We start from the raw sequence: 144,179 nt of genomic DNA on the forward strand, positions 1-144,179 counted from the left end.
ATTGAGAACAGTTCTTCAAAACCCTCTAAAACAATTACAGGGAACTACATCTCTCAAGAACTTGCATGCTTGAAGATGGGAGTATATTGCAGGAAATGTGATCCTTATGCTAGATGTGCTAATTCCCTAATAAATACTCCACCAGTTTTTTTCTTATGCCAGCTAAAATAGGATCTTCCAAGTGCCGATCAGCTCTAAATCTACTAAAATTGATGTAAATCTGGAAAGTCTCTGCTAAAATTACGCTGGTGGAACAACTAGTGTCAGACCATAACTCAGCCTCACGGGGAAAAATCTAAGAGCCTGGAGTTCCTGGGTGTTGTGTTATTGCTCCAATGGGGCATGGATTTCTCCCAGAACGTTCCCCAAGCCCAGGGATAGTCAGCCTGTACTTCCTCTAATGTGCAAGGGATGGAAGAAATCAGAAGAGAGCATATAATAAATCAACCAACAGTTTCTGAAAAATAGCTGTCCTGTCTCCTTAATATGAGAGAGAGTAATGTTCTGAGGGCAGGAGGAATTCAGCCTTAGACAGAAAACATCCCCCTGTAGGGGGACAGAAAGTAATCATTCCGTGGCTTAATCAATCTCAGGCCTCTCTTTGAGGAAAATAGCATGCTGCCTGCAGCAGCACGTGTAGTAATGCTTGCTGAAATATAAACTATGGCCAGACACCCCAAGATGGAAGGTCAGAAGTCAACTGAGGATCTGGCCGCAGATGTTCTGCAATGGAGATCAAAACACAATATATCACGTTCAGTACTTTTCCTCGAGGAACAGGTTGTGGAAATTTCTCAGCCCATCTCCTTCGTGGTAAGTGCACTCACCCTGCATGTAGCAAAGCTGTAAATCACAAATGGCCAGGTTACTTAAAGACAAAGTCCACCTTTCCCAATTTCTCCCCATCCTGTTTCCGAGCATTACAGTGCTTATACAGTGAATTTGCTCTCATCCACAAATGCAGCTCCTCCCTTGGACCTCTGCAATGCTTTTCAAGTCCATCTACCAGAGCAAAGAATCATACGACACCACTTAGTCCCACCCCAGCCCTTGATATGTTTCCTAAAGCCAACATTTGATATCATGGAATGTGTTGTAATCAGTTCTTAAAGTTATAGCACCACTGGATTTTTATTAACTTGCACGACAACAACAACAAAAACCCAACAAAAAGTGGCCCCTCATAACCAATCAGCCTCGTTATATCCTGAAAGCAGCTTTAACAAGCAGAGAGTAATATAGTGTAATTGGTACTCCGCAATTTAATTGTACTGTTCTTAAATCTAATATTGCAGCTGCGGGTTAAGTTTACACCACAGCTTTCAAGAGAACATGAAAGTGTGGTACATCTGTGCAACAGAAACCTAAACATCTCTCATCTGATGTGTTTACAATGACATCTGATAGTGTGGAATGGTTTGGAGTTCATTCTTAAAGCTGCAGAACCACTTTTCAACACCACAGAAAAGGGAAAATGCTGCAGTCTCCCTCCAACTATCCAACCCACACAGGGCTGACAGTTCTGCTGCTGAAGGCACTGCAGGGAAGCTGCACACTGTAACATTTCCTCCGAGCGTCTCTGAGCATTTGTCACTTGAGCAGTGGAAAAGAGAACAAGGACGTCTTCCTCTCAGATGACATAATCAATTATTTGAGAAATAAACCACTCAAAAGCCTGCAGCTCAACGAGCAAAACAGCCCCTGACATGCATAACCCAGACAAGAACATTTCAAGACACGTCATTAAGTAGGTGACCTTAGCACAGTTAGGAATGGCAGCACTCTCAGTTCAGCAGGTGGGAGAACTGCTCGCGGTATCTTGAACGTCACATGCTGTATAACCAACATTATGGACTTGTTGGTGAATTTATTAAGCCCATAAGTAGTTCAGGAAACTTAGGAATGGGCCCATAAACGTCATCTGCAGTTTGTGAACTGTGAGTATCTGACTGTTTTGATCAAGGTTTTTACGGGAAAGTTAAATGGTTATTAAAATTATTTACTGCTGCTACATGAAAAGGGAGCAAGCCTGCCGAGGAGCTCTCCTCCTGATAGCGTGTGGAAGGTCAAATGCATTAGAATAAAAGCATTTCTTTATTTCTAAGCCCCAACTTTTGTACACTGTGAAGCTCATGGGATATAGAAGTGGCAGAGAAAGGGTCTGTGGAGGGGAGGAGACATTTCCCGTTCACAAAATCTGCTGTCAGAAATATCTGATGAGGTAACTTTTCTTGTTCTCAGCATTAGCCACTTTCTATCATTTTTCATCCCTAGAAAAAGGCATGATAGGACAAATTAGTTCAGAGGTCACTTTCTGCTCTCTAGCAATCCACAGCGACGTCTTGATTTATGCTCTTCAACAGACAGAACTCAATTTCACTGATGAAGCTCAGTTATATTGCCATACTACACTGGATCCACTTGGTTTTTAAACTTTATTCTTTCAGTCAAAATTAGGACTACCTGAAGCCTCTTCATAAAAAGGGGCCAAACAAAGCTGTACGCTAGCAACGTGATCAATGGATTCATTCATTCTGCATAAAAAATACCATAAGAAGAACAGATCTCCTGGGAGGCAAATCTGTATCAATATTTCAGTCTCTTAAATACAGAAATTTGATACAATAAATGCAAAAACCAAGCTTTCCCTCCTTTCAATTAACTGAGAAACAAAAATTGTCCTTAGAAGGGAAGAAATGCATTTGTATTTGGTTTTTGGGTTTTCCCCCCTTTCATAGCATCATAATGTTCTCTTCATGGGCGGAAAATTTAATCTTCAAATTCAAAGAGAGTTTCTTCATACAGTTCAGGATGAGATGACTTGGAATACCGGGAATATTTCAGATGTAGAAAATCACCCAATTCATCCAGAGCATTCAAAACCTGTAAGAACCATCACACTGTGTCAATTCTCTTGGGAAAACATATGGAGTTTGACTATCTTCTACTTTACAGTAGAAAAACAAGGCTGTGAAACCACCACATGAAGAGAGTATAAAGGGCAAACGTTGCTTTTAGCTTCCCATAATGAATATTCAGCCACCAATGTACAATAGTGGGCACAAGAACAGAATTTACTCCTGCAGTAGATCATGCTTTATCATTCAGAACGTGAGCACAGATTAAAGAAATGACATTTTGGAAGCACGGGGTCAAATAATAATCCAGGTAGAAAGTTATCATCGCTGGTGAAAACGGTGTATGTAAATCAATACTTCAACATTTCCATACAGATCCTCAAGACTGAAATATATTTTCTTGGATGAGACTCAGAACACAATGCTAACCACAGTCATCATAAACACCCTGAACAGTTTTAGGTTTTCTTGTAGTAATATCACCAGTAAAATGAGTAATGCACCGTTGCATCATATTGCATCGTATTGCAATTTGCTGAGCTGTGTCTCCAGCTCTCAGCAGACTGAAAGAAGTAGTCAGGGAGCTCTACATCACAGAAGAGCAGCTAAATGTCTTGCAGCATCTTAACCACACTCGAGAACTGCCAGCCTTTTGGCAAAGAAAACAGCAAATTTGATTGTGAGCCTGTTTCTGTTAGGTCACTGAAATGTGCTCCAGAACACAGAGAAGTACTTCAGTAATGGTTTCTGCGGAAAGATAGCTTCAAAGTCATCAAGGACATTATTTTTGAGAGCTTGCCCTTTAAGTAGATCTTTCCTTTTCTTAATTCCAGACTGAGACTCAAAGCAAGTTTTGCCAGAGGGAGGTGGAGGTTTTCACTGTGCTTGTTACCTGTTATTACACTGGATTTAGGAATGTTCGCAAAGTATTTGCCCTAAGAAAACCTTTCAGACCGCGTGTAATTGAACTCAGGGCATTTCCATTCTCCCATAATGTAAGGACGTTTAAAGAATGCCACAAATAGTACAGAAGTGACTCCAATTTCCAAGGCAAAACCACAGTACATTCAAGAATGACAGCTGGGGAGTGTTTCAGGCCACTGCCAGCACCAGGAAGCAGTGATGTGCAGGTAGGAGAAGCAAACATGCAGCGATGGCTTACAAATGTAATGGGCTCAGCACCTGGGGTGGGTGGTGAGGAAGCAAAGCAAAGCAAAGCAGTTACCTCAAGGGATTCATCTTCGACCTCCCTGCTTTCTACCAGTTATGTAAGCCAAAATCTGTACAGGCAAGCCATAAAAGCTGACAGCAAACAAGATGCATGCATAACTGTGCCCTGCTCTATGCAATTTTATGATATCATGCCCTGCCAATAACTACTGCACCCCAAAGAGCAGAGGGGATATTGCACTACACATATGCAAAGCAGATTTCTCAGTGTTGTTTGAGATGGGCCCACACTGGCACAGGAGCTGGTCAGCCAGGCAGGGCTCCCACCACATATGAATCTCAGGGTGCAGACAGGAGTCGGGGGCTCTCTGCAGGCACACTTGCTTGTATGCATGAAGAAGTGGCATCTTCTACTCAAATGCCTTGTGTGTCCACAGGGTTTTTTTTGTTTTGTTTTTTGTTTGTTTGTTTGGTTGGTTTTTCTTTTCTGTTTTAAGCATCATGCTTTCGCAAAGAGAAAAGGAAATCTTGAAACGTACTGGTACCCTCAGCATTGCCTGAAGTTGAGAATGAGGAACATATATCAAGCCAAGTCAGAAAGACCTCCAGCAAGAAGGGGAGATGGAAAATGCTGAAGAGCTGTTTATTTTAAAACACATCTCTGCCTGTGTTGGAATGGAGGTTTAAGACGGAAGTCTCAACATATTCTTAGTATTTCTGCTGTCAAGAGGAAGTTACGTAGGCAAAGGAGGCCAGGCAGCATCGATTAAAACCTCATTAGGTTTAAGCCATTCCAAATACGGTTTGCAGTTTCCACCTGTACCCCCAAGGCTGTCCCATGTACTGCTGCAATTCAAGAAACATGTAGAAATACAGAATGAAAACAGGGGCATGGAAAAACTGATCTGCAATTATTGCACATCAGTTCAGGTTTCCTACTCTGATAGTTTTGACCTAGCAGTTAACTTTTCTGTCTTGCTGTGTTTTCCATGTATGTCTTCATTAGTTGTGACAGACTTGGCCACTACTAGAAATAGAAGAACATAGGAAGTTAACTGTCCCACAATCTGTATTTTAAAATAAAATATATAAGGCTACAATGCCTTTAAAGATCAAGTGACAAGACTAGAAAAACAAATGTACAAGTGAATTACCGAGATTCAAAGTAACAGAGACACAGCTCCTCCCAACCCCCTTTGCATCTGAAGTTAATTTCAGCAGGACATCTGTGCTTACCGTGTCTAACATCTCCCGTGTATGTGCAGCTGACACACAAAACCGAGCTCTGGACTCTGTGATAGGAGTAGCTGGAAACCCAACCACAACAACCCCGATATTTTTTTCTAACATGCGTCTTGCAAAAGCCCTAGGGAGGGAAGAAGAGAAAAACAGAAGTAAATTACCTCCGATAAACTGACCACAAAGAGAAAACATTGAAGTGTAATAAAACAATGGGTAAAATCTTGACTTCAATTGAAGCAGGTGGGAATATTCTCACTGAATTCAATAAAAGCCAGAATTTTATCAGTAGGACCAAATTCTTTGCTGTTTAACAGCTCATGAAGCCAAGTGAGTACCAAATGCTAGCCGTACAATGGCAGACACAGCACTGAAGACTGGAACAGATTCATTTATGTCAATCAAAGTCTTTGAGTACAAATCAAAATGTGTGGGCCTTCGCAGTCCCTAAGCACTGAAGAAGCTGGGCCTTTGGAAGGCCTGGGAGCTTGCTTCCAGCACATCAACATGAATCAAACCGTGTGATGGTTTCATTGCTCTCACTACTACTCGTTTAAGAACATTTTGTGAGCTGTGTATTAGACCTAGAGCACACATCCACCTAAGTGACCTGCAAAAACTCCCTGCATGTTGACTGTTACATTTGTCATTTCTGTGTCACAGCATAAGCGCTGCTCAATGGATACTGAACGGTAAAACAATTCTGTGCAGACTGCTCAAATGTCAGGTGGAGATAAAGAGACTCCATCAAAACCAATTCACATATCAAAGGCTATTTATCCCTACTAAGGATTACTAGTTAGAAAAATCCAAATTCTAAACATTATCAGGAACGTTATTCCATGACATCACGTAACAGAGGCTGTTTCTCCTGTGAAACAGATACCAAAAACAACCATACTTTTCACAGCTTACAACCAAATAACCTTCAAAGCTGAATGGTGCTGATTTTGCTTACAAGGTGTTTTCAGTACTTACCCTATCTTACCAGGCATATAAAGGAGTAATGGGACCACAGGAGAATCATCATTGCCATAGATGATGAAGCCCATTTCGTGCAGTCTTCTTCTGAAGTATCTCGTGTTTTTCCCTAGCTGGCGCACTCTCTGGAGCCCTGAAATGTGTCAGGAGAACAATTAGTGCAAAGGTAACGGGCTGGAAACAGCTGTAGGTAACAATTCAAAATGTTCAACTGAGAGATACACTGCTTGATTCAGAATAAAAGCATGGAATGAGCAAAATGCAGCTATGTGGATCACTATGGCACTGTAGGACAGACAGCTGTCTTTCTGTGCTTGTGAGGTGCCTTCCCATGTGCAGAAACAGTCTTGCTTCATGTCTTCTGGAGATTCAGACATGAACAGTTCACTTTACTGTACTGCACTGCGAAGTCTGCTGAATGACACACACACGCACACACACAGAAGCAGTTATGAGCCAATAAAGATACTGGACATTATAGATAGGATACGTTCTTTCTCAGCACAGTTCACAGAAAGGAGAAACAAAAGAGATCTCAGTACATATGTCAGTATACTCACATACTAAAATATATGAAAATATATATGTCACTAAAGGTATTCTGCAGGACTCCTCATATCTTAGCCATCTTACTAACCCTACGATAAGCTCAAAGACAACTTGTTCTCACTTTATTTTGCAAAGTAAATCAAGAATGTTCAGACAGAAAATGTGGCAATCCCATGAGCTGCTCCCTTATTTCCAGAGATCCCAGAGGCCCACCCTGAACATCTGTTCCATATGTTTTGTCACTTACATCAAACGACTTATGCACTCACATTCACAGGACAGCACTAAGTTACATGCAAGCATTTACACAGCAGGTAAACTGTGGAATTATATCTGTGGCAAGAAGTCTGATTTTGTAAGGCATTTGAATTGATCTGAATGATGCTGTCTTAAGTCCTGTGCTGCCCAGTCTTGGATATCTCTGAACTATGCTCACATCAGGCATGTCCTGCAGCATGCACCATAGGTCCCACTGCAGACACTACGCAGACTTGCCTGGGTTCCTGAGGATCTGCTGTGCTGTGCTCCAGCATACTGCACAACTGTAGTTTTTCAAACATTTCAGACACAAATTTTGGTTCCTACATTGTCCTCATTCAGTTTCTAATCCACAGATATGTCCCCCAGCAGAACAGACAGAAGAATTGAAAACAATTATTTTAAATGGAAAAAAAAAGAAAGAAAAAGGCCAAAACCAGCAGAGAAAGTGTGCATGAAAAGTCAGCTCAGCTTTCTTCTGCAGTGTCACTAAGGAAGCAAACTCTGACAAGCACGGTTGCCTCCCTACCCACTGCTTACAAAAGGGAAGGGCCACACTCATCATTACTGTAGGCAGGGGCTAGAGAACGCCCTTTCCCCACTCAACCCACATTATATTTCATCAGTGGGCTGATGATGCACTGCACTTCTAGTGCTGAACAGTGCTGACAGGGATAGTGCCCCCTATCCCATACCCACCCACTGCTGCTTTCCACTGCCTCCCCAGCACCAGCCCGGGGCTCTCGCAGTCACACAATGACTGGAGCCAGGTCCTCCATCTGCCTGGTTCCAGACAGAAAGAAAACTGCTACAGCACTGTCATGCAGATCCATTCTCCACCCATAGGCACAGTGCAGTTGCGCAGGCGCTCGTGCCTGCAACAGAGGATGTGCTGGGAACATGTGGTAAGAATGGGATGTAATGAGACAACATCTCAGCTGCATTCCCATCTTTTGTTTCTCCTGCTCACCAGCCCATACTTTCAACATTGCTTAGATCACACAAGCGCTGAAGTCCCCAGTACAACTGATCTGCTCTTTTTCCATTTGCTTTTGAGTTGCCTTTGCTCAGGTGTGTTTTGTTTTCACTCTCCATTTACTTTTCTATTTTACTTCCTGTTCCCTTCACTCCCCCTTTACAGCTTTCTGCTGCCACCGTTCCCTGAGCAGGTGCCTGTTTCCTGATGTCCCGTCTTGCTCCTTGTAACCACAGCAGCCAGCGAGGCACTTCCACCTGCCGCACACCACCTTTATCACACTTGTCCTCCAACCACACTCAGCAGCAGCACCTGCTGTGCCTTTTCTTCCTCTCCCCTCCTGGCTGAGGTTGGGGTGACGACACCTACATAAACCTCTTTGTCCACGAATCATCTCCGAGTGCGTGTAGGTCTGAACAAGATCAACTGCTTCATCTGTTCTGTATCTTCCTGAGTGAAGGTTCTGTCAATTTTCTGGCTGGGAAATTTATATGGAAACTGGGACTTGCTTCACAGTGATCCGTGTACAACCAAAAAATTGAAAGATCTCATAAACCCAGTGAATATGTAACTTCATGCACGCACTGCCCACGCAGACAGCCTGTTAGCTACAGTTTCAGTCATTCAGTTTAAAGCGTTCAGTGGAAGAGATCTGCCGGGTTAGAAAAGGCCACAAACAGTTTAACCATGTCTCTAACGCTGCTAAAACAAAAACAGCTGTGCCAGAGAAAAGAAAACAAATGAAACACAAAAGCATCCTACTACAAAGCTTTCCAGTCACTAATAAAAACAATAGTCTGTGGTATTTCCAAAAATATTTTTGGTGTAGTAGATCTCAAAGAACCAGGAGGAAATACTGGGGAGGAGAGATGGAGGCAGGGGAGGTGGCTTAGGAAGGGGCTGAAAGAAGAACTTCAGGACAATGCGTCTGGAGTCTGAAGACAGAATCTTTTCATTAAGGCTTTATTAACACCTCTTGTATGCCCACTATACAGGGAGCTGGATGGGGGAGTGACCCGAACTGGGGGCTCACAGCCACAGCTGCTTCTTGCTGTCTTGCCGCCCCTCAGCTAGTTTCCAAACGCTCAGCATTTGAAACTATTAGATTTTCAATTAGGGAAAGTTTTCACAAACGCAGATGTTCCCGTCGGATGCCGTTTAATACTTGCCGCCTTTGCCTCTCCATTCAGCTGTTTACCACAGAGCCGGAAACAAAGTGTCAGCCACGCAAGATTCCAGGCCCTTAATGCCATCAAACCGTATGCGCAAGGCATAGGAATTGGTCATTTTGGTTCTCTTTCTTCTAAGTACTGGGAACTTCAGACTCCAAAGCAAAAGAAACACAACAGCGGAAAGACTGTTTTCTGGCAACCCCTAAGCGTCAAACACCTCCTTTTGCAATGCTACCCTGCTAAACCCACGTCCTCCTATGGCTGGTGATGGGACGGGTCCCATTCTGAAAAGCCCCACGGAGCTCATTTGAAGAAAGCCAGTGCTGATGCAAAAGAACCACTCCAGCGTTTTAGGATGTCTCAAAATAGTAATGCCACTTTGCAGAGATGCATTAAAGCGCCTAATAAAAGATCAGAGCATTCACGTATATCTGGAGGGAAAAATAGCACATTAGGAGACGATTGCTACACACTGGTGGGTGGGTGGCTGGGAGGAACCTACTTCTTTACCAAGTGTCAACACTTTCCTTTCTCATGTGAAGTTTTGTGGTCAAAGACCACATACACACAGCATATAAACAGCCATCTTATGCGTTGTCCTGATAAGAGCAATAAAACCTTTAAAGTTTTCAACTGTATTGCAGTGCTTTTTTCTGTCCTACATAGGACCCTCCGTAGTCAGATAACGAAGGCAGATCTGAGCAACATGTTTATTTTGGTCTCACTGGCCCCGTTTTCCCCCCACGGTGCAGATTAAATCAGCATAAAAGTGATGGAATTCAGTTAAGAATTAGATCTCAGTCCAAATCTCACTGTGGTATGTTTAATCACAGGCACTTTCTTTAAAACTATTTTCTTTGATTCCTGAGGCTGTGATCTTGCATCTTTTAGTCTTGCTAACCACCTCCTTTTATGAGCAAAAATCTGCACAGTCAGAACTAAAATGATACAACTGCTTCTATTTGAGGGCAAGAATTTGCCTGTACAGCACTAACTACAGGATCAGAGCCTCAGTAAATATATTGGTTCAGAACTTCTTAGTTTTCAAAATTCTTGAGGATTTACAGCATCCACAGCCTGTGCAAGCAGCACACAGCACAGCTCGGAGGGAGCTCAGGTCCTTAGACTCCCTAAAACAAGTGAACCACAACACAGCACATGTTCAAAGAGAACTGAAAGCCTGGGCAAGGAAAACTGACCCTGTGCTAATTGAAATGAAGCCCACTAATGCTCCCGAGTCTGCCACTAAGACCGAGCACGACCTTACTAGGAGCTCTGCATGCTCCTAGCTGAATTAAAAAGGGACTTACAGAGGGAAAACTGAAAGATAAAGGATGCTTAAGTTTCACAAGACAGACATTTTCGTATTGCCTGGAACTTAACAGTGATACATAGCCAGGTTACTGGCACTGTACTGAAGTTCTGGATTATCTACCTGTATGGTACACCTACTGCTGGTACGTTCAGAGTTCACATTTGTTACACTGCGTGAAAATATTTATCACAAGATTCCACGGTGTTGGTGATTCTGGGAAAAATGCCAATGGTGTTTTTATGTGACATGCATTATTGCGTATTGCCAGTTTTAGCTCACTAATGTCAGCAGGCTTTTGAAAGGCTTTATAGCTCACAATTATTATGGTTTAATTTACATTAAAAAAAAAAAAACAACAAACAAGAATAACCAAGAGAAGGCAAGAGAGAAGGAAACTATAAAAGAGAGATGGCTTGTTCATGATTCCTTTGAAGCAAGAGACTTTTTAGGAGAGCCACTTGGAGCAGCAGAAGCGGGGGATGCTCGGTTGCACGCTGAGCTAGACTACAGACCTGCCTGCAGTGAGGAGCTGCTCTGCAGTTAGACAGCAGGAGGGCATCCTGACCATGGGCCTCAGGGTGTGATCGCAGGCGGGTGTTACCTGGCACAGCTCCATGCACTCCAGCAGAGCTGTGCTACTTATGCCAGCTGGGGACCTTATCCTGGCAGCAGAAGAGGTAGTAAAACTATCAGTTCTCTGAAACAAAAGCTCGCTTTCCTCTTAGAGACATCTGCTTTTTCCTCCTGTAAAGTTTTAATAAGGCAGAAGCTGGCTGCGTTCAGTTCTTACCCAAACAGGCTACCTTTGAACTCTTCCTGTAGGCTTCTAACCTCGGAAAATCTGACTCGGTATTTTGAAAACAGGAATAAGCAACCTGTAACCTTTCCTATCCAGATCTCAGGTGTATTTGAATTGAAGGAGAGCTATTTTGTCCTGAAATCACTCCAAAGGAGGTAATCCCATGCTGCTCTCTTCTTTGGCACGCGGTGGACTCTTCAGGATACAAATTCACCTGCTTTAATCTCCTCCAGCTGTTGGTTCATTGGGTATTCCTAGATAATTAGTCACACAGTCAAACTTCTACATACCAGTGTCTCTTCAATCTATGCTCCTTGGATGCAGAACTCAACTCCCTGCCCTTCTTGACTAACTAGATAGTAAGAAAGCAAACTTGCATAGGCTGAAAAAAGATTTGGAAAACAATAGCTCTTCTCCACTAAACTGTTGCAGATGGACAGATTTTTTTCCCCTCTGGTTCCATTATAAGAGTAACACACATGTACCTCCATGTGCATTAAATCACCAATAGAATGCTATAAAATTGGGGTGCCTAAAGGAAATATGTTCTCAGATAAAAAAATCTTTATAAAAAATAACTTTGCGATGAATTGGAGAGAAGTGAAGACATTTTCTCCTCCAATCTAATGCCAGCTATAAACCTAGCAATTTCAACTTAATTCAACTGCTAAATAAGCCCTTAAGGACTGACTTAGTTGGTTCAGTTTTAACTGTGAAGTGCTGCAGAACACTTTCCAGAGCAGTCTACAGGAAGAAAAAGTGGCAACAGGAATTGAAGCAGACAGAGGAGAGATGGTACAAATACTGTCATTTTTAACTTATTTCTGAAATGAGTCGACTATGCCTACCCAGCACCATATTTACATTCAGATACATAATGCCAGCATTCCCACAAAAACAGGGATGGAGCAGCCAGCCTTACCTGAGCTTTATTTACTCCCAGCACAGGTGATTAATCTCAAAGCATGCCAGTCTCTCAGCTGAAATCCAGCCAGTGCCCCACGTGCCCTGGCTGGCGCTGGTTTAACTGACTATGGAAGAAGTGGCTTCAAAAGAGGCAGGATTTGATCAATCCTCAGTGCCCTTGAAAATCCCATAGTAAATACTACTATTTCAAATTCCCTTCTCGATCATATCAATGGGTACGCTTGGCTTCCTTTGGAAGGTGGATCACACTGCAGGTGGCTCCAGTGGAACAGCATGTCCCGTTCTGAGTAAAGATAGCAGAATTTAGCTCTGTTTCATCATCCATGGCTGAGAGAACATCTGTGATGTTCAGCTTAGACAGAAAAACAATCATAAGAACGTATTACCAGCATTAACATCTTCACTGTCACACTTTCCTAGTTGTGGAGCCAGTGCTGGGCATACAGGGACTAAATCTACTTCAGTGCTCTAAATGTAGGCACATGCTTCCTGGGAATATTAACTTATTTAATATTAAAGCAGAGTTCAAGCATTCTGCTTGACAGGGACCCGAGAGAAGCAATCACCTCAGAATGAAGTAGCAGCAAGGGGAGAATTCAAGAGGGAACAGTAAGAAACATGCTTTTTTGTCTGCCTGTTTCTGTAAGCTGTTTCAAGCAGGTTCAAGGGGTCTGTCACTGCATAGCCTGCAGTATTACAACTTACAGAATAGTTTCATGATCAGTTGAGTCTGGCACAGACTTACTTTGCTGAAAATGGGATCATTCCCCTTGGCTTCAGCTGCTCAAGTCCTGGCACTAGGATTCATCCAGCCATATGGCACACTGGCTCGGGGAACCATTTGGCTGTAGGCTAACCATTTGTGGGGACTTCAGTTATTTTTCAGCTAGATCAGTTCCCTGACTCAGTTCACTGCATGGCTGCACGAACACTAGTGCTGAGAGTAAGGAAAAGGGGCACAAATAAGGGGCTAGGAATTGGGAGAAAGGCTGAAAGGATTTCAGGCTGCCCTTCTCAGTGCTGGCTTATGTCAGGTTATAGTGATGTGAAAGTAAGGCAAAGAAAATGTTCTCAAAAGGTTACTGAGCTCTGATAGCAGTGGAAAATGTTGGAAAGTGAGATGCTTAAGAAGCTGGTCCTCTAGTTATGAAAAATTCTAAGGCAGATGGAGATGTCCTAAAAAAGGAACCTTTTTAAACCAGATCCTCTTAATGCCAGGCCGAAACAGAAAACAGTGTTCTGCAGCTTCTTTGCAATCTGAATGCACTCAGATGCAAGAGCTGCTACAAACAGAAATGAAAACAAGTAGTTGCAAGAAGATAAACTAAAAATGGCAAAGTATATTAACAATTTAAAGAAATACTCTCTGTCTAAACAACACCAGGAAGGTCCAAGGTCACAGCTGGACGTGCTGCACTGCAAACAAGTAGGTGCACACAAACATTTGCATAGGTCCAAGCTCTCTGAGTCAACTACAGCCTCATCACAGGGCTAAAACCACTAAGGCAGCTGCTCAGTTTCCTGAGGTACCTCCAGTGGCTTAATGAGAAGCCACAAGGAGAAAGTATGGAGAATATTTATACTATGAATTATAATGAGTAAATGTCAAGGGAAATTCTGCTTCCCATATCTTCTGATAAATGAGGAGAGACACATTGGAGATAGAAAGTTCACAAAGTTTAAAGAAGGATAAAATGAGTTTCTTATAGACTGTATGAGCTGAACTGTGGAACTTGCAGTCTTATGACATTACTCAAGGAAACACAGCTGCCACATGTTCATGCACTTTTGAACAACGCTACTATAGGAACTATGATAATGGACAATAAATGTGTCTTGTCCTAACAGCTGTTGATTTTCAGAGTCCTGTAAAACACAACATTGAGAAATGCCAGGACTTGCACTTCTACTAAAAATACGATTTTACATGAAAAAGGAAATACCTTTTCAATTCTGATAAAAGTCACTCAAGAAACAAAGGGCTTCTTCACAGTGATCCCAGTCCACCTCTCTTTGCCAGGCAGAAACAACAGTGCTCATCAACTTTAATGTTAGCCTTCTCCTAATTCAACATTTCTCGTGCTTTGTTCTGTCAAATCACAGCAGAAAACATGGCAAAAGAATATAACCATAATAAGCTGGCTCTGATCTCTGCACTATGCTCCCCATCTCTTTTACTGAGTTTAAGATGATCAAATTGCGGGAGATAGACATCACATTATCATGACATTAATGTTTCAACCTATCTAGTACTTGATCTAGTGGCTGGCAACCTTGCTTGTGGCAGGGGTGGGAGCTCGATGATCCTTGAGGTCCCTTCCCACCCAAGCTATTCTTTGACTTTTCAAGCAATCATACTTTTAATAAATAAAAATAAAGAAGAAAGTATGGGAGATCGATCATTTGGGTACAAACCAGGATAAAAAACAAAGAGCATTACTGCGTTTCTGGCCTCTGGCATTATTTGCTGTATAATTCCAGCTATCCTACTCTTTTGTAAATCAGCTGCTTAAGAGAACTGTGGAGAATAACTGGCAAGAAGTGGAAGAAAACATGAAGGCACAATACCTGGGAAAATAAGGTAAAACTGTGAAATGCAAAAAATACAGCATAAACTATTTTCAGAGACGTAATTTAAAAGATCAAATCAATCCTTCTTCCCTAGGTTTTCTATTAACCTACTAAAGTGTCAGTTGTGAAGCCCGCAGCAAGTCGAATTAACACATTTGTCATCCTATTTTTTCAAACTCTTCTCAGGAAGCACCTTCTAGTTAACACAGAACTTTCTAGCAAACCATAGTTTCATTACTTTTCAGGACATCGGCACTATTTTCTGCAAGGCTCCCTACCCTACAGAAACGCCCTCTGGAGGACAAGCCACCAAAGCAGATGTCCTCGTCAAGAATCTCCCATTATCCTTGGGGAGGGAATGCTATTTGAAGTAAACTACAAAATAAATTCCCTTTACCAATTCATCAGGCTTTCAGAGAAAACCCTTGGGATCTCAGTTCCACAGAGGGTCATTACCACTTGAAACTTCTCTGCCACATGGCTTATGCTCCCACAAGGACAGTTCACACCCAAGGTTCACCATTCTCTATGGCAGCAGATCAAGATAACTCATCCACTGTTGCCTTTGGAAACAAAACTAGAAGAGGCAGAGCTTTCTCTCTTCCTCTCCGTTCTGAGTCACCATACTCTTGCCTAAGCAGCATCGTAGTGTGGGCCAGAACAACAGCTCTTCCTGTGTTTCGGTGTTCATTTTGGTAGTCTAGAAAACAGCCTAATGAAGGAAGGCCCACATGAAAGAAAGTACAGCAGACTAAAAAAACGAGTCTGGCTCAGAAGAGCAAGAAGCGCTTTTACGTGTCACAGTTTGCTAGCCTTTGTACAATAAGCTATGACATTTGCTTGCTCATTTGTTCTTCTATTTATTTGCATTTCACATTACAAGACAAGTTGTAAAGAACTAGCAGAACACTAATTTATTTATTAAGGCATTTGCAGCACACTTAATAAGCTCTTCATGCACAAATGCAAACACTGTGTCATTAAAAAACCCCATTTCTGAAACAGAAGACACTGCAAACTCTTCAGCCGTAAGACAGTCAGGCATGCATACACTAAAAGGCCCTGTCTTGAGCCACATTCTTCTCTTAGCCTGCACTGAGCAGTGTGGAGAACCATGTTAGCTGAAGGTCACTTGTATGAGGCTGTGAAGGTTCGGAAATGCTGTGTGTGTAATATCTTACATGCAGCAGCTAGGAGAGCCCCGAGTGTGGCACAGTGGGAAAGGCTCAGTGTAAGGCCGCCCTCTGATGGCAGCACTTCCTACAACCAGCCCAGGGTGTAGCACAGCAGGATGTGCTGCACGCCGTTCCCAAGGCAAAAGAAACACTCAAAGCTGGCTTCTTATAAGGCACAGCAGACATCAGCAGAGCAGTACAGTGTTATCTTACATCCTCTCAGAGAGGAGCTCTCAGGAGAGGGACTTTGGTGTCCTGGTGGATAACAGGCTGCCCATGAGCCAGCAGTGTGCCCTGGTGGCCAAGAAAGCCAATGGGATCCTGGGAGTGCATTAAAGAGAGTGTGACCAGCAGGTTGATGGAGGTGATCTTCCCCCTCTACTGTGCCCTGGTGAGGCCTCACATGGAGTACTGTGTCCAGTTCTGGTCTCCCAGGTACAAAAAAAGACTAGGATCTCCTTTGAAAGAGTTCAGAGGAGGGCCACAAAGATGATAAAGGGCATAGAGCATCTCTCTTATTTGGAAAGGCTGAGAGACCTAGGCCTGTTCAGCCTTGAAAAAGGAAGACTCAGAGGATCTGATCCACATCTCTAAATATCTAAGGAGAGGGAGGCAAAGGAATGAGGCTGGACTCTTCTCAGCAGTGTGTGGCAACAGGACAAAGTGAAATGGCCATAAATTGATGTGTAGGAAGTTCCACACAGATGTGCATAGGAACTTCTTCACAGTGCAGTGACGGAGCACTGGCACAGGCTGCACAGAGAGGTGGCGGATTCTCCTTCTCTGAAGATGTTCAACACCCACCTGGATGCCTACCTGTGCAACCTGGGCTAGGGAGCCTAACTTAGGAGGGAGGATGGACTCAATGATCTCTAGAGGTCCCTTCCAACCCCTACAATTCTGTATTCCTGTGATTTCTTTTTTTCTTTCCAATCTCACCTCACCCCACCCCCAGTCAAACCTACCAAGGAGGGCTAATACGGAGTTGCTGTTAGTCCTGAGCTAGCTAAGAGAAAACAGCACAGTGCTTCCGGGCCAATATAAAACAGGCTGCAACTCACAGCAGAGTGAGTATCTGATACTCACAGCAGAGTGAGTATCCATCTGCATCTGCATGTCGCACCATGATACTAGGGTATTGCTGACAAAGACTATACAAACTCAAAAACCACCAAAAATCACTCTGAGGTATGAACTAACCCTTAGAACCTGGATTACATAACAGCATCACTTTGAAACAGTAGCAGATACATCACAGTATTGTTCTGCCACGTGCTGAATAGAAAGTATGCTGCACAGAAGACTGGACTGTAACTGCACCTGTATCTTCAGCAAATATAAACATAATATTATGTAAAGATGCCATGTACATGTCTTTGGGGGGAAGATGGTGGAGAGGTGTGGAGTAGAGGTAAATAAAGCATATTTCAAAACTAGCTTGAGGACACCACATCCAATTCTATTGTAAGACAGAAACTATTATAATCATCATCTCATACCACAATTTAACATCCAATGCACTCATGTGGAAATTTTGTGCCATGCTCAAGATGCTTCCCATTTTGAAGGCTCACACTTATGAATAAGATGAGTGGCACTCGGGCAAGTCAGAGAGGCAAGCTCTTCCAAACACCTCTTGCAAAGTCAGACAACCTACTCAAAGGGCAATTTATGTACTTTTTCTATTTGTTGCTGCAAAGCTGGTGATTATGGTGGTACCTTGGAGTCAGAATTCAGGAACATTTCCATCTCTGCCACACATAAACGAGCGTGGAAAAAGCATAGCTGATGGCACCTAGAAAGGTGATAATCTAGATAATTGTAAAAAATGATGCCCTTTGTATTGCATTACCTTCTCACTTTCCTTCCAGGTGACATTCTGCATGTACCTGTACATAGTAGATGCAATCGAAATAACATGCAGGCTAAAGAAGGTGGCTTACCTTGTGTTGTTCCATCTAACCCCATGAGACACTTCATTGCTCTGATGATTTGCTCTGCCACAGGAGGACACATAGATGTGGCATACACAGCGCTGTGAGAATGAGTTCGTAAGAAGTCCACGAGGCCCTTACACAAGGGAAACAAAGTATGAATGAACTTGGAGGTGCCCAAATGGCAGATCTCCCCCCTTACTAACACAGAGTGAGAATGTGCAAAAAAAGGAGGAGGTTTCACCAGCTGTTTACTTTCTTGGCTGCTCCCATTAATACACAGCCTGAAGAAACATGAGGCAAGTGCAAGCACTTGCGATTTAAATGAGGCAGTTACAGCTGAAATAGAACAATGTGTATGCGCTGAGACTTACTGTAAAGGAGCCAAAATCATTTAAAGGCCAATAAAGAACTACTTTTAAAATACTGCCCAGTCCATCTATGAATGGGAATGAAATAAAACCTACGTGACAACAGCACAGATTCGCTGCCACAAGACCTAATACAGGAAAAGTAGACTTACTGGAATCTGTCTTTGGCTATAAGCATATACATTTCTTACAACATAAACTTCCTATTAGTGTGACAGATCCAGTCATGTTACAGTCTGTAGAGCAGTTTTAATGTTTCCCTGTATCACTAAAAGCACAATCCATGCTCCTGGCAAAAACATGTTATACTGCAGGCGTGCTTAAAGCATCAGTAACTATCCTGATTGCAGGGACAGAGTAAGAATTCAGAGCTTGATTAAGACTATCACTGCTACAGCAGCTCATACTTCATAGTAAATTACCAACTAACTGCACTAAAAGCTAAATGCGTGGTAGTGAGAAAGGGATTATGCTTGCTTGAAAACAGGCTTTGATAAAATATGCCACCAGAAAATAATGATACTGACGCAAATTATTGCCATGAAAGTTGCTAAGTCCATGCTGAAACTCCAGTGCTAAGAAAACAGATTTTCCTAACTTCATACGTGTTTTGCACTGCTACATCGTGACTGTCATCCTAAGAGTTTAACCAAGTAGCTGAGAAAGCTTCTGTGCTCTTATTGACCCAGCAAAATGAAGCTCACTAAGTTTATGGTTGCAGAAATGAAAGTAGGTGAGTGGCTGCTGCCAAGGCTCAGAAGCTTGGCAAAGCTTAGTGATAAACCAGAGTGAAAAGTGTGACCCCTTTAAGAAAACATCCGAGGATTAGATGACAAATTGCTTTAGATGTTTCTTCACAGGTTCAAACTTCCTATAATTTCTATCTACATTAGCCAATTCTCCTTTATAAAAGTCAAATCTTCCGACATAGATTCAGGAAACAAGCAAAAGAAAGTTGATTCTTTATGCATTATGATAATCTGTTTTAAGATCTCTAGGTGCAAAATCCCTCAAAAGATGGTGAAAAATAGATGCTTTATACTTTCTTATATCCCTTTTATTCTACTCAAGTGCTTTCTTATTAAGGCTTTCCTGACGATACCCATATGCACTGTCTAAATAGGCTTTCTCCTCATTCAATAAGCTACTTAAGAAATACAATTATGTATTTTTGAGAGCATAAGGAGAGTAAACAACCAGCAACCACTTGACTTCTCTACTAAGCAATAAAAATGATGATGTTTCACAATAGCATTGATTACACTTTCTCTTCTACACTCCCTGTTAAAGCAAGCTCAGCTTTACTTTCTGTTGACATCTGCTGTTGACAAGAGGTTTTGTCAATACATGTGGAGCAATTGAGGTCACAGATGTTACTATTGCAAGAAATCCTCAAGTAAATCCTCTTTCACCATCCTAAAAAAATCCAGCTATGACAATCCACAACTCTTCAGGAATTTTATTATCAGAGGATGAAACTGTGGCTTTGATTTCTCAATCTTGCTCCACACAGTGTTTACAAACATGAAATAAAGTAACAAGCAGTCTGCGTATAAATTAACGTAGTGAGGTATATTTAGAAAACCACAAAGTTTCTAAACTTTTCCAAGGCAAACAAAAATCATTGGGGTAGCATGGAAATACCCAACCTAAGCAAATTACATAATATGAACATGAAACAAGAAGAAGAAATTCTGATGGTTTAAAGTGCCTTTGGGATTCACACAAAATCGGCACTATCTTTAGAATTATGCTTGTGTAAAGCAGTCTATATAAAATGATAAAAAGTTTATCACATGTAACGAGAAAGCATTTTTCCTCCCCTCGATGTTAACGTGTTTGCGTTTTCCTTTTACCTTTTTGCCAGCTATGTATCCTCCAGCTGCACCAAAGCTCTTTGTGAATGTTCCCATTAATACATCAACATCATCGGGATTCATCCCGAAGTACTCCACAACTCCTCGCCCTGTTGCTCCCACTGCCCCGATGCTGTGCGCTTCGTCCAAATAGAGGTAGGCTTTGTATTTCTTTTTTAAGGAGACTATCTCAGGCAGCTGCACAATGGACCCTTCCATGCTGTGGAGAGAATCACAGATGAACAACAAATGCCATGTCTTCTTTTCCTCCTTAAAACACTGCCAAAAAGGCATTAAGTGCATACTGCAGTTACTCCATGGAAGATCTGCACTTGATGTGTATTTACAGTTCAAAGAAACACTGCAAGCACGTCTCAGCAACAAGTAAAATACTTTTAGAATTCAAACAAGTAAAAATAGTCAAAAAGCCCTTGAATGTTTTCAGATTGCTAACATGACATAAAAGAGAAGGAAAAGTATGAAGTGAGGGGGGGAGATTCACTCAAAGCAGCATATTACATTTGACCACAAAAAATACATATATTGTAACAAATTATCAGGAGCAGCTATAATTCACAGTCTGGTTCTTTCCTCATCCATCTACTGCTTCTGCGTCAACGTTTCTGGATAATAAATCCAGAGAAAAATCACTCTGGTGTAGAGGAATTGGCTCTAACATGGCCTACGTGAAATGCATAGGGATTAGAACAGATAACTCAGATCCACTCTTGATAACAGTTGCTCCTGTTGGATGAATGGAAAAATGCTTCCATTCTTATTCTGTTTCTTTTCTTAAAGCCATGTAGGAAACAAAATAATCTGAACTTCTACTAATGATGTATAGAAAACTCTAGAAACAACAGAAGGTGATACTTCAGTATTGTTGGAAATTACATAAGTAACTTCAAAGGCACCGGAAAGCTGTACAGCAGAATGAAAGCTCTGGGAGATGACAGAAATGCATTCAAATTCTATGAAGACAAAGTAGCTGTAGTATTGCTGCAAAAACTTATGTCTTGAAAACCTTTGTGGGACAACTAAGGCTGTGCTTGGATATGCTTTGATGCCTCAGCATTCACTTCATAATGAGTTACACACATTCTCATCAGCAGGTCAAGTGAGCAGGCATGTAAATGCTGAATAGTTTCTAACAAGCCCAAAGTGAGTGCACTGCACACCCCAAAAACCAGTGGCAGTTAGCTCTGTGGCTAAGGTATTCTTTTCTAAAGTCCTATCATCTAATCCCACTTGCATGTGCTACAACAGTTCCAGGTGAGCAGAACTGTCAAGTTTGCTCCCAGATGGCATGTGAAAATGAGCAGTGTGTTCAGTACAACTCCTTGGCAGTTCTGTGCTCTTGGGCCAGTGGCTTTCACACCCTTCTGACTGTCACTCAAACTGTGCAGCTGGTCAGTACCACAAATGACGTGCTGGCAATTTCTTACAAGTTGTATCCTCCTTCTTTTATCCTGAGTAAGCTTGGAAACAGCTTCAAGTTTAAGAGAGATTTGTTTTCTGCCCATCAGCAAGTCTCCATTAATTTGAATGTACAGTACTGGGGAGCAGCCAGGGACAAGGACTGCCTGTGCTGGTCAGGTTCAAAGAGCCTGGCTGTGTCCGCCTGGAGGCATATTTTGGGGTGTCAGGTAACTGCTGGCAGATCCTGCCTTTCTGCCTTGCCCAGCCATAGAAGCAGCAGCCACGGGGACGTGTACGGCACCATGGTTTCTTGCAGCAAAGGGCAGACAAGCTTATGCTGCAAGCTCTTGAGAACTGAGCTTTCCCTCCTGTCACCCTGTGCTGGGGACAGAGCCCTCCAGCAGTCAAGCAGCACACTGCAGCTCTGGGAGAAGCAATGTGAACCACCACAGCTATTTTCTTAATGAGTGCAAGAGCAGAACCTGCAGTCCTCAAATGACCCAGAGTCAAGCCATAGGCTAAAAATTAGACCAAGCCTCTGGGTGTGCGTGGGTATGTGGCATCCTACATGCTAGGAAGGGTGGTTTGGGCCATCCAGTCAGCTTGCAGGTTGACTAAGTGGTCAGAGCAAAAGTGCATGGCCAAGGATAGTTCTGCAGAAACAAACCAGCATCCCCCCGCTGTGTATTCCAGAAACAGCTGGGCAGGAAAAGGAGAATAACAATTTTTCCACATTCACACGGGCATTACATCACAACAGCTCATGGAGATTCAGGTGAGAAAAACAGCTTTTATCTTCAAGAAGATGAGAACAAAAATGGTAAATTAAAAATACAAAGCTTGATTTACTGCGTATTTGCCATTTTCAGTGTTGAGTTAGTGCTCTTGAAAGACACTGGCTGACATAAACATTACAACAGTTGACAAAGATCCTAACAAGGGCTTGAAGCATCCTTGGGCCAGCTAGAGCACTGCTGGTTTGGCATATATTTTCTGTGCTGCTATTCAAACAGGCCTCAGCCCTCCTGATGGCAGAGATGAGAGCTGCTTCCATGCTACTCTACTCCTGGTTTTGCTTTTGACTCTGGGAGATGATCTGTGGTCCAAACACCGCTCTGTTTAGAATTACTTAGAGATAAAACTCACTTCATGTGTCCCCTTGCATAGTCCAAATGGAAGGTTTACTGAATCCTCCAGTAAATATTGATATCAATTGAGTTTACACCAGAGAGCTAGAAGTGAATGAACTGCAGTGTCTCTGTCTCAGTCTGGGTGTACCACTTGTACAAAACTACTGATTTGTTTCTAGATCTGCTCAGGCACGTCTAAAGTGTTGCGTGCAGATGAACATAAGCTGGGCCTGCCTGTGCCAGACATTAGCATGATGTGGCATTACATCCTGTCTCACAGCAAAAAGTATTAGCTTGGCTGCAGAGATGTACAGCTTCTAGACTGCAGCTTACCCTCACCTTCCTTGCTCAGAGAGTGGGCAGAAGAGCTTGCTTCAGTATACACTCAGTTTGAATCTCCTTTCAGACATGATGAGGTAGCTCAGCATTTTGGGATTACTGAATTTCGAGGCTTGGTTCAATCCCAACAAGCCACTAAGAGTCCTCCTGAAGCAGCTGATGAATTCTACAGCCAGGTGTGGTGAGAGACAGGAGGTGTGTATTTGGGTTGGCCATCTCTCTTGGAATATGAGTTTGCTCTTGGCAGGATATTCTGACAAGTGTTGTCCAGTTTATTTTGAAACTTATCAGAAAAACAGCTTACTACAATCTACTATGGTAACACAGTTTCCATCTTTTTTATTTTTTTCTCTCCGTCAGAAAAAGTAATTTACCAACATTTGATCCATTATCTTCCTCATAATTCCATCACTCAACTTCTCTGTATATGCACCAGAATTACAATCTTTTCAACATTCAAAAAATTATCAGTTCCCCTTTTTCAGGTTGATCTGTAATTGGAAAATCCCTCCTCTCCTGACCTATTACTGACAAAATATATGCATTGCATTTTTTTATTTAATTTAAATATTATTTTCTTACACAAACCTTGAACTTCCATACAACAATCTTTGTTTTATAGTTTAGAGTAACAGTTTAAAGAAACTCCAACACAGCCCTCAAATAAAATACCATACACTGTACATAGAAATGTTAACCTTTAATGCTGGTCCCTGGCCAATGACATTAAATGTTACCCCATTCTTTTCTAAAGTCCTATCATCTAATCCCAGGAAATAAAAAAATAACCCCAATACAGTTCCCATGGTATTGTCATTGAAACTCAAGGAATTCCTACTGCATGTGAAAAAGAACTGGATAACATCCAATGAACCAGAGAGCTGTTTTCTGAGCTGGAAGGAAATATACTCTAATCAAAAGTGGGGAAAAGTAAATCATTTGTTTTGATGAGTTACTGGTGCCTCATAAGTCCTGCCCTCACCCTCAGCCTGTCTGACTCCTGGGTAAATATGTGTGCAAGAGAGCAGAAGTCTACCAGGAACCATGTACGAACATAATAACTGATTAATACTGACCTGGAAATAGTAGAAGCCAAGACAAACATTAGCTGGATATTTAAATAACAGAATATGATTTAGCAAGTCACTTTAATTTGTGCTTTGGACACAGCCAAATTCATGCATTTTGAGCTGAAGTCTGATGGCTGGATGGTCTCCCCATTCGGAACAAAAATGAAATATATTTGCTCCTAGGCTAGTTTAAGTCAAGAACCAGCTTTCATTAGCAGTTAAACATACTTTGGATGATTTTTCTTTTTAAGATCCTAGATACATTAAAAGCAAACAATCATATACTTATTGCTATTTGCTTGACATGCAGCTTGGGTGCTTCCCAAGTCAAGAGGCCAATTCTGCCTTTAGTTGTAACCAATACGGTTTCAAACACAAGCCTGATTTCCAGAAATGTCCATGTTGGCTAACAATGTCCCTTTTCAAATCTTGCCAGCTGGTAAGTCCACGTTTGTGAGCAGCATAAATACTTTTAACATACCCTTAATGCAAACAGAAGGCAATTTTTTTTCCACACCATCAACTTTACCTTACTAAGACTATGGACTAAGACACAGCAACATTTATTTTAAAAAGGAAATCTTAGCATTTCATTTGCATCTCTGGAAAATGCATTTCTGTAGAAATTTGCCAAATCAAACTTGCAAGTAGGTATATTTTAACTTGGAGAATGGCTCTAACCAAGTTATTTAAATTTTGTATCAGCTGTCCCCAAAGCAAAACTTATTTAACTCCATAAAAAATAAATAAATAAATAAATAAAATAAAACAATAGTAACTGTTTTAAAAATGCATTAACAACAGTCTGCCTCCTCTTAAATTCGACAGATGAATCTTTATTTGGCATCTGGCAAATCTTCAGGAGAACTGACATTAGCCAACATTGGGGTTGGAAAATTTTAGTCTATTTCAAAAATCGTGGGCCAAGAAAGGAAAAAACATGCACACAAAAGAAGTAAGATTTATTTCTAATATGTCTTTCTCCAGCTTTTTCTTATGCATAGGAAATATTAGCTACAGAGACTACATAGCTGGTGAGTCTGTTCCCAGCAGTGCTATAAGGACAGATCAGGGTTGGCAGCAATGCCAGGGACACAGCGCAGAGGGGTGTGGTGGCATTCTTCTTCAAGCCAGAGTAGACATGCTTTGCAACCAAACCACAACTTTAACTTCTGATCAGTTTAGACTACAAAACAACTAACCAACCAACCTGACTACTGCTGTGGCTGGTTTCCAATGACAGAATATTAGAGAGCTGAGCTTTGATTGTGTTTCTGTTTTGTTGTTGTTCATTCATTTACTTTATTTTTTTTACTTTATGCCTTTTGCAAGCATTGACATGAATAGCCTTAAAACTGTTATGCTCTTATGGGGTGACAGTGATAATAAATGAGGTAGAGACAAAGAAATACAGTATCAGATTCCCTGTCTGTCTGATATTTCTCTAGTAATCAATGGAAAGCGATGTATTTTTTACAGAAATACAATTAATTTGACTGTGAAATCTCATTGAAAAACAGTGATTTATGAACCACGAGATACCAACACCAATTCCTATCTAAAATAAAAATTCCCTTTTGGTGCTGTTCTCTGAAGCCTAGCATGTTTTTATTTAGTATCCTAACAGGTAGATGTGCAGACTTCAGAGAAGGAAATCTTCTTTGAAATCCAACTGCAAAAACTAGAGGAAAATAAAGCTTTTTACCTAATATACATCTGGAAATGCAGCTGCAAGTATTGCAATCATCAACCAGTGAGTTTGGCCCAATGCTTAAGTAGATCTATGCCTCACCAATCTACCTCCTCTCTCCTTAACAGTAAGTATCTAGAGGAAAGCATTTTAAACTGAACAAAGCTCAGCAGCTGGAGTATTTTCTTAGGCCATGTAACCAAAGGGAATATTTGTCAGTGAAATGTTGGTGGTCCACTTAATTTCTGTGTGATCAAAGTCCTTAAAATTGAGCTTTCTTTTAGTAGAGTCAAGCTATGTTTATTTGCAGTTTTACTCTGTTTATTCTGGTTGAAAGGGACCATCAGCCTGCTTTGGATCAGCTGATCTGCTGTTGACCTGTTTCAGCTCTGAGTGATGGGTGTTTAGATAAGGACTGATTTGTTCTCTCTGCAGATGGAAAATGTTAGGCAAAAAGAAAGTGCTGATGACTATGAAGCTGTAATGACACAAGATTGTAAAAGATTCCTTATGAAAAATCTGATCAACTAAACTGCACTAGCACTCCTCAGTAAAACGGCGTGTCTACCCATCTGTACAGGCTACAGTTCAGCCCATATAAAATAATCCCTGCGTGAAAACCGTAAAGCTTTTTTTCTAAACCATGTCACATCCTGTGAGAGAACAGTTCTGGCTCCCCTCTCTCTGATGTAAGAGTCACCACTCATAACCCTATCCTTGCTCTCACAGTGCATCTCCTGCTCACGTTACATGCTTGCTGCTTACTGTGATTTGCTGAATCAACATTCAGAACAACACAGAGTGCAGCACGTTATGCTACGGTTCATACTATCTTAATGGAAATTAACATTTTAACAGGATCACTGAAGATGTTACTTAACCTCCATTCATGTCAGATTTCTTTCAGATACCAATGTTAGCTTAACTCAGCATATCATTCTGTTCACAGAAGTGATAAAAGAGTACTCAAGTCTAAAGCACACATACCTGTAAATGCCTTCCACAAGGATGATAATTTTTTTCCATGCTCTGTGGCTTCTAGGCTGCCCATATATTATTGCATCTCTCAATAGCTTCTCAAGACTCTGCATATCTTCATTTAAAAACAAGTAAAAGAAAAAAAATATTAACACAGATTTCTTTCTCATTTTTTTCCTGTAGAGATAAAGACATTAAAAAAAAACCCCATATCCTAGAGATAAAATTATTTTATTAGCAGGCAAGAATCAATAACTGACTTAATTTGACTGAATGCAATCTTGTGAGAAGTAGTTTCAGAAAGCTGCCAGTTATGTACTTTGCTTTAGTACTGAGGCTAATTGCCAGCAGTTCTATATGGGCTGCTGATACCCATAACATCTCAAGTCTTTTGAATGGAGAGCCTTCATTTGCTTTCCAGCACCATTGAGGGCTTGCAAATCACATGCACTACTTCAGCAAAGGCTTGGATGACATCAGGATGACAGCAAGAGAAATCCTCTTCCCAGGAGAGAATGCTAGTGAAATTCTGCTGACGAGGGAGGGAGAGATGAATGGATATAGGCACATAGCTTGGACACTCTCATCTGTTGCTAAAAAGTGGCAGAACTTCGATATAAGGAGGCTCAGAGCAATGTCAGAAACCTAGAAGTTCTGTATGTGGATAATCTAATAAAATGCTGTAAGGAAAGCCACTGATGTTCTGATAAATAGAAGAGGTTAAAAAATAATAATTAAAAAAAAATCATAGTAACGAGTCATATCAAAATATGATTCTCAACGCGGAGATGAAGTCTCTCCAGAATCAACTCCTCTGGCATTTTTCAGGAATCCAATTTGACACTTCAAAATATTTCCAAATAACTTCTCACAGAGACTCATTATACCCCAAGGAATACTATAGATGGGGACAAATTGTGGGCTGGGAAAATCTATGGCTTTTTTTTCACAATATAACCCCACTTCTTCAGTAACAGATCTTAATGCAGTTACTTTTGGCTACAATATTACAAACCTAATCTTCAATTCTCCCAGCTGAGGCAAATACACTTTACCTGTATTAACACTGGCCTATAGCTTGGTATCTTCCTGACTGTAAGCAAGCTATTTGCACAGTATTTGTCCATCACGAATAACCAGTGACCTGATTGATCGCCAGAATGTGATCTGGATCCTGAGACCCTGGTACCTTTGCTGAGGTGCAGATTTACACGTAAGATTTCTCAGGAACACCCGTGCCACTCTGCACTTTATATTCTTATCTCTTGACCTAACAAGACCTTGCTGTATCTTACAAAGTACAACACTTGCATGATGAGTGGACACTTCAACCATGCAATCATCTGCAGAGCTGGATGAGCTCCCAGACAGAAATGCTTTTATGAGTAATGCAATGCAGATAGCACAGTTTCCACTAGATGGCAATAAAGGAAACCAAAGCTCCATGCTGCTTCAAAAATTTAATGTATGACACAACTATGCATGTTTCACAGAAGACAGCTGCTCTCCTTTTCTTCTGAAAAGATAGTATCTGGAAATCCTTACTGGTTCTGAGGATTAAAGGGCTCCAAAAGATTACAGTTACAGAAAGGTCGTGGGTTACAAGAATGAAGTAAGATTTTCAGCCACTCAAAGTGAAATTTAGCATTCTCCACTGAATTTGTCATTTTCCTAAAAATGCCTGTAGGACCTTTGAAACTCCTCTCTGGATCACACAGAACTCAATTCAGTATTCTGTCTATTTCTCAGTCCATATTGGTGCTAGACTTTGGGAAAGTTAGTTTGCCAAACTTCTGAACTGAAATTGCAGCTAGAAAATTCAGTTGCTTTAACAGAAGTCCACAGGGAAAGAAAGAGGAGAGGATTGAGAGGTAAGAAACATACTAACTTTTTAAAGAGATTATTTTATAAGAATACAGATGTGAACAGATTCTCTGTCTGATCTAGTGTGGAAGATGGGACTGCATACAAGGAAGAACATCTCCAAGTCAAGAGCTGCCTGACTTCCCACGTGACAGTCCTGCTTGAGTTCAGGCTGGGGACATGCCTGCTCACAGGAACAGGGCTATCTCATTTTGCTTTTGATGTCTGATTCTGAAAAACATGTAAGGGTGACTCTCAAGTCTGTACCAACCAACATTTAATTCGTTTAGATGCAAATAGATTTTACTGAACATTTTACTCTTGGTTGCAAAGGGGAAATTGGAAGGTGGAGAAAATCTGTTACCTTTAATCTCTCCCCCTGGAAAACTGCTTCTCTTATTCAAAGTAAAGATGCGGTGCTTTCTGAGCCGGGACTTTCCAGACAGAGGGATATACAAAGAGTCAGTGCAACCCCAACTGACTGTCTTCTATCAAATTATTTGTCCGTTACAGTTGGACTGTGAAACACTATAGCATGAAAGATAAGTTGCACACGTTCATCTTGAATAACCACTTATGAGGAAAATAACCGTCCTTCCTTGTTAGACCATTACTGGCCCTAGATTTTCAGTGGCAGAGGCAAACAACTGCTTGCCAGGCCCAGGAGGTGGATATAGGAACTTCACTTGGTTAATTACTGGAAGCATAATCAAATTTGTCCTTGCCTCAGTTCCCCTGAAATATTGTTTGAATTTAGAGACTAAGGTTTCCTAAGCAGGGACAGTGGATCACTTTGGATTTTAGTAAATACAAAGTTGCATAATCCTTGTTTGGGATCCTTCAGAGTTGCTTCAGTGGAAATATCACCACAAATTGCTGCTGGGTGAAAGCGAGCCTGGACCTGGGCAGGTAGTGGTGTGTCATGCTGCCTTCCAGTGTAGGTGGGACTCAGGCTCCCGCGGGGCCCTGCCTTCTCACAGACATGCTGTCCCTCCCTGCAGGGAGACACGGAGTCTCCACCCCTCATCCCCACACCGCAATCCTGAGGACATCATCATCATTCTTCTGTGTGGGCTGAAATCCTCCTGCATGATGTCAACTGAGTACTTTTTAATTAAAATGAAGAGGCTACTGCTACCCTTATCACCGTCTCCTTTCCTTCAATTTATGTTTGCCACTCTCATTTTCAGTTTCTCAGTTTGCCCTCTTGTCCAAGTTCACACAGACACTGGCTGCCTGTTCCTTCTCCCTCTGTCTTGCACACAACCAGCTCCCTCCCCTTGTGGGTTCCTTTCCTGGTCATTGTCCTGTCATAGGTGACCAAGTGCCCCACTCTGATGCTATCCTTCCTGTCAAATCCCTAGAGCAAAGGGAAATCACTGCAAGGGGTTTTCTTTTTCTTTTTTTGTCAGAGGTTGGAGGGGAAGTGGTGGTTGCTGCAGCCACCAAACAGTCAAAGACTGTCCCCCAATATCCCCCAAGAAATATGTAGCTGAGTGTAAGTGAAGAGCTCAGGAAAACTTCCAACTCACATCTGGCAAGTCAGACATGGCTTTCCCAAATCAGGAAGGGCAAATGCAGACACAGCATGCTCAGAGCAGGATATACCAGCCTCCTCTCTGTGGCAGCGTCTGTATGTGTCACAGGGAAATACACGCTGAACTGGATTAGGCTGAGGTCACCTTATCTAGTGCAACAATCTTGTCTCTGATAGTAGCCAGAGGACAAAGCCTTAGTGGGTAAAGTGGATTTCATCCTGCTCTGTAAGAGCTTGAACAGTGCCCTCCCTTCTGAAACTCATGGACTGCTTACACTTCTGTGAGAAAAAAATAAAAAAACCCTAGTGAACCATCACATACTAAGCCACTACAACCAAAGAGAATTTTCACTTTCTTACCTGTCCGTTTTATTTACTTACTTTATTGAAGGCATGCGTATGTAGTTTTATACTTTTTTTTTCCCCCAGAGAATACATAATAAATAAAACAAAATATATATTTTTTTTTCCCTAGAGAAGTATGAGGGTCCTGTGCTACTCCTTCAGTGTGAACTACAACCACTCCAGATAGCTGTATTTTCAATACAAGGTCTTCCTACACACACATACCAATTCCAAAGCTCTAATCTGAATGAGTGGACCAAGAAACGCTGTTGTTGGAATAACAGAAGTTCACCTGTTGTCCAAGCAGGAAACATTTTGTATGGAAATCCAGAGAGCTCACACCTGCATGACACACATTTGTCATCAACCACCTGGTCTCTGAGAACCCAAAAATACCCCTTACTGTTTTGACAATACTCTTATGAGGTGTGTGAGGAGGAGTTGGGAATGTACCACTGTGATCCTCACTTTTCAGATGTGGATTCAAGCGCTAGATTAGAGGCCAGATTTTCATCTACCACTGGTGCTTGACTGTGCCTTGCAATTCCCTGCCTTCCTCATAGTATCACTTACTTTGACTGCATGGTGAAGTGCAAGTCCCTAGCAATGAAGGGAACTGAATTTTTCCCCCTGTGGCCTGACTTCTGTGTGTAGTCACGACATTCACACAGATTGCACAAGCAATTGCAAATCTAACCCTGAAAATGTGACTGCAATTTAGTTGCTTGATGCTACATGGGAAAAATGCAGCAGAACTAGAAAGAGCAAACAAATGCTAACTCTTGTACAGCACCTTCTTATACAAGCTAATATGAACAGAATCCACCTGGATGTAGTCAGGAACAACCTCATTCACTTACTGAGCGATGCTATCATGCTCTCATCTCACACCACCGTAAGACCCAGAATTGCTGTGATGGAAAACCCTTGATAAAATCATGATCTGATTAATTGCTGTTTTCTTTTGCTTTTCAAGCTTTACTGGAACAGCCAAGGGATTTGGTCAAATATTTAACCAAGAAAAAGGTAGGAGGTTCTGAAAAAGAGCCTTCATGTATATGATGTTAATAAAAAAACAACATCTTAGAAACCAAAGAAGAGTGAGGCCACTATAGCCACAGGAACAGGAAGATGTCTTTGCCTCCTGCCCTCCTCCCACCACACGCTGGCTGTTAGGCTGTGCTGCTGGAACCACTGCATTTCAGAGGTGGAAGTGCTCCTCTTTTCCAGCTCCCTAGAAAAGTCACTGCCCAGGAAGTGTCGGCATGATGCACAGATCATAGCAGGGGACATGGCAGGCAGATGCTTCACGGGCAAGCAGGAACAATTTTAGCCCATTAAAAACACTACTACGTACATTTGAGAGTGCTGAGTTCTATGCTCATCTTTAGGGTTTTGATATCAGGCCTGGTCATTCTACAACTGAAAAGGCACCCCTTAATGCAACCAATTAACCTAATCAATTCTATTTTACAGCTAGTCGGACTTACAGCTCCTAGTGTTAGGTTAAGAAATATTGTCCTAAAAGAGAATTATTTCAGCTGCCAGAAGGGCTTTGCAGAAGAATATCTGAGGAATAAACAAAAAGAAAATAGATAAATGAGTATTTATTTTTAAGCAATGAGCATCTTAGTGATCTGGCAGGTAACTGAAAGATCACCCGTGTACCTCAACTCATTGTCAGTTACTGGCAACACAACCTAAGCAGCACCAAGTGAAGCTGGAAAAAGGCTGGGTGATGCAGAGGAGAAAATTCAAAAGACCAAAACCTCACCTCCTTGCTGTGCAAATAGCATGGAGATGGCAGTGGGAGGTTTCAACCATTACAATGGCTATCTTCAGAAAACAGAAAAGCTGTGATTCACCAACTGGCTTCACCCGGCTGTATTGTTCTTCCTGAAGGTTGTGCTGTACCACTAACTCGTCCTGTTACGGTTCAACTGGGCTGGGTATGTCCACATGTGCCTCAGCAACAGCAATGCCTATAGGCTCACTGTTGGAAGGGTATGTTTCATTGTACCTACAGTGAAAGAGCCTGGTGCAAATCAGGCCCAACAGTATGAGCAAATAATGCAAGACTCTTAATTTTGATCCTATAAATAAGTAGCAATAATAATAATAATGAACAGTAATACCAAAATAAACCCTAACCCCACTCTTCAGAACATATTCCTGAGACCTTGGAGGGGCAAAGACCAGCGACATTGCAAGTGAGAGCCACAGGAAGGGAATGTAGTCCTGGTGTTTTTGGTGGTCACAACTGAGTATTCTAAATTTCTCTCATCTGGATGGCGTGCAAGTATTGTGCTTGTGCATTTATCTCAGCACAAGCCTGTAAATTCCTGTCTGTTTACCAAGGAAGGGATTGATCACCTGTAGTCAGGATGCACAGCACATACCTATATCCAAATAAAAAAGGACTTACAGATCTGTATCTCATTTTTGCTCCATTATTGTCTTTAAGGGTTGAAATCGTTCTCATACACCTTAACTGTGCAAAGGTTTTGCCAAAAAAGGAGATTTTTTAAAAAACTAAGGAGAGGCATAAAGGTTTAATAATTCTGTTGGTTCTTCATAAACTACTCAGAATTTTTTGGGTGAAAATTGCAGTGCTTAGGACAGCCACCCGCTAACTGAAATAGAGTCTAATTAACTTTTGTAAGAAAAAGAATATTATACATAATTAAGGTAATATATAGAGATCAGTACTTTGCTAACTAATGAAATAAGCGTAATTATTTACTTTCATGTAATGACGAAGAGATCCAGTATTACAGATTATACTCTTTGGATTCAAATGACTTTCACTCGCATGGACATAGCCATATAATAACTATTGAAAGATAGATTTGCATCAGTAACAGCTATAAATAGCAATTATTAATCTTTTCTGTAACATATTTAAAGCATGAAATTTTTTTTCATCATAGAATACAGTTTCCTATAACAGTTTTGAAAATCATTTTTTTATAATGGGAGGGGAACAGAATGGAAAGATTTATAGTGTCAAGAAAACACCATAGAAAGGGAAGTTACCATCACACACCTTTCATTTGTACTATATTCAAGAAATAGTCACTTCATAAAACATGCCATTGCTTTGCTAAATTGCTACATAATTATCTCTCCTCATTTTGATAATCATTTATAGTTACTGCAAGAAACATTCACACCTCACTCTTCCAAGTCAAAGCCAAATTATGCATGTTCTGGGCAGTTTTAAAAGAGGCTGATGTTAGCAACAAGGAGTGTATAAATAGTCTGCTTTCTCAAGATCCAATACAATAGCAAAAAGGTAACTACATAATGTGCTACCTGATTTGAATTTATAATTTGACTCTCTTACACAGAAGGTGTGTATTGAGTAACAGTGATGCTACCACCTGGCATCCCTTCTGCCTTTAGTGTAGGGCAACCCTAGGTCCAACAGTATTTGTATGACACAGCTTCAAAGGAAATGAGCCAGCTCATGCCAGTGGATAAAGTTGTCTCTGCATTTAGAAGTCAGAATGAAAAGCACCTGTATGATTTCACTTGTGCTTAAAAATGTGGACAAGATGATCTGAAGGATGTTCTGGTTTTCTTTTACAAAGTGCGAGGAATTCTAGTTGAGAGAAGGCTAGTACAGCAGCCATGTCTGGAGTATCTACATGGAAGTGGACCAAGTTGGGGCATGCTATTGTCCAATCTATGAATAATTACTGCTGTAAAAACATTCTGGATCACATGATCATCAACTTTTACATGATCTTCGGAAAATACTTCTTGTCCAAATTATGAATAGATATTAATTGCAACACCATCTTAAATTATAATTACAGTGTGCCTATCATTTCGAGAGATCCTTAGGCTTGTTACAGCATATACATAATTCAGCTTTGCTCACCTCAGGGCTGAACACAACACAATAATAGACAGGACTGTATTAGTTATTACTAAAGGTAATCAGATCTCTTTTCTTATTCCTCACCACTTCTCTAGCTTAATCTTTGTTGCAATTACTGCCTGGTGGCTGCAGTAGTGATATAAAGGAAATTTGCAAGGCGAAATAAAGGAAAAGAACAAGCTCATGTCATCAAAGCCAATCACAATCTCTCCGACTGTGACCACAGCATCATTAACTAAAAGTTAAAAAGCATGAGTATTTTTGAAGATAATTATATGATTACAAAGTTAATATTTGGCATTAGTATGATTTCTACACTAAAATCAAAGTTTATTTGGGATGGTTATCTTAATGTAATCATCTGCATTTTGGTATTTCCCTCTCTGGGATTTGGGGAGACCTTCTCACAGGTACACCACGTTAATGTAACTGCTAGAAATGAGGCAGGAAACGTAGATTACGTTCTTTTAACATACGTTTGTACTATTTTGTTACGGTGACAGTAACAAAACCTTTACAGCAGCACAGATTCATTCAACATTTCAAAAAGACAGTAAGGAGGTTAAGACTCCAGATCTCATAGAATCATACAATCACCAACGTTGGAAAAAAACTTGAAGATCATCCAGTTCAAGCACCCACCTATCACCAACATTTCCCACTAAACCATGCCTCTCAGAACAACATCTAAACACTTCTTGAACATCTCCAGGGTCAGTGATTCCACTACCTCCCTGGGCAGCCTGTTCGAGTGCCTGATCATTCTCAAATACTTCCTAATGTTCAACCTGAATCTCTCCTGGCACAACTTGAGGCCATTCCCTCTAGTTCTATTGCTAGCTACATGGGAGAAGAGGCTGACCCCCACCTCACCACAGTCTCCATTCAGGCATTTGTAGCGAGTGATAAGGTCACCTCTGAGCCTCCTCTTCTCCAGTCTGAACAATCCCAGTTCCCTCAGCTACTCCTTATAAATGCAACAGACCCTTATCAGCTTCATTGCCTTTCTCTGAACACCTTCAAAAATGAAAATCTAACCTGATAATCCAGACCTTGCAGGACAGCAAATACAATCTTACACTGCCGATTTCTTCCCAACCTGAGATCACTCAATGTTGTGCATATATTAAAAACTTAATCTGGGAACTGAATGAATGCACTGAAAGGATGCGCTCTTGCTGTAGAGGCAGACATATTTGCACCTCAAAGCATTTTCAACTTCAATACTCACTATTATGCTTGAAGATTCTAATAGTAGCACCTGAAAGTCTTGCACCAAGAACGAGAGAAGTGTGGTTCAATTCATCACTTAGAATGAGGCAACCCTGTGGAGAAGGAGTACAATAAGCATTTGCATGAAGTGGGAGGCTGTTTGCAAGTGCATGTGTGAGTGTTTCATCATAGTTATGTCTATATATACATAAATACGCATCAATTAATCTCTATTACATGTGAATTGGAATTTCTGCAGGAACCAACTGCAAAGGCAGGCAGAAACAAAATTCAGATTCTCAGACATTCCCAGGAAGTGCATGAGATTAACATAAAGAGAACTGAAACCAAGACAGGACTAACATCAGTTGGTTGATAACTGAAATAAGACCAGGATGGACTGAGGCTGCCATTAAGATTCAAGTAGAGTCAAGGCACTGGGCGTGATCTTGCTCTTTCTCTAGTAAATTCATACACAATTCATCTGTAGTGTATGTTTCACTGATAAACTCAGCTGAAAACTCGATTTCCTTATAGAAATTAAAAAATGCAGAAAAAATGATTTTGTATGTTATATCAAGCAAGAGCCAGGATTCACAGTTGAAATTCAAGCTGGAACTCTAATTTAACTCTGTTTTCTATTGCGTATTTTACATTGTGACATTTCACTGTCCAGTACAAGGACAACACGATATTAAGTAAATATTTACTTAGGAAACAGATTTTATCAAGGATTAGAAGTAGCTACATGATTCTGCTTAAAGACTGATATAACAGTAAGGGTTAGATATGTGCATCTTGACAGGACAATATAACTCCTAGATTTAATTATAAGGAAAATTTAGGAATAAACCCCCAAATACAGGACAACTATACAATATCTGCAGTAAATAACACCTTATAATAATAATTAATATTAGTTTTTACTAAATAGTTATATTCTATATAATAAAGTAATAACTTTGTCACTTGTACCTAAATATCCCACCTCTGACAAAGGCCTGTGTCTCCACACAAGGCCAGCTAGCTGAGGGATAAACATATTAGAGCTAAGTTAGAGAAAATTATTTTATGCTGTTGTGCACGTTTACAACTTCACAGATTTACCTCTTTGAACTATTTCTTTTGATGTCACTTGACTACTTTTCCAGCACTATGGTAGACTGTAGTTCACGTCCTAAGCAGCTGAACACTTCCCCCAGCCCAATCTTCGCATACATATATTTTATAAACCTCTTGTAAAAGCTGGATTCTTTCTCAAAAGTGAGGAAATTTCACCACTCATCAGGTTCTTAGGAAGAAATCTTGAACATATATCATGTAGTGAATTCATTCCATCTCCATCAAAGGGGAAATACTGTTTCATACTAGCCTGAATTGGAAAGAACAATTTTCCCAGCTAACATCACAGTATATGAACCTGTTGCATCAGGAGCTGCAATGAATGGGATTATAGATTCTCCTGCCTTGTCATTGGGTACTCCAAATTAGAGATGAGATTCCTTCAGAATCAAATAAGAACCAAACTTTCGTTACACGGCCTCATCTTTAGACTTGCATTTGCTGCCAGCCTTCTTTGCAAGGGCTGGCCAGAGATCCATTCATCAGAAATGCTGAAGCTGTTTTGCCTTCCTGATATCAAGCTTCATTCCTCAATTAAGTCTTTCCATTTGATACATGTCCAGAATACAGCTTTTAAAACAATTAACAAACCATAGCTCAGTGTGTTTCATCAGGAAGTACTCACCTTCCCAACAAGGGCTGGAATATTCATCGAATTTGTTGCAAATCCCATGCCAAACACCATAGCATCTTCCACACCTAGGAACTTGGCCACAAGATTCTCTAGTTCTACATGCTTGTCTAGGGTCCCTGCAGAAACAAACATAGGCAATCTCATTAGACCACGAAAATTATTAATTCTAAGGATATAAAACATTCAAAAGCACGAGTCGGGAAATCTATCATTAAGAAAAATGGCTTTTTTCTTTTTCTTTTTTATTTTTAGTTCTATTTAAGTTTTTCCATTCATATTCTGTACATGTGGGATAAAACAAGAAAAAGCAAGGATGCAAATCAGCTATAAATAATGCTAAATACAGTTGTTAAGATAGGAAAGTAGTTGCTTTAGAAAGAAGTAAGATTCTCTTTCCTATTGCAGCAACTGTTGATGTAGTTTATCCTGAAGAGGCATTTCTTGCTTCCCCCTTGCTACTCCTCCCCTAGTGAGGAATGAGCCTCCTTTTTATGTGTAGGACAAACACGTTAGGCATTTTTGAGTTTCTTCTGAATGAGGAAGCAGAGAAGGACTATAACAAAGGTCTTCATTTTTTCTCTTGAATGTCTGTACGTGTGAGTACAAAATCCTTAATTAGGATATTTTATTGGCCGACAGATGAAAGCTCACTCCATCCTGTTAAAAGTTAAGTTACTCTCCATTACCGGTAACTATATTCTTTCTTCCCTCTCGGTAGTCAAACTTACATGCCAAGGCAACACCGAGTCTTCTTTACTGGATATTACTTGTCTAATATTACAGCAAGGAGTCTCCAAACAAATAAGGTGTTCCAGATGTCTAGCAAAAGCAATATCTTTGTTCACTAACTCACAAAGAACAACAACAAAATACAAAAGAGAATAAACAGAAGAGCTGTGTTGAGAGATAACAAATAACTTTGAAGAACAATCTGTCAAGTCTCTAGTCTTGGTTTTCCTGGCTGTGTATTGTGGTACCAAGGATGAGGGAATTCTTACAAGATGATCTGTGGGGAAGAAAAGAAAGTATCCTGTGGATTCTGACAATATTTCCCCTATGAATAATACTCCAAGCAGAGAACAGAAGAAAAGTGAACCTTTCGCCTTACTTGAGATGCACAAATTGATGTCACAATAATAAAGGCAAAGTGGATTACAATTAATTGGAACAGGAATTCAGCGTTTACTGTGATAGGCACAGGGCAGAAAAATGGAGGAAAGTGGAAGCTTGGCTAAAGGGTCCTGACAAGGATTTTGAGTCAGGAAGTTGATCTTATCTTTACCATGGAAGAAAGCTCATTAAAAACAAAAATTAACCACAATGACAGTACAGTTTCAGTATCAGCACTAACTCAGCTGTTGTGGTGACATAGTGCTTTTGTTAGTTCTTCTCACTGAATTTCTTAAACTTCCAGTAGATGCATGAAAATCTTGGAGGGTGGCTGCTTTTTGCATTTGCAGATCCCAACATGCACAAGCATACGTGCTAGCCCTGCACACAGCTTAGTAGCTGAGCTCCACGAAATACAAAAACTGCATTTCAGATCAAGCTGTCAGCTGGACAGGTCACAACCACATCTGCAAGGCTCTTTCTTTTAACTTGCAAGCCCAATAGGTCTTGGTGTATTTCCACAGTTATCTCTGTAATTGTTTTTTTGGGGATTTTTTTCTTCAGTCTCCATCTTTGTTACAGCAGTCATTGGTATCTGACATATCTAGTCAGTTGCCCTAGTGCTCCTTGCACTGCTATGGTCACATACAAGAGAAGATGTAGTCTGAAGAGGAAGCTTGAAGCCAACCACATTATGGTGACAGACTTAATTAGAAGTACGTTTGTGAAAGCATGAGAAAGAAGCAGTGTGTGCTTTGCAAGGCAGTCATTTTAAAGAATCATTTTAATCGCTTTTTGGGTTGCAATGTAAGTTTCCTATTTTTACAAATAAGGAAAGCCTGACTCACTACGAATTATTCTCTTCAAGCATTTTTAGATGAGAATACCACACTTTTGACCTTTTTAAAATGATTTTATGATGATGAAGAATCAGATACTCAGAAAGTAACCTATTCTATCTTATCCACTAATCCCAAGATTGAATACAGATGATGATGTATACCACTATTGCCTACAAATACTCAACTGGAAATTGGAATCAATAAAGGTTTGTTTTGCAAAACCAAAACCTGAACAACAAGTATTTGCAATATCATCCCTAGGGTTGAATTACTTCAATCATAATGGCAATATTGTAGGTGGTAGATGAGGTGTTGGAGGAGCAATATGATACACATCAGTACTGACTGTGGGAGGTTAGTGATAGCCACATATATTAGGAAAAGTGGAATTGATAATGCATACCAGCTTGTATTTTCTCAGCTTTACAGTAGAATGGATATTTATTTTAAAAGTGTTGCATTTATTTAATCTCATCAGAAGATTTCTCCAGCCTGGATCACTCTGTGGGCGCAGTATAAAGGACAACTATTACATCACAACACTTTCCACTGATTGGAAAAAAAAAGGAATAGTAAATAGTAAATCCCCTCCTTATAAAATGCTGACCCAGTTTCCTCCCTTAACCGCATTCTGGGGACAGGGAACAAGTAATTTTTGTCATGGCACACTTTCATAGACTTAGCCATGTCCTTGGAGTGCAAGTCACTGTCAGTCTCCTAGATACACAAAGCCTGAAAGCTCCCACAACCCATGGCAGTTTAGTTTTGACACTTCCTACAGCTGAGACAAATGGCTAATGACACTGTTTGTACAACAGAGTCTTTTAGGTTCTTACTTGCTAATGACATGTACCGGTTACAATGCAAACGCTGTCAACAGTATCTTTTACTGTAGTTTTTAATTTGAAATTCTGAAAGGAATAAAGGAAAATATCTGTTTGCTTCAAGTAAAACCAAAGCTAGATGAATAAACTGATATAACAACAAGCCACTTTTGAAAGAAAAAGAATTGATTTTCTTAAAAGTCACCTCCACAACAACTGGTGATCTTGATGCGACTTGCCACTGTAAGAACCATCACTCACAGTAAATGATGGTTTGTCAGAGGTACCTTTAACTGGGTGTGGAGCAAAACAAGTCACCTGAAGATCCCTGCCCAATTGGAAACCTGAGGTCACCAGCTCTAGTAAGATGTTTGTCAGAGATAATACTACTGAGACACATACACAGTTTTAGAAAGGAATATCAAATGAGTTATTACTGGAAGGATGAAGAAAGAAAAGATGGAGAAACTGTATTGCGTTTTCACATCACTCCACAAGAATGGATTATCCAGATGGTATCACAGTCCCACAGAGTCCACAGGAGGAGCAGAGCCTAAACTTGTACAGTAATACACAGTGATCAAAAAGAGGGAGAGAAGCACATAGTAATGTTATGCAGATGCCTCCTTTAAGGCTGCATGTACATAAAAGAGCCCCTAAATAAGTGGGTTTTGAGGAAGCATTTGAATAAAGGAAATGTTCATGCTTTCTAAACATTGCCATCTGCTGACAGGACTTTCAAACCAACAAAACACTTCAGGTACCACAGATTTAATAATGTACCTGTGTTATTTACTGATTCTCAGAAAAGAGTAGACAGATTTTTACAAACGTCCGGTTTAGTTTGGATTGTCTGGTTTTGTTTGATATTGCTCCCATTATAAAAATGCACAGCTAAAACTTGCAGTTGAATTAAAGCCTTGATAACATCAAAACATGGATGGCAGCACCTTAAAGGGGGTATAAGAAAGAAGGGGACATTCTGTTTAGCAGGGTCTGTTGGAACAGGACAAGGGAAAACGGTTTCAAACTAAAAGAGGGGAGATTTAGATTGGACGTGAAGTTTTTTTTCCTCACAGTAAGGGTGGGAGACACTGGAACAGGTTGCTCAGAGAGGTGGTGGATGCTCTGTCCCTGGAGTCACCCAAGGTCAGGCTGGATGGGGCTCTAAGTGACCTGATCTACTGTAGGTGTCCCTGTAAGGTGCAGGGGATTGCACTAAATGACCTTTAAAGGTCACTTCCAACTCAGATGATTAGATGATTTAAAGTGTGTAAATATCTGTGTATAAGTATATAGATAAGCTAGTATACTGGGAACTTAACATACACATATTTGATGGCTTCTGTGCTTTATACAGACCACACAACCCCTATTTACTCCTGACACCTAGTCCAAACTGTCAGAAGTTGAGTTGTTTGGAACTTAACCACACTTTACAAAAACACCTTTGCAATGGTGAAATAACAGGAACAAACCTGACCTTTTGATCGTAAGTTGTATCAGTTATTTACAAGAGGCTAGGCAAAAAAAGGGGAAAAAGAAATTAGCAGAAGATGGCAAAAAGGAAAATTCCTCTCATTAACTGCTTCCTGATGTATGCTCTGCCCTATCAGAAAGCCAAGATTGCCAAATATACATACGTGCTAATTCTTGTTTATGCAACTGTTTGTTTTTCCTTAAGTTCCCATTTGGAAACTTAAAGGAACTTTAATTCCTTATCACTTTCTCTGAACTGAAGAATGAACCATTTAGTTATTTGTTCAGTACTGAGTTTCAAATGGCCCTTGCCATCATTAAAGCTATGAATATAAAGCTATAAATAAAGCTATGAATATAAAGCTATAAAAGGATGGAAAGACAAACAACTATTTTTATCTTCTTGAATCTGCTGCTAGAAATTCATATTAGGCCTTAAAACCTTACAGAAATATATGACGAGGATGAAGTTACTTCCGCAACGTAATTGTTGGCACATTTTCAGATTTGCTTTTTAGCAATCAGATAATCAAATAACAAAAATCCTCAAACAAACAAAAATTTATACAACCAGTGCAAGGCAGGCATTAAAAGGTAAGTTCCCAACCATGCCCTCCAGAATGAATCATTCTGCAAGTGTTCTGTGCAGGCTCCGTCTTGTCTTTTGGTCCAAGACATAATCACAGGAGAAGGATTTCAAAAGGGCAGGAATCCTGCTCGGTTGCTTAAAGAGCACTAATGATATGCCTGCTCCTGTTACTCATTTATGTAATCTCCATAAGGAATAATGGTGTGTTAAGATAAATAGAGCACTGGAACTACTAGCTGCTCATGCAGCACCTCTGTCACCGCCCCAGTGCTAAGTCTAGGAGTGTTTAGGGCACGATAATCTGCTTTATTTCAGACACAAAAACAAACAAACAAACACACACAAATCTTATTATTTTCTGCTATCAGCAAAGTGGGATACAGTTTTAAATAATTATTTTTGCATATATTTGCATAATTTTCTCTTGCTGACTTTACCTTACATTCCTTAGAAAAGGCTGACTATAAACATAGGAATGTTGCAATGTGCTCAGAGAAAAGGCTTGTGAGCCTGTATCCAGCAGTGGCCAACTCCCACTCTAGCCATAAAAACGTACTGATTTGCTTGGAAGAAAGAGAATTCATATTCATACAGAAAGAATACACATTATTTCAAATATTTAGATACCTATTCATTAATCTGACAAGATAATTAAAATAAATTAAGTGTGTGCATACATATATATATATATACACACACATATACACAGTTAATGCAGCATATTTATTCTGGCTTTACAAAGTTTAACCTTGCTGTGCTTTTAACACCTTCATCACTGTACACAAATGCTTTTTATCATTCCTCCCAGCCTGAAGCTCTGACGAAGGAAGTCCTCATTCCAGATCTCCATCTGCTTTGAACTTTCCTGAATGATCTTATTTCAGCTCAAATTTTCACTATCAAAATTACTCAGGGACTGTTTCCATCACATGTACCTTGCAGAACTGAAAAATCTTTCACCTCTCAGCACACTGTGATACAGTATTTTTGCCATCTGCAAACAAACACCTTCTCATATTCACTCAAGTGACTGCTCTTAGAAGGCACACTCCAAGCAAATGCGCTGTATTTTCTTGTTGATCTCTTAAGACCCTTCACTTAATCTCTTTTTAATCATAGTGCCATCAGAAACACTGAAAACAGCCAGGTTGTGAATGTTGCTCATGAATATTTCTTCATTAGTTCCTAACACTCTGTCCTTACCATGAGTAATGTCTAACTTCATAGAAACACAAATGTGTGCACATTCCTGATTCAAGCCAAATTTGTATGACGATTTGCTGGTCCACGAGTCCAATGTTAACGATTATACCGTAATGGCCATAGTTGTATTAGCAGTAATACAAATTAATACTAAACTAATTAAGTAAACTAGTGCTCAACAACTATCTTTAGATGCACTGTGCCACATGAAAGGTTCCTCAGGTCTGCTATCCTCCTCTGTGAAGAGCTGCCTCCTGTATTTAGTTGGAACCCTTCTGCCAACTTTATACAATGCCCTGTAGACCTTGCAGGGGAAGAAACAGCTAACAGCCAACTCCGGCCACTCTTCCACGCCACAGATCATATTGAAGACTCGTATAATTTTCCCCTCTTGTCTCCTTCCAAGCCAGATGCCTGGCATTTCTGACAGCTGAAGATAGCAAGTTCAGTCGATCCTTACCCAGAAATTGATTGAGAAATTTGGATGATCCCTGTTGCCCTTCTCTGACACATTCCAATTCTGCTGAGTGTTTTTGACCAGAACTGTGCTGAGCACTTAAGATGACAGCAAACCATGTCTTTATACAGCAGCATACTGAGATTCTACGGTTAACTTTTGGTTCGCTTCCTAATCATTTCCAGTATTTGATTTGCCTTTTGACCACTAAACAACAAGCTAATGCTTTCACGGAACTATCACTTGTAACCCTAAGACCTTGTTCCTAAGGGATAACAGTTAGTTTGGTCTTAAAAAAGAAAAATATTTTTCTTTCAGATTGAAAGTCCCACTAAAGCCTCAGGAATGTGTCTTAAATGACAGGCTAGGAAAGTGATTTATTATTCTTATAATTAAAAAAAGAGAAAAGAACTAAAACTGGTGAGAGAAGTCTTGGAATTTTTTATGGAGGACAAATCTAGAAAAACAGCCACTGTTGTTATCAGGTTCCTATGCTTTTGTGTTTAATCAGGAATGTCTGTTCAATTGACATGTGCATAATTATTTTGTAGAAAGCATGAACAGGACTACAAAATTCTCACTGAAGTTAATTTCTGAACTATATTTAGACACAACCTTTGGTTACTTTTCTGAGAATGAGATAACTGTTCTATATTCTACATCAAGGTTTAGCTTCACTAGATTTCTTTAATAGAAGTGTTTTGTAAATATATAAATAACTAAGTTAAAAACTTTCATATCAGCTTATTCTGAGACCAAACTACCTGCAACAACATCCTGATATGGCAGCATTTAATAATCTCTCCACAGTCTGCACAGTTATAGGAGTTAAGGCAGAAGACCCCAGAGGACAGGTTAACATCACATATTCTTTTCAACTCCTACTGCTCACTGTATTTATAATTCATGCCACCTTAGTTGTTACTGTGTGGCTTAGTTAAAGCTTTGAAATGTTATCTGCCTGGGAACAAAGCTATTCTATTCTATTTTACTACGATGAATATGGCAAGTAATAATTAAAGCAAGCAAGCAAACAACCAACCAAAACAAAACAGATTTTTTCAAATCTGCTGAAGTATGATCCAGATCAGACCTGCAGCAGCATGAGTGGGGAAAAGGAAAAGAGAGGAGGGTATCCACATTAATGAGAAGTATTTTCCTTCAGTTGCTTAAAATGTTCTCTGTTAGAGGCAGACAGGCTGCAACAGAGCCATGAAGTACCTACTCTACAGAACTGGTCTGTGGAGGAACTTTTCTCTCTCCACTGACCACACAAGCACAGAGCCTCTGTTAGCTGCCTAGGAGAAAACACTATGACTGCCTCTCTACGTGACCTAAACCAGGTCTTAACACTGTTTCCCTACTTTAATAAATCCTCATCCCAGATGCCCTCTGACATTCACTCTCTAAAAGACTTTATGCTGTACAGTAATTAATGCATGATGTAGTTGTAATGAGCATCCAAAGATGGATGCAACTAAATTTGCCCTAGAACAATTACTGAAGTCTTGATACTTAATGTATTTCTTTTAAACATAACCCTGCTACTTTCATTGTTCAAAATTCCAGGCCACTTTATGGTATACTTGTTTCAGTTTTTCCAAGAATCGGAAATACTTTCTTTTAAAAATATTCTTGTGTGATACCAACAAAGTACCACTTTTGGTTCTCAAACAAGTACTTGTTGATGTAATTAAGACACAACTGAAAAAATATCCAGTTCCTTTAAGATATCTGTAAGAAAAATCATACAGTTACAGAAACTTTGGTGACCATCCAGCTGTTTACTCACCCATTTCTTGTCTAGTACTGCAGATTCCTGTTCCATATTTTTGTAGCTCTTTGGTTACAGTTTTCAAAGCATTAGGATCTGTTTCTGCAAAGCCGAGGTAGTTGTAAGAACCCATATTGATTACATTCTTTATAATTCTTCCTGTAAACCTGTAATCAAAGCAAATTTTAACGAATGCTGTGACCCTTCCTCACACTCAAAATGAAAAGAAACAAAAAAAAAATTCCCACTAAATTTTGTTCCGAAGTCAGACTTACATTTGGAATTTACAATCCTTACAATGTCAACATCTTATTTAATAATTATTGCATCCTGCTTGCAAACATCAGTATAATGCTTGATGACATTATACTGATGTTAGGTGAAATGGCATTTCTGTGGACTTCAGAAAAAAAAACAAAACAAAAAACAAAACAAAACAAAACAACAACAAAAAACAACAAAAACCCACCAAGACTAGGGCTTATAAAAGATACAACTTAGAGATATTATTTTCTCAAATGGCTAGCCAACAGCTTCCACTAAGTTATTGGTGTTATTATACTTACAAAATGAACATGAGGTGAATGACATGGGAAACACTGTGATACATTCCCACCGAAACACTGCCTGTATGATGAATTTCCCTATACGTTTAACTCAATAACAGATGTGATAAACTGAAATTTTCAAGCTGTATACTGGTTAAAATTCACTTCCAGAGACTCACTATGTAAGTTAGAAGCTACGTTTATGTAATGCACGAAATTATTATTCTAGTCCAAAGGGATATAACAAATGTTGTTGCAATACTCCGGCTAGGATATTATAAGTAAAGCACAGGCAGCTTTACTTGGGCTGACATAGATAAGCAAAACTAGTCTGTGATAGAGTTCAGTCCTTTCCAGTTTTCAGTGCCAAACAATATTCAGAAGAAAGGGGACAGACTCATTTCATAGAGAAAATGTGCTGATGTATGCATTAGCTAAGGATCTGCGTATAATGGACTAGATGTATTTTTTCCATTCTTCACAGATATATCAGGACTAACATTTACAAAGCTGAATCCTGAAGAACATCAGCTGACTCACCTAAATGTCCAGTTGTAATCATCTGTAACACGTTCCATGAGGTCAAACTGCGGCCCTGGGACACTGCAAATTGGACGATTCCAGTTATCACGTATTCTCATATAGAGGTTTCTGGTGTAAAAGTTCTCAAAATCTTGATAAAGTGGCACAAAATCCTGGTTTAAAAACATGCACAGGGTTATGTTGCTAGGAAATTGTCTGCTAAGGAACTAAAGTCATTCCCATTACATCGGAAAAATGGACTGAATAGTATGCAGCAGGTTACAATAACCACATATTCTTATGTTACAAACAGTTCCAATCAGAAAATATATTTAATTTATTTGAAGTGCAGGTTTATTTATTTATTGTTTTTAAATTTCATATGGTTCAGAAGTTGGCATTATTTTCCAATCCAATCTTTGGGAAGTTCAAGATGAAGTAAAAATACTTTCATTTACAGATTCCAAATTTTTCAAATGAGGCATTTTGTTATGTGCAGAGCACGTTCCAAACCTGAGATAAACAACTGGCCGTATCTCAGTAAATGTTTGATACATTAAAGTCCAATGCATATGGTCTGAGCACTGTTGGCCAGACAAGTTTGGTCGATGGTAAGTTTCTATCTGCGGATTTTCATTTGGAAAATAAACTAAAAGGAAGGTACAGAATCAAGACAATCATTTATCTGAAAGCCATATTAGACACTGGATACAATAAACTGAAAAAATAAATTGACACAGTATGTAGGAGACAAGAGAATCAACTGAACATATAATGCCTGGTGGATGGTATGCAGAGTTGACTAGCATGTCTGAAAGTAAAAGCTCATGAATAGTCAAACCATGAAGGGAACTGAGAAAGAAATTCCAAGATAAACATATGACTATGATATTTCATTTGAAAATGCACTTATCTTCAGAAAGTCAAAACAGAAAATCTTTTTCAGGAGTTTCATATGTAAAAGGAACAGAATCACTACTTGCATTTTTCCTTCCACTGTGCCAAGTGTGATTTCAAATCATGACGTAATCTGGACAGGAAAGGTGGAACAACAGAAAATCTAAACAAATTCAGAATTCAACTTGCTGAGGTGCAAGTTTCACTTAGGAACATGCAGGTCAGAAAAGTTTCTAGGTTAGGATTCACAAGAATTCAGGCTATGTGTGCTTTGTGCCAAGACAACAATTTCAGCATGTTTTGTGACTAGGTGTTTGATAAACAAAGGTTAGCAATTACAGAGATGCTGGCTCTGCCTTTTGCTATGAAGGACAAGGTCAGATGGGATTAAAAAAGATCAGGGGTAAAGAGATTTGGAGACATGATGTGTTCAACAGTAAGTGGTTTCTGAGTTTTTCTATATATTGAACTAAGATACTGAGATATATAATGTTTTCATACGTACTTTTTGTTGTTCTCTCTCTTGTGCAACGTTACGTTTTTCTAGTCCCCAGGCTCTCATAAAATCTCGCAGGTAGCCAAATATTGTGCCCACTCCAAAACCCACAAAAGTAAGAACTGCAACGTACATTGGTGCTTGTTCAAAGTGCTCAATAAATGTTTTTTTGTAGAGAGTTCCATTTGTTACACCGTTCTTCTGAAAATAAAGAACAGAAATTTGTGATTAGTAACATTTTATTTGATCAAAACTCATACCAAAACCTTACATCTTGAGGAAAATATTTCCCCCTAATATGTCACAAATCAGGAGAGGCATTTCGACCTCTCACCATATCAGCTAATGCAACCTATCCTTCAAGAAGAGTACGTCTAACACTGCGCTTAGTACTGATCACTGCAAGTATCTTCCATTTTCTTTTCTGTCAACCCATGTCTTCAATTGCAGATGTCTTCAGCACCACTCCCATGTCTATTTTGAAACATTTGAAACTTATGAAAGACTAGCAACACATTATTGTGTAATTGGACAATTATTTCGAAGGTGATTAAATAGAAACCATGATATTCTGCTTTTGCAAGACAGAACTATAAAAAGGGAAGGGCAGCACTGAAAACTCACCCACACTGAGCCTGACGCTGCTTCTTAAAGCCTTGTGTAACATGCTAGAGCAGCTAACCTATCCACAAGAAATCCTGCCTAAAATAGGACATCTTAACCATGATGCTCTTCATGATGTCAGCAAGTATTCAAAACAGCAGTGATCCCAGTCTTCTAATTTTGTTTCAAACAAACAAACAAAAAAAAACCAACCATGCCTTTAAATACTTTCAATTACCTCATCTATACTTCCAAGCGTAGTATAAAAGTGTCAATATGCATGGACATGTGCACATCCCTTGTCTGCTGGAATTAGTCACCCTCTTGTGAGGGATCCCTGGAAAACTACAAATGTGCGGATGAAATTATTTGGTTGTTACAATATTCAGCAGTTGTTAGTGGAAGAAGCAAAGTTTTGCCAATTGCAATCTTCTCAGATCTATCAAAATTCACAAGATTATCAGATTTTTCTTTTGAATAGAGATAATATCCTTATTTCCATAAAGTATGACAGCATTTTTCTCTTATTTTCTAGTGACGCCCAATCTACCCATTTAAAAAATAAAAAGATGTAATCCAGAAAATAGTACTTTCTGTTAAAAAAAAATAATAACAAAAACAACTTTTTGCCTGTGGTTTGAATGAGCTAAAAAAAAAAAAGAAGAAAAAAAAAATCCCAAAGAAGTAGTAGATTATCTAATAATGCAACGTAGCAAGTAGAAATGCAATTATCATATTAAGAATCACTATAAATTAACTGCACTTCTTAGACAGATCTAGTGTTATTGATCTTCCTACTACCTTAAGCTGCCTATATAATTAAAATACTTTTATTTCAATCCTAACTTGTACCATCTTGGCTTCACAATGTTTTTTGGTTTTTTTTTTTTATGCTGGACATAGGATAGAATGTAAAGATTTCACAGGTAACCAAAAAAGGAAAAAAAAAAAATACGGGGAATAGTGAAAAGATCATGTTTAGACTCTGGAAAGATTTACTGCCCTGCAAAGGAGAAAGAATGATAAGTTGTCTCTTCCCACACGAGCATAGAATTTTGAAGCAATTTTACACTGGCACCCCTACCTAGAACTAGTTGTTCTTTTAGGCCAACCTGTCTACCATGTAAAACATTCTTAAAGCCTGAGTTAAACAAGTCAGAACGTATGACAGATAAGACACAACAGCTATGAGCGCACTACATCACAATGCTGTTCATCAAGTAATAAGCTAAAGCCCCTTTGCTTTACATGTGCCATGGGTGAAGAGCATACTTATGTTCATCCATGGCAATTCCAATGATTTTGTATTTTGGCAAGATGTGCTGATGTGATAATGAAAATGAGTTCAGAGAAGAGAATTAGCATGATGACTCTGTTCATCTGTTTTATTAATAAAACTTTTCTATTACATATTTCATTTGTAAAGGAACTGAGAAACTTTGGCTTAGACTCCTGTGTTGCAAAACTTGTCAGTAGCACTCTATTGCTATGGAACACTTGTTCCAGCTATGTTCTGAGCTCAGCTGCTCTCATTTCATGCATTCAACATAGCATATGTATTTAAAGATTTAACCACTGTCACCTCCTATTCTTATGACAAACAGCTCGTAGTAAACTGCACATCAGCAGAAGTAAAACACTAAGAAGACGAAGTCAGATAGTGACCCAAATAATCTGAAAGTATAACAGTCTATCAATGTTGAAAAACAAGAGTCTTCAAAAAGCACAAGGTTAGTATAAGGCTGAGAAAACAAATCCAGAAAAATACAATGAAAATTTTTCTGAAAACTAAAGCGAGTAGAACAGAGAACATTTCATCCATCCCTGGAGTTCAATTAAAAAAAAAAAGTAGAGATAGTCTATAAGTATTGAAATAACCAAAAGAGGTGGATTTGACACTTCTAGGGAGTTACAGATCTGGATGCTTTTGTGCAGCACTTCAGATCCAAGCAGTGAGTTAAAGGTGACTGACTGAATATCTTGAAAACATTCAATAATTTCAGCCAACCTAAATGGTCAGTGGATAAATATAAATAGGCATTTTGTATTATGTTACCATTCATTTTTTTACATGTTATCATAAAGAAGGAAGTGGAATCAGACTGAATTTTAAGCACCTAGACAGCAAATAACACTGTCAGGCTATTGCTGGCACCATAGTAAAATACAGCAGATCTCTTATAAAAAGTTCTGAAGTGATTCAGAGATCAACAGTTATACCCTGGTTGCTGTGTTGACTTGTACACTTAGTATACTAAGTCATAAGAAAACGTGCAGTAAAGAGGACCTTCCTATACTCATGCCTCAACACTAGCAATCCTTAGCAGATGATGAGGGAAAGATTCTAAAGTTAAAATAGAGTGCACTCAGTGCATTCTCCAACTTCCAACTAATTGAGGCCTGGATATTTCATGATATTTCATGATTCATGGCTATATTACTGGATATTTCATGATTCATGACTATATATAAGTGCAGTACTTAAAAGTCATCAGGAATTCCACAAATACGCTCCTATTTTTGAACTCATGAAAAGTATGAAAAAAATTAAAGTCGACTTAGTGTGAAAAGGAAAAACAAGAAGTATTTCTGAAATTTTTATTTGGAAACCAATATTTTCACTCAACAACTTATTTTATGACCCTCGTCCTCTACTCAGTTATCCTATTCAGCAAATTATGCTACCTGTAATTTTCTCTACCTACATGACTTCTGCTTTTCCACTTGTTCCTTTTCAAATTGAAGAATTTTAACCTAATTAATTCTAGTCTAGTGTCTTTCTTCTTATGTATAGTCTAGTCTAGTGTCTTTTTTCTTATGTATATTATGTATTCTTATATACATAATAATGTATATCATAATGCTCAATTTCAGTAGTATCTTCTTGTGATGCAGGGGAAAGGAAATAAAACTGCACAAAATACTTGAGATCATAATGTGAATTTATACATCAGAAAATTATGTTTTGGCTTGTTTTCTGTTGTGGTTTTTCTTTTTTTTTTTTGTCCTTGTTGTTTTGTTTTGTTTTTGTAAATACTGCTAACATTCTGTCTTTTTGTGATGGTTCACTGTTACAGAAATACCCCTTAGTAATTACTGTGTATCCTTCGTAGCTGCAATATACACCTGATTGAGAGTGGGCTGCTATTAGTGAATTCTTAGTATCCTTTTTCCCATCCAACTTATGCTTATTATTTACTGACATGAAATTTTGTCCACCAATTTATCTTCATCACATACTACCATGAGAACTTCTGCAACTGTTGCTATGCAGAACTGATTTTTCACTGCGATGAAGAATTATGTATTGTCAATAGCTACTGTCACCAATTTCTGCTGACCCCCTTTTTTCCCTGAAATTTGCTAAAAACATGAGAGAACATAAATCAGATATCCCTGAGAGACACAATTCCCTGTATCTCCCTGGTCAAAGGTTTTATCTTCGTGAACCTCCAATTCTATGCTGACAATGTCAACTTAAATGGCAGTCAAGAGTTGAATCTTCAGTAAATGTTATCCTTTGTGATATGCTAATCTACATTGTATTGTCTTGTTTTAAAAAAAAATTCTGCTGATGTTCCAAATCAAAATAGTTTCTCATTAGTCTGCCACAGAGAACTTTCTAGGCACAAACACTAGGAATCCACTAAAGAAAGGAACAGAGTAAAGACAACAAAGACAGTAAGCTTATAGATGAAATTAAAAATGAACAGATATTTTAAAACTCAGCTCAACAAGTCTAGGATTTCAACAACTTTGTGGAAACCAAAACCACAATCAGGATTATAATACTTCCTTGTGCTGAGCCTTACCTTAGCTTACCAGATCACACTGCCTTGTAAACTCTTGCAGTCAAGAGTTTGATCAATACTGGCAGCTCTGCCTCATAACCTCCATCTGCACTGCACAGTTATACAGAATCCTTGCTGACAGATTTGGCAGCAACCTTAAACCACAGTTGCAAAGTGGTTTCCAGTAAGATACTGACAGCAAAAGAATTCCTGGACAAAGTTTTGATGCCAATGAAGTCAGTAGGAGCAATGCCAGTACAGTCAGTAATGTCAGCTTCAAACGCAATACGTCTTGTATCCCTGTATCATATAGTTTACTAGCAAAGAGATAACCACTTACACTGGTATAATTCAGGAGTAAGTCCATGAATGGAATAGAGATCCGGAAAGTGAAACCTGACACCCCATGCTTTCACACAAGACCATTTTGTAGAAACAACATATGCTGCAAAGAAATCCAGAAATCACAATTTAAATCCTTTAAATCACAAGGATTTAAAATATTAAATCCTTAATTTAATATTTTGTGAGCTACTATGGCTACTTCCAATACAGCAGCAGTGGGTGCAAACAGCTATATCCTTGAAATAAACTACTTAGAGAATAATAAAGTCTTTGTCTCTAAATATATTTTCTCTCCTAGAAATAAAAACTGATCCAGAAACAGAAGAAACGTTATTTTACTCTCCCATTATTTTACTCTTTATTTTATTTAAGAAGAACTTTTAATCTGTTTCTGGAACAGATGTTATCATGTTGCTCAAAACCTATAAAAATGCAATGCAAGCTGAGTGATCCACATAAAAATGACACGACAAACACAAATACGGTTTTCAACATCTATCCCTTTCATAAATCAAATGACAGCCACATTTGCCCAGCTTCTGCCAGATTCCAAGAAGTCATTGAAATCTTGAGTGAATTACAACAGTGCACTGCTACAGCCAAAAACCGATGGAAGCACAGACTGATAATCACTGATGAAACATCTGGTTGTCTGCAGACAGTTTGGTTCTGCACAGACATTTCCTCCCTAACACTGGAAGAAAACATCTGGAGGGAGCTCCTAGATGCAGGTGATTTTAGATGTGTGCAGCAACCAGATGGAGACACAGAACCTCTAGAGGCTTGTACCCTTCTGGAGCAGAAGCTGAAGAAGTGATATTACAGGGTTCCACTTCAGCCATGAAAAGGCTATGGCCTGCCTGCATCCCTCTCAGAGCTTGCCACTGCATTTTAAGTGGCTGATGTGCAACTCTGTCCCCTACAGATCTCTGTCACTGGGAGTCTGGTCTCAAAGACTGAAAACTATTAGGTTCTTTGCAAACCTGGTATAATTACTGCTTTCTCCCAGAAACACCATGCCTTAGCATCCATTAGACACTGTGGAATTCTTACTGATCGTATGAAGTCCCCAGGAAAAAAAAAGGGAAACTGAAATTACAAAAATTAGAAGTTTCCTATTATGAATATACTCTTGACACAAACTGGGATCACCTACAAACATCTTCAGTTACTGTCAGTGATATCCTTTACTATGTGTTGTAACAGAGAAGAAACCACATTTCAGACCTTACAGGCTCAAGTCGCTAAAATACAAACTAAAAATGTCTATAAAGGGAATTCATAGCTTACTGAGCTATAGAGACAAGTGTAAAATTAAAAATAATTGTGAAACAGATATGCCTAGTAGGTACTAAAATTCAAGTCACAGACCCTGATATGTGAACAAGCCACAAGAATGCATAGTTTTCACATTACGAACTGTAAGTAGAAACCAAGCAAACACACACACACACACACACACTAAACAAACCAAGAAATAATCACACACAAAAAGCTTCTGTTGTTATTGCTGTGTCTGCAGAATCTTTGTTCAGACTGGCTGTTGATGTACACTGTTATGAGAAAAAATATACAGCTGATGATGAAGCAATTGCTAATGACAGAGTAAAATTTCCAGGGCTGTCCAGAAGATTTAAGAAATATAAGACACCTTCAGAATAACTTAGGAATTCATGTGGAATTCAAGTATTGAATTTGTCACAGATTTAGAATGAACAACTGAGGCACTCTGAAAACTGTATTTTCTTTAAGAAGTATTATCTGCTGCTTGTTCTGTGTTGCTAGTTCAGGTTTGCAGGAAATTTGGTCCTTTCACCATACTTTTCACAATTACCAGTGAAATCACTTCAAAAACAAACAAAAAATGGAAAAAACAACACCCATAACCTAAATTTAATGATTAACCAAAACCATCCAGAATAATGCTTGACAGCAAAGCATGAATACCAAAGAAGGGATGAAAAGACAGGATATTTACTTCAAACATTTGCAACATTTTTCAGTCAAGAGCAAGTGGAGTTATTAGAAATAGTTCACCTTCAGCAAGCCTTTTGACGCTGACTCCTATAACATTATCACAGGTAAACTTAGTAAGCATGGGATAGATGAGTAGGTAGTGAGGAGGATTGAGAACAGGCTGACTGAGAGAGCTCAGAGGGTTGTGACCATTGATGATAAGTCTAGTTGGAAGCCTGTCTGGAACCGTCTGACCAGAGAGGCAGTGGAGCCTCCTTTGGAGATACTAAGATCCTATCTGAATGCTTTCCTGTGCAACCTACTGTAGGGGTCCTGCTTTAGCTGAGCGATTGGACTTAGATGATCTCCAGAGGTCCCTTCCAACCCCTATGATTCTGTGATACAGCTTCTAGTAACTTTAACAATAAACTACACGAAGAATACACATTATTTAACATTAGAAGAAAATCTGCATTTTTCATTGTCACAAATTTGAACTGTACTGGATACGACACAGAATTTCAGAAACAGCTCCACTGTATTGAATGTTCATTAAAAAAAAATGAAAGTACTATTTCTGAGTGTAACTGAATACTGAAATATACTAAAGGCTTGCTCATAAATAATATTAGGAAGAAAAAAAATTGGCAACAGTTAGAGGCAGCAGTCACAAGAGGATTAAACTAGAGCACAGGTGAACTTGGAACACAAACAGTTCATTGCCTTAGTTTTGCAAGTTTTTAGGCAGATATTTACACTTATTCAAGATGCCTCAGCCCAGTGTTGCAGGATATGTATTTCTAGCCCTGCACCATGTATTCAAGCACCATCAAATAGTTGCATGTACTAAATAAACTGTCTACCATGTACAATTTTCTCCAAATCTATACATTTGCTAGCTTTCACCTGGTATGAATTTTGTACAGTAAGAACAGCATGTTGCAAAATAGTGAGAAGAACGTTGGTCAAAATAAAATACATTTTCCTATAGCACAGAAACTTAGATACATACTCATGGGATAAACATTAAGAGTTTTTCTGGAGAATTCTATGCCAGCAGCAAATCATGAAAATATAACACAAATGGTGGGAACAGTGAATAGGGCACATAAAGCTGAGAAAATTCCACTTTGAGCTGCAGGTTTCAGAAATTGCTGTATAAATAGGTAGTATCCCATAGCGACAATGATTTGTCAAACAGTACACAGGGAAAAGAAACTGCACAGTAAATTCATCTAATGGCTTTATACACATTCATAACAAGCAATAGTAAGAAACACCAGAATGAAAAAGAGTATGTAGAAAGTCTGACACAGTTGTTACTCTGCCTGCCATTGCTCCTAGAGAATTCTAAGTGGACTCAATTCAATATAACCAGAAAGGGATGAGGGCAAATATGGAGTTTAATAATTTCAAATTATTAAGAGACATAACAATGAAGTCCATTAACCAGGGAGACACTTAAAACACCAGAAGGTATTTCCTAACCTTACAGCAATTACAGAGTAGAAAGCCAGGCACACTGAATCAGACAAAAGAACTGGATGAGATGCTTAGGTTACAGCAATCCTGGCATAGTTCCCAGCGTCTGAGTTGCAGCAAGTGTTTGCTATTATTTCCGAAGCTCACAGTGAACTACAAGAGTCACACTGTACAGCCACATCAGATTACTTCCCTGTCATTCACATTCTATGGCTTTGGCTTTAAGAATGAGTGGAGGGAAAAAGGAAAAAAACAAAGAAAGAAAAGAAAAAAAGGTTGAAGTGTTATCGCATCATTTTCGGCATATCACTAACAGCAATCCACTGACATAGAATATTTCATCCAGAAATGATTTAGCATTTAGGAAGTCACTGAATCAATTTTCTACATATTTTTACTGGCATTGAAATGGTAAATAAGTGGAAAGATACTTGAGATTATCTATCCAGACTGGTAGTGATTTTTGTCAGTGATTTTGTGGGCTGTGCTTAAAACCTACGTGAAGCAGTCCAGCAAAGCAGTTTCCCACAAAATGACTTTGCAAAGAACATAGAAAATGTTTTAACTAGCATCAAATCATGCAAAATTCCCTTACGAGGAAAACATTACAGGTGAACAGATCATTTGCACTAAGTTGCATGACTGGGTCAGCACTGAATACCAGTGCCTCTTCCTTTGTAAATTACCATGGCTTCAAACAGGGCCAGGATTCTGTACAGGAGGCAAATGGAAACAGCTAAATACTGAGGCAAGCATTTCCTATCAGAATGGATGTGTCCCTGAACTTCCCATTCCAAATCCATCACAAGCTTCAATATTCTGTGTTAAAGCTTCAGAAACAGTGTCAGGTCATCCTTAGTTTCCAGGATGATGGCAGCAGTTTTGATAAAGACTTCCGGAAGTCACAGAACACCAGGTCCTTTCTGAAAGGATTGTGAACATAATTTATATTTTTCACACTTCTAATCTCGAAGTTGTATGTCATTAGAATAATTTGTGCATTATTCCAATTATTCTGTGAGGAATGCAGAGGTTACACTGAAAAAGTGTGCTCTCCAAGACATTCCTTTTATTGACAGGAATTACACATCATCTCAGAAAAGCCATGGCAGAAAAAATCATTGCCAGTTTTGTTAATGCAATCAGTCAAAACATATTTTTGGGGAAAAAGGATTTGTGTATAAACTCATTTCATATATAGCATATAGCTTTTCAGAACTAAAGCATTTGAGGAAGAGGAGAGAAAGAACTGTCTCGTAAAGGTGGATATAGCCTCAAATTATATTACAATGGGAAAAGAAGATGAGAAAATGAATAGCTCAACACTTTCAAATGCAAAAGTAGTTGCTTGAAAAATATAAAAGGAATTCATTCAAAGAATACTGAGGCAATCTGGTAGAAGTGCTTACGTTGTAAGTGAACGGGGATGGACGATACCAAAACTGGCATACATGATCATATCAGTGTACCATTTAATATAACAAAGTGACAAAGCCTGCAACCTATCTTATCCTCAAGTTACATCACAAGCTGTCTAAAGAAAGCTGACAGAATAACCTGGTTTCACTAACTAGTGATACTTTATGTCCTGTCATAGACTCTTGATTTATTTGAAACAGAAGTGACTAGAATCAACTCTGCACTAATATGTCATGAAATGCCATTATTAAACAAGCTGGTTTGTGCCATTTATTAGGCATCCATAGCATGTTTTATTTCCTGTCCAGATGCAGAGGACAGAATAATACAGAGGAAACAGACCAACTTTAATTACTCAACACTAAAAAAACATGGACACCAAAGAAAGACTGCAGGTGAAATTCAGTGCTAACAAACTCAAAGCAGAACATTTCTGAAAAAAAATAATCTCAGTACTAAATACTAAACACAATACTATGTCCCAAAGTTCTGACATTTTCTCTTAGAGTTTTCAAGGCTAAATATCAAGCATTGCTGTAAAGTATCCTGAAGGAAAAATGATCTAGAAAGTGATCAAATGCTTGAGTAATATTGCATAAAGATCTGTATCAAAACTGTAATCAATACAGCAAAAAACAGTATTATTATGGAAGATACACAAGTTCTTCATATGCTGATTTTGAGTCTACAAGAAGAAAAGAAACAGAATCCTTGACTAACTAAAATACGTGGATGACATACTATAATAACTCATACTACAAAAACGGAAATAAATACTTCTGTAGACTGTGTAGAATATCTGTAGAATAAAGTATACTTAAGAAAGATGTCAACCTGCTAATGGGAGATAGATTTCCAACTTGTTTTTTTAAACATAACTAGGGAAATAACTATGGAGTTTACATTAGCATTGACTATGTTTAAATCTCACAGATCATAGCACAAGAATAATGAGAAGAAATATAGCACAGCAAATCCTCCAACTGCACCTTACTGTAAGGTGCTAATACAATGGTTACATACTAGAAAGTTGGGTGAGACTGAGTAATAAATGTTACAAGATAATAATGCAAGAAGTCTAAATGAAAAACTTAAAACAGGATTCTATAGATTCTTTAAATTCATTTGAAGGACAAATACAGTCTGATATTTCTTTTACACTTAGGGCCCTAATGCAGAAAAGTTGTATATTTTAACAGATGACAATACATTTTTCTATTATTCTTCAGAAACAGTAACATCCTTCTCTAGCTATATATACACTTCTTTGTTTGGAAAATATCAATAAAATGTGATTTCAATCCATTACGATTATGCCTACTTCTACACCTTTGAGGAACGCACAGGACCTGGCTCCAATCAGCCTGGAGATGAGAAGGCTCCAAGGAGACGTGGTAGTGGCCTTTCAATACCTAGATGGGGACTATAAGAAAGAAGGAAACAGACTCTTTAGCAAGGTCTGTTGTGATAGGAGAATGGGAAATGGTTTCAAACTAGAACAGAAGAGATTTAGACTGAATGTAATGAATTTTTTTATTTTATTTTATTTTATTTTTACAATAATAGTGGTGAGGCACCAGAACAAGTTTCTCAGAGAGATGGTAGATGTCCTGTCCCTGGAGACATTCAAGGTCAGGCTGGATGGGGCTCTGAGCAACCTGCTCTAGGTGCCCCTGTTCATTGCAAGGGAGTTGGACTAGATGGCCTTTAGGGGTCCCAACTCAAACAGTTCTGGGATTCATGGATCCCAGATGTGGTACAGGAAGTCCTGTAAGAGGCATTCAGTACTCACTGACTTCAACTGTACAGTTGGCTAAGATGATCTAGAACTTGGTGACTTCTTAATATCTATTTAATTGTAGGGATGTTCATTAAGTTCATAAGTTCATAAGTTCATAAGGTTGGAAAGGACCTATAAGATCATCTAGTCCAACCATCCTCCTATCACTATCTCTACCCAACTACTAAATTAAGTCCTTTAGCACCTCATCTAAACGCTTCTTGAACAGCGCTAGGGATGGTGCCTCAACCACCTCCCTAGGCAGGCCATTCCAGTGCCTGACCACTCTTTCAGAAAAGAAATGCTTCCTGAGGTCTAATCTAAATCTTCCCTGGCGCAACTTGTGGCCATTCCCTCTTGTCCTGTCATTACTTATCAGGGAGAAGAGGCCTACCCCCTCCCCACCACAACCCCCCTTCAGGAAGTGGTAGAGTGCAATAAGGTCTCCTCTGAGCCTCCTCTTCTCCAGACTAAACAATCCCAGCTCCCTCAGCCGCTCCTCATAAGACTTGTGCTCCAGGCCCCTCACCAGTTTTGTTGCCCTTCTCTGAACACGCTCCAGGGCCTCAATGTCCTTCTTGTAGTGAGGGGCCCAAAACTGAACACAGTACTCGAGGTGCGGCCGTACCAGAGCTGAGTACAGGGGGATGATCACCTCCCTGCTCCTGCTGGCTACACTATTTCTAATACAGGCCAGGATGCTGTTGGCCTTCTTAGCCACCTGGGCACACTGCCGGCTCATGTTGAGCCGAGCATCAACCAACACCCCCAGGTCCTTTTCCTCTCTACATTCTTCAAGCCATTCTGCCCCAAGCCTATAGCATTGCATGGGGTTATTGTGGCCAAAGTGCAGGACCCGGCACTTGGTCTTATTGAACCTCATCCCATTTTGCTCAGCCCAGCTGTTCAGCCTATCCAAATCCCTCTGAAGGGCCTCCCTACCCTCAGGCAGTTTGACACATCCTCCCAGCTTTGTGTCATCACAAACTTTAAACTTTATTGCATTGGCTAATTCAATCTTAGAGCTCACAGTGAAATGCACTGTGCTTCAATTACTTGAAATTTAATAAAAAAAATCCAGAAATAAGATGTGCATTATTATTTTCAGTACAGTACATAATAAAATACTCTTTATAAAATGTTACAATACTCATGCAAGTTCTACACTGAAGACCAGAATGGCTTCCATTCTCTCATCTGAACTAATCTCTTCGATTAATTATATTTGCAGAAATTATTCATAAATAAATCCTGTCTTCAGGTTTCACAGCAGTCTACGTAGACACAGTCACCAAGGGAAGTCCTCAACCCAACACAGTGTACTAATTATCATTAGCAGATACACATCTACCAGAGGCAAACATAGGGGAGCTGTGGCTCTTGGATAAAAAAGTGAAGAGTAAGGAAAAAGGAGAATACCAAAAATTCAAGATACAAAAATCAGATGTAAACATACTGCAAGAAAGGGGTGACAGAAGTATGTTTTGTTTGATTCCAAGAAGTAGACCTTTTCAAACACATAGTAAGCACTGAAAAACAATTTGAATTGGCTTTTGGATATGAACAATTTCAAATTCTTTTCTAAGAAAACGATAGGTTATGTCCTTACATTACTTCCCTGTTTACAAGTACTCCTCTAATAGTTTTTGAGATTGTAGTCCAATTTTAATTAAATTTGATGGAAGAACTGAGGTTTTCAAGAAGAGAACTCTGAAATCTTAAGAAAAATCCAACCTTTCTTGCCCATCTGGCAAGATGGACGCGCAAGATGAAATCTGGCTTCTTTATTTCTATCACACGTGGAAAAAAACCCAACAAAAACAACAGTTGTGGATACTTCACAATCATTTCTTTCTTATCCCAATATTATTTCTTCTCCTGTTGCTGTTGGGCAAATTAAAAAAAATAATTACTACATCTTGGAAATAGCTTAAGTAGTCACTAAGGCGTCTTAGCTCTAGGTTTTTATTTACACTGATCATAAAACGATAGAAATAAGGGACTTAGGAAAAACAGAAAATGGAAAGCAAAATAACAGATTTTGGGAAAGCACTACTGTACTCAGAGTTTAACTCTATAGGAAGGACTAATAAAAGAAGAAAAGAGTAATATCTTAAGAAAGCAACAGAAGGTTAGCAGCTTTAAACTAAAAGACAGTAAATTTAGAACAAACGTTAGGAAGAGATGCTTTACTGTGAGGATGCTGAGGCACCAAAGCAGTATGTCCAGACAAGCTGTGCATGACCCATCCTCGGATGAGTTCAAGGCCAGGTTGGTTCTAGTAGAAGCTGTCCCTACCAAGAGCAGTGGATTTGGAACTCAATGGTCTTCAAGATTCCTTCAAACGTTTCTGTGATTCTATTATAATCTTGTTTCTCAAATTTGATAACCATCAACAAAACCTAAAAAGCAACTCATTCCAAAATAAATGCATTACTAAAGTCCATTAAAATTCAAAGATTTTAATGGTAAAAAAAAAAAAAAAAAAAAAAGAAAAGAAAACAAGCCGGTTTCTGAGAAAAGCAGTTTTTAAACATGTTTAGGATAAGTAAAACAATAAGTCAAAATAAAACTTCACACAAAAGACTACATTATATAAAGTAGTAAAACTCCTTAAAGACTTTTTTTTTTAATATGGATCAAAGCTAATCTCTTTGAGCGCAGCAGCTGCTGGAAGACAACTAGAGGAAAGCACTATTTGCACTACCTATGCCCTTCTTCCTCTCTCCATTCCACTCTGTAAGAGAAAACTAAAAGCCCAGTTAGAGTTGCCCATCACCAAGGACTTATGAATCAGAATTTTATATCTAGCAGTGGAGCACTGTGAGCTCCAAAGAAATCACAGCAGGATGCTCAGGGAACAGATAGGGGTGCAAGCACAAAGCCCTAGAGAAACTTCTATGGACAACTCTTTCTTCTGGAAAATCATAACTTACAGATCCAAAGACTAAACTGGGTAAATAGCCTTGAGTTACCTTTTTAAATATTTTCTTCAACTGTGGGAGAACCTGATGTTTCTAGTGATGTCTCTCAATCTTTCTCTCAACCAGCAGTAAACCAGGTTGGCAGGAGATCACACAGTCTTCTCCAGCCAAGCTGTACTCCTTATCTTGCCTGTGCGACGTGAGGCTCCTGGCTCACAGCAAGTCTGCTGACTCCTGTCTTGGACATTTCAGCAGTGTCTTGCCTTTGTGAGAGGCGGTGACTCTGTAATCAGGCTTAGCTCACTAATACAAGTGGTCTGGCTTGAGTGTTGGTGGAATCCAAAAAGAAAAAAACAGCAGGCTGTACCCACATTTCAGTGTTACAATCCAATACACACAGAGGATTAAGGGTTCTAGGTTGAAGACAAGTTCAAGGACAAGTGTTTTGTTGTTTTTGTTGTTTTTTTTTCCCCAATTGGAAGAAAAGCAGGTGAAGTTGGTTCAGCCATTCTTAAGTACAAGCTAAATGCTCGCTACATGCTGCTTCATTTTCAAAGAATCTCCATAACCCAAAACATGGAGACAAAATCCAATATCCTCTGTTATTTGCTAGTTAACATAACCGGTGAGTAGCTTTTTTTTTTTTGAAAAACAAACAATCAAAAAAAGAAAAAAACTGAAGTTTCCAAACTGGGACTCTGTCATAGACACATTACCTTACATGTAGCTAGACCTACTCACCATATGCTAAAATTGCTTGCAAGGAATATGACTGTGTTCTACACCATGCCTAGATAACTGAAAACTGCTGTGAAACAGCAGAGCAGTTACTGAAGATAACATGGGAACAAATAAAAGTATAGTTATGCTCAAGTTTCATATTATAAAATTTGTCTTGTCTGGAATGGAAGTGTCAAATCTTCACCCTGGCCCAGGCTCACCACATGATGCAGATTATTTGCATTAGAACGGAACACCAACTCAGGAAGGGTAAAGTCATGACAGGAATGAAAAACATTTGACGTGAACATTCCTGTGCTGCCAGGAGAAAGGATCACAGACCACAGTATTTTGAAAGATTTTCATTTTAGTGGGAGTCATTACCAAAAATCTGTCCACTTAGTTTGCAAAGCAGGACTCAACTACTTTCACATTCCATCTATGTCCATCAGTCTGTAATGAATGAGAACTAAATGTTACCAACTTTTCCTACGTTTCAAACCTCAGCAGAAGAACATAAAAGACTTCTACATGAAAAACTGCAAGTCTACCTTCATTTCCTAAGATGTGTATCAGTTCTTTCTACCTTCCCTTCTCTGTGTAGACCTCAAATGTGCTTCTGGTGTCTTAGGAGACATCCTGCAGAGATGACCGTATTTGCCCACAAGCCCTATGCTCAACCTTGGATTTGGAAAGAAAATTGTAAAATTAAAGTATTTTCTTAAAGAAAGAATATATAAAAATATTATAGCATACTTAGGCCAGGCAAACTGAACAGAACAAAGGTGCTGTTAAAAGGTACAATAAGGTTATTCTGGAATTATCCTAGCGTGGTATTATGTTCAAAAGCTGGATGTGGTAGCTATGGCAAGCATGGCTCCTTCTGTTATAACTCATCCTTTTATTATAACTCATGCAATGATAAAAATGTCCAGTCAACATTTAAGTATTTCATTTCAGAGTCTTAAATGTGAGTCAATACAATGCTGGCTGTCAAATAACTTGTGTTTCTATAGCTATTTCTGTGCCTGTCCTGCTCAATAGTACTATTTCTTCCCTATTTGCAAAAAGGAAAGAATCACCTTCCCCTTTTCAGATTGCAGCTGCTCACTGACCTACATCTTCCCATCCTTGCACCACTCCTTCCCTCCTGTTCCTTGCCTTCATCCTGACTGAGATCACCAGCCATAGGCTCAGCCCATCTACCTTTCACCTCCTCTTGGCCTTCCCTCCGTAGCCTCTAGCTACACCGGCACTGCAGCGAGCTCGGCACACCCCTGACCTAGTTCTCAGGGTGCACTTTATGCCTCAAGCAGCTCCACCTCACTCCAGCTGAGCAATACTGAACACAGCTTGCTCTTCGGAACAACCAAGCTAGACTCTCCAGTTCAACCACTGCTTTATCTCACCACCCCATTTCCACCTTGCCTGGCCAATTTTCACTTGTGTGAGTGCTCTTTACCCCTTGCACTGACTAATGCATGTTTTATTGACCTTGAGTCAAAAGTGAGAAGTTACAAAAGTTCCTGTTTTATCTTTACATGATTCCTTTCTCAGAATACTGCCTCCCAAATTCTTAGATATTCTACCAGGCAGGTATATCTGTCTCATAAGCATTATTTTCTCATAACAGAAGTGAAAGCGGGATGTAAACCAAACTATTCATGATTGTAACCTCTCTGCCTTATGATCTAGACAACCTTGTATGTGACCTGAATATGCTAACTAATCAATATTAGATGAATTAGATATAATGCAGCTTATTTTTCCTATTCCAGAAGTTATCAGTATCCGTACAGAAGACATCATTCTGGGAGCTTTAGGGACATCCTTTTGACACCTTGCTTGTGTGCAGCTTCAACTTTCTTTTTTCAAGATTCAACCTTATCAAAATACAGAATATTTCAAAGGAAATGTGATTACCCATTAAATTGCTTGAATACTGTTGTTTAGGAGCTGTACTAAATCTTACACATTGAATCGTATGAATTTAAAAGTGATCAGAAATCAAAAACTCTTGTTCCATTTTGCAATAAGCTGCCAGAACAGACGAAACACAGATGTGACTGCTTGATTTAACCGGGGCTGAATAAGGCTAATAAAGAAAGAAGACAGCAGCTGAAAAAAGCTCACTGCCCAGTAGCGTGCAAAGTAAAACTGGTTCATTTGCTTCTACTGTGAGTTTTAGAAATTATGCCAGAAGATTTATCACCAGACTTTGTAACTCAATCATCATGATCCGATAGGTAAATATGTTTCCCTGTTCCAAGAAAATAAGTTCGGCAAACATGATAGACTACACTATAGATTGCCATCTCTCAATACCTTTGCAATAATACTGCACTGCAAAACCTGAGCACATCTTGTGGAAAATTGATGCTTTTTGGGCCCAAGCAGATAAGCAGGAATATAACGCAGCCAAGAATGCAATGCTGTATGCAATACTCAACAAAATGCAGACTTTAAATGTCAGCCATAAGCAGGAAGATGTAAAATCTGAACAAAGCTGAGATAGGAAGAAGCAGCAAACAGTGCAGTTTGCAAACAAATTACTCAGACATGGTGGTTACCTACTGAGAAGTGTCAGAATGCTGAGATACTTTGGTTAGTTTTTCCAACAAATCATCAGCCAAAATAATAAGAAAGCTAAAGAACCCTTAAATCATCTTCTGCCTGTGTTTCAAACTGTTTTTAAAGCAGAAGACTTTCTCATATATCTGTTTATAAACTCTAACAAGGTTTTCACGCTATTCAAATAATTCTATTTTTTCTATTTTGGAAAAAAAAAAATCTTCTAATTACAATCCCTCAAATCTCAGAGAAGTAATCAAGACACTATAAAATGCCTAACCACCGATCTTCTGCCTGAGCTTACAGGAACTACCAGCCACAAGGTGACAGCTTTGCATCCATTACGTTTCTGTCTTCATTATGCCCCAAAATACATCTCTTACTAGAATACCATTGCTGAATAGGTGCAATACGTGATCAAAAGGAGGTGAACTGAAATCATGCAGTCTTTGTGAAGTAGATAAGCACCACCAGTGACGACTTGCAATCTGCTTACCTTTGGACCAGTCTCCTCTAAAGATGAAGAACTAATGCATGACTTCAAATCAATCAATAAAAAATAACACATTTAATGCAAACTCAAAATTTCTGTAGGTAGACTGCTCAAAATGTCCCATGAGAAATGAGACTGAGATACACCTTTCTATCCTAGTTTAACCAAGGCAAGTAAAGCAGTAGATAGGCCAACAGCTTTACACAACACTGATGACAAATAACCGATAAATGGAGAAGGTTGATGAAAATCTCCAATGAATGAAGGCACACTTAAAAGATACTGCTCCTACATGTACCATGTATTTTACAAGAAAAGAACAGAAAATACAGTCTCTATCTCAGAAAACTTACAGTCTAAATAAATTCCACAGAAATGCAATGATAAGATATTTGCCATGCAGAAACGAGTTAAGCAAAAGCAAATAGAGCTCTCTGAATTCTGGGAATAATAAATTCCTGCCTTCTACGGGTCTCTTGTTGACTAACTTAGCTACCAAATAAAGCAACTTACAGATGAAAACTTCCTTCTCATTTGGGACATAGATAAAATCTCTCTTCTACTAGAAATTCTCCAGGGAACAGGAGGAATGAGTTCACCCAGCAGCTTCTCTTTAAACAAGGAATTTGCAGGGTCTTTTTTCCTGCTCATACAACACTCTTCTTCCCCAGTCACATATGTTTTTGACACCTATAAAGCATTCAGCAGGGAGCAAAAATAAGCATGCCTATGTTTCAAAAATCTGAATCACTTGTCATTGAAACTTTCCTCTAAACATTAATATTTCTTTAACAAAATCATAAGACTACAATACCATGCATTTCATCAGGTACATACCATAACAGCTAAAAAAGTCAAATTTTCTGCTAACAGTGACAACTAAATAAATGAAAACATAAGCTTTACTTCACCTACATCCACACAAAATAAAACACAATTATCAGTGCATATACAAGAGTTTTGAAAAGGTTTCCAATTATAAAAAGATACAGATAAAAAAAAGCCAAAAAACTAATACCTTATAGGTTCATAGGTTCATTAGGTTGGAAAGGACCTACAAGATCATCTAGTCCAACCATCCTCCTATCACTATCCCTACCCAACTACTAAATCAAATCCCTGCAAATACCTTCTCTCTGCAAGCTTCAGAATATTTTCCACCTACTGAGGAGCAAAGCTGTTTTTGACTTTCATTTGCTTAATTTAATCCCACTGTGCTAAATGCATAGAGAGTTTCACATCAACGTTTTCTAAAGTATTAGTTAACTGGTACCTTGGATCAGGCCAGGGGGAGACATAAGCAGTCAGAGCTCCATTTTTTATCCGTCCTGCTTGGTTATATGGTCTTGTTCATTACTAGCTAAGAGTTCAGTAACTTCCACTTTGGGGAAGCCACCAGAGATGGATCTCTAATGAAAAAGCCACAGTGATTTCCTTCCCAAATCAAAACAGTGATAGCAGGGCTTCCTTTATACAGTGAGACAGTAAACAGAAGAAATTTCCTGTATCAGAAGAAAAATATCAGAAGAGTCAAACTGACACACACTGACAAAGTACAGAGAAAAGTTGCTGGAAACTTTTCAAGTGTGAACTTGCACACTTGAGAATACTACACAAATGGAAAGAAATTAAAGGATCTTGTAGAAATCATTTAATGCTGATAACTGGTGTTGTAATAAGTCCTCTGCTAGCTTTCTATGCTAAATACCAGTGCCCAAAGACCAAGACTTTGGGGACAGCCTGCTCACCTATCCATGCATGCTATAGACACACCAAACAAACAAACAAACACAAGGTAACTTTCTTGCAGACCTTCTTAGTCCTTCATCTTCAGGATAAAAACAGTAAGTTTTTGAATTTTATGAAGAAGAATTTTATGTTTAGTAGCTTTCAGTACTGAACAAGGCATGAGAGGAGGCCAACTAATTCCTCTTCAGGGTTGCAGTAAGTTATGCTTTCACATACAAAAAGGTTTATCCCAAGATGAAACTGAATTTTCCCAATAATACTCAGTTCCCTAAGCACACACCTCCTGTCAATACAGAAAACTGGCTCATAATTAAGTTGCCAAGTCTTTGCATATGTACATGGCATATCATATGTTTCACACCACTACATGTTTACATACCATTTAATTCATACACAACTCAAAAATAAAACAGATGACAAAATTGGTAAACTATCCATATATTTAAAACACGTGTAGATTTTAAGAGCAAACAGGCTTAGCGTGTATTAACAGCATAACTGTCTGTCACAAACCATGACAATGTCACAGAATGAAATGAACAAAACATTAATATAGATATGTATTTATTTCAGAGGTGTCTATTTAGGCAAAATATTGTTATAGTTTTGAAATCTATATTTATTCCTGCTTGGTTATGAGTAAGAATCAGATGCTACAACCAAAGGCTCTGAATTCAGCTTGAAGAAATGCTGTTAAGAAACATTTAAAGTCAATGGTAGATAAGCTCCACCCATGACTTACTTCATACATTATTTGATAAAGTAATTTTACATTTCTAAACCTGTGATTGCACAGGACTGTAACACACACAATAGAATTTACTTTCTAATGCTCCTGATATAATCACAGATGCACCAATCCAATACTTAAAGGCTTATAAAAAGCCCACTCTTGGCTCTTATACAACCTAATGCAGGTGGAAAACAATTGAGGATGGTGGCTTAAAGGTGGGAAAGGACTGTGATAAGAAGAGGGGAAAAGGGTTGGTGATTGCATCAAATCACTGTTTTGTTTTCTTCACAATGAAAACAGACCTACAGAAACCAACAAGATTTATCCCAGACCACCCACACACGCAAAACAAAAAAACTGTTTATATAACAATGATGCAAGGAAAAACTGTACAGTGATAACACAAAAGAGTGATGCCTTATATAAGGAAGATACCACATCAACAGATATGCAGACAAATAGTTTTGTGCCAAAGTAAAATGCTACCTTTTGAGCATGCCTTGTGTCAAGAGACTGCCAGAATTCAAAAGCTCATATTAGATGAATAATAATCATAAGCTAAGAAAATTGCATTGATTTTTCAAATGCTTTCTTAGATCACAGTATGCCTTCAACAAAAGCTCCCTGACTACATTGTGCCTGTGAGCTGTTCACTGTTTGGTGCTGGTATCTATACTCTACCTGAAGCTCTAGAAGTGAGTTTCATCAGCAGATGGCCTGAGCAGGAGATATCTTTGATCAGATCACAGCACTGGGATTCTCTCTGAGAGCAGCTGACAATGTTATAAAAGCTGATAGTCACAGACAGTCTTGAATTTATTTCTCATGTTATATGGCTGCTGTGGTTGCTATCTCACTCACTACAGTCACTGACACGTGTCTGCTGATGACTATAACTGAATTCTGCCATCTCCAGCAGTGGCTTGGGTGATCTACATAGATTTCCACAACAATGCCATGCATAACTGGCAGCTACCTTTATCTTCAAGGGCCACAGGAGGAGAAACATTCCTTTTGGAAGATGAACACTGAGTTTTGAAGTGGGACAAAGAAAATATAGAAATTTGAATATGTGGACAGACTGAGGCGCCCTCATGCAGAACAGCCCCTAGCTCAAGAATTACAAATGGCTGCTGTGATTCCAAGAGTAGGTCAACAGCTTTGTGAATGTTGAGAGCAGCCCAGCTGAAGGCTCAGACAGCACAGAGGGTCACAGAGGGCTGTATGCCAGCCCTGAAGACCACGTGAATCATCAGCAGTGACAGAAAAGCAGAAATTCTAATGGAAGTTCCTGGAGGAAGCAGAATGTGATGTGATGTCAGCTGAAAAGGCTCCTCACCACAAACTAGTCTTTTCATGTTCCTGTTGCTCAGTGAATGAATCTTCACTTCTTGGTAGGCTGAGAAGGGTGTAACTAGATTTTTATGGAAGATGGGGAAAATAACAGAGTTCATGCAAAAAACTGCATTTGGCCAAATGAATGAAAGGCTACAGCTGAATGATTTCCAAAAAGGCTGAGATGATCGGAATATACAGAGTTCTGCTGTGCTACATCTACAGTGGTTGCTTTCCCAAGAATACAAAATACTTTCAGTCTTTAGTTGCAGTCAGAGAATCTTCTGTCTCAGACTGAAGAGGGACATGGGTCACTCTCAGATCAGTGTTGGACCACTTTCTATGAGGGAGGGAGAAAGCCACCAAGGCAGAACAGGTTATGCATTACCACACACTGAAGACATATGTGTACACTGGTATTTTCTGACCTAAGAATTCAGCCCTTCACCTCAGAATTTCATACCAATGGGATCTTGCTGAGTGTTTTAGATATCTGTCTGAATTAATATACCCCAAAGTGTGAAACTCTTCTGATCTTTAGTCTGGCACACAATACTGCTGGTTCCTGCTGCCTGCTCTGTTCCTTGAACTCGTTTTTTTTTTTCTTTCCAACTCAAAATCCATCCTGCAAAGACAACTCTTTCAGACAATGGCCTCATAAAACTTCTGGTTTGGTTGTATTAAAAAAGTGGGGTTTATTGGTGTGTGTGTGCGTGGGGGGGGGAGGGTTGAATAAGCAGCCAGGAATGGTAGGAATTCTCTGGCTGAGCCAATGGTCATTGTAGGGAAATTTAATTTCCTGTTCAGTCGCTTGATGCTACAGTCCTACCACAACAAATGCTTATTTTATTTAAAAGGAAATAAAAAAAATAAAAATCCTCAAGAGAGTTCATTCTTCTGTTGGCAGTAGAAACATGTCTACATAGCATGATAAATTAAAGAGCTTTTATGGTATAAAACAGTATTTGAATCACCTTTGCACATTTGCAAATAGCAAGCTGTGAGAAGCAACATGATGTTAACCATTATTCTGGCTTAAGTTACATTTTATACAGACCTAAACAATCCCTAAGCAACTACTACCTTATCATTCTGCTCATTATATTCATGAACTGCTTCTGCAACGGAATGAAGCCAGATACATCCCTTGCTAAGAAAGAACACAGAAAAATATTTATCACCTTAACTTTTCTGAAAGCTGTGCTAGTATTTACAACTTGCAAATGTAATTAATTCCTATGCTGGGGTGGCGTTAGTAGGTATACAATAGGACCGGCCACTTCATTGCTTAAAAAAAACCAAAAAACAACAACTTAATTAGTAAATTATCCTAATGAGCAATAGTAAGCTCCTGTGGAAAAATGTGGTCTTCTACCTAAGGAGTTGACATAATCTTGATCTTGCAGTTTAATACATATGAAGTGAGAAAGGAACTCCAGGAGAATACAAGTTTTCCAGAATGAGCGTATCACAACCATTAAGGAGGCAGTGATAATGCATTATTTTAGACAGTCTGAAAATAAAGCACACAATCACCATCCAGGTCAATCTACCGAGCAAGTTCAACACATTCATTCTTTGAAAGAAAGGCTTGAAATTATGCAGAAGGGTTGAGATTTTAGCTGTAATTTTGAGATTGTCGTTAACATTGGCCAAAACATTGACCTTTTAAAAAGCCACTATTTGGGCAAAACCTGTTAAAAAGTAGACTAAAACTGCACTAGCATTGTGCATGGCACCAGTGAAACTAAATGAGATTTTCTGGCTATTTTTTTTTTTAATGTGGATAGGTCCTATCACACTTGACAATGAAAAGTAATTTTCTGGAATACAGAAGCCTGAATAGCATGTAAACCAATATATATAGCTGCCTTGCCAGGTAATCACCCACAAGAGCCCAACTGGGATTCTGTAACCATTCTGTCTATTTTTCTGTCCATCACTATCACCAGGGAAATGCTGCCTCCTTATATTATAGGACCACAGACTCACACTGGATGCCAGCAAGTCACTGGTCCAACAAAGCTAAAGAGTCTGCTCCCCTCCTTTCTTAAAGAACACCTTTAGGTAAAGGCTGCTATCAGTTCTTCCCAGAGCCTTCTTGTCTCAAGGCTGAAAAGACCAAGTTTTCTGACCCTCACCTCACAGGGGAAGCATTCTATCCCTTGGACCACTTTTGTGGCTCTCCTCTGGATGTGTTTCAACAGATCCACATCTCTCCTGCACTGAGGACTCCACATCTGGACACAGTACACCAGGTGAGCTCTCCCCAGTGCAGAGGGGCATGATGACCTCCCTTGACCACAGTTCCTTTGATGCAGTGAAGGATATGGCTGGCTTTCTGTGCTGTGAAGGCACATTGCTGACTCATGTCCAGCTTACCATCCACCAGTACTCCAAGCCCCTTTCAGCAGGGCTGCACTCTATCCTTACATCTCCCAGCTTGTAATGACGGTGGAAGTTGCCATGATTCATGCGCAAGACTCTTTTCTGTGTTAGCGGGCACAAAGCTGGTTGAAGCATCCTAGATGCCATCTAAAAAGTGCTAGGTAAAAGTGGATCAATATACTGGCTACACTCTTGTGAATATAGCCCAGGACACTGATAGACTTCATCTCTGTCAGGCTGCCCTGTTGGCTTATATGTAGTTGACTGTCTGCCAAGACTCACAGATCATTTTTGGCAAAATTGTTCCCATGTCATTCAGTCTCTAGCCTGTGCCAATGCAATGCAGCTTTGCATTTGTACTTGTTGAAATGCTTGATGCTTCTGCTATCAGATTCCTCCAGCCTGTCTAAATCTCTCCGACTGATGGCCTTGTTGTCAAGCATACTGTCTGGTCTCCCTGGTCTAGTGTCATCCACAAAGTCAGTGAGCAGGTATTCTGTTTTCTTTCTCCAATTTGTTGACAGTTCCCACAACAGACCCCTGAGAATACATAACCAGCCTCCAGGCAAAGTAATCTGGCTCCACTAATCACTACCCTTGGAGTCAGTTATTAATCCATACACTGGTCAGTCCACCGAGACTGCAATGTCCCAACTAGCACATGGCAACTGTATTGCTAAAGTCAAGGTGGATGACACCCACCACTCTCCTCTAATTCACAGATGTAGTCACTTTACCACAGAAGACAGTCAGACAACCATCGTTTGCCTTTTGTAAATCCATCTCACAATTCCATGTCACTACCACCTTTATACTTCCAGAAACATTATTTTCTAGGAAGTATCTATACCTTGAAGATGGGTGGAACATTTGCCTTTTGTAAGATATTAGGGATCTTTTTTATATCCATGACTTTTCAAAGATGAGAGTGTAAAATTTTAGTATGACAGCAGCCAGCATATTCAGATGCAATTCTTCTGGTCCCATGCACTTACATGAGCTGAGATTTCTGAAGAGATCCATGATTCAATCTTTCATTACTGGTAGTTCCCCTCCTCCTCAAATCTGATGTTTCAAGGCTTCAGAGAATTTCTTAGTGAAAACCAATGCAAAGAAAGCAATAAACAGCCAGTACAGCCCTACCTGTACCTGCTGTCAATAAATCATCCAATTTATTCCACAATGGACCATATTTTCAGCATTTATTTATTTACTTGGAATGCAGCAAGATATTCTTTTTATATCCTTTGCAATTGTTAACACTGAGATTTGACATTCCTAACGTCATCCATACACGCTCTCCTTTGTAGCCTGTTTTCACTTCAATCACTTGTGCGTTGCCTGGTTGTGCCAGAGGTCAGTCATAGGGTAACTGGTTAGCTAAGCCAGTCTCCTGATACATTTACATTTCCTAAGTCCAAGGCTGAACTACTCTTGTGTTAAGAACAGGTTGTCCTTAAAGACCTGACATCTTTCTCAAGCTCATTTTTCCCACCAAACTACTATTTACTTTTTTTATTGTTAGCTAGGCCTCTCAAATGAAACCAAATAAATATATGCTGTTTTTACTAAGGCTTAAACTTTCAGAATTACCTGAATTAAGGGATTTCCAGGTGCTAAGAATGCAGTGACTCCAGTCCTACTAGAAACTTATTTGTTCTATGCAAAAAACCTCTACACTTGTATTAAAATCTAATGCAACATACTTAAACCATTGTTAAAAGGAGTCCTTTTCTGTTACATGTGCCTACACAATAGTTGCATCTCAGCTTGCTGAAGGTAGACTTTAATGTTTCCTGCTTCCAAAGCATTGAGCTCATCACATAGCAAAGCAGGTGACAGAAACGAGGGTGTGGATCTAAGACCTGTGATTAATGGCCAAGAGTGCTGGTGCAAAGCAACAAATTTCTGGGGTTTGTAACTGAAAAGTAAGGAACTGAGGATGAGGAGGTCATGTCTGTAGTACTGCAGAAGCAACAAGTAAGGTAATTGGTGGGAACACAGACTGGAAACCAGCTTTTAATATTTTGCTGTCACTACAGATATGCAACTCTTAAAGGGATTCCACTTTCCAACAGTACACACACTGATTAACAGGTACTAAAGGCTTAGGGGTTGGAGATAACCAGGCTGGGGTCAATAAAATCTCCTTCCAGTTTGTTTTTACCCAAAACATCACCAACAAAAGATATTTCAGGTAAGAAAGAAAAAAAACAACAAATTATATTCTGACAATTTCAGTTGCACAATAGAGACTACAAACTTGGATAAGTTGTAATCTGATCAGCCTTAAGCCCTCTCTCCTTTCTCTTCCCTTATTAATAAGTCTTATCATTCCACACTAATTGCAGGAATTAGTTTATTTTTCTTCTTCCCCACAGGGCTCAATAATATTTATATTGAGCTTCCAAAAATCTCTAGTTACACAAGCTACTGAAAAAACATATGAAGAAAATGCAACATATATGTGAGAGTATACCACACAGAACAACTAAGAGGAGGCATTTACAATATACATGAAAATTAATGCAATGAGTTGCATGGCATATTTTTTTTTCAAGTGCAATGTTTTCTTCAAAATCTTTGTTTGGGAGCAAGTTACACTGTACTTCAGAAAACAGATGAAGAAAAGCAGAGGAGGAAAAAGCACTGAAGATATGAGGATGGCTGCTGCAGTACTGAAATAATAGCATTGTAAAAAGGTTAGGAAGAGGACCAGATGTCAAAGGACAGAACATAATCGGCTTCTGAATTTTAGAGCACCCACATGCCAGAGGTCATCATGTCTTCCAGCTATCAAATAAGTGAGGTTTTCCGAGTATGACATCACCCTAGACTCCTTTCTGCTTTCAGAATACTTTCAAAGCCCTGAAAAATATGGTAGCCTGTTCACTACAAACTTCTTCCCAGCAACAACTATTCCTAGTGCAGAATGGGAAAAAAACAAAATAACGAGTAGCTTCATGCTGTCTTGGAGCTTTCACAAGGCACCCAAGAAAACAATGCATCAAATAAAATTGATGAATGTGTATCATAGAAAGAATAAGTTCACACTGGATCAAATACACCTATAGTTTTAGAATACAACATCCCCTACAACTGACATCCAAAATAAACAGAAACACAATAGCAAAAGAAGCCACAGCTAGGAAAATATTTTTCCTGGTTACTACAGTTAGATAACTAAATAGGCTAGCTACTGAATCGTGCCTTAAATAATGACCAGTCCGGGTTTCAGAGTCTGGATTAAGAGCACAAGTGAAAATGAAGAGATGTCTCACTATCTACCTCCCAACTCTTGGGTCTAACTGTAGCCTAACTTCCAATGAATGCTAGCAGCCAGAACCAAAGCTGTCACACTTAAAATATAAATATATATATATTATATATATATTATAATATATAATATTTATTATATTTAAAATATGATAGTATCTATATTACAATAATGTCAGAAGTTGTTCAAACAAAGCAGTCCACTAAAATAGCATACCTCCTTGCCAAAAGCAGCAGCATCTCTTCTGGCAGGATGCTTTACTGCATCCTTACTATGTAGCCATCTCCTTTACTTTCCTTGATATGCCACAGATTCCTAGAAGCAGACAGTCTCCTCACTCCCCTGCATTTGATCATCCCTAATTACCCTCCACATCCCATTAAACAAAATTGTTATTTCAGAAAACTGGAGGCTTTTCTGTATCAAAACTGTTTCTCTTTCTGTCATGCACATCTGCACACAAATGTTCTTACATCATTAAGATGTACTCCTGAGACGGTGTTTTCAAAGGCAGTGTCTCTAAAGCCATTGCTTCCTGTGTGCTCCCTAGAAAAGAGGCTTACTGAGCCAATTTCTGCAAAGCCTGATGTTCCAGTCAGCCACTTGCATGCAGTTATTGCTACACATTCCTAGCTTAGAAGCCTTCTCTGTACTGTACCTTTACTGCAGCCTCAGCACCATCCTTTTGTCTGTCAACCCAGAACACCTACCTGTCTCTTTCCTCTCCAACTTGCAATATAACAGACCTGTAACTGAACCCAGTGGTTAAAAATTGCCACAAGTCTCAAATGCTAGAATCAGTATCATTAGCCACATCCTGAATAACGTAGCACTGTATTTCCCACCCTATCAGAACTGTTTAATAACAAAATAATCTGAATAGGAAGTAAAAAATATACGTGTGCAAGTGCATGGCACAGTGTTAGGGGAAATCAGAGCAACACAGAGGGAGACTGGAAACATGACAAAACTGGCTCTGGTTCCTGCACAGGCTTAGCTGTGCTCCCAGCTACCATTTTTGCTGCTCCTCAGATCCCAGATGTAAATAGGGGAGTACACCTCAGCAAGGTATTACAAACATAAGACGATGTGATGTCGCACACCTTCAGCAGTGAGCCATGTAAACAGACCAGGTAAGAAGGAACAGTATCTATTCCTGTAAAATAGGATAAAGCGTTAAGTACCGAACAGGGTGAGGCATCTGGGGTGGGGAAACAGACCAGACAGGAATGGGGAGATTCCTACCGGGAGTGAGATTCCTGTTTCATTCAGGACTCCCGTCTGTTATTGTTTCCTTCTTTCCCAGTCTGCATTAGAAGCAGAAAGAGTGGGAAACAGCAAGTAATTTGTAACACAGTGTTAGACTTGGATTTATCAAATAAGCCTTTGACAACTCTCCTGAACTTGCTAAAACTCTACTTCCTCAGCCATGAGCACATCTCCCCCCTTCCCTTCCAATCACATGGTACTTACAGCACTTCACTAATCCCGCATGTACATCTACTAGAATTTCCTTAATTTCTTTGCCATCCCTTTCGGCCCAGTCTTTCTTTTCTTTTTGCCCAGCCTTAGTAATATTCTTCTTTACTTCTCCAGAAATGTCTTCTATTAAGGAGGAAATCCTAGTTAATCTCCCTGGGAGTTTTCTTCTTTAAAAACTGCTACTTTATAGTAGTTTAATAACAAATGAGTAACATTGCTTAGTCCTTGAAACTTGCTAATCAAACTGAAAAAAAAAAAAGATTACTGGCATCATAGTCACAAATAATTAAAATATAAAAAGATTAGCAGATAGATGCTAGATGAGGTTTCTGGAAGCAGATTCCAAGAAAGGCCTCTTCGAACGTTGCACAAGCTTTTGTGCTCTTCACATCCTACACGAGCCAATGATCAGGAAACACCCATACCAAGGGAGACACCTAAAGCCAGACAATCATTAAGTTTGACACTGGGCGTGCCTTCATTAGCAGTGCTAGGTGTGGGAGAGCTCAAAAAAGATATAAGATAGCAGTTTACTTGTAAAACAGTGAAGCCCTTGGCACGCTTGTTGCCTAAAGCTTTCAACAGGCTATGACCAGAGATGATCAGGTGAGCACTGAGGCTCCCAAAGTAACTTCTCCATTCCCCTCTCACCATCATACCATACTGTAAAGCCAGCCTCCCCTTAATCACTACAAGGGTTCCTACTAATGACATCAGATGCAGAATTAGGATGCTTTAAGACAGACAGTACGTTCCCAAGCAGAATAGGTGTTGCAGAGAGACAGTATTTAAGAACTGGGCTCTTCTGGTAAAGCAATACCTTCGGTTTTGTGATTTGTTCTTTGAGATGCTTTACACAAACTATTCTACAAAATGCTCACTTAAATGAGAAAGTGTTGGTTTGAATGAAAACAGCTTGAGAAAAAGGTAAGTAAACTGACTTGCACTTTAAATTGTATAGGGCTGTAAAGCAGGCATCGGTAAAGCAGGTATTAATCCAACCTTGCAGTAACATACCCAGCTTCTCCTGCTCATATTTTTTTTTTTGTAATATTTGTACAACAATAGATCTCTCTTTGAAAATTACTCCACACACTTTAAGTTGATAACTCAGCTTCCCACTGGTGATCTGTACATTGCATAGTCAACTCTGGCATCAGTTAAGATTTAAAAGGAAACTGCTACCTTTCAGATTGCTGCTCTTGATAGGAAGTAGAGAGTAGTTGCACGACAAAGTATGTTGCATGAGCATTCACAATTCTTGCAGTTTAAGAGGATAGAAATTAAGCAGCATCACATCCTCAGATTACAGAATTTAACACACAAACCAATGCCATAACACCTGTTCAATGGAGACTAAGACCTTCATAAAACTATCTTACTAAGCAACATTTTGACTATCTATTTACTTTAAATACTGAGACAGAGTAACCAAATCTTACCTTAACTCCTTTGGTAATTCCATTCTTCTTACAGACTCCTCTTTTTAAGACGTTATTCTGTTTCTGATGGTGATGATGATGTAGATGTCCATTACAGACAGCACTGGGATTAGCCATCTGTTTAAATTAGTCAGATTCTCAGTTCTTAAAGGTGTCTCAGGTCTTCCTACAGTAAAAAAGACAGTGGGATGAACAGATAAAGTCCTTAGTTAAGGCCTGAAAGGTATCCAACTGGTCTGTCAGGATTTTCCAGGATGAGAGGAGGAACTATCTTTTGCAATATCTGAGAAACTTAAAACTCCTTCTTCAATACAGCTTCAGCTCCAGCAACCTAGAATGGGAAATGCATAGCAGAAGGTGTACTCAAAATCTCTGAAAAACACTGCTCACTGTTGGCTATTGTATGAACACAGCTTTTATGAGTCAAGAACAAGACTGCTGCTGCAGCTATCAAGAAGTGGGTGGATTCAGAGGCGGAGACACTTAAAGACATATTACCTCTTAAATACCTCCCACTGAGGAACATTACACTTTTTTTTTTCCCCTTTCAATTACACTCCACACAGAGCTATGTTACTCCATTTAAGGCAGAGTAATGAAATGTTTTGAAAATTTAAACAAAATAATCTGTAAATTTCCAAGCTTCGTCTTATGAAGAGTATGCAGGCTGAAAAAAATGTAGCGTTGCACTGAGTAGAACAGAACATTTTTTTATCTTTTAAACTTTTACAGGCAGTGAAAGACACAAAATTAATGCTCCATGGAAATGGAAAGCATTTCAGTATTAAAAATGAAATATTTACCTAGAACTAGAAACAATGTATTTGGCCCCATCTTACAAATACATGCAACGGTGTTTACCACACTGAAGTGGCCCTTTAAAACTCAGTTTGGCATGCATTATGTGAAACTCCATGCTACTACAATCAGTGAGAACCTGATTTTTTATGAAGTACATCAATTTAGGTTTATTATTGTACTTTAGATTTTAGTGGCAAAACATAAAAGTAAAGACATTCCTGGCAGCATTTGATAGAATCCCTTCCTTCCAAAATAATTAAAATTAGTATGGAGACAGATTAAAGGAAAGCTGTATGATAATATCCATTTTGGAAAACAATCAAGATGAAAGACTAGGAGAATAAAAATGCATAGAGTCTTTTAATTAGAAAAAAAACAAAAACCAAACCAAACAAACAAACAAAAACCCACTATGTCATCTTGGAAACATAATGTAAACGATACGTAGAACATGTACCCTAAACCTGGAGTACATGATGGAGAAGATTAAATACCATGTGAACTACAGAAAATACACAAGAAAACACACAGCACTGACTTTGAAAACTCGTCTTAGCCACATACTGAATCAATAAAATACATTTTTCCTTTGAAGAGGTTTGCAAAGTATGATGCCTGCCTAGGTTGAGAAAAAAAGTTTGCTAACACAACAGACACCTGAACTAAAGTGCATTTAAAGGGAATATCTGTGTATTTATTTCTTCTTCATTTTGTTTCATACCACTTGCTGATTTGCTGAGTTTTCCATTAAGACATGTAGAAAACCTCCACAATACATTATCTGGTAGCCCAACTGAAGAACCATCCCTTACTAGGTTTGATTTTGATCTCCTTGGGACGAAGACTTCTACTCACATATTCCAATTAATAAGATAGTACAAGTTTTAGTCAAGAAAACATCTTAACTGACTAAAAATAACAAAGAAACAGTTAAAAACAAGACAAAATAACCCAAAACAACTTATTTTGCTTTGTAGTTAACACCAGATTCAGCACCACAGCTCAGATTTCCTGTTTTATCTTCTTATTGATGTGTTATTCCTTGTCAGGAATACCTCATTTCTGTATGATTCAGTCTTTTCTAGGCTTCATTAATGCATCCTTGAGAATAAGCCACAGAATAACTCACCACTGTTCCTGGAAAGGTGATGGAACAACTTGTTCTGGATGCCATCTCCAAGCAATTAGAAGAGAAGGTTATCAGGAGTAGTCAACACAGATTCAACAATGGGAAATCATGCTTGACCAACCTGATAACCTCCTATGATGTCATCGCTAGCTGGGTGGACTGGGGGGAGAGCAGTGAATGTTGTATGCCTTGACTTCAGCAAAGCTTCTGACACTGTCTCTCACAACATCCTTGTTATGAAACTTAGAAAACGTGGAATAGATGAGTGGACAGTGAGGTGGATAGAGAACTGACTGGCAGAGCCCAGAGGGTTGTTATCAGTGCAGTGTATGGCTGAAGGCCTTTAAGAAGTCATGTTCTGGGTCTGGTCTTGTTCAACACCTTCATCAACAACTTGGATGAAGGGACAGAGACCACCGTCAGCAAGTTTGCTGATGATACAAAGCTGGGAGGATTGGCTGAGACACCAGAAGGCTGTGCTGCCATTCAACAAGATCTGCACAGACTGGAGAGTTGGGCATAGAGGAACCTGATGAGTATTAACAAGAGCAAGTGTAGAGTGGTGAGGAATAACTGCATGAATTAGTGCAGGTTAGGGGATGACCTGCTGGAGAGGAGCTCAGCAGAGAAGGACCTGGGGGTCCTAATGGACAACAGGTTGCCCATATGCCAGCAGTGTGCCCTTGTAGCCAAGACAGCCAGTGGTATTGGGTGCATTAAAAAGAGCATGGACAGCAGGTTGAGGGAGGATATCCTACCTCTCTACTCTACCCTGGTGAGGCCACATTTAGACTACCGTGTCCAGTTCTGAGCTTTTCAGTTCAAAAAGGGCAGGAATCTCCTTGAAAGATTCCAGTGGAGGGCGAGAAAGATGATAAAGAGTCTGGAGCATCTCCCATATGAGAGAAGGCTGAGTAACATGGGTCTGTTCAGCCTGGGGAAAAAGAAGACTGAGTGAGGATCTGATTAATGTTTATAAATATCTACAGGGTGGTGGGAGGCAGATGGATGAGACCAGGCTTTTCTCGGTGATGTGCAGTGATAGGACAAGGAGGTAATGGCCTAAAATTTAAACATCGGAAGTTCCATACAAACCGTGGAAGAACTTCTTTATGGTAAGGGTGGTGGAGCACTGGAACAGGTTGTCCAGAGAAGTTGTGGATTCTCCTTCTAGAGATACTCAAGACCTGTCTGGATGACTACCTGTGCCACCTATTGGAGGGTACCTGCATTAGCAGTGGGGTTGGACTCAATGATCTCTTAAGATTTTGTGACTCAGTGATTGTGACACCTTGATAAACGAAACAAGGTAATGCAGGAGAATGCTCTCTGCACCTAGTAATCCATTCCCACAAAGAAGCATTTCTCATCTTTGAATTATTTCCTTGGATTTCATGGCAAAACACTCTATTTGCTTAGACAGTTACTGTTCATTGTGACTGTGCTATCATAAGCATAAAACCAGAAAAACTACCGAAGATATTTACTACACTAATTGTAAAAGAACTGTATGTATTTTAACGGCAGGGAATCCCAATCCAACGTGCTTCATTTTACTAGCTTGAGTACTGGTCAGAAATAACAAAGTTTATCTTTCAACACTGGCAGGAAAGTGTTGAATTTCTAAGGTTCGTGTCCCACAGAGATGTCACCTACCATTACAAAAGTACAATGCTGCAAGAAAGTATGAGAAGCAAACTGTAGCGTAAACTAATTCAGAAGGATTCCACAGGGTATCTCAGAGAATAGTTATGAAATGGTCTTGCAATCTAGTTGCAAGATCCTGATAACTTCAGCTCATGACAGGTGCAAATTTATGTGCCACAAGAAACAATAATGACCTACACAGAGACACCTACGAGCTCGACACTTAACTTTACAGGACAGATAACAAACAGGAGCTGAAAGAAATGGGGACGTCTAACCCAATTTGTTAAGCATCATGGTTTTCATAATATTTAAATTAACAGCAGAGCATGCCCCAGTGGTGGATTACAGAGCTACGAAGTCTTCCTGCTCTCCCAATCACTTCTCTTACAACAGAAGCTCATGTCACTATGTCTATATATCACTGAAGACTAATTCTTAGACTAGCATCCCAGGATGTCCAATTTGGTACCTGTGAGACAGGGATATCTGTAACAATTTCTGCCTCAGTTATGTTCATAAAATCATCATATAGTAACTAGCGAAGCTGATATAAAAGAAAATAAAGAGATACCACATCAAAAAACATAAGCAATAGAAAATGCCACATAGCACCTGATCAGTCGTCATCTTGAGTGTTTTTCCAGATTCATCCAGAATTCACTAGCCGAAGGCTAAACTTCCTAAACATTCAAATGGAAGAATCCCATATCCATATTTGCTGCTTTAAACCTTATCTATCCAATACATCTGTGGGAATGGTTATGGATGTCACACTACACTTGGGTGTAAAACTGCACATAAATGTTGAAGGATCTCCTCAACTTGCACAGCTGCCTCCCGAAGGATATACAAAATTGGGTCAGGAAATAATCTTAAAGCATAGAATATCCTGTGTTGGAAAGAATCCATCGTAGAATTAAGGACCGTGTCATAAGCAGGTGCACCATAAGCACTGCAACAGAGGACATAGTAAAACAGCAGGGCTTTGCTACAGCAACACTCCCACCCAGCTTGCATAACCTGGATGCCAGCTGTATTCAGGCTGTGCTGAGTCAGCTGCGGGGCTATATCCCTGCAGAGCTCTGCAGAGATGAGTCCAGCTTTAAGGGATCCACTCCTGAAATGGCTAAGAGTAATAGCTAATTTTAGCTTGAAAAAATAGGCAGGAGGAAAATAGGTTTGAGTTGAAGTAGTGTTGAGTACCTAACTGGGAGGCTACTTGGAAGAGCAGCCTCAGTGAAAATTTACCTGCTTTAAAACTTTTGCTGCACATTATAAAATTCCAGAAGACAGGCTGAGATCTCCAAGGCATGAATCTCCAGAAAACACAGTGGTCCTATGTCACCTAAAAAATTAGTTTTCCTGAACTCACCACAGAATGCTCATTCACTGAACCAAGAAGCACAATCACAGGTGCAGGAACAGGTGCACAAAGCCATGTCCAGCTTACAAAGCCAAGCTAGCTGGCTTACAGTCAGAACCTGAAATCAGGCCACGATAAGCCCAGAACTGTAAGTAGATGAGGCTGTTCCAGCCCCGTGCAAAGGCCACTGCAAGCACACCTAATGGCTAGAAAGCCCCAAAACCAAAGGGCCAGCTGAGTTCAAAGAAAAAAAATTGTCAGACACTGAGACAAATGTCAGGAAAACAGAGAGCATATAGCACCGGACACACAGGGAATTACTGGATAGGAACACTAAGCAAGAAACATGGCTGAGGTGGCATAAGGCAGAATTGGTGCACTGCAGAGGGGAGACAGATGTGGGTGCAACAACATGGAACTAAGAGTCAGAGGACAAAGCAAGGATGCTGGGTGCAGTCTGACATGCCTACTGCTGCTCTGCTGTCAGATTCAGCTGTCAAACAGTTGTTTGCCTGTTATAATAACTACACAGTTGCATGCCTGTTATAATAACTTTTCTGTTATAGTAACTTTTCTGGCAAGAACAACGCTTCAGCAGTTTTATCCTGTCAGCGTGTACAAATGACTAATGTTCAGAAGGAAGAAACTTTTTTCCTGTCTATGTAAACTTGTTTATTTAATTTTGCTGTACACTTGCATATCAAGTTTTGATGGGTTCCCTCTGATCTAATAGACATAAAAGTTGCCATTCTGCTGGCAGAGGTCTGTTCTTCCCACCTCAGACTGCAGCTAAATCTTAAGGGGAATGGAGGCCTCTCTAAGGGATCATGGATAGAGAAGCGTTACTTCATAGCTGGAAATGTGACTCCAGGCTTCAACTCCAGCAGACCAGGCAGGGAAGAAAAGTAGTTAAACAGACTCTTTTTCCAGATAAGCTTAGCAATCTTGTTGCTATTTAGTAGAGCAGTGGCTTGGAAGGATATTTTGATGTGTATTACAGAGGTGCTGTTACTGATCTGCTTTCATGCTCGTAGATCAAGGAGTGGGACAATAGCACCGTTCTGTGGGAAGTCACATATACTTCCAAAGAGGAAATGAGAAATTCCTCATTTTATCTTCATCTAGGTAATCTCTGAAGGTCCTTTCCGACTGAACTATTCTATCCTTACCTCTGTCCCCATTTGATTCCCTTCCTCTGTAAGAAAAATAAACCTGCAAGCCTCCAAAACTCAGCAGCAGGCAGTCCAGAACAGGTGGTACCTTTAAAATCTGAAACGCTTCATTAATCCTCCCCAGCTCTTCATTGGATGGCTCAAGGGAATCTCTTGGGAAACAGCATGGAGCAAGCAGAGACTTGATATTTTACACTATTTGAATTACATATATATTACTTTATCACTGTGATCTGTGGTTTCTATCTTCTCTGTATTTCAACAGATTTTTGTTGATAGGCTCTCAGTAAAGCATAAAGAGATTCTGGCTTTCATTGATCTTGCTTGCCCACAGAATCTTCATTAAAAAAAGAAAAACAACAATACAATAGAGTAGCCACAGAAAATGTTGGGAATTCCTACTAGATGTTGTTAATAAAAAAAAAAAAAACTTGTATGGGGGTAAATCAGGGAAGAAATTTCCAGTTATGATCACATGCAAAAGTGATACTATGAAAAAGTATCAGAAATTACTACATTGAAGAAAGGTTAAGTTTTAATATCCGGGGAACTGTTCATACTTTTAGCTACAGACATATTAAATATTGTTCACCAAGTTAGGAGTCTAGACTGCCTATAAAAGTAATGACGTGAGGTTGAGGCCTCCAAAAGCTCAAGAATTAAAAGCTTACCTTCTTCCACTCATTGTACAAATAATCTGGCAGAAGTCCTCTACACCAATTGCGTAGTCCAGAGTGAAACAGGTAAGAAGTTTATCCCTTTTATCATACAAGGAAGTGGTCTGGAATTTATCCATATCTCTGTTTCCAGTCTGGAAAAATAAACAGTCAATTTTATTCACTTTTTATTCACCAACCAAGCAGCTTTACTCATTTAATGTTTCTTTTTCTTTCACTTTTTTTACATCAATATTCTGAGTACTGCTATTCTTTCCAAACTATACCCCTGTTGGAAACAACATGTTTGCTAAGCCACAGAAGAATCTTCATAAAATTCATGAAGTCTCATACCAATAAATAACTCATACAAAAAAAAAGTTAAATTTGGTGGTCTACAACAATCTGCACCACAGGCCCGAGTGGAAAAAGACCAATAAGTTCCTTTCTTTTGGAACAAAATCTGTCTTTAATTACAATTTGTACCCCTTCTTATTCTCTCATGATGTACAGTAAGACAGACTGAAAAGGGTTGCAAGCCGTAAGCACATACTGTCCCCGTGGTTCCTTGAATATTACTTGAATTTGTCATTTGCATGTATTAAAATGTCAATCAGCTGTAAGTGCTCATAACATTAGGAATTTGTTGGAATTTTTAATTTACGGTACACGTATTTGCCTAGGAATCTGTACACAAACTGAAGACATTCTGCGGCATCTCATAATCCTTGCAAGGATTAAGGCCATAAATTGGACAGCTGAATGCAGTTCTGTATCTACCCCACTACACAGAAAGAAAAAAAAATCTGACTTGGTTTTGTCTGACTATGACATTCAAAATAGAAAACTGGACCCTGGCAGAAAATAACAATACTACAGTGACCAAAAGTCTGCTGCATAAAACAGCAGTAAGCAAAAGCAGGCTTAGTATACCCTTCTAGCTTCTCCCACAGTAAATATCGTGCCACTACCACATTCTTACCTACTATTTGGTAAGTCAGATTTGCAGCTCCTACTCCTCAAATGAAAAACTTCATGTGACTAGCTACAGAATTACTCATCCAAGCCAAAAGCTGAAAGAACTTGACAAACACACAGGTAGATGCTACAACTTTTTCTTGGTCCATTTCTCTATTGACCTCCTTCTAACCTCTACAGCTATCCAAAGCAGACTCCAGCCTTCTTTTCTAAGATCTCCTGTTAGTCAGGCTACTCTGTTAGCTGGTCTCTGTAATTTGGAATAACCCAGTGTGGTACTGTCATTATCCCCATTTGCTGACAGAATAAAATAGGAGGGACAGTGCTATGCCCTACATCAATCTGTTGGCTTGCCTGGGCTGCACTGAGTGAAGAAGAACTGTCTTGGGCAACATAACATGTATAACACAGTTAATGTCTGTGGCTCTAGGACCAGATGACAACTAGCAATGCTACATATCTTAAAACAAACCAACCAACCAAAACATCATTGTGAAATATTCAAAATACCCTTTTTAATAAAAAAACTTTGCAGTTCTTATTCAGTGAAGCACTTCACATGATTAGACGTGAAGTTAACAGAGCTAGTCACCCAGGAGTAGTTACGCTTCAACACCCTTCTATCAGCATTACTGAACTTGCTGAAAGTACATTGCTTTTTTTTCCCATTCTCAGTGCACAAATCATTTCAAGACGTGACACAGAATTGGACTGTGTTAACTGTGACTCCAAACATGGGTTAACTTCAGTCTGATTTCTCACTGCTACTGCCTATAGTTTTGACATTCATCATTTCAATTTTGTCCATACTCCTTTTCAGGGAAGTACATGAGACATACATACAAAAAATATCTGTTGCTTATCAGACATAGTGTTAAAGTGCTGCTAGGTTCAAGTTGCCTTATAAAAACTAAGATTTTTTCATTGTCAGTCTCATAATACCTTTCTGTTCCTGACAGTTCTCCAAAGAGACAGAATAAATGAAATTACTGTTCCCTTTACCTACATAGTGTAAAGATTCCAAAGGTTTTCCAGATCCAATTTGTTATATTTTGACATGAGTAGAAATTTTTTAGTCTGAACTTCCAGAGCTTTGCTCTATCCACAACTATGTAGACCTAACTGCTGTTTTGTTTTAAAAATACGTAGCTGTAATTTTTTCCTCAAATTTGTGCCTCTCTGAAGTTAATGAAGCTCTAAACAGGTACAAGGTACAGATGGAAATATAAGAGTCCAAATTAATTTGAAATAAAAATTTAAAAATTCATCCTAGAAATCAATCCAAATAGCAGATTGGGCCCCTTTCTCCTAATTAATTTTTTTATTATTTAATTTAATGTAAGATAATTTAATCATTAAGATTATCAAATTATTAAGATAGATTATTAATTAATAATTAATAATATAGTAAGATTAATAAAATAGATTATTAATCAGATTGTTAATTATTAAATTGTTAAGATAATTTAATTATCCCCTAATTTTTTTTTTAAATCCACAAATTCTGAGAGTGTTTGAGATTTGTTTAAGCCTAATTGCACTGCATCATATTTAAACAACAACACAGATATTACTGTCCTTTGCCTGGAATAATTTGTATCTCAGATTTAGCGTAGATTTAGTTTAAAGCTCCCTGCATTTGTTACAGAAGCAGTTGGAAGCTGAACGCATCGTGGTGTTCCAGAAGTACTAAGACTCTAGGATTCACTTCAAAGCTGCTACATAGACCAGGGGAAAAAATTATTCAGAGGAATTCAAAAGCTGAAGGTTCATTTTCAAGATTTTAGTTTCAGTCATGAGATTTTCATTAAACACACATACATGATTGGAGAGACACTGAAAAACTAAAGCTTCTCTCCCATGGCATTCATTCATTCTTTTACTCAGTGTGACCTCTGTTACATTATGCAAGGTGAGTATGACAGACCTCAGGAAATAGCGGAAATCAAGAGTTGTTTGTTTTTTTTCCGGTGTCTATAATTCTGTTTTGAAAGAAATCCCTGAGTTGAAGAAAGTTGCATATATTATTTTCTATTAGCTGGCAAAAACAAGATGGGACTTGATGTACTTCTAGTCAGGGTTCATTCCACTTTCAGCTTCATGCATTCATTCCCTTTAGCTTGGGAGGTGATTCTCCACCAACCTTTAGCAACCTTCTTGCAGAGGATTCCCAAGCAACCTTTTCCATACATGAGATTGCAATCCAGGATGATACTCTTGAGCTGTTTATTTTAATACTGCTTGAATTTCAAGCTATTAAGTGATCAGCTATAACTTGCTCTGAGATGTTCCAGAGACAGGGCCTTAAGTTCCAGAGTTTTCACTAGAGTAAGATGGTGTTTTATCTTTAACAGCTGCCTTTCACACCAGTTGTTCACTTGCAAACAGCAGCTGACATCAAAGATTTAGAGCAGCATTAACACAGCTTCCCTGCATATTGTCTTCTTCTCTTCAGAGGAGGAAAACTTGCTTAAAATAGATCAGAGATGACTAAATATTTCTCACTGGGAAAGGCACTGTACACTTAGCTGGGGAGAATACTAGAATTCCTCTCCATTGAAAAAGGGGGACAGAAGGAAGAGGTGGAGCAGGAATAGAGGACTGGCATAGGAAGTTCTGGAGAATGAGGTTTACTATCCTACTTCCATGAAATAAAACAGAAGGAGAAAAGCTTTACCATTTCTTTCCTTCCCACAGCAACTAGCAAGCTGCAGACCTTGCTACCTTTAGCAGGCTATTTAGATCCCCAGACTTCTTGTTCTGGGAAGGGAGACAGCTGAGCCACAACCATTTTACTGTCCCAGGTGCTAAATGACCCAACATATTGCTTCCTTTACACATTATTTAAGGCAGCTCTTAAACAAATTGTTAGTAGAGTGTGTTACTACCTAAGAAATACATAACTCTGATATATTTTTTACTCCTTTAAAAAAAGCACCATGAAGCTGACATGCTTATTGCTAGATATCTGAGGCCAGGAAACTTCACTATCTAAAATAATCAGATCTTAGACCAGTATGATTTTATTCAGTAAGGCTGATGTACTTACTCCTAGTACACAGCCTGTTACTTTCTTAAGAATTTGAATTGGACTAAAGTACATATCTAAAAAATTCTCTGACTTGGAAAACATGGCATTTACTTTAGTAATATATTCAAGATTACCCATGTCTAGACTTTGATGTTGTAGACAAAGAGACATCTAAAGAGTAGTTCCATGTAAAAGCAAAGTCTAAAGAAAAAAAAACACCTTATGACACCCTCACAGTGAATCATGACCCTCTCTCTAGGATGACACAGAGCTTTGTTGACTTCAAGCACTCAGCACCTTACAATTTTAAAGACTCATATATCCAGTCCTACGTATGTTGCTCTGAAAGTAACACTTCTTATTTACTTCCATGGATACTACAGCAGGTACAAAAAGCACAATAACACTATTTGATAGAGCAAATTATCAGTTACAAAAAACCATTTTTCAACATCATTACCAGTCACCACCATTAGCAATGCATTTTGGCTGGCAACGAACAAGAGCTTGCACACTGCACTTGTAAAACTCAGGAGCAGCACAGGTAACCTACTGTTTCATAGCTGTTATATCATAGCACTGTTGCTGGGAAAATGTTGCCCACACAGTCCAGCTTTCACTGCGCTCACACCCACTGTTTGGTCTCCATAAACCTTTAGCAAGCACTGATGAGTGTCAATGGGTGCCATTTTTATCACATGGAGGAAATCAATGCCACACCTCTGTTCCATATGCACTTCTATGTCAGATAACACTTTGTCAGACTACCCCTCTGCTACCCATCTGTCACATGGCAGCAACATGTACCAGGACATCAGCGGAAAGGTTCGACCTCTACTGCCATACCATCAACAACTGCCTCTGACACCAGAGGCCAAGAGAATAAAGTAGGAGGCATTACTTTTGGAGCAGCCCTTGTATATACTTAGCAGGTTTTCTTCCCACATTCAGCATGGCCAGCTGTCACAGTTTTATTGACAGCCTCCTTGCATTTGGTGTTTTTGCTTGTTTGTTTATCTCATATCCCTACCTCCTGGAGCAACATGACATTGTAAGTTTGGCTTTGTGTTTTATTTGTTTATTTTTGTTTGTTTACTTTATGACACTAGAAGAACAGTTGAGTTAGGGCTTTTTGTATTTTCACGTGTTCCTCTCCAGCTACAGAGGCAACAATATGTTCTCTTAATGAAAACTGAGATTTTCAGATGGCAAATAGCTGCAGGAACTATACTTCAAGATAAATAACCAATACTATAAAATCCAAGTTGAGCCTGAAGCCTTGGCAGTCCTGGGTAAGGAGCATTTTTGTAGTATTTCTTGTCTGCTGAGACTGAAGTTCCAGTGTTTTTTTCTCAATAAGACCATGTTAATAAATTGCATTTTAAGTTTTCAACTGACCTTCTGCACTTGAAATCTATTTTCATAGCTTAGTTGTAGATAGGAAGCAGTTCACATTACCATTTCTGCTGTCCAGGGAACTAAAATAACATTTTAGTTCAGTATTTCCTTTGGGTCAAACTCAAAATCATTTAGAACGTTGTGTGTGTGTGTGTGCTTTGTTGTTGGTTGTTTTTTTTTCCTGAACAAAATCTTAAACCCATTCTAGTTAACAATTTTAGTTTATCTTTTACATTTGGCTCTAGGGAGAGAAGATTCCATAACCGATAGCCCACATTTATAGCAGGTAACATAAGTTCAAATTCATTCTCTGCCAGAATTCAAAACAGAACTTTCCAGCCCTTTTTTTCAGTGGGGGCTGAAACCACGAGGTTCAATGTCTGTTTTTCACTCTCCCACACTATATCCAAATAGAATTTTACTCATTTCCCTCTGAGGAGATAGTGAAACAGATGCAGAAAGATAGAAGTGAGCACTGCTTTTAGAAAATAACTTCTGAACATCCTGAATCCTCTATTTCTCTGAGTTTTGTCAATTTTTAACATATCCAGTTTATAGCACATTTGCTGAAATAAAGATAACGTGGTAAAATCAGCTGCAAATCCACAGATTGAAGCGTAAGAATTTCATTCTCTTCAACTCAAGATTATTTTAGATAAAATCCGTATTTTTTGTACTTTTTTCAGAGAGAATGAGCATGTACTGACCTCTGATGGCTGTAAACGTGCATGACACAGTCCTGAAATTGTCTCAGAGACCTGCCTGAGATAACACTGGCATGACAAAAAAAACAAAACAATCTTATGAGATGCAAATCAATTTTAAAAAGTGATTCTGGGATTACTCTTGCTTTGCATCATCATTTTCTTTTGAAAATAAGGTGAAAATGTGGGAAAGCCAAGTGCTTGCGGAAAAAGTTATTTCCAATAGGAATTCTTACGGATGTTCAGAAATATCACCAAAAGGCATTATTAAAATACCTTCCTGTCATAAACATCTGAACAACCTGCTATTCCCAACTTCCACCTTACTCTTTATAAATGAAACAACCTGTTCACATGGCTAAAAAAATTGAAAGAGAAAAAAAGATATCAAAATTCTTATGGATGCTGAGCTCAAAATACACTATGTAAAACACATGATTCCTAGTACTACTAAGGTGTGAGGAGCACATGGACTTAAATCTTTACAAGTGCATTAGAACATTATTAGCCTTTCAAATGTGCCCACCTATGTGGGAAAGGAAAAGGGTGAAAAGGGGGGAGGGAAAAGGGGGGAAAAAGTCTTCAGTCTGTCAAGACTTTCTCTGAATAGCTTTCCCTGAGATAAACTGACAATTTCTACAGCATTACCTAGAAGCCCTATTAGCAGCAACTTCAAGCCTCTGCTCTTTATTATTAAGCAAAGGTACTTGGGCTTTATGAAGATATCCTAAACCATCGCCACATCTCTAACAAATGGGCTTTGAGTGTGAAGGGGACAAGTGACAAGTGCATCAGTTCCCTATAAGCAGAAAAAGCTGGCAAAACAGGCATCCACATGAGCATCTACCAGAGATTGAAGAAAACCCACATTTTAAATCAGTCCTGAAGTATCACACCTCACAAAAGTGCAATAGCAGACATGGAACACAGTTTCAACAATGCACTACTCAGTTTTCAAGAAAATCAATTGCTCACCAATGTACTGCTCCTTTCTGTAAAACTGTTGAAGTGTCATCTGCTGCCTTTATATGTCCAGAGTCACATCTGTTGACTCAGGTGACACAAGAGACAAATTAAAAGGCATCTTTTGATTCTCTGTGCTTATCTTGAATGGTTGAGGAGGAGCGACAGGCTTTATTCCCTCTTGGCCCACTGTGTCACAGCTGATAAAGGCCCCTGCTACAGCTGCACACAGTTGGGCACAAGTAATGGTCACAAGAGAAGCATTCTGTACACAGAAATTTCTAATCTCTTCTACCTGCTCTATTCTGAATAGACACGTTCATGAAGGTGTAATAGAGGAGATGACCTCTGCAAAATCTGGCCTCCTCTGCAAAAATACTTCTGTTGGCATCCAGGACTTGTTGGAGGGCTCAGAAATGACAGTGGCATCACACACGAAAACACCAGAACAGACAGACTTTAACATTAATATGTGACCAGCATCACTTCTGTTTTCCACCTCAGCTCCATATGCAGCAAAGCTTCCTGGCAGACATTTTTTATCACTTCTGAAAAGTATGGAAACAATAACTGCATTTAGCTGAAAGTAACTGTTCTTCCAATCTCACTGAAAACAATAAAATAAAAATTGCAGAAGCAACTTAAAAAAGTGGCAGAAGATGAAAGCCTTTCTCCCTCAATAAAATCAAAACTTCAGTGTTTGCACAGATCTAGTAATAAAGAATTGGAGCCTTAATAACAGCTCATAGCAAATTCTGTTACAGTAATCATCCAGCATAAGAATTCCGAGTAGAAATGAGGAGCTCTCACATCCTCACACTGAGTTAAATATGGATGCTGTGGGGTAAATAACTCCCAAGGATGGTACTCCGCAAAGAGATAGTATAGGTGATGGTATATTTTAAGTAGTTCTATATAAACAGTACACAAATAATACAAAAGAGAAGATGGCTCACCTTCAGGATATCAAGGCTCACAGGAGACTCCACGTGGGAGGGATCTCCAAGAAGAGATCCTTCCCTGGTGGTGGTCAGCCCTTAAATGGGGTTTGGGAGAGGTGGAGCCAGGCTCCACCCCTTCCACTCACACAGGTATATCACCTTCACCTGTGCCCCATGGCTGACTCGGTGCTCATCTCAGGTGACCAATCAGTGGTTCAGGCCATGATTCAGCAGTTCCCATACAGATGCTCAGCATGGATTACTTACTGTCAGTTATGCTGCCATAGAGCATAGCACCAGGAACATATAGTACTGAAAGACAAAAGACTCTTAGCATCAGTAATTGGTTTGAAAACACTTTAAAACCAAAGTTGAGTCCAAAGATATTCAGTTCCATAGAAATTTCCCCATTTATTTTGGTGGGCAATGAATCAGGCACTCAAAGCTCAAAAACACAAATAGAAATGTTGAACCAGCTACAAAATTTCCATCTTACTGAACAGATTGACTTTATACCATTTCATTTTGTCCTAAATTTGAAGAAAAAACCCCAGTATCTTGAAATAGCAAAGCAATCAGTAATTCTGTAATGCCTTTGATAATCTGATGATATTAAACCTGAAAATACGGTATAGCATGCTGTCAAAATAAAAGGAAATTACAAAGACAGAAGTAAACCAGAAATGCAAACAAATTAACTCACTGATCCTGGAAACATCTACAAGCATATCTGTCAACAGTATATTTGTGATGGAAATAGTCCTGCAAAAAATTACTGTTTTGGTGAAACTGAAATTTTACAATATGAAATAAATGAGACAGCAATTACAGCAGTCTTGGCACAGCAACCCTGGTACTCCAGGCCTCTCCTGAATTACAGGCATTTAGTTCCTCTGCAGGGAAGGGGCAAAGACGGTTTTATGCCAACTTCTCTTTGATAACACACAGCCATTTAGAGACTAATACAGTGTTTGTTTTAAATCTGAGGAGTCTCAATATTGCATGACCCGACTGCATATGAGGTCAAGGATTCTGAAAGGTGAACTTCCCAGGTGAGACCTGGATTGTTCAGAAAAGCTTTTGCTGATCAAGGATTAATAATACAGAATAAACAACTTCTACTGAAAACTACCTTAAACATAAAGTAGTCACTGAGAAAAAAAAACATAAACAGAGAAAAATATCTCAGGAATTTTGCAGTATATCTGCATCTACTTCCACCCAGAAAGCCAACTGTACCCTAGGCTGCATCAAAGGAAGCATGGCCAGCAGGGCTAGGGGCGTGATCCTGCCCCTCTGCTCTGCAGTGGTTACCTCATCTGGCATACTGTGTCCAGATGTGGAGTCTTCAGTACAGGAGAGACATGGACCTGTTAGAGCATGTCTAGAGGAAGACCACAAAACTGATCTAAGGGAGGGAACACCTCTCCTACAAGGACAAGCTGAGAGAGCTGGGGCTGTTCAGCCTGGAGAAGATATGCTTTAGCATGGTCTGCAGCAACAGAGCAAGGGGAAATGACTTCAAGCTTAAAGAGGGTGGATTTAGGATGGATATAAGGAAAAAGCCTTTTACAGAGAGGGTGGTGAGGGACTGCTACAGGCTGCCCAGAGATGTGGTTTTAATGCCCTGTTCCTGGAGACTTCCAAGGTGAGGCTGCATCAGGCACTGAGCAACCTGATGCAGCTATGCATATCCCTGTTAATCGCAGGGAAGCTGGGCTAGATGACTTTGCAAGGCCTCTTCCAACTCTAAGGATTCTATGGATTAATTCAAGCATGTCTTCAATTACTGAAGCGTCCTTGATACTGAGAATGATATGCACAATATAAAAACAAACAACACATGAATACTGTGGGTCAAATTATTGCCTGTTTTAATGCCTTCTACAGCAAGGTGTCACAAATCTATTACAGAATGTACAATTCACAGTTCTTTTTCTGCGATGATCACACAATTAATGGGAAAATTGGTCAATTTATCAAAAATTTGATTATGTTTGTAAACATGCTAAATCTGGAAACCAAAGATAAAGTTAGTGAAAGCTGAACTACCATTGCTTCCAGTGATTAATGCAAGAGTAGACCTGATCAAATCTATGCCTGAAACATTTTCATGGAAGATGAACACTGTCTTTACTGTTAAACAAAGAAGTAAAAATAACTTTAAACTTAACAGAAAATGTTGGTGCTGTTTTTCTTCTGATCTATATCAGAAGGGATTGGACACTCTTCAACTTTCTTCCCTCTATGTTATACAGAAAAGCCTTGCTAGTAATATGCTCCCTGAGCTCAAATAATTTTAAGCATTTATAAACAGCTCATGCACTTTGTTGCTCTCAGAGTTCTGGTCATTTTTGTGCTATTTTAAAGTGAGATTATATGCCAGAATGTGTTTTATTATACTTTAGCTCCCTGAAGCAAATTTGATGTAATTCAACTGGAACAAGGGTTGTTGGGAAAAATTTCAAATACAGAAATCAAAGAGGAATGAACGCATAGTTGAACATTTAGGAAAATGAATGAGAAAATCTTTCAAAGTTAGGAAAGCAAAATACATATAGATGTGCCAATCCATACTAGTACCAAAAAATATCCTGGTATAATTTCTTTATCAGTACAGGAAACTTTGAGTTCTATGGAAATGGAAGAAGAATTAAATAATTTTACGTGGATCTGCAATGTTATGCAGACTTTTAAAAATACACAGTGAAATGAAGAAAATGATTAGCATAGGAATAAGGTCAAGAACCTGATCTACTGATCACATATTTGACAGATAATAGGAATTAAACAAAAATCATAGGATACTGAGTTCTATTTAAGTGTAGAAGATTCAGCAAATCTCAGGCTGCCACTCTAAGGTGGATGAATAAATTGTGCAGAGGTATCAAATACTGTTCCAATGTTAATTACACCTGCTTCAGTGGAAAGCAGATGACAGCAGCACAGGAAGCCCACAGCTGGATGAGTGCTTTCTAAGTATCTAAGTCTGAGCAGGTACATCTAGTAAGGAGAACAGCAGAATGGCACATAGCAGTGAGTCAAACTGGAATACACACCTGAGTAACGAAACAGGAGAAGGAGGAGGATTGCTTGTCTGTGGGAAAAGACAAACTAACATCAACTTTGTGATCTCTATAGGTAGCACAACTAGGAATTCTGCTGTTAAAAGAATTTGGTACTCAAGATGAGCTACAATTCTGCTGGGGTAATCAGCACACACACAGATTTGTGTGATGTTAAAAAACAAAACAAAAATAACCCTACAATGTCAGAGTACTTCAGATTTAATGTGAGATAAATTTAGATAAGTCAACTTTAGGTAGATGTATAGTGTCAATCTCATAAACTGAAGTGTCTCCCCTTCACTATGCTTTACCTCAGGAAAGCTAAGGTGTGTTATATACCTTGAGGTTAAAAGAAAAAAAAAAAAGAGCTATTTTAGTCACAGTGAAGACAAGCAGTCAGTTTAATTTACAGTAAGGTAAGCAGCAAGGCTATGCCTAGATAAGAATATAACACTGGCCTCATATACCTAGCCAGAGGCAAGCACCTGAAGTGTCATCTTCTTTGGTATTAGTGGTGACATAATCCACATTTGCTATCTTGCTTTAATGATCTCATCTGTCTTGTGCAATGAAAGCAAAACCTTCATCTATCTCTCTTGCAAGGTTAAAGAGAAAACCTGGATATTAAAGGTTCAAACATATTAGGAAGTGTTGTTATAACGTTTTGTACTATTAAAAAAAAAGGTTTGGTTTTGCTCGTAAATTTGTGAGGGATTTTTTCTTGATTTCAGTACAAATATCATGTAGCTTTTGTCTACTTCTGTTGAATCTGATTTACTTTTCCCTTGCCTTTAATATACACTGATACCTAACTTCCCATTTACATATCCCATTCCTCATTACATCTGAAAATGAAGTTTTTATGTAGGATAAATCCTGTGCATTCCTCTGAGGGAACCTAGGAGGTTGTGGAAGTGATCATCTCCGAAGAGTGTCAGTCAGCAATTTTAATATCAGCTCGTTTAAATTACAGGGAAAAAAAAAAAGAGCACCAGGCTTTCTCTATAGATTGAAATAGAAGCAAAGTCACAAAATTTATATTAAGTATAACATGAAATCAGAACTAAACCAGGGCTTTCCCATTACAATTTGCTGACTAGGAAAGAATTATACCTTACACAGCAGAAAGACCAGATTTTCTTAAAACAGCATACAATCTGCCAGGCATTTCCCCTGAAACTGCATAACCTTTTTCTGACATGCTCTGGGGACCCTGTGTTCCTGTGAGAAGACTTCATTTGCAAGTGGGACGTAAAGATTTCTTGCAATCTAACTATTGTTTTGTACTAACAAAACTATTGTTTTGTAACTCACTGTTGTATGCAGCACTGGTGAGGCTGCACCTCAAGTGCTGTGCTCAGTTTTGGGCCCCTCGCTACATGAGATCGAGGCCCTATAGCGTATCTAGAGAAGGGCAACAAAGCTGTGAGGGGTCTGGAGCACAGGCCTTATGAGGAGTGGCTGAGGGAGCTGGGATTGTTCAGTCTGGAGAAGAGGTGGCTCAGGGGAGACCTCATTACCTTCTACAACTATCTTAAAGGAGTGTGTGGCAAGGTGGGGGTTGACCTTTTTTCCCATGTAACAGTAATTGGATGGGAGGGAATGGCCTCAACTTGAGCCTGGGGAGGTTCAGGTTGGATATTAAGAAAAAATTCTTTTCTGAAGGAGCAATGAGACACTGAGACAGGCTGCCCAGGGAGGTGGTAGAGTTACCATCTCTGGAGGTATTGAAGAAATGTGGAGGCGTGGCACTAAGGGACATGGTTAGTGGGCACAGTGGGTATGAGTTGATGGTTAAACATGATGTTCTTTAGAGGTCTATTCCAACCTTAATGATTCCATGGTTCTATTACATACTCAGTGCCTGGAATGACTTCCCAATTGAATTACTAATTGTTTGGACTAAGAAAAGAGATTTACCTTCAATATATATAGTGAGCATTTTAGGATATCAAATGCTTATGACATATAAAAGAGTACTTTGAATTCCCTGCTACAGGCTATAGAACTCATAATTTGCAATTCTTAGAAGTTTTGAGATCTGTATTTTCGCATGTTGTCCTTTTCCATCTTGTACACTGCCCTTCCAGGTGCGTCCCTTCAGTATCAGCTGAACCCTCTGTTACAACATGATATTAATCTACTGATTGTAACGTACAGGATAAATGTACCACTACCTACTAGGAGCAGCTGCCATAAACTGAACTAAAATATCCAACCCTCCCCCCCTCCCCCCCAAACACAGACAAAAAAAAAACAAACAAAAGAAAAAAAACAAGAACTAAGAATGTGAGTTTTGATTGTCACAAGAAATTTAGCTGTCAAATACTTGGTATCTGCAAACAGTTTGAATATCTCCAGCAGAGCAATCACAAATATCAAATGCTCAAAGTAGACCTCTGCTACAAAACATGGCAAACAAATCATTCATTTGGATCAATCACTGAAACTCTCTGCTACATTATTTTGCAATGTTGCTGACCTACAAAAGAACTTAAAAAAAAAAAAGAGAGAATGAAATAAAATTAATTTATAGCCATTTGAATTACACTACATTTGAATGAACAAATGACCTTTCAGGTCTCTCTAATTTTTAATTAAAATTCAATGTATTTGTTTTTCAGAGGAACACGTAGGGTGCGATTTTCAACACTGATTCAGCTCTTCCCAGCTTTAAGTGGGAACAACAACAACAAAAAAAAAGGCACAGAAAAAAAAAAAAAAAGCCAGACAAGCCAGGGAGGTCTCCAAAAATTGCAGTTTTTTGCACAGATGAAAAGACCACTGATAATGCTTCAATTGAATTCACTGCGGCTTAGTGCTTTGTCCTGGAAGCTGTAACAGCTAGTGGAAGCAGCCATATAGGAGAGGCATTACAAAATGCTTCCCCAAACACTCAGCCCATGACAGCATATCAGGATCTCTCCTTTCTGTTGTCACCTGAAATAGTAATAACACGCTCTAATTTTACACTGGAGTTTGTGACTGGAGAGAGAGCCTGTATTTCCACTGATTTATCTAAATTAAAAAGATTTAGAATTGGATAGTAAAGTGCAGTTACCACCTTGAAATTGGAAGGTAAACCTACCTAGGTCGTTCTGCATCTGAGAAAGATATAAAAGCCAGTTCAGAATGGCACACTGGCACAAGATTTCAGACAGGAGCAGAAATGCGCTGGCTCGATTCCTCAGCACAAACGTGCAGCAGGCCATGACATGCAGCTAGGCTCATTTATCAAATTGTGTATCTGCATCAGTAGACCTGGGACAACCGAAGGCTCAGTTACTAACTGTGTCATTTAATAATCAATACATTGGAAAAGGTTTTAAATAAAAGGTACTAATACACAAAGCGTAAGGATCTAAAGTGCCTAATCCAAATCTTACGCTACATCAAATATTTTATAGGGAAATGTTCTTATCTCCATGAGTATGGTCTTCACAATATATATCTGAAAGTGTCACACAGGGCTAAGCTAGTCTTCTAAGCAATGACACGCCTCTTGCCATCATCTGCATGTTTGCTCTCCCCAGTCTGTAGCCCAGTGCTGTATCCATCATTCTGATGACAGCTGGCCATGGAAAGATGCAGAAAACCTCTCTATAGCCAGAAACATATCGATGACAAAGCCTTGCCTTCATCCCAGATGTCTGCACTACTTCAGGACCCAATTTCACAGGAATACATTGCCTCTTAATTGACTTATATTCAAACTGAATTTATACCATCCACAAACACCATCTGCCCTAGCAGTAAGCCGTGTACTTGTTCCTTTCTGCACTACCAGCAGCCTACACTGAGACCTGGAAGTCAAACATGTTTCTTGCTTTACAATCCAACAGATGGCTGTCTTGCATTTCTTTCCACTAACAAATCACATTTGCTATAGAGAAACAACTGCACTGTTCTCTGGAATCTATTTCTCACCATGATTTTACATAATTTTGCAAGAAGGAATAAGAAATTTCCTGATGTCTTCCACTTTGTATAAGAAGGAAATATGAACTGTGATATGAGCACTACTCTTTACATATAAAAAGATTATTACACTAAACCCCTAAACCTTTTATTTAATAAATGAGCCTCCAATTACTATGCTAGATTTTTTTCTACTTTAAACCTTTTCACACTCCCTTCCCTCAGAACTGAAAGGATAAATGCAGACCAATATAATTATCCGTAACAGATAGAAATATCCAATCTACACTGCTTATGAAGTCAGAAAAATTAACCAACATTTCCACCTGGTCTTCATAATCTGTAAGTCAGTAGTTCTACAGATCCTAAGCAAAAACAAATGAAATTACTTTTTATAAGCTGCATAGGCACATTCGCTCATTATTTGTAGCTTATTATTACTAGCTGCATATGTATAACTGCTTGGCAAATATTTTTAGTACTGAAGATAATTCTGAGTCCTAAACATTTTACAAGTAGACAGTGAGTAATCGTTCCTGCTGAGAAGTAATATCACAAGTCATCATGGGTTTGATGTTTTTGCTTATTTTCTCACTTGAACGGACTAAATTATCTAAGCATAGTGTAGAAAGAGAAAACTACTAAGCAGGGAAATTAAATAAATGGCTGAAAAAAATACCCAGTGCTTAAAGAAACAGTACCAGCGCAAAGCTGATTAAAAAAAACCTTCATAATCAATCTGTTTTTCTACGAGTGGTTTTTTTGTTTGTTGGTTGTTTTTTTTTTTTTAATCAATTAACACATTCATAGAATGCCAGATCAGTCCAGGAACAGGAAAAAAAGGAAAAAGATGGAACAGCTCAATAGCTCAACAAAAATAATTTGAACACTTCTAGTCCATAGTGCACTTTAAGATTTACAATTAATCACCACTGCCAGAGTCAAATTTCTGTATTCTTAGGATTTAAAATACATTAGACTATATTCTGGGCAACTGTGTTGCTGAACAGACATAATAAACACAGCTTGAAAGAGCATTTCATTCAGATTAGTAAACAGAAATGCAAAAGAGGTGAAAAATACTGCTTTACAGACATTTGCATGGTGCAAATGCAATTCTGGCTGCATTCACATTTGCAACTGACATTCCACAGAAAGCATACATGTCAGAAATACAAAATAAACTATTTCTGCAGTGGTCATTTGAAAACACATAAGCGTTTCTTCATCACCTTCTACCTACAGAAAACAGAAGGAAGTGGAAGAATCCTAACTGTCCCATTGTACATGCTTTTGGTAAAAGCAGAAGTATATTCAGTTTGAAGCATACTGTCTGAATTTAATTGATTTTGCATCTCTTTATTTGCAGGAATCAGAAAATGGCGTGCCTTTCCCCCTTAAGAGTACATTAGGTGCAGTATGGAATTCTGACTTTGAGAACTCAAGCACAAAAATAACACAAGACAACAAGATAACATCTTGTCCTTAAAATGCTTGTCATTTTGGTGACATTATCTCACCAAAGCTAAAAAAATGGTTACAGTCTTTATTTCCATTTTTAATTATTATGGTTTTGTACACAAACTTGCACTTTCTCAGAACATATATTGCCTAAATTCAAATCCTTAATTTCTTTTTTAGAGCAAGATGAAAAATCAGGCGCATACAGAAACAGAGTCTGAAATACAGTATTCTAGGATAAAAACTAGAAACCTAATTTGAATTTTTATGGATCAGCCACTAACAAAATAGAAACACTATCCTAAGACTAATGTCACATCAAACTATTACCTCCTCTGAACAGTTTTCAGAATGAATTTATAGCTCAGAGTTATACACCCACTCATTCCAAGCAACAAATACATTTGGAGAAAAATACAGCTAATTCAAAAACAGAAGGCAGAAATAAAATTTATCAAATGTATTTTCTACTATTATCACAACACAGAGTTCTTCAGAATGCAGTCGTTGAGTTTACATTACTGTCAAATGAAAGTGAGTGATGATGAACCAATATATAAAAGACTTGATCTTCTCAGAAAAACAAAAATACTACAGTAACTTGAAAGTAATCCTAGAGAAAAATAATAAATTTCCTGTTGGAATAAAAAAAAAGATATCTCACAAAAAGCATGGCAGCCTCTTGCATTCCTAAACTAGAACATTTGTGACATCTAGTAGGTGCCAGAAAACTTGGGTCCATGTAGAATCACAGGGAATCTGCTTTTTTAATATATATATATATATAAGCTCCAACCTGTGAGGTTTAAAGGACTGAGGAGCATGGAGTTATAAACTGAGCCAAAGAAAATTCTTTAATAGTGCTTTTTAAAATTCTATTTAAAGGATCCATTACATACATTTTTTTTCCTACTATCATCAAAATGTAATGCTCTTTAGATCATTGTATTCTTCCTTGGCACCCCAGGAAGAAAGATGAAGGCTCACTTACATTAGAGGGTTCAAATTCCTCTGTGCAGCGAGTAAACTACTAGGATCATTCCCTAACTGTTCATTGTCTCTTCCACTGCAATAACAGGAATTTCAAATGAAGTTAGAAAGAAGCCAGGAGCAAAACAATTTTTAACATGTACTTTTCACATTCATAGAGCCCTCAAGTACTTAAAGAGATCCACTGAAGTTTACTAAATTGTCAGACACAGTGGATCAGGATATATCTTTATATGAAAATGAGTCTATGACAGCTCTCAGGGGCACAGTCACACATGCTAGTCAACTTCTTGCCACCCCCTGGGCTGCTGCTGAGCACTACTGCATCTCGTTTTCTTCTAAAACTATTGTTTCCCAGGAAAATGGAGAGCCCCAGTCCAAACAATTCTTCTTCCTACCTTTTCCTTCTCTCTTGCCAAAGGATCTTTTATTTTATTTTTACATTAGAGAGACCAAACATAAAAAAGAGGTTGGTGAAAGAGGCAAGAACAAGGAAAAGGAAGAAGACAAGCGATGATTCTGGGGAATGCCTTTGCCAGGAGTTTTTCACCTTAGTCTAAACTTCTCCAGTTGCTGAAAGGCACAAGGAGGACAATGAGGAGCAGAGACCTCAGCAGTACACTCAGCAGAAGTTTGCTGCTGACAGTACAGTACTGTGCATGCCAGCACGTACGCAGCCAATCAGCTGGGAGCTTGTTCTCTTATCATTCTGTTCACTGCCATGTATGCTTACACAGTTCCAAAAATATTCTCACATGTAATCCATGTTTTTTTATGGTTGTTTTGTTTGGTTTGGGTTTTTTTTTTTTTCCCTGCAAATGCATTGCCCCCTTATTTCCAGGCGTGCTGGGATTTTATTAAGCTTAAATTGCTCCATCTGGAAAAACGACCTTCAGACTAGTTTTAGGGACTGGGATGGTTTAGGATTTGTTACAGGTGGTGTCTTTAAGCCAGACAATCAAAGGACAGTGAGGTTTACGTTACTAAAACATCTTGATCCTCCCTACTTAGGACTATATTTTGATGCTGAGGTCAGCATATGAACAAAAGACAAAATTTAAGAAATAAAGTGTTCTTTACATCCTACAATTTATCAGAAAGGTTTGTAAATGAATAGCCACAGTTTACTGAGTCAAGAGGCTGACAAGGCCTTGAGTCTATGAGGTGCTGGCTCATGTCTAGACTAGAACTGTAACCATCACAGGAGAGCTGTTCATAATAAACAAATTTGCTGAGGTAAAAAACAGTTCCAGGAGATAGGAATCCCACAGTCTCCACTGCAACTGACGCCTTTTAACCCCTTTCAGAAGAGGTCTGCTTAAGACTAAATCTAGAGATTCCTAGTCAGAAGATAAGGACACTGCTAGAGAATCTTATTCTCTTTCAGTATAAAATTAGTAATTTCTGGTCTTCTGGTTGAGTGTGCACTCTGATTCTTCTAAAGGCAACAATAAAGAACACTGACTACTACAGAGCAGAGCTAATTGGTCTACAGCAGTGCTCTTTAGCAAAGGTTACTCACACAATATTGAAAATAAAGGAAAGTTTTATAGCTCAGACAGATTGGGATGCAGAAGACCTAGATTCATCTCCCAGTTCTGCCTGAAATTTCACGGTTGAATGAAAAAACAAACAACTCGCACAATACCTCTGCATCAGAGATGTCAGATGAAAAATAAAGCAGAGAAGCCTTACGTTCCTTGATATTTATTCTTGGGTTAGACGAAGATGGAGAAGATTGATACCCACCTCCTGCTTCCTCAGCATCACCCCTGTAGAAACACTGCAGCCACAATGTGCTTTCTTACGCATGGGGTACAAGCCTAAAACTAATGAGACCAACAGCAAGCAAAACTCTGCCTGAGCTCAAGCTAACAGGGCAGCTGTCAGACACTACTCCAGGAGACATTCTTACACAGAAACGCCCAATTTAAACATCTATGAAGCAGCTGAGCTGCGACAGCAGAAAACTGAATACGTGTAGTTTTCAATAAACCAACACTGGCATCTCTCCTCTGTGCTGCAAGCACTGATGTACCTTTTGTTAAAGACAGGACATCACTCATCTCTCTCTCTCGCTCTTTGAGTGCAAATGCCTCACAAGTCAATTCTGCGTTTAATACAAGCTGACAAAACGAGGTTTATGTGCTGTGCAACAATATCCACTGCCACTCATTCAAAGAGAAGATACTTCAAGGGCAGACTGCTCTTTTATGACACAACTATGGCTTCGCTAAACGGAACAGAGGTCTTGCAGCACGAAGAGTGCTTCCCACTTTCAGTCCCTCAGGTAGGTTGTTAACTTCTACCTTGCGGCACATCTGAAGATTAATCTGTCTCTTAGACTGCAGTGGCCCAGATAATTTAAACACAAACACTCTGTGGAGAGGAGAAAGCTGGTGGGCTCTGAAGAAAGTACAGCCTGCTATTATCTTCGCAAAAGCTGTACATAAAAAAGATAAAACCAAATTAGAGATCTGTTAGAAATAAATTAATGGCACCTACAAATGAAATTAAACTTAAGATGATCATTCTAATAGTACGGTCTCTGATGAGCATTAATGCTTTACTTTTTATTATATTTGATGAAAGCATTTATTAATCAAAAATATTTATGTTAGGTAGAGGCTTGATAGGAATACTCTGTGCAACTATTCTAATGAGAACTGCTTCTATTAATCAGCTGTTTTAGAAGAAAATGCCTCTACTCTACACAATGAAGGCAAGACTGTACTTCAGTAAATCTTATTTAGGGCTTGTGATTTCCAAATACCCTCTCTAGGGCTAGAATTAGATGGAGTAGACTGCTTTCTACAGCATGATATAATACACTTCCCTTTCTATTGTTTAGTTACTTCACACTGAAAATATACCTTCATCTAATCCTCTTTCTCCCTTTCTTTTGTTAACCTTTTATTGAATTGTTGCACATCCAAGCACAAAAGCAGATAATCTGATAAGTATGAATGCATTGTACAAATGAGGAGAACAAAGGCAAACATGTTCAATAGTTGGTATGAAAATATTACCACCCTTTGAGGCAGGGGCAAACCAAGCCTGTGTGTCACTAATGAGACTATTCAAAGTCATTTTGATGAAGTTATGAATCTATTGCCATTCAGTACCGAGAATGAAATGCCTAGCATAGGAGAAAAGAATTGTTTGTCATTATGTAGCTCTCTGGGGCAGCAGCTCTTGCAGGATTTCTCTGATTCTTTCCCTTCCCCATCTTTTCAGTGTGAGCAGTGCTATGAACATTTGAACATGTGCTATGAACAGTTCCCTGACATATTTAATTGTAAGTTGTAAGTTTTGCCTCTCTGTGTTCATTACTTTGAATTCGGCATGAGGCATTTGTTGGCTGCAGAAAATAAATCAGTGGGGAGATTGCAAATGATTTTCCACTGTATGCTTGTTTTTAGGCTTTTCAGGAGCTCACTGCTTTGCTATACAGGAATAAATGCTAGAAAGGCAAGAAGTCATCCTGTCCAGCACTATTTAGTCATGCAAATTGCATCATCTCCACAAAAAATTTAAGTCCTTTTACTAACACAATCATAATCTAAACCAGGTTAAAGATGGCAGCAGCCTCAATTAATGTTATCAGTTAAGTCAGTTACAATTAAACGTATCCACCATAGCTACTGCTACACTGCAAGGAGAGAAACAAGCACCTCAAAAGGGTGCTTAGAGGAAAAAAAAACAACAGGAAAGCATAGATGCAGTTTATGCAGCTTCCTGAAATCTTTGATAAGAAGGCCTGGCTGTGCAGTTGTTCATCATGCTTGCTAAGACAAGGATATGTAGTGTAAAAGCAACAGTGACAAATGCATTAAATGGCATAAGAATGGAACAGCAGGAAAAGTCTCTTGGAGTTCTTTTGATTACACTTGCTAATATGGTGTAGCACATCACAAGCCACATAGGAACAACAGAAAAAATGCTGGGAGCCTCTTGCACCCTCTTTATCCCAATGCAAGGCAACCAAATGAGGTAATACTTTTCAAGAAAAAGGAAGTCAAAACTTGTTTTTAACACGTCTCATGAGAATTTCCAGTTCTCTATGTCCTAGTAAAACTGTAGCTAGAGTACATAATGCCACTTCTCTGCAGTGCTGCCCATATATTGAGCATCACAGCATATTTATGACTACAGCACTTGCCATGAAAATGGAATGCAAACTTGATGCCCTTCTTGGATGAGGAAAGAGACAGATACAACCCTACTAGAATTCAGAAGTCTTGTTCACCTGGCAATAGGCTCTGTGGACACTCTATCTCTCCCCAAGATGCTATGGCAGAAGAAATCAGCATTGATAAGGCAAGAGAGAAACAGTAAGGAGTACTGTACTCTTATCCCAGGCCTTGCTTAGATCTAACAATAATACTCAGTCAAAACATCCAAGCATTATAGATTTTTCTTGCCTTCTGAATTGCCCAGATAAACATATTCCTTTTTTTTTTTCCTCCCCTGTAGGGCTTCAAAGATCTTTAATTACTTTCGTTGTTTTTCAGGACTCATACTACGGATGTCTGAATCCATGATTTTTGAAGTCTGTGGCCAGCATTCTCTCCTCTGTTTTTTTTTTCCCCTCCTTTTTAATTAATGAAAGATACAGCTATAGTTATGTCTGTGATGTTTCCATTAGATTAGGTGTTTGATTAAATATTTCTTTTCCTCATGCTACCTATTTTTTTTACCCCCCTCTGCAGCTTGAATCTGGATCCAAAATTAAGTCAGAGCACAGCAAGAACACCCTTTCTTGCACAAAGTGAAAGTCAAGAACTGTGAGTGAAACACATCCCATATTGAAGTTTATGGTAAATATATCACTATCTTCAGTAAAGGTAAAATACTTCTCAGATATTTCAGTAAACAAAGAGACAAATATTACAATTCAATCTATTTTGATTTTAATTAAATTTAAAGAACATTCAAGTATAGTAAACACAGTCAGCAGGCAAACAGCCTTAGTTTCTTATTGACAGATCTTCAAACGTTGGCCTATCAGGGTCTCTCTTTTCCCCCATAAGCACAGTTAACTTTCCCATTCCAATTTTATAGATGCTGTATATCAGGATTTTCTATTATGAACTTCCAAGACATTATTGCAGTAACAACTAGTCGAGAAATTCTAAACTTTTAGCATTTGCTCATCGTTAACATATAGCACGAATTGGCCTATTCCCCAGACATTTGACTCAACAGTACCTTCTGTTGATACCAAAATATTAGCAGCAAAGCAAAATAGACAATGAACAAAAAATGAACTCTCTCTCTCTAAGCGTTTGCACACTGGCATTATTAATGGCTTTCCCACTTCCACTGATGGGTATTCATGCTGCAAGCACCAAGCAGTGCCAGCTCATAATTTGTGACTTTTCTGACAAAGTCAACAGAAATGTGCAAGTTTCACACCCAGGTGAGAATTGGACCCAACATTTAGACATAACATTGCTTCGATAAGCATGCAGTGTAAAGAGGATGGTGCCATAACAAGCAAAAGACTCACTGGGAAAGCAGAAAGAGAGACAACTGCAGTCTGTCAGCACAGGTGAAAGAACAGGGGCTGAAGAACAGAATAATAGTGAGAAGTACCAGAATCTGATTTCATTAGCCAGTGAAGACTAAGGCTCTTTGCTGGCCATTTTACAATTCTCTCACTTGACTTGTTTACTACTGGAAATGTTTGCCAAGGAACTTTGGAAAAATAGTGACATATGAACAATCTGTTGCGGCATATTGTAGTGGTGTTGTTTGTGCTGCTTTAGTTACTAAGCTTTTAGCATTTTCATAACTTGTCTTGAAAAAGCTGGAACTTGGCATGAAGTTCTTGGGTGACTCTATATTCAAGTCAGATGGCTTTTATTTCTTTTTTGTTTTGTATATGTAGCTTTTTCTTTCCTATGTGTGGAAAAGCCTGAATAGATGCTGTGTCAAGGAAAAGGAAAGAGTGTGCTCAGTGGTGAAAGAAGATGGGGAAAAAGAAAATAAGCATTGCAAGATGAGAAGAAGCAGGCGCAAATGCTTTTTCAAGGTGAGAAAAACATTCATATGATAGCCAGAGGTCTTAAATAGCTGCAAAATTAGTGGAGGTACATAAGGAAGTCTTTGGGATTGTTACTTTCTTTTGATTTCAGAGCTTGAAGATGACCTACTTCATTGCTAGCCGCTTGTATGAGCCATTAGCCTGACACAAAACCCTGGTTTACAGTGAGCTCATTCGACAAGCTCCAGAAAGATCAAATCAGTACACTTTGGAAGAAGTGCTGCTGGCAGCTGAAATCTGTTTACACTTCAGTTTGCAGCATGGATCACACATCGGTGAAATGGAAGTGTTTGTGTCATTACATTTTTCAAACCTTCGTCCTGCATAGATGTGGCTCTCAATTGTGTTGGGAAAAAAAAATCCACTCAGGAAAGCAAATTTCTGCACAAGTATTTTAACCTTGGACATGAAATATGAGAAGGTGCAAGGCCAAAGAGAGATGGACAAGCGAGATAACTTGAACTGCCATGTTGCTCTGCTGTGGTGGGACACAGAACTACCCTACTGGAACTTGTAAAGCATGATTCTGGTAGAATACAGCAGCTTTGTACAAATACAGGTGGAAAGAAGGCTAGACCAGACATGAGGGGATCTAGGGAGGATTGATATGAGTTCTCAAAATACCGGTAGACGTTATTTCCATTTGGGACTCTTATCCCATCACTTTCTAGAGCTCTGTAATTGCTAGTTCCTTTATTGCTAAAGGCATATGAAATACTAAGTTTCCATCAGAAGAATAATACAGTCATTTCTCCTCCCACAGAACATGTCCTGCTCGCCTGCCAAACATCATCCTAAATGCAGGAAAAAATCTCATCGGACACATGTAAGATTAATAAGGCATTTAGCAAGTGTTATGGAAGTCTTAGGTGCTCAAACATCATGTGTTATCACAATCTTGCAACAATTTTCTTGACACCCTGAACTTTCCATTGATTTTTTGAGAGAAAGGGAGGCTGAAGGGGAATATCATATCACTGTTGATGAACCCATTAGCAATAATGCTCTGTGTGATTTGGAGAAGAAAGTATACAGATAATTGTTCACTTTTGACACGTGTGTTTCATAGTAGTTTAACAGGTGGACTCATAGAGCTTATTACAGTAGCTTTAAAATCAATCAAAACTGACTGAAAAAATTTATAGAGTATGCTTAACCAACAGAATTAACTCAAGATAATGTAGCTAGATATTTGGTGAGATTAAAAGGAATTAGATGTCTATAAGCATCAAGAAGTATAACCCATCAAGGTGTGCATATAGAGAGTAACATCCCCTATTACACATTCATATTGGTATCTATAAATTCTGTATTCATGAATTAGAAATGGTTATGAACCAAAAGAACAGCAGCTAACCAGATGGTGATTAGAAAGAAATTTCCCCTCTGGGGAGTATATTCCATTGTGTATCTTCTAATTTACTCTCTTCAGGAGCTCACACAAAGCAGTGTTCCATGCAGGATGCTGCTTAGGAATCTCTAGTTACCTTTGTCCTGCATCATCTTGCATGTTCTGATGTTTCCCTCCTTCAGTTCCTGTCTGGCCATCTCATACAACGAAACACAAATTGCCCATAAAAATGATAATTCTCTTACTAGTTTTAAAGGTCAAATCAAATGATGTGGAAAACACGCAGTGGTGTGACATATAATTTACATAATTGCCACAAAACACTGCACTAAAGCTGTGTGAAAAATCAAGCTTCACTCTGAGGAAAACCCAATCAACCGGAACTGCAGTGAGAGAGAAGTGGGGCTGCATGAGACCTGATGGCCCCCACCACAAGCAGTTCTGAATTTACTCTCCTATCCACTTCTTCCCCTCAACTATATACACACACAATGAATCTTCACGTAGCTTCGGAGAGACAGGTTCTGAGAATACTGACCCCAGCAGAGGGCTCACAAAAAGATGAAGCAGCAGCTGCTATTCTTGTACAGGGAGGACTGAAACTCAGATTGCTGAATTTATAGTAATTTCTTAATAGCTCTAACAAAAACAGACCCTGAAATAATGCATATTTTGTCAATTAAAGAAAAAGCACAACCACAAACAACACACAGAATAAAACCTGAACTACTTAGAAGCAAACGTGTTGCAGTGCCCTGCTGCTGCATGCCTGATGTAATTAACACAATGGTTGGGTTGGGAAGATGGTTTTAGAGGCACTTTTACACAGGAATTATATAACTCATACAAGTGGTAAAAAGCTTGATTCCTGCTCAGTTTCTTACAGTTCAGAGTGCATCTCTTCTCTGCCTGTCAAGTCTATCAGTCATTGCACTAGGCTTTCTGTGTGACAGTTATACTCCTTTCTGAGAGGAAGACAGCAGGTTGTCCTTACTTGTATAAATGAAGTATTAACTATGACTATATATAAATTGATTACTCTAACTCAGTTTATTAGTGCATCCTATTACATTCTGCTTTCTTTATGTATGCATACTGCATTAAGCATACATACACCTGTTGTGGCTATTTTTCTTGTTTTTAATATTACAAGGCCTGTGTTTTTGGGTTTTTTTTTTTTGTTTGTTTTTTAACTATGACTAATTTTACCTTAAAATAATTAAGTTGACAAATACCTGTCCACACACTCAAAAATGAAATAGCTTTTTTCCCTTAATATCCTATTTTATTACATTAAGTCTCTACTTTGGATTTATTACCTAGTTCATTTAATATCATACAAATTTATCATCTAGGTTCTTAATAGAACTTCTTAATCAGCAGAAGTGAGATGGCTTATTCATTTGACATACCACAAATTAATAAAAATGTAATGAATAAGCAAATTCAAATGGTCTTTCAGACCAGAAGTTTCACTGTCTCTGAAATGCAAAGTTCTGTTACAAAACAGAAGAGGCAAAATTGTCTTAGCTATCAACAGGGATTTGTATAATTCACTGCATATATTAAAGGAATCCCCACAAGGGAACTATTCAAGGACAAGTCATTTTACATTTCCATAATATTAAAAAGAAAAAAAAAAAGTAATACTATGACACACTGAAAGAGGGCACCAGGTAATTAGACAAGGAACATTTGTGATTCAGGCCTTCAGAGAGCTTAAAACTAATTTTAGAAGTGAGCAATACTGCTCATGTTTTTAGGAACAGATTAACAGCAGCTTTCAAAACACAGCAGAGCTGCAATACACTACTGTTGTGATAAAGGTCAGTTTGCACACGGTTATCAGGGGCACCACAGATGGAAAAAATTCAGCTAGTACTGATCAATCACTAGTATATCCTTATAGCTCTTATATGTATGCATTTCTGGCAACATTTGAGTATTTATCTTATAAATTTCCCTTTCTCTAATCTTCTATACATAGCAATAAATATACAGTAAAGTTATTTATTGTTTCAAAAATAAACAAGAAAGCAGCACACATCCAAACAACTAATTGTTATTACCCTATTCCTCCTTATCCCCTGTCTACTGTTGGTGCTTTTTTTTTTTATTTATTTAACAAGTCTACTTGCTGTGTCTGGTCTCTGACAGCAGCTTCAAAGGGTAAAGGCTGTCACTTACGATGTTTGCTAAACACCTTGCACTATCAGGCCCGTAGATAATAATAATAAAAAACCATGTCTGAAGGGACAGCTCAAGCAAGGGAAATATTCTGAGCCAGGAAACAGATACTCTGGCACTACCTGGGCAAACTTTCCTGCACGTAGTGCAAGTATACCTTCACACAGCTTCAGAGAGAACTGCTGGGAATGAGGGCTCTCATTCAAGTGCAATTCTTGGATCTCCTTGTCTGACATCACTCATGCTGATAGAGTGCACATGCTATACAGAAACATTCCTACTAACTTGAAGCCAATTTTTTTTTGTTCGTTTTGCACAGCACAGTCTGGAGTTAAATTTATCCGTTCCCTTGGATGAGAGAAGAAAAACATTTATAACAACTATTAACTTGCTATTAACGTTAGGATTTGCAGACATTCTGAGACAAATTGACAGACTTCTGTCCTCAGACTGCAGGTGCAAACTAGCGTTACTACGGGAATTAAAAAAGCATAACTGAAGTAGCATAAAATAGTTCTAGTGTGAGTATTGACCACAATATGCCTTGTTAATTACTGCACCTCATACTATTCCATCCAAGCTGACAAACAAGCTGTATTCGAGAAGTGCCCTTGTGGCTTTTGCCTCTTGGGCCAGAGCTGCTTCAAGAACTAGTGAGACTGATTCCGACACCTTGTTGCCACCCTTGATCAAGGGTCATCATATTAATGAACTGCTCCTTCATTCCACAGCCCAATTTCTCCTACTGTTATGAGGTTGACGAAAGCAGAACATTTGCCTTTGTTTTCTACTGTGATTATAATAATATACCTATCATTTCTTATTCCATTCGACTTGTTTCTTTCTCTGACACACACTGTTTATTATCCTAGACTGCAGGGTTTCAAGGGCAGACACACTGTGTTGTGCTCCAAACAATATGTTTCTAACCCTTGTTGAGGATTATTATAAAATATCACAAAAAATAGAAATAATAGCTTTCTGGGTAGTAGGAAAAAAGACTGGGAACACTGAGTTCCAACTTTGATTTGTGAATGTCACACAACACAGTCTGGAGTGTCACAGCAATAAGGAGCTGCTAAGGGGTCGTGCTTCAAACTCTCACTCACAGCCCTGCACTGCAGGTAGCTGTGAAAGCTGCTGAAAGCCTTAAAATTCTCATGCTTAGGATCACTTCCCTGTGTGTTTCAAAGGCAGTGGAGAAACAAACTTGATAGAGAAGATGCTTGAAACAATGAAAGTTCTTGCTTAAGACAGGCAGAAATTGTAACACAGTTACACTTCCACCAAATCTCAGGTTTGGGCAAGATTGATTTTTTTTATTTGTAGCTTGCTCAGTATGGGAGAATACGAACTCCATAATCTCTGCTTCTCATATAATAGTTCCAGACTGGATTTAGGTGATAAAACACACTGAAAGAAGAAGGCAGACATATGCTACAAAATGGAAGATTACGTATATATGCATCAGCTTATACATCACTGCAGCCATCAGTTTAGAGCAAGATTTTACCTGAAAAACTAGAGCTGAGGGAAGCAAAAACGTTGAAAGCTGAGGAACAGATTGCCATGCTGAAGTAACTGCCGTTGTCCAAACACAATTAATATTGGTGCTTTCTCCATACCGTATGGGGTACAGATGTGTCACTTTTATACTCCATAAAAATCTTACCATTTAAATATAGATCCACTATTTCCAAGTTGTTTCCGTTGCTGTACATCTTGCTTTCTCTGTATTATAGAGGATACCAAGAGGGGAACTTGTGTCTCTCTCCAAAGTTATGGATGAGCTGAACTGCAGCTCTGCTTGTCCTACAGCAGTCACAATTACATGCTGTTCTTGTACCACACAGTCCCATCTTTCTTCAAAACTGCAGGCAACCAAATCCTTTTCAACAAGAAAAGAGCTCCCGTGTTCCTGAGCTGCAAGCAGCTGTAGGGGGAATGACAGAGATACCCGGAACAATGACAAGCTGCATCTATAGGGTAACTCATGGGCAAACCTTCTGGTTTGCCTGGGCCACACTGTGTGGACCACACTGAGTAAAGAGCACAAACATAAATTGAAGATTTTTTTTTTTTGCAATCCTGGAGCCTATACTTGAACTCCTTTATCAAAACAGAAAACACAGTTGTGTTTTCTTTGCAGTTCAGAGCACTGTGTTCAAAATGCATACAATTATTTGTCATCACTTGAGCCAGCACTGCACTCCCTGGGCCCTGGTTTCAGTCCAGTCCATGTTGATAGGGCTCAGACAGTTCAGTCACTGCTGAGCAATGAGTGCGTGCCGAGGGTTACTTTGTGGGGGACAGCTGCCCCCTTTACAGCCAGCCTGCATGCTCGGCACGGCTGATAACTCTAACCACTGAGACACTGGGAGTAAGGGATCTATATGAGGATTTGACATTATGAGACAAGCAGAGATTCCCTTTACATAGCTCTAGCCTTGACTTACACGAGTGAAAAAGATTTTCCTGAGAAATTTCATATTCAGAATTTATATCTCAATGTGGAAATAAGGAATTCAGGCTCCAGCAAGTGCTTGGATCAGTATAATTATTCACCTCCCTGAAAAGAACCAACAAAATGCTCATGAATCTGAATCCTCTACTCAGCCAGATATTTGTATAGTTATTTGAGGGCTATGGGAATGATACTGGTATTACTTGAACTGGTTTCAGTAGTGCAGCAGCAGTTATTTGTCTACCTAAGGCTCACCTTGAGAGGCTGCTGAGATATGAGTTAGGCAAAAACAGAGTTATGGATCATTGTGACAGCCAGTCTGTCAACAAACTGTTACTTAACCTACAATTATACGTGGATCATTACTAGAAATTAAGTAAGACCCAAAGCAGATCATAACAGAATCTATTTTAGTGCTAGAAAAGCTAACCAGTCTTTATTGCTATTCACTCTAAAGAGAGCCAAACACACAAATCCCCAAAGAATTCAATGAAGGTAATGGAACCCTCTGAAAAACTTTCACAGCCATGTTTCAAGAACTGCTGTCTATATTTTGGTAAGAGATTTGAAAGCTTTTCCCCTAAGTAAGCTCTGTTTAAATCAAGGCACAAATGAATAGAGAACACACATTAAATGATACCACATTGGTGTGGTGGGGTTTTATCACATACTTAATAAGATTAACATGGAAGACTGTTCTGTGCCTTCTGTCGCTATTATTTATAAGTAAGCTACAGCAGGACTTCTGTCAGCAGAAGTTAAATGTACCAATTGAGGGCAGCATATCATCTGCACAAGAGCTCACTTCGATAGGCAGCGTTCATTTGCTCTATAAAAATTTTTCAGCCAACTAACTTTTCTTTCTCGTCAGAATTTTTTCAAGCAGATATTTCCAGCCAGTTACAGAATAGATGTTATGACACACAAAAAAATCCAGTCTGCTCCTGTCTTTTCAGAATAAAATATTGCTCTCTGGCTTACTCTTTCAGTGCTTACCAAACTGAGTAGCAAATTATTGCTGCAGGAGGTCTGAAGAAATTTATGCAATATTTTGCTCACAAAGGCTTACTGTTATTTCTCAGCAGTCATAATAGAAAAATATATACTAAATACCTTATTGCTTTTTAGCATCCATAGAGTTTACAACAAACATGTTAGGGGTTGCCAAATGCAGTATCCAGATGGAGGCAAGGCTGCCACAGCTCTATGTTCCCAGGTCTGGTGAGCAGTAAGGCTGAGCATATATCCCACTAGGTACACACAGAAACACAGCTATACAACAAATGTATGCAGAAGCACATGGCCAGCAGAGAGAAATGCTAAGTACTCACACAAATGGACAACACCAACTGCCTCATCTCATCTCTCTCTCTGGCTGAGAAAAATAAAAGCTTGTTAGTGGGAAATACACAAATACATAAACACACACAACACATGCCCTAAGTAACTGAGCTAAGACAGTCCATCCAGTAGTTAGCTCTCAGACCTTGCTCTCCTCCCCAGCTACTGGTGCCCAGCAGCACCCCCCAGCAGCTGCTAGTCCACAAACCCCCTTGTGTACACACTGAATACCTCTGCAGTAACTAGCTTTAGATACTTTGTCTATCCAGTAACCAGCCCTGGATCCTCTCATCTCAGTACCTTACTCAGAAACACATTCTAGCTTTTCTATGAGAACATTTAATATGAATGAGACTGAACATAAACATAAACCCTGCTGAAATCCAGAGGTCTTTAAATTATTTGAAACTGACTTAGTCAATGAGGTGGCAGGGCTGGGATGGTACTATTAGGACTGTTCTGTGGCTGACAGTACAGGAATGGTTAATTTCAAACTCAGATCATGTAGTTTCCATGCAGATTATTCCTTTCCATCCACTTTCTGATGATTTAATGTCAATGAACAGCTCAACTCAAGATGCAAGGCAGCAGCTGAACAGCTGACAAATCACAAAGCAATAACTTGCACTCTAAATGCCAGAGGAGATTGGAATCAGTGTTGTAAGAAAAAAAAACCACAAAAAACAGGGATGTTTGGTAAGGAGCCTATTCCTGAATAATGGGTACAGAAACTCTCTGTGATGACCCCCAAAGATGACATTGTCTGTAAAAATAAAGCAGAGGAAGTCTTCATCAGGGAAGAAAAAAAAGCTAGAAATTGAAGTATTTCCTAGCTCTGGAGACAGAAGAGGACCGTTATTTAGATAGGTCAAGTGTCCTGCACAGACTAGGCAGTTGCCACCACAGGACAGGAATTCAGAGAACAGCAGGTGTCCTCTTTCCTTACTTCCACAGTTCTTACAAGTGGCAGCATTCAAACATCCTTATAGGATTGCGACTATGAACTTCAACAGTTGTGCAAGCACGAAATGGAACACTTGTGATGCTGGGCTGGAGGGTGGCCTCCAAGAACATGTCCAATACACTTCAATATGGCCACTTCACAGGGCCATGCCCACACTATTAGCCTGACTCCAATGCAATACCAACGTTGAGGAGCATCCTGCACACCAAGTGCTTTGCTCCCTGTACCCAGCCTTGCTTGGCTCCCTCACTACTTATAGATTTCATATAGCCAGTGGCCACTGAACTGCTTCATTAAGAAAGAGCAGAAGAGACACAGGCACAGCACATGCAAAGTTGAATTATTCATTTTCAGGTACAGACAACGTGGTAAAATGAATAAATCACTAACATGTCAGTATTGCTAGGCAGCAAATACTCCCAAGTCTAGAGCAGCAATTCTTGAACATGTGTACCCAGGTAGGAACAGGTCTATCCATAGTGGGGATTCCTAGCTCCACTCTGATTTAAAAACCCACCACAGCAAGCACTATGCTAGGACTGAAGGACATTTGAACACCACTAGCATAAAGTTTACTTCTGACCTTGAGCTACTTGGAAGTTAAAAGCAAAACAGTCAACCTAGGATTAGACCCTGAATCAGTTTTACTGCTTTGGAAATGTGGTCATCAGCAACAGTGAAAAGTAAAAGCAAAGATCAAGAAAGTAGGCAGTGTCTATTCTAGTCAAGGGTAACTCCAAAACAGAAGTGACATCAGGGACAGAGAAGGAATCCAAAGACTTTCTATAAATAACAGTGTGTGAAATTAAGATTACATAGCATCATAATGAAACTGAGAACCCTCAACTAATGTAAGCTCAACATACAGAGAGCTATTCTGCAACAGAACTAAAATCAAACTTTCTCAGTAGAGCCATATGAGAATTTACCACAAATAGCTTCTCTATACCAGGATCAGAAACACGCTAAACGCAAAGGGTTATGTATGGTAGAGGTTGAGGCAATGACTCATGTGAACCTGTGCCCTGAGAGCAAGTCCACAACATACCTTAGCAATGAGGACAGAGCTCATGCGAAAGAGCAGCAGAGCAAAGGAACTGCAAGAAACAGCAATGAAAGGATGAGGTAAGAGTTCAGTCCTTTGATGTACAACAGAACTGACACAAGAAAGAGATGCAAATAAACATGGAACACCAAAATGGTGTTTTTAAAGGTCTGACAGACACTCTCGCTATCAAGGTAAATTTTGCTCGCTTAAGGGGGCAGATGTAGACCCTTGAAATAGGCATTAAAATTATTCTGGTATTCTTGCTAGTCCTTTCTGTTTGCTACCTAGCAAGTTCCATCTTGCTAGATATCAAACAGAAAACTGTGAAGTTGGTAGAAAGGTAGCATTCTGAAAAGCAGCCAGATTGCAAATGTCTTTTTTCTTGTCTTAGGAAAGAATATTTCCTCCAGTCCAGCTGAGCAGCCAGCTGTTCCTCAATGTGAGATAAGGAGTTATCATCAAGCCCACATAGAGTAGTCAATGTTGCTCAGCTAGACTGAGTTGCAGTCCATGCTGTAGTTTAGAAATCTATGGAAAAGCTATTTTGCACTACAAACAGGCAACTCAGCTGTGGGACTCATGACATCCAGCATGCCACTCTGTAGCAAACGTAGTAACCCCTGAAAAGATCTGACTAATTGATTACACCTTAAGTCACGCATAAACACAGAAATGACTGCCTTGATTTTTGCAACTATAAAGCAACTAGTGCTCTAAAAGTTCACAGGGTTAAGTGCTAAAAGTTTTAGTTCTGCCTGTTTTAAAGAGAACAGATGCACATTTGCATCCAGCTGAAGAGCTCAAGAATGTGAGGTGACTTCGCATGGTTATAAATTTGCACCCATACCTTCTTTGAAGACGAGGTGAATTATTTGTGAAATTGGTTGCAGGTGGAGTCTCAGGTCTTGGGAGGCTTCAGAGATAGAGGCCGTTTGGAAGGGTTTCAATTTGCATCCACAGTTCAAAATGAAAGATTAACTAAACTAGCTAATATACATTCATATAGGCTGTAAGGATGTCCTTCTATTCCTGGAGTCCTTTTTCTACCCTAGAGTAAAATTCTGGTACAATACAAGATTTCTAAAAAGAAAAATAGCATTTCTTTTTATACATTTTGCCCGCATTGTAGAAATCTCTTTACTGTTATTCTGTATTGCTATTGTGTCTCTGCCATAATTGAACAGCCTAATGTAAAAAGAAATATTATACAATCTGAACACAGACATAATGGGTATTGAAAAAAACCCTGGCAACAACAAGATGTTAAGTAAACAAACAAATTATCTTGCCTAGGCACAGCACTTCTATTAAACGAAACAAGCAGATGAAATGCTTCTGTGTTGGAAAGCAGAGTATTTCTATATATATATTCATATACATATATATTCAATTCCAGCTAGCCCAACAGATTTTGTTAGAGCAATGTCTGTAATTTTAAAGCATGAATATTTCCCTTTCCTTTATCATATCTCCTGGTCACAAAACCTTAGCTACCTCAAAAAAATCACAAAGGTGAAGACATGAAGAAATTGAGGGAAGGAAAGTGGATTGCTGGTGACTAGTGCAAGAATAGTTTTAAGATTTTGCAGGATAAAGCTGTAGACAGAAATAAGTGCTTAGAAGAACAACTTGAGAGTTGAGACAGCCATCAAAGGCAATGAAGTAGGATTAACAGTGCTCATAGACATACATATATATATATATTTATATAAATCTGATCATATTAAACAAGGTTAAGGAAGCTTCATATGTTTCTGTCTTCTTTTTTACTTACTTACATAGAACAACTACGCTGATTTTTTTTCCATGACAGTTTGACAAGGTGATGAGGAACAAGCTGTAAATCATGCAAGGGATTTAATTAAAAATGTATCTCAAGGGCACAGACAACTCAGGCAAATAGAGGAAAGTGACCACTGCTCAGAAGTTACAAACCAATAAATTACCATAAAGACTAAACATATAATCACACAAACATGTTTCTTACAAAAATTCAAAAGGAATCCATAGCATTAGATCTGAAATATTCTCACTGCTGGAAAATACATATGTATTACTTTGAGCACATCTGTGTGATCTGGATGACTCTCAGCTTCTGGCTACATCTTTTATTTAAAATATATATTTATATAAATATTTTATTCATATTTATTATATATATACACACACTTCCTGCTTCCCCTGCCCTGAGGCCACAGTAAGGTTTACTAGCATCACATCCTTTAATGAGAATTTGAAATGAAAGAGATTAAATTGTGTGTGGTTACAGTATCGGTCCTAAATATGTCAGAGCTCTAAGCAGTTCAATTTATGACTCTTTCAGAATATTCAAACATGCCTTTTTAAAAAGATATTGGAGAAAAATGCTAACTAAAAACATTCTTCTTGAAGCAATACAGCACTCCAGTATTTCTTAATTAGCATGTAGATTTCTCACAACAGTCAGCCTGACAGCACAGGTTGCAGAAGGAAACCATTTTCTCTTTTCCCTATGTTTCTGTTATTTTGGCATCTTTTAGCTTATGTTGTTAAATTTGCCTTTGAATGGAGAGATAGTGGATGGTATGGAAACTAACTAATCCAGCGCCATACCTGTCCTTCAAGAAATTGATGGCTTTATCTACTTCCTTACATTAAAGAACTTTTCCAACTGCAGCTGGGTCACTGTGTCCAGCACCAGGCGCATGGAATCACACTCCATAACTGAGTCAGCTAATAAGAACCGAAAATCCAAAGTAACATGAGTTCTTCTAAATTGAAAAGTTTGTTCATACATGTCGAATTTGTATTTAAATTCCTAAACACATAAAAGGCTCCGTGATAGTGTTGCTATCATAAGAAAGCTGTAAAAGAGTGGATGAATATCTGAGAGAGCTCTTCAAACAACAGCAAATACAGCTAATAAATATTAAACATAAGGAGAGTTATGACAGAACGCTAATACAGGTTCAGAGGAAATCACCTTTTTAATAGTACTACAATTATTACCTATGTGCGTGTGTGTTTGTTGTGTTTTTCCTTCATCAGTTCAAGCAGAGCTGGAGTAATTCTGAATCTTACTGTGACGGTGCAGAAATTCTGCCTCCTCTCGGTGGAGCATCCAAACCAGCAAGAGTCCTTCCTCCTTTCTGAAGGTCACAATTTTAGCTTACATCAGAATCATCACTGATTTCTCATACGCCAGGATGCTCGCTAACTGAATTATTAATGCAAAGAAATACACAAAGCTCTACAACAAGCCCCCGGTGATTGGTCCACAAAGCAGTCCCCATAGAGGGAAAATTTCATGGTCCAAGGTAGGAAATTAAATTTAAACTTAAGGTTACTTCCTGCTGATGGCTTTAATGATAAAATGACTCTAGCCTAAGATGATTTACTCTAATCAACACCTTCAGAACTACAGATACTGTGAAATCATGCCAGAACAGACTGTCCCTTAAGAAATGCCCAAGTCTCACAGTTGTATCCTGTTTACATGGGCTTTTATTTGGCACTGAATTTCTCCAAGTTTGTGAATTTCTCATACATAAATATGAAAGCCTAGTGCTTCCTGCTTCAATAAGATCAGTGTGGTAGATGTATTTTATATCATCCACTGGAGTTTAGTTCTAACTCAAACTTTTTTTTTGCTTAATACTACTTGATGAGTGCCCAATAACCTATTATTTAAGGAAGAAATGTATGACAAATCACCCTTTGGTTTTTCAAATTTTCCTCAACATTAGTTTCTATTCCAAATCCATGGCTAAGTCAACTGCAGATCTCACAAAGACTAGGAATAAAGACTTAGGAAGCAGTGGCTGGGTGAGTAGAATAGCAAAGACTTACTAGACTTACTCAGGAAGTTCTAATGGAAGCACCTATACGTTGCTCTTCGTGTCACCAAAGGTTTGAATTTGCACTGGTTTCTGTTGAGTTTTCTTTTTTGTGCACAGATTATTTGAACATTGAGCAGCCTATGGGCTCCATGTAAAGAAGTAGCAACAAAGTGAAGGCAAAGGAAAGTCACTTCCTGGGTAGCAGCAGTTCAGTGCACCGCATTCATTTGTATTACCACAGTATCTTCCTTGCTTAAGCAACAACACATCATGAAGGCAACCTACTTAGAGCTTCAAGAAAGGTAGCCATCTGTCTGTGCAGTGGGACAGGTCAGTGGCAGAAAGCTTCCCCTCTCCCTGCCACTCAAATCTGCTCAATGCTCTCCATGAAACAAGCTGTTTTCTCCTTCCCTCTACAGAAACAGATGATATGGTGGAAGAAGTGTCAGGAATAACAAGCAATATTGCAGGATATGTAGTAAAGCCCTACAGAATACATAATCCTTCAAGAAGAGTTATTTTGGAAATACTGTAAAGATATGTTCATTTATTGGAGTGAGGGGCACTAAGGTCCTAAACATCCTATCAGTCAGAAACAGTCAGTATAGAACAGGCTTTAATTTGCTCTGAGACTTGGAGGAAAAAAAAACTCCTTTCATCCAGGTCACTAACATATCTATGCACAAAATATCTTCTGCCTACTAAGTATTCACGCTAATATAATTTCATACCCACGTAAATAGGATAGTAGATATATTTCTATATGTGTGATTTTAAGAACCTATCGAAGGAGCCAGTTTTAGTGCACCCATTGAATAATAAAGCAAAGCCTAAATGAAGAACTAAAAAAAAAAAAGTACAATGAGCTTAATTTTAGAGTTAATCCTTTCATGCTCCGTAAATCTTCAGTGAGTGTCAAGGCTTATACAGGACTTATCTATATCTGAGCAGTAAAGATTAAGGCATAAGATCAATACATGAAATCAAAACGTGCTTCATTTTTTTTCTGCCTTTCTCAAATGATAGCTAACAAGGCCTGGAAAGATTTGAGAGCACATACACAAAAATAAAGCAAACTCCAGAGATGCAATCTATTCAAGTAAGAGGTTGCTTAAATGTTTTATTCTTTCGTGGAAGGCACTGGAACTTTTCCAGTGTGTGACTCTGCAATTTGTGGAAAAAATTAAACAATCAAGAAGCTGATGTTACTATTATCCCTGTCCAGATATGTGTTCCAAGGAAAGCCACACAGGGCCTGACTAGAGCTCACTTGTGTCATCGGATTGCAGCAATTCACACCCAAGCCTCAGCTTCTTTTACAATTTCTCTCCTATGTTAAGCTCCAAATGATCCATAAGCAATATTGTCATCTTTCAATAAAATAATTCAAATTCCTTTTTTTAGTATTTTTAAACAATAATCTGAGCCCATCGTGTATCTCTAGAGAACAACAGTACCAGGCTATAAAAAGCTTGCTGTGCTCCTCTTGAGCAAAGTTCTACAAGAGTATTTAAATAGGTGGCAAGATTTTGGGCTCTGATGCAGGAAGAAAAACAGTCCATTGAAATTAAGAATTTATTAAAGAACACCATGAAAAGCTCAATGTAAGCACGAAGCCTGGGCCATAGGAGCAATGAAGCAAAGCTACATCATACCAGAAGAATAAGCATAGGTGGATTAACAACCTCATTATATACTGAATGTGTAGAAATATCTGCAAGCTTCAGTGACACTTCCTGACAAGCAACGCCACCAAAATCAGTACTCAACAATGGGGACAAAGGGTGGCTGGTGGGCAGGTTGCCACCTTGTTTCTTGGGACTGTCCAATTTTGCTTTCATCAATAAAATCAGGAAAGCTGCAGAGTGCAATTAGAGTTTTGCTTAAACCAAAAGATTCTAAAACAATTGCAACCTAATTGAAAGAAAAAAAAAGACAACATGCTGTTGCTTTAAAAATATATTTTTTTCTACATTAACAGTTACACTTTCAAGGTAAACCTATTCATTTCTCCTTTATCTTTTCATTGAGAAATCTGACATGAAGTAACCTGACATGCATGAGGCAGTCTGTACTTTTGTGGGTGGCAAATCTGTTCACTGACAAACTTCAAGAAAATCTGTCACCCAGCAGGCTTTGGAAGTCCCAGCAAGCAGCAGGACAATCTGCTATAAACCTGCTTGGGCAGTCGATCTAGGTTGATAATGCATATGGCTGTATGGCAGGGGGTTGCTCTCTCTTGGCAAGCTGTGGCTAAACATCTTAGGCAAGTGGCAAGAAAGCAGCAAAGAAAATTAGAGGTCACAGAGAGCACTGTCAAAATGGACTTACTGACAAATGACGGCTGCAAGACATAACTACAGAGAGCTAAGGACTTCAGAAACACCTGGGTTTACCATCTTCCCAGTCATTATAAACTGTCCATTCCCATGTCTACAGCTCTGCATCAGAACATGCAAAGTTTATAGTTTGATATATTGAGGATTCATTTGTGATGCGCCAAGACTCCTGCAAGGAGCCAGAATGACTGAAAACAGGGAAGGCAAAAGAAATATCTCATACAAATGAGAGAGAACTTTGCTATTCAAGTCGTGATTCCAGTTCTCCATTCAATAACTTTTTCAGTGATTCTGGACCCAACAAATGGATAATCAGTCAAAAGTAACCAGCCAAGCCTGACTTACCATCTATTTTTATATCAGAGGCACTAGTGTACAGCTTTTTAGGTAATGCATGCATTCTATGCAATCCATATTGGAGATCACTGTGCAATCACGAGACTGACATTACTCCAAATCACAATTAATACCTCAGCTTTATTCCAGTGAGAAAATGGGCCTCAACCCACCAATATGTATGTATTTGATATTTAAAACTCAAAGGAGTACAGACCGAGGAATAAAGAAAGTCCTAAAACACATAAAAACATCTGTGCAGTGAGGGCACACGGAAAGGCTACAAAAATAATTAAAAAAAACCCCAGATATCTCATTTGGTTCCTGATCTCTCAAGATATTCTCCCTGTGTACACAGGAGCAGTTTTACAGCTGCAGCACAGAAGGTAGGAACAGAGGCCTTGTTCGTGCACGGGCTGCCTACCTGTGTGAAGCACCACTTGACTTTAAGCTTGAAATAATGAAAGAGCAAACAGAATATAGTTTCCCTCACCTTCCACCCCAGAAGGCTTAATCCTTCATCACATATTAGTGTAGAGTTGTTGTCGTCGCTCCGACAAGCCTGGGAACTATACGGTGCTGGTGCTGCCTGACGTAAAGAAACTGCACCAATATGGTGTGGCAAAAGTTCCACTTTTACTGTCTCGTACATCTCCTTATATCTTCTTCCATGGCTGCGCCTCTTAGGATCTGTCCCTAACTTTTCTACCAAAAAAAAAGACTTTTATTATTATTTTTTCTTATAGATTTATTTTATGCACAGTTGCTATGTTAATACCTCTCCAGTGCAAATATCACTCACTGGGAATCCGTACAACTCTAGGGAACTGGCAGTGACTTCCAGCTTTTCCAAGTCAGTGATTCAGATGTAACCTGAGCCACTGGTGACTGAGAACAAATGCAGAATAAACTGTTTGATGGTCTGTATGAAATAAACAATTTGAGTCCAGTTGCAGTGTGACAGATTTCCAGGAAAACTACTTGGTGCTTTCTTGGGCCAGAAAATTAGCTTCTGCAGATTATCTTTCATGTTAGAGCCATCAGGCAGGCAAGAGGGTAGCCTTTATTATCAGAACACCTTTTTCATGGCCAATTATGGAGGTTTCATTTTTTTTCCCCAAGTTCTATCCATATTCTGGAGTCTGTTGCCATGTTCTGCTTTAGACTAAGAAGATTAATCTCTTTAAGGTTCATCTACTATTCAGGAGAGAGAATAAGAGAAAGAAGGAGAGAGATACTTCCAAATTATTCTTGGAGGCTAACAAGAGAATTTAGAGCATCTCCCTTGCACGGACTGAAGGGACTGTCTTGGCAGCATAACCCTTACAAGGCTGAATCTGGGACCTTCTCCCTCGTGCCCCCAAAAACGCGTGCAAGTATTCAGATAGGTTGTCCATAAATATATCAGACCAATGAGTTCAAATAAAAGCCCTCTGGCACAGCAGTTAGGGCTCTACTCCTCAAATTTTAGATTCAGCAAGTCCAAATTGGACATTTTGCTTAGGAACTCTGGTAAAAATATTTTTTTCACCTTACGCTCCTGTTCTGATTAGCATGCTTTTTAACGAAAATATAAAAACAGTTTGACAAAACTTCCTCAAGGATTGGCTTTGAAACATCAACACTACTAAAAGACATACCTTGGGTCTTTTTTTCTATCCCTCAATCCATACAAGGGAAAAGAAAATTGCAAAGCAAATCCATGTCTGTAGCAAAACATTGTTCTCATAGATCCTAAGATCCTACAGACTTCAAAGAAAGGATGCACTGAATCAGATAAAATTAAAGCGTAGAAGCAGGACAAATTGAATACACATATGTTCTTTAGATTTCTATGTCTTTTTTTTCCCCCTCCATTCTCTCATTAGTTCCTACTGAGAAAAAGTAACTAGCAAGGAACTTTGTTTCTTCTTAATTACTTTGCCTAGCTCTCGGTAACACCAATACAGGGATATCTGGGTTGTTTTCCATGTGAGGTTTGTAATGAACTGCCACTGATAACAAATTAATGAGGTTGTCAAAAACTACAAAACAGTTCTGCAATTTATGTGACCACTGTAGCATGCAATGTATCTTTTTATATATTTTGAAAACATTCAGCTTTTCTCAGCATTAGATGAAGAAGAAAAGGTAGAAACATCTTTGCTTAATGTCATGCAAGGAAAAAAGCGGAATGGGAGATGAAAGATTCACCAGGGAAAAAGATGTAGAAAAAAAAAAATCAAATGGTCCATTTTTGTTCATGACAACAGAAGGAAGGAGGAAGGGATACAGAGTTACTGAGCACTTCCCTGTTACTTCCCTTACTGAGCACTAACCTCTTACATTTTTTGTTTTGCTTCTGTGTAGTAACTTACTCTAACACTTTCTGGATAGGTAGGAAGTCACATGAACTGGTATAATACTCAAAATTAGAAAGCAACTAGATGGCCAATTGGTGAAAATTAGCATAGATTAGGGCACAGTGCAGTTATTTAAGCAAACTTAGAACCTAAGCTTATTTTGCTTGCCCTGTTATCAAAAGACGTGCTTTGTGACTGCAACGCAAGGATATCTGATAACAAAATTATTATGTGCCAAGGTATTCACACCTCATAGTTCTCAATGTCTGCACAACCTGAAGTGTGGAGAGGAAGGACCTCTGGTCAAATGTCAATTCTAGCTTTCTGAAACTGTCTGCTTGTTCCTTGAAAACTAGATATAAAGCATACAGGTGATGGACAGCACTTATACACAGCTTACACAGGGATCCTTAGGGTAGCATATGGCAAAATACTCAGAGAGCAAAGGGATCAGGTGAACGGAAACCAGCTCTGAAAACAGGCTGGAAGCAGCCCAAAGAAAAGAAGGCAGAGCTGCAGCAACACTTGTCCTCAACACCTCAACGGTGTGATTCACAAGTGAAGACAGCTTGGGACTCCTTCCTACCTCCCTCCCTTCTCTTAAGATCTTTTCTGCACCTAAACTCAGCTGCTGCAGCTCACAGCTTTGTTGTCAGGCAAAAAGTGCTGCTTTTCTCTCTCTGAATGCACCAGATGATGATGCAAGCAGTTTGGCATTTGCCACACAAGCAACTGAGTCATCCCAGCAAGGTAAACAGCAAAGAGTTAGAGGCCCTAACCATCACTAAAACACTAGCATCCCCTGCTTGCAAACAGGATACACCAGATTAAGTGCACTGCATCTGGTGGGGGACAAATAAAAAGCAATATATGACACAGATGAAAATATATCATGGGGAATGAGTAGTTCTTAATCCAAGACCTAGTTGCACCTCAAAACTAAGTTCACATCTTAGAATTCATCTCAGGTTCCCAAAGTCTTGGAAGTTTTGCCAGCTCCAGGCTACAGCCATAAACTAGCTCAGAGGAAAAATAGCCAGAACTGTCACGGGGCTACACACTTCAAGTTGTCCAGCACGCAGCTAGGAAGAAGAAGGGAATCTGGGGGTCTAATGCTACCTTTTACACCACAACAACCTTCAAAGCAATTTATATCCATGCACACAAACAACAGAGTTTGAGTTAATCACAGTGAAGAGGTATCTAGTAGAAACGATAATGAGTTTCTAACCTGCAAGGTTTCTGAGTGCAGAACACAAAACCTGTAGAATGAATGCTATTCACAAGGAGAGAAGGAGCTAGCAAAGCAGGTTCATGTTCCCACCCACTGAATAAGAGGTCCATAGAAATGACAGGAATTTGGGATGTTGGAAAACAAGAAGTCACCAGGTAATTCTCTGACTGCTCCTCTGTGATCTCTGTTAAATATCCACTTTCTGTCCAGAAGGAGCAGTAGATTGAATTTCTTAAGCAGTGGAGAGCAGAGGGAAGAAAGAATAAAGGATTAAGAAGTTAAGAGTTTTAACAGTCCATAAGGCTTAAGGAATTAGCTGCTATCTGCTGCTTTTCAAAGCATATGTGCACAAGGTCAAGTTCTTAAGCTAAGTGTGTGCTAATGGGTGTGTCTGCCTGTACATATATATAAAGCTTTGAGCACACAGGTTTGCCTTTTATAGATGTGCTATTTACATCATTTTGGGCACTGAGATGCAAACTGTGCATCACAATGATGCATCTGCTGCAAGAGTTCTGCTTTATCCTGTGTGTCTATAGTGGAGTAGAGGCTTCAAAGCAAGAGAGAGCAATATGTACTCAGAATCAAGCATCATTTCAGGCTATTCAGATCCCCCACCCTCTATTATTTTAAACATAGCTTAATAGTGTATTGCTTAAAAACCTGTTTGTGCTACATCCTAACTCAAGGCAGTATATGCTATTCCAAGAAACTGGATATTGCCAAATTTTGTTGGTCTTTACTGCAAGGAGACAGAATCACATTTACAGCAGAAAGTCTCAAGTGACAGCTAGAAGAGTTCAACATCAGACAGGCTTCTGTCCCAGAAGCAGCAATTCCCTAACCTCTGTTTTGAAACAGCCATTGCTTGCAGGAACAGAGCTAGTTCTTACACTGATTTTAAACAGTGCTAATAATCATTTTGTATCTTGACACTAATAGGTCCTTTTGGTGAAACAGTTTTCTGTGTTTCCTTTGGTTACATTGCAAGGTTTGGAATTAGTTATTAGAGAAATAAGGAATGCTGTATAAAAAAAAGGGAATACATTTTCAATTTCCTATAACAACCACGGGATCAGTAAGGTAAAGCAGCTGAGTTTTAGCTTGTCTTTTAAAGATTATTATGAGTATCAGGAAAAAAAAGTCGATCCATCTTCACTGTATTTAATTATGCTAGTGGTCATGCCCAACTGTATCACCTAACGACCCTTTGTACTAGCAGGAAAGAGGTGAGCACTGTCAGAGGAAAATTCATCTACACTAGAGTGGAACACATCATTCTCAGGAAGTGTTTACATCTCTGCTGAAAACAGTTTAAAACAAGCTCCTGATTTTAGGGTTGCTAGATGAAGTGAACATCACACTATTTTCACACTCCTCAAATAAACCATGCTTTGCAGGAAAATTAACAACTACAGCTACTTGAAGCACTGAGACAATCTCAGATCATGGTTACAATCACTGGTCATCTCAGTCACACTATGCAAAAAGTATTTTCTCAACTGACAGTAAATTAACTTTAAACAAATATTCAGCGAATTATAGAATCTAGCAAGTAGTGAATAAAAAGAACTTGCAAAACATGCTTGTAAAATGCTTGTTATTTTTTTATGATTCGACCAATCCTTTGTAAGCTATTTAAAATATCTTCTAATTTAAAGGGCATGCAAACTTCAGCTGATGATCTGTGCTTCTCTTTATTCACATGAAGGATTATTCATTAATTCCTTAGGAAAATACTCATCTAACACAAGACACGGTGAGGCACAGCTGAAGCATACACATGTTCTGCACACAGATGTTCCCTGTAGTAGCAAGGATCCTGAGAGGCTGTGTTAGCAGGCATCACTTTTGCTATATCATGAGAAAGCGAGGAATACTTTCTTTGTAGATGCTTTGGAAATGTGCCTGACTGAGATTCAAGAAGACCAACTGAAGTCCCAGCAGTGAAAAAAAATTAAATGTGAACAGATGGACTAATTCAGCATTTTCAAGCAGCAAAATCTAAACGTGAAAGAAACCTGGCCGACTGCAGATGACAAGGCCTGTCTCAGTTCAGTGTTCAAGCAGTAACAGCAGGCTCTTGATTTTTTATATTTATTTTCTTCCATCAAATTAACCTTCTTGAGGAGGCTGGCATTTCAGTGGGTTTGAAGCTTTGCTCTCTGGGGGCTTCAGATTCAAATCAAAATTCTACTTAGCACTCACTAGACTTGTTGCTCTCAGTCTGTTCAAGAAAATTCAAGCAACATGCACAGTTTGTTATTTACATGTGCCAATATTATCTGTTGGGAAAAGGTCAGGGTAGAAGAAAAAGTTTTCATAGGTCAGCCTTGAAGTGCCCTGCCAGAGGTATCCAGATACTCAAACAACTCTTCAACATTGCTAGCTTCTAGCGCAAGCAGATGATCCACTATTTACTGAACAACGCATTTGGGTCTTACCTAAACTTAACTGAAAAAAAAAAAAAAAAGGAAAAATAGCCACCAAGCTCAATCTCACTCTTGAAAGACCCCTCACCACACTAACATCATCTATTTGTAGTCTACCAACGCATACAAGATGATGTTCTCTCCTATACTGGGCAACTTCAGCATTCAAACCAGTGGGTTTTTTTTAGCTAGAAAGTGCCAATGTCTGGGGAATCTGAAGCACCTCAATTTCTACATTAGAAGAGTAAAACTATTAAAAAAAAATCACGTGCTTTCAAGTGTTTTGACTCGTAGTAGTTGGGAACTTCTTATTTAAGCTGCAGTAACTTCACTGAGAGAACACATGGTTTTGGTCATCCTCACATAGCAATCTTTCTGTTAACTCCTTGGTTCTCTTTAAAATGCAAAGTGCTGCATGTTTTAAGACAGAACATTTTTTTCCTATTTTTTTTTTTATATCAACACTGTTAGTAAACTAAAATTAACAGTTATTTCCACAAGAGGCTTTTTGATAAAAGTCAGGTAGGCAAAGTAGGAAAGGAAGTCAGTACAGATAGTAACGCTTTTAAGAGTGTGGTGGAACTCCTAATTAAACTGAGATTATTTGACTTCCATCAAGCATCTTGAGGTATACTGTCCTAAGTAGGGTAAATAAATTTCCTTTTGCCTAATCTCTTTATGTAGTTCATGTTGCCATTATTTAGCATTTACACAAGCCTAAGAAGGAAAAGGATATATATTTGTTGACCCATAATATAGCTGTCCATTATTTCTCTCTAACGATATGCATGTTTCTTTAGTTTGGATTATCTACACAGACAAAACTCTGCCTCTGCAGAGACTCCTTCCCTCACAACTACTGAATTGCCAACTCCCAGTTGCTGGATTAACACTTAAAATATAAGAAAATGAAAGAAGTGCCAAAAGTAAAAAACCAAAAACTCCCAAACTTGATATATCCAACTTCGGATATTTTACATTTAGATCTGTTTTCAAGCCAACTGACAAGGAAAACAAAGCACAAGGATATGCTGTGTGTATGATCAGTCTTCAAACTCCTTTCACTCTGCTCTTCCTATTGTAAGCTACCCTAAGTTACTAGAGCCTGGGTTATTGCACTTCACCAGAGGGGCAAGCTCCTTCCCCAGATATCCATTAAAGCATAGAAGGAAACCCCAAGCAGGGAGATAATTTTTCTCCAGAGAAATTTTACACTGGTTCTGGGGTAAATTCTATCATATTCCTAGAGTTAAGCAGTAACACAGACTTCTGGAATTCCATTTCTGCCTAAATTAGGGAGGGAACAAGCCCTGCAGAAGCACTGCCTGGATTAATTTCTTCCCCTACTAAATTGGCTCTTTCTGCCCAGCAACTGCCCTTAGCTGATTAACTGTTTTGGCTGAGTTAAACAAAATAAAAGAGGAAAATGTACTGACTCTCTCCTAGCACTAATCTACTAAGAAGAGAGACACCAAATGAGACTGATTGGCCAAAGTAAATTTTGACTTAGCTTTCATAAACAGTAGCATATATGCTTTCAGCAGCCTTTCAGTTCTATTGATTCAGATCTGCTTACCTTAGTTTCTTCTCTTTATGACTTGCATAAGAAAATGGCATCTGCTGACAAAAGTTCCATTTAACTTTAATAAAAAATTAATAACTTGAGAAAAAACGGGAAAAAAATAATCCCTTCCTTTGTTGGAGCGCTTCATTAATTATGTTTGCTTATGTTAATTTTGATTATATAGCAATGACTGTAGTTGCAAGATAAATTTGCTTTACAGGCAGGCTAGTAAATACAATTATAAAGCTCTACAGAAAGGGGAGAACTACATCTGTCTCAAGGCAGAGCAGTTTCAGATGTTTTGATCAGACACATCTTCAGCTTTCACTAAACTAAAAAAAAAAAACATACTTGAGACAGCATATCACTCAATTTAACTAAAGGTGGTACATTTCTGTTGCAGTCATCCATGTGTATCTTAAGAACCATAAAGGAAGAAAAAAAACTGTAGAAAAATCATGCCTATATTAACATTTCTCTTCAAATGAACTGAAGAGGAAGCAGTTGCCAGTTTTCTCATGCTCTTCGTTATTTTACAGTTTTCTGTCCCATATCTTACAAATTAAAGAGCTCCTGAAAACTAAAACAAAAAATAAATTACAGTAGATACTGTCACCTATGCACATGCACTGAGATAATTTAAACCAGAGCTGTCATTAACTTATGATTAGGTAACAGAGGTTAGAAGACTAATACAAGTGACATAAAATAATGTTCACAGTCAAGTGGTACAGCTCAGAAAAGAGACAACTGATGCAAGCTCCAAGGTCATCTACTTTGGCGTGAAGGATATTTAGCTAGGACAAAACAGAGTCATTTCATAACTCAGAGTCAGGCTGTGAACTGTTACCTGTTCTTAGTCTGCATATATAGTAAATAAACCATTAACTATAGGTTTTTGGAACAGTTTGGCAGTATTGGTAAGATTAGCTTACCTGACAAACTGTTTTGGGTTTGAAAAGGAGGTGGGTAGAATTCTGTAGACATCATCTGATTCATTCAAAAATGCAATTAATGCTTCAAATATAAACACAAAAGGAGAAGAGATCTTGATCTCCTAACCCACGGAAAAAATTCTTCAAGTGATAAGCAAGGCTAAATTTTGAAATACTAAATATTAGTTTTAAATAGGAAAATGTTACAATTAAGTTTTTTGCTCTGCTGAAGAAAAGGGTGAAAAGTCAGCTCAGAAAAAAGAAATACTAAGCATTAGTATGAGAGCAAAAGTTCAGCAAGAACCACTTCAACTTTTTCCATGATGTTTTTAATTTTTCTTCCTTGCCTAAAATTAACAGGCCAGCAGAATAACAATTATGTTCACTAGAAGCATTGTTGTCACCAGATTAGTCACTTAGTTCTGAGTCACAATACCCTGATGGTTAGTTTGCTTTGTTCTAGTCACTGGCACCTTTCACTGGGCTGTACAGAAACTCCTGCTGGTAGAAACATGCCAGCTACATTCCCTCAGATATTTACATTTTCATTATACGTATTATACTAGCATTACTACAGATATGTTATCGACTGCAATACTAGCAGAGTGGTTAGTGATAAATCAGTAGAGCAATAAAATTCACAGAAGATAAAATTGGAAGGCTCACAAATAGTAGATTACAATCAGTAAAAGCACAATCAAACATCACTGTGCTCCTGATTTCAAACAGCCCTATTCTAGCTGTGCTCATTACTCACTATTCATCAGTTCTTCCCTTCTTTCACTGAAGATTTTAGAGACTGAAATTCTTAGCTGTTATTTATAGCATCAATAAGAAATACAAGGGAGAACTGTTTTCACTTAAGCTGGGTGCTGAGCACTGATAGAACAAAATCCATTTAGACAACATATTTCTTCCTACAAATTATCTTGTTAACATCATTGAAAATACCAGCTCAAAGAGTTTTCAGAATTCCACTGTTTTTCCATCAGTGAATCTGTTACTCTACATCACGATCGCTAATCCTCAGAACTGATTCCAAAGTACGCTTCACCACTCCTAAACTTACATGAATCATAACGGCAGAAACCACCAACGTGAGAGCACCCAGTTTTAAGAAGAAAAGTCAGAACTCAAGCTAGGTATCTAGTAACCCAGTGCAAAGCAAAGTGAAACTTTAGTGACTAAAAATAAACTGATAAGTTGACGCATTCAGGGAAGAAGTTGCATCTGCTTAAGTCATCTAACAAGAAATGACAAAACGTTTAAGTTTCAGTAAAACTGTTCTCCCTGAACCTGATATGTTTAACCTGAAATAGACAAGTGTTTTGCACCAGGCCCCACAGACCCTTTCTTCACCATTAAGTTTATAGAGACCAATACTGTGTTTACTCCAGCTCCTTCCATCTTCACATCTAAAGAAGGCTCCAGATCACCTGGTTAAAGTGAGAAAATCCCTTCTGTACTGAAAAATGCAGGCTTGAATCTCTCTCATCTGAAGTATCTATTGATTCAGGCCTCCCACTTCATGACTGCCAAACAGACTGACTGAACTTATATGTTAGCAGTCCATTTTTTTTTTAAATGTATTGTTTGATCCATATGAGTATTAACAGAACAAGCAAGGAAGCTCTAAAAATTGATGTGAGCTAGCTGGCCAGTGACCAAGCTATAGCTCTTTAAGAATCTTGACATTGTGGACAAGAGCTGAGGAGCTAACATAACACCCTGAATGTTTCAACTAGTTCTTTAATGTGGATGTAATGACCGACAGTCTAGAAGATGAAAGGCTTTGTGACAGCAGATCTTTAATAAAATTAGGGAGTGTTATTGCACTCTTTGTATCTGTTCTAATTTCAATGAAAGTAAATAGGAGGGATTACTTTTGCAGCAACCTACGGAGACAGGGCATCTTCCATCTACACTTGGGTGTAGATGGAAGACCTTAGAGAAGACAAACTTTAAGCTTATCTTTACAGTTGAAGCTTCAATATCCTTTTCACTCTTCCTCCTCAAAGTTAGACACTGGCTTAAACGTGTTCATGAATCAAGAACTGATGGAACAAATGACTCAGTTAACTCAAGGGAATCCACAGTAGAATCAGAATTGAAAACTATTTTCATAAGTTGTTCGTCTGTGAATCAGTGACAAACTTATCTCTTTGTGCAATACAGAAGCACTTGATGCTTATCTGATTTAACACAAGCCATGCTAAATACTGTACCTCAAACAGAACATTTAAATGGTGGATGAGGAAGAGAAAGTAGAGAAAAAGGCTAGGAGAAAGAATTAAGGATGACATTTTATGTCTTTTAAAAGCCTGACCTTTTGAAAATATCACTGTGTACATTTTTAATATTAATAAAGGCACTAGCTGTTAGAAGGCACAAGGCTATTGTTGTGAGGTGACCTTTTATTGAAGTAAAAGAAAATTGACAGTTTTATTAGCCATAGAATACTGCAAAAAGAAGCTACAGGGGGAAAAAAAGCAAGTAAAAAAGCTGTCATTCTAATTAGCTACATCCTGTAAATTAATCTGAGGATGTGGTCATGTCTAAATATTGCTGTAGGTCCCCCTATACCTCAACCCAGACTTTCCAAACGGCTTCAGAGTGAGACAGACAGCATTTCCCAGTTCATCTCTTTAAAGATATACTGTTGCCCATGAAAAGAACAAGAACTCAATGATTGCCACCTTCTGTGTGCTCCTATCAACACCCTTCCACCAGAAATTTCCAGAAATAATTAACATTAAAAACATCTTTCCTGAAATTATTACATTTATTCAGACTAGAACCTTGGTGCTACGTGCTTAGGAAAGAAAGCACCTCTTCACAGGTTCATCCCAAGCCAGTTGTTATTTTAGTAGAACCAAAACAGATAACTTCTTGTATTCATTTTTGCTGGTGATAACCCCAAGAGTTCAGCTGTCTATGATCCAAGGCCAGTTGATAAAACACAGCTGCATAACCTTGATCAAAACTTCTGAGAAAATTACTAAGTTGTGAAAATGAGCTGTGAAAAACAAATTGAGACAGTCACCCAAGATAAGAAAGGTAAAATCATAGGCAAACATGGGATTCCTGAGACAGAACGCTTAGCACCTCAAGGACTTGAGAGAAAAAAGCCACCAACACGAAAATGTATAAAGGCCTGCAGAAAATAAACAAAAAGAGACTAAGTTGACAACACTTCATCAAGGATCTCTGTTCCAAAGAGCAGATGTTCAGAGGTACTTCTTTCCTCACCTGACTGTTGACAGCCTAGCCATCTCCTTTTATCTATTAGCTGTACAACCTCCAGTGTTACTTCCAGGCAAAGGTAACAAGTTTATGAAAGAGCTTTTTCAGATTCTACAAACCCTGGTAGAAATGAAGCAAATGAGAAAAATAGTATTTCCTCACCTTTTAGATATCTTTCACTGACAAACAATGTGCTACGTAACATTTTGCACTTCACCATTTCCTTCATCTAAGACCTTTCACATATTTCAGCTCCATTCAGTGTGATTTTTCATTATTTTATAGTTCACACTGTAAAAAAAAGCAGGGTTTACAGACTGTATCTAGTATTTGAGTTACTAAAGAGCAAAATCTGCCCACTTTATGTCACAGTCTGCATAAACGCACCATTTCAACACATAGGATTTAGAGTTGATGTGTATCCACATAAAGCCATTGTTCCACCACTAAGGCTATCAGAAGCCATGAGTTCTCAGAACTAGTGACTGGCACTGGATTCATTCTAGAGGGAAACAAGTCAGTCTTCATCTCTTTCATAATGTCAAACAGCTGAGGACCGGCTTTGCCCATGTAAGCAATGGGGGACAGTTAATCTGCAAATCCTGGGCTTTACTACTACTCAAACACACTGCATGCATGCGAGTAAAAGCGTAACATCAGAAAAATCACTTAAAAAGTTGATTTCATTTTCCATTCTCAGGTTGTTTTTTTTATTACATTCTTTAGCAGGATAGAACATCAGGTTATATTTGTTCAGACAAGCAGGCACGAAAGGAAAGTTAAGCCTCAAACAAATATTCCTTCTGTATGCCACAGTTTAATCAGTTCATTCACATAGGGATACAAATGTGAGATTAAGTACAAGCTAGAAATATAACCAGGAAACCAGGAATAAATCAAGTGGGAAGGAAAAGACAGTGAAACAGTTGCAATCAGATTTATAAATCTGTTAACCTGAAAAATAATCCAGGTCAGCTCTGTTTTTAAGTGTCCAAAGTATTTTAGACATAAGAAAACACAGAAATACTGAAAGTGCACATGTTTATTCATTTAGAATTTGACTTTTCATTTAGTATTTAATTTGACTTAAAAGGTACCTATTTTTGTCCTTCCCTTTTTTGCCTCCATACTGAGAGTTTCAGACGCCTTGAGGGTACCATTATTTTACAACAAGGTGCAACAGCCATGAAAGGCAGATACATCACTCATGAAGCTGAGGGCACAACTAGAGTCCATCTGAAGGTCAAGAGTCTTGGCAAACACAACTGAAACTCAGCACACAAAAGGTCATACTCCTTTTTTGGTGCACGTTTAAACAGGAATTAATGACTGTGATTATCTACTGATGTCAATGGATCTCATTAGATTTTAGGCTAGACACATGCTCCACAAACACACACCCCTTAATTATCCAGAAACTAAAGGCTATAAACATTTCCCCCCTTTTTCCCTTTTTTTGGGGGGAGGATGGAGAAAGGAAGGGATGAATCTATCACAGCACTTAAATATCTCTTATAAAAAGTTTTTTCTTTTATATTATTAAAAAAGCCTAATTTCCAGCTAGTAGTTATTCTACCACAGAATGACATATTAACTTCTGCTGAATAAGATCTTTGCCCACTCTCAGTGCAGAATATTAAACTTTCAACAGCTACCAGATATACAAAGCCATACCATGAATGGCAGAGTTATTTAGGGATGTAGGGAAAAAAAAGACTAAAAAACCAACTGCTAGAGTACATTTTGTGATAACAGGAATGAAAGCTTCCACAAAAACAAGCCGCTACAGCAAGTTTCCTTGATCAACTTATGTGACCTCAAAAAGAAAGATGCCACCCTTGGAGGTCCTGGAGACACTGAGTAGGCTGGGGAACAAAGGGGATTAAGTTCACTCTCAGTATGGAGGCAAAAAAGGGAAGGACAGAAAATCCCTTTCTTTCACAAAAGGGATTAAGTTCATTTCATATAAAACAAATAAGAACAATCACTCCAATAAAATTCTCTTGGTCTGTCAGAAACTAAAACTGATTACTACAAGCTGTGTACAAGGAATTATCTCTTTTGAGCACCCTCCATCCCAATCTATATCTTTATGCTTGAGTAACAACAGCAATACACAAACTAATGCTCCTTAACATTGCATTTTTCCTTAATATCAGGAAAATCACTTATTTTTAAGACTTTCCTGTCAGGGAGATGCAGAGAACACTCATAAGGCAGAATTTTGCCTTGATAGTAAAGAGGAATTTATTTCCCCAACAAGAAATATATCACTTCTCCCCCATCTGTGGCTTTAGTAGCTGTTCAGAAGCTGAAAAGCAGGTTTCTGCTGAAATACAGCCTGAGGAAGTACAGCCTCCTCATTACCTATGGAAAGTGAAGTTATACTCCAGAGAAATGGCTAAAGATTTCAGCTTTTTTGCCCGGTAATCAGAAGACACAAATAGTTTAACAAAGCATTCAACAGATACTCTACTGGAATAAGTAAGCATTGTATCCATCCTATAATATACTACATTACCAATGGACTCTTGCCTAGAACACTTCCAGTGAATCTGTTCACACCTAAGCTACAAAACTCTACACAAATCCTACATGCCATTAAACCTCCAAGATGAACAAAAGCAAGAAAATGTCACTTCCAGGATGTTCAGCAGCCAGTCAGAATGATAATCCAACAAGAATGACAATTTCAGGAACAGTCTGAATATACAACATCCATAAATGATGGGATATCTAAGGAGTGTCACTATCTAATAAAATAAGTATGTCCTGCTGGCAATTAGCAACACCTGTGTCAGCAGTTCAATGTAACAGGTAAAGAAGGAAAACAACTCTCTGGATGGAGTGTCTTAAAATTTTAAATAATCTTATTTTTCCTTTGAACTGCTAGGTAGTCCCACAATAAAATATGTCAAACAGAAAAGAGAAAAGTAATCCAATTAATCAGAAACAAAGAGAAGAGCCTGGAAACAAAAGGGAAGGCTAAGTATTTTTTTATTAGTTTTTGAGGATTTGCACTTATAGTTAATATTTATAGAGCACATTGCATCTGGAGGGAATCTGAAGGTGTTAAGGCATAATTTAGAGGTGCCAGAAATACACAGGCCAACATTTTGTAGTCAGCCCTGACATTTTAATCAACAGTCAGTTCTGTCTTAGCACATACATTTCCTAGGGATGTTCCTGACCTCAACCAGAACATGGCACACGCAGCTTGTTCCTGTACCAGACACGAGCGGGAAAAGACTTCGTAAACACACGGTAAGCTGGTTTGGCTCCATGACAAATGAGCTGCATGTTATCTGCTAAATGCAAGGATGGAGAAGAAACAGAGAGAAGATGCTCAAGCTACTGGCTCAAGAATTAATGGTCAGATGTTATCAGACAAAGGTGCTAGGGTTGTTTTTTTTACTGCTGTTGTTTTTGTTGCTTTTTAGTAGTTATATAGTTCTACGTGTTACAAATATGAGTGTTAAGTTCCCTGATGCTTTCAGTATAGTGCCTTTCATCATAAGGAAAATTCTCAGTGTTAACAGCTTATCCCCTCCTACCATAGAAGTCTCTATGGTATTAGAATTAATATAGGATTAACCAGTACAGAATAACCAATTACACTGTATAACCAATACAGGATTAACCAGTTGCAGAACACTCAGCAGAAGAGCTGCCACACAACTCATTTCCTGGCCGGATGACATTCCCATCGTTTCCTACAGTCATTTTATGGAGCACCACTACATTAAAAGATTATTGCTCAAATCACGGTTCACTTTGACTTAGTACAATAAACATAGTCCAGCAACACGGACTGCAAATTTTCCATACGATGGATGCATTGAGAATCTGCAGCCATTTCTCTTCATTTTTCTTTAAAACAACAATAGCATACTTCAGCTAGGACTGTAATTCAAGGCTCTTTTTATACACGCTAGCATCAGGCTGAACCATCCTCTTAAGGTAGTGGTCTCTCTCCCTGACAGCGCTGGGAACTAATTCTAATATCTTTAAGATACATGAGAATCTGAAACTCCACTTCTGAGAATAGTATTTTCCTACCTTTGAGAATATTACTTAAGAGATCACAAAAATGTCAGACACCATGATCTTACAGGAACAACAATGCCTGTAAAACAAGCTCTGGAAATAGCATTCAGCATCATCTGAATCTATGTGATATGTGCACAGCCATGGACTTAGCTGCCTATCAAAAGCTGCTAAGACAAACATGAATTTCACCTAAGCAGTGATTTAAGTCTCTCTATAAATAAATATATTGCACTTACACATTTCTGCAGCCAATCTCTTAAGGTGTCTTGACAGCTTTAGATTCAAGTCTTACAATCCTAGGCTTGTCTACTTGCAGAGGAACATAGCTCAACTGGACAGAGCGCAAAGGAGAGTAAGTAAAATAATCAGAGACCTGGAAAACACAAGCTACAGAACTGGATTTGATGAACATAAAGAAAAAAAAAGGTGGGAGAAGATTGCAATAGTCTTCAAATAAAGAAGAGCTGTCAAAAGAATGAGACCAAAATGGTGGGTCAGAGAAGGAAGAAACTTGCATTACAGCAGAAAAGATACAAAAAAGTTTTGGGAAGACTTTAAGACCACCAGTGTTAGAGACAGGGAAGATCCCTGAACGTCACTTCCCTTTCTGAAGTTCAAGATGCACATTCCCCCATCAACTTATTTAGAGACTCTCTCTTTTGTACTTCCACTATTGAAACAGTGCAGGAGAATATTAACGTGACAGATAAACCACAGAGAGAGATAAACATGTAAATCTTCAAGTCCAGCATGTATTCTGAAAAAATTATATATATTTTTTTGAAAGTAAGCAACTATTTCAAATAGAATAAGCAGCAATCCATAGCTGGAAGACTTTTTGAAGACAGCTTGGAGGTTCCTCTCACTTTCCTTTATTCAAGAAAAGATTAAATAAAATCTGAAACCAAACAAACCTAGTAACTATCTATCTCAGGTCTATCTCAAGTGTGTTAGTACTTCCTGCATATGTATTTTTCTGAGAGACTCAGTTGTTGCTTGTAGTTCACAATTCCTATACATTTGCTTTTGTGTGCTAGACTTGGGTACTCTTGAAGAAGAGAACCCACCACACAAAACACATGTACCTAGGTAATCACATTCAATCTTCAAGTGGCAGCTGAGAGAACAGGTATTATGCAGGTGGGCAGAGAAACAGGTAGGATACAACAGAACACTGAAATGGACTTCAACTTTTGAAAAGTGTTACTCCTGGTTTATCCACACACAGCTTGCACAAGGGATTCTCCCTTACATCAGGTTGGCACATTACCATCCTACAAAGAGTTAACTCCAAAAAAGAAGAAATGTCAGTTGGTACTTACACTGGTTACAAACTTGTTTGTGAGCTAATTGCAAGCAGCTAGCAGTCAAGAAAGAAAAGAGGCCCCTCTGAACCTACTATCAATCCATTATTTAATGTGGTATATTCTAATTTTGCCTAGCAGAGAAAATTCAAGCAGAAAGTCAAACAAATTTAATCTGTTTACTGAGAAAATCACACAAATAAATGCAGAACAGAAAAAGCAGTCTCTGACAGCACCATAGCTTCTTATCTCAAGTCTCTACTTTTCTGCCTACAGCTACTTGATTTCCCTCTTAGCCCTACCAGCAAAGAGCATTGCAAGGAATTGATTAAAATACAAGCCATAAGCTTATGAAGCTATCTGGTATGAACATAATAGAATCAAACAAGTTATTTCGTTACCTACTGGATACAGAGGCTGGAGGGCTGCATTCAGAAATCTTACTGTACTACAAAGGCACAACGTTTCAAACCAGCTAACTTCTGTATATGATGGCCACCTAATGAACTCAGACCTAGAGGCCTCACACACAAACTTGAAATCAGCTGTCATGAAAAATGAAACAGTACTTCCCTTCAGCATAAATCAAACATACATGTGGATTTCTGTTGTGTTCTTTGTTCATACTCCTGTGCTATGATTGTTCCCATGTACATTTTCCTCCCCCAAGAAGTGCAAAAAAGTAGCCTAGCTAAACCTAATAACACAGCTTATTCAGCTAAAGGACTGTCTGTCTCTCTCTTCTGGAATAACTTCTCTCTCATTTTACAAAAATTCTGAGGACAGTTTTTTTTTTTATTCTGAGGACAGTATGCAACTACATAGCATCAACAGCAGGCTGATATACTGACTAAAAGACATAGTGGATATAGATGTTTGGCCTGTTAATGTATGGCCAGGGGACATCTTCCAGACAACTGCAAATGAGTACGAGCAGAACAAACTGAAAGCTGTATTAATGCAGAGCTGATTACAAGTAAGCAACTCTGACTGAAAGGCTGGGGAAAGTACATCCAGGTTTGGCTTTTGTGGGCATTATTTCCACAAAACAGCCTGCAAGGGACATTGAATGACAGAATGCATCTGTCACTACGCAGTAAACGAATATTTACTCCCCTCTCAAAGCCCTACAGCCCCACATTTTATTTATTTTTTTAAACAGAAGAATCTCTGGTTTTCAGCTACTTTGGGCAGGAAATATTATACATATGATCTACAACTAATTACATCTGCTCATAAGGCTCCAATTTTAGTTTTATCACTATAAGCAGGTAATATAATAATTACAGCCCTGTGCAACCTGGTCTAGGGAGCCTGCATTGGCAGGGGGATTGGACTAGATGATCTCTAGAGGTCCCTTCCAACCCCTACAACTCTGTGATTAATGTTTTTGCCAAACCAGATTCCTGCAGCTTTTATTTACATGAGCACTGTAGTTCCAAAAATTCTCTGTGCTGCTCTCTGACAGAGTGCTGTATTTAGAAATCACGAGTGGGAGTTTAAAATAGGTTCAGCACACAGCTCACACTGTTCCCATCCCTGACATCCATATGGGGCTTGGACAATCTGGAGCTTTCTTTGAAAGGACCCATTCTGTGTATACTGTAAAGTTCTATATTTGCTGCTATCAAGCTCGGCAAGTTTCAGGACTTTAACATGTCACTAACTCAATGAGGTTTATAAAAGCATCTGATGGCTAAATAGACACATGCAGGTTCAAATGTTTGCCACACAAGCAATCAAACAAATTGATGAACATCGAAAAAGTGATTATAGAACTATAACTGTTCTATTATTAACCAGCAATCTGCATATCTTTCCCCAATTAATGCTAGAAAGGAGATGTGAGTTAGTGGAAGCCTAATTACTGGCATAGCACTTCGTTGATTAGAAGTGTGGTAACAGTCATTCCTTGTACTTCATTTACGCAAGGCCCATAATAATAAGCCAAAGGATATCAGTCAGTCACTGCTTTCCTGCCAGAAGTTTCTGCCATAGCAATAGCTTCTAGTGTAAATGCACTCCTCTACCCACGTCACTCAGCTCAGTAATTGCCTTGCCACTCACATAAAGGAAACAATTTCCGGCCCTGATGGGATTTCATCTGCAATGTGAAACTGCTACTGCAATTGCAGCAGCTAGGTGTTAGATAGGTTACTTTGGCAGATCATAACACGAAACTAATCTCTAAAAAGCAGGCGGAAAGAGGGACTCGCAGGTTGGTAGGTGTTAGGAAAATGGTGCTGTCTGAGTGATTAACATAACATGCTAGGTGAGGTGGAACTGAGCCAGAAAGAATAAAGTCGAACCAAGAGAAGAAAGTTGCTTGGCCATTTTCCCTTCATCAA

General features: G+C 38.9%; 1 protein-coding gene across 1 annotated transcript; it reads right to left on the reverse strand.

Annotated features, from left to right (window-relative positions):
• Positions 1–2,682: 2,682 nt before the first annotated feature.
• SPTLC3 (serine palmitoyltransferase long chain base subunit 3) lies at positions 2,683–78,766 on the reverse strand. The gene is made up of 12 exons (XM_065739413.1): positions 78,608–78,766; positions 48,127–48,318; positions 46,743–46,897; positions 45,673–45,821; positions 37,368–37,492; positions 35,640–35,733; positions 26,787–26,892; positions 20,152–20,371; positions 17,934–18,060; positions 6,246–6,381; positions 5,265–5,394; positions 2,683–2,883 (listed from the first exon to the last, which is right to left on the reverse strand). The coding sequence occupies exons 1-12, from the start codon at positions 78,722–78,724 to the stop codon at positions 2,770–2,772; spliced, it is 1,665 nt and encodes a 554-aa protein (XP_065595485.1). The 5' UTR covers positions 78,725–78,766; the 3' UTR covers positions 2,683–2,769.
• Positions 78,767–144,179: the final 65,413 nt, after the last annotated feature.

Source organism: Cyrtonyx montezumae, unplaced genomic scaffold (genome assembly GCF_038088225.1).
Source record: "Cyrtonyx montezumae isolate F1298 unplaced genomic scaffold, pur_monq_1.0 scaffold_24, whole genome shotgun sequence".
Classification (NCBI taxonomy): domain Eukaryota; kingdom Metazoa; phylum Chordata; class Aves; order Galliformes; family Odontophoridae; genus Cyrtonyx; species Cyrtonyx montezumae.

Excerpts from the sequence above, each read along its gene's own strand:
- SPTLC3 (XM_065739413.1), bottom strand. The coding sequence starts at position 78,724 with ATGGCTAATCCCAGTGCTGTCTGTAATGGACATCTACATCATCATCAC. Across the intron at positions 45,822-46,742 it reads GATTACAACTGGACATTTAG|GTTTACAGGAAGAATTATAA; the intron begins GTGAGTCAGCTG and ends CTTTGATTACAG. Across the intron at positions 6,382-17,933 it reads GTTAGATGGAACAACACAAG|GGCTCCAGAGAGTGCGCCAG; the intron begins GTAAGCCACCTT and ends GACACATTTCAG.